The sequence below is a fragment of the Hyperoodon ampullatus genome, assembly GCF_949752795.1.
Source record: "Hyperoodon ampullatus genome assembly, chromosome: 15".
NCBI lineage: Eukaryota > Metazoa > Chordata > Mammalia > Artiodactyla > Ziphiidae > Hyperoodon > Hyperoodon ampullatus.
In genome coordinates this window covers 23277407-23420063 of record NC_136928.1, presented here as the reverse complement: position 1 = coordinate 23420063, position 142657 = coordinate 23277407, and the positions used below count along the sequence as shown (strand labels likewise).

The 142657-nt window shown below is 48.8% G+C and overlaps 2 protein-coding genes across 8 annotated transcripts; one reads left to right on the top strand and one right to left on the bottom strand.

Moving 5' to 3' along the window:
• Positions 1-21624: 21624 nt before the first annotated feature.
• On the top strand, positions 21625-97214 carry UXS1 (UDP-glucuronate decarboxylase 1; the record flags this gene model as incomplete). Of its 6 annotated transcripts, none has more annotated exons than XM_079720909.1 (15): positions 21625-21718; positions 38360-38387; positions 39686-39734; positions 40813-40856; positions 51835-51895; positions 64497-64677; positions 75655-75759; positions 78523-78582; positions 81399-81520; positions 87593-87712; positions 88111-88154; positions 91650-91710; positions 93705-93766; positions 95389-95488; positions 96396-97214. In XM_079720909.1, the coding sequence occupies 15 exons, from the start codon at positions 21625-21627 to the stop codon at positions 96525-96527; spliced, it is 1263 nt and encodes a 420-aa protein (XP_079577035.1). In that variant the 3' UTR covers positions 96528-97214. The 6 variants fall into 6 exon arrangements, with proteins under 6 accessions (XP_079577035.1, XP_079577036.1, XP_079577038.1 ...); XM_079720910.1 differs by having other exon boundaries at positions 39671-39734; XM_079720912.1 differs by lacking the exon at positions 95389-95488 and having other exon boundaries at positions 93705-93762.
• Positions 97215-115215: 18001 nt separating this feature from the next.
• On the bottom strand, positions 115216-122946 carry ECRG4 (ECRG4 augurin precursor). 2 transcript variants are annotated; one of them, XM_079721172.1, is made up of 4 exons: positions 122783-122946; positions 120876-120923; positions 118671-118828; positions 115216-115512 (listed from the first exon to the last, which is right to left on the bottom strand). In XM_079721172.1, exons 1-4 carry the CDS (start codon positions 122859-122861, stop codon positions 115354-115356), a joined length of 444 nt encoding a protein of 147 aa, XP_079577298.1. In that variant the 5' UTR covers positions 122862-122946; the 3' UTR covers positions 115216-115353. The 2 variants fall into 2 exon arrangements, with proteins under 2 accessions (XP_079577298.1, XP_079577299.1); XM_079721173.1 differs by having other exon boundaries at positions 118719-118828.
• Between the last annotated feature and the right edge of the window lie 19711 nt (positions 122947-142657).

The following is a 142657-nucleotide window of genomic DNA, read 5'->3' as shown; positions in this document are numbered from 1 at the left end:
CATGTCATTGTCTTCTTTCACTCTTTTTACTCCTGAGTCGGTTGATTGATCGGTTGGTTGGTAAATTCTAAGCAAATCTTCAAAAGTGAATGAAAACTCTGTGAAGCATTCTTTCAACAGACATTTAATCACACAATACTTTTCCTTAAGCAGTTTTCAGTTAATTATGTAGTGAAACAGAAAAAAATACATATATAAGGATGAAGGTACTCTTAGAAAAAGAGAGAGAATTAACTGCTTAGATGTATGATGATATAAAGAGATTAATGTTAAAATTTTAAGTGTTATAATAATATTGTAGTGATTTTTTAAAGATCTTTATCTTTTAAAGATGCAGTCTGAAATATTTATAAATGAAATGCTACCATGTCTAAAATATGCTCTGAAATTAAGGGTGGAAAGGGTGGGTGGGATAAAAATGAAAGCAGATCAGCCATGACTTGATAATTGCTGAAGCTGATGATGAACTTTTGCATATGTTAGAAATTTGCAATAACAAAAAGCATTTCTGAAAAACTTTCAGGACAATCCAAAAATGAAATTGAAAAAAAAAAACTTTCATTTACAATAGCATCAAAGAGAATAACAGAAAGAATACGTAGAAATAAATTTTTAAAAAGAAGTACAAACTTATATGCTAAAAACTATGAGACAAATTAAATAATGTTATCTAAATAATTGAGGAAAGATCCCCTGTTCTTGGATCCAAAGACTTGTTAAGATGGCAATATTCCTCAAACTGATTTACAGATTAAATGCAAGTCCTATCAGAATCTTGGCTGACTTCTTGTAGAATTGATAAACTGATTCTAAAATTCTTATGGAATGGCAATGGATCCAGAATAGCCAAAATAATCTTTTTTTTTTTTTTTTTTTTTTGCAGTATGCAGGCCTCTCACTGTTGTGGCCTCTCCCACCGCGGAGCACAGGCTCCGGATGCACAGGCTCGGTGACAATGGCTCACAGGCCCAGCCACTCGGCAGGCGGACTCCCAGCCACTGTGCCACCAGGGAAGCCCCCAAAATAATCTTTTAAAAGAAGAACAAAGTAGGAGGACTTACACTGCTCAATTTCAACACTTACTACAAAGCAAAGTGTTACCAACCTGGGTCCTTGACCCTTTAATCAACAGAAATTGAGGCCAGATGAATAATGCAGGCAAGGCTTTACTGGGACTCGTGCCGCAGCACCAGGGAGAGAAAACAAGTAACGGGTGCCCTTACTTGCTCCCTGAGGGGGGTGGTGAGCTAGTTCCTTAAATGGGTTGAGGGTGGGAGGAGGATGGTGGTCATAGACACAGAGCAACTAGATATCAAAATGAGAAACCCATAGAAAACATTTACAGCTAAACTAGGGGACAAGGTATCCCTGTGTGCCCCAAAATACAAACAGGTAGGAACAAGCCATCAGCATCATGGAACATGCCCGTGCTTGCAGCATCTGTGTAGGAGAACAGAGAGGGAAGCTGACAGAGCATGCAAACAGTTCCTCCTGGGAGATGATGGATGCCTCCTGACTGGAATTGTTTCAAAGGTTTTGATTTAAAGGTCTAAAATTATTTGCAATTTTTTTAAAGCAGAGATCCTAGGGAAAGAAGAGCCAGCGTACATTCCAGCTCTGCATAGCTTTGTATCACATTCGAAAGTGCCTCCGGGGAATTCCCTGGCGATCCAGTGGTTAGGACTCCGTGCTTTCACTACCCAGGGCCCGGGTTCAATCCCTGGTTGGGGAACTGGGATCCCACAAGCCACGCGGCGCAGCCAAAAAAAAAAAAAAAGGGGGTTAAAGTGCCTCCTCCTTCCCCTTGTCCTTTCAGTCATACTATGTCCTGTAATTTTTTTTTTAATTCCAAGTCAAAACTCATCTCTTGAAGAATCCTTTTACGATCGGTCCTTCCAGGTTAATCCCTTCTCTTGGATGACTCAGGATGACCCCCTCCGGTTCTCAAATGCCTGGTTTCCATGAATTCGTTTCCCCTTGTTGAGGTTTTGTGCTTTTTCCAGTTCAGCCTGTCCAAGGAGCTGAGGTTTTCCTGGAGAGGAGGCTGTTTTCTCTGCATCATCCCTCGGTGAGCAGGAAGGTGATTCTGATGCCAGCTCCTGCACGATCGTGGGCAAGTGGGGACCATTCCTCCGCCACTTCAAACAGTCTGCCAACAGATGTGCCACCTCTGCTCATCAAAGTGCTCTGTCTTGCTTTAAAACACTGAGGCGATCACTAAAGAAAATGGCAGTATTGTTTCTACCTAATCCTGAGGAAAATATTGAAAGTATTGCCCTATGCACAGTAAATTTCCCAGCAGCTTTTCTTTTTTAAAAATTGTTTTTAATTTAAAAAGCAAAATTGTGTCTAGGTGAGCCGAAGTGACGTCCTGAAGCACGTTTTCAGCAGCCCACTCCAAACATAATTGGTATTTGGCTAAAGGAATGAAGAGAGGCATATATTATGTAAATCCACTTGGCCAAGCATAGTTTACAAGGCTGTCCCCCTCCAATAAAGGGTGATATATGATACTAATTTGCAATTTAGATACTGATTAAGGGGCTAAGCAATGCACCATCTTTTCCAACATCTTTTCCAAACAGCTCCAGAAATCTTCTTTCCATTTCAAATAGGTTTAGCTTCTCCTCCTGGGAAAGGAAGAACCAAAGACGGGCTATTAACGGTTTTTTTTTGTTTTTGTTTTTTTTTTCCAAGGCTTTTGAGTTTTCACTCTTAAAATCATCTGGTATCACTATGTAACCGTGTAGTTAGAGTGATTAAAAATTAATTGGACTTCTAATAATGAACAGATTTATAGTAGATAAGGTGCCTATTTAAAACGCAAGGCGTCTGCCTCTCAGTTGCCTGATAATAACCATTGTCAAAAGCAGACTTTGTGAATCGTGATGTTGTACATCTGACAGCTATTTTTTTCTTTGCTGATGGGAAGTTAATTACTCAACACACCCCAGAGAAATCACCCTCTTTAAAGGCTAATGCAAACTTCACAAAATAACAAATTGAAAATGTAATTTGCCTGTATCACCCACTTCCCCGGAGTCAGCTGGTCGATAAGTATTCACTGGGCATTCACACTCCAGCTGGCACACACGTTAACAACTGGAATTCATTACCTGCTCATCAGAAATCTGGCCCTAGCAGAGAGACGACGTTACCGGTCAGATATACGAATCACAGTTTATGCTTCCGTGAAGCAAAAGGATGCAGAGGGAGAGGCTTAAGGAGTAACGGAAGGCAGCTTCTTTCTCTCTCCTCCACTGCTCACCAACAATAGCTCAACGCACAGGTCCTTGTATTTTCTCCTTGCAGATCCTTCAAGTTCTACAGAAGCCTGGAATTAAGCACTTCAGAAATTACTAGTCCCAGCAGGGTGATCTACTTCTCAACCTGGTCTTAGCTGATTGCCAGTGAAACCCTCTGTTCAGATGCTCCGGGGCACGTCAGCCAGGTGGACCAGGGAGGTGCCGACCAGAAAAGCTGTCGCATTGTAACAGGGAAGAACAAATCTGACCTCATGTTGGATCTGTTTCTTTTACTTTAACGCTTTGTATTCTATTGCTTTTGCTACAAGTTAAGAACCGTTGCCTGTAGCCTGAAATACACAGCATAGCCCATTCTCAAGGCTCTGACTTTAAAAAGCTACAACACTTTTCCATTCATAGAGAGATAAAAAGTTGCAGAACAGAGAATAACATTTGTCCCGCTGGAGGTTTACAGGAACATCGTGACCTGACCTACATGGACAGCTGCAAGAACAAAGGATTCCAACACCAAGAAGTCTGCAACAGCCAGCCACACCCTTCCCCTTTTGATATAAAAGAAGCCTGAATTCTAACTCAGAGAAGATGCTTCTTTGGGACACTAGTCCACCATCTTCTCAGTCTGCTGGCTTTCTGAATAAAGTCGTCATTCAATGCCCCGATAGCTTGTCTCTCTATGTATCAGCCTGTTGTGTGGTGAGCAGGATGAGGTTGGACTCAGTAACAAGCTGAGATCTACCATAACCTTCAAGGTCCTTGGCCCCTTTGTCTGCCTCAGCCCACACTCTCCAGGGACCCTGCTCGCCCATGAAAGCCAACCTCAGACACCAGCAGGGAACGAGGCATGTTCCCCAGAACTCGCTCCTACATCCCCGGACACACGCTCACAGTCTGGCCCTCTCCGGCCCCTCCTGGCCCTGTCACCAGCTTCCCCACTTATCCCCTGTGGCTGGGACCGTCCCCTGGATCCTTGTCTGGCTTGGCAGGGTGGTCCCAGCTGTGCTCTGGGGCTCTCAGCCCTGCCCAATCCCTAGGGTTTTTGGTACTCCTGTTGTCTTGAGTGAACAGACCGCTTCACAGCCCACGCTGACTCCCAGGAAACCCAGTCCCAGCCCCAGCTCCGTGTTCCTTCAGTAATGGACTTGTAGGCATGGGGGAGGGGGGCTGCACCCCCTGAGTGTGTTCTCAGTGTTGTCGCCTCCTCAGCAAGTTCCAAAGGTAAAACGGTGATTGTCCACTCCCTTGTGCACCAGTTAAGGCCACGGTGAGAAGAGACTGGAGGAAGACCATGAGTGCCAGTCGGGTCCTTGTGCGGTCAGATGGAGAGGGGCACACAGGGTCAGGGTTCCCCCAGGCCCCCAGCCTCGTGCCCCTGACCTCAGATCCAGGCCAGGTCTCTGCTTGGAGGGAAGGCCCTGCGGGGAACAGGCCCTGGGAACGAGAAGGCAGAAATCAAGAGGCCAAAACCCTCTTCTTTGCTTTGTGTTCTTGTTTTTCCCTCTGGTTCTTTCCCTGGATGTCTGCCATGCAGGGGGAGGCGCATCTCACAGGCCCCTGGCTTCACGCTGGTTTTACAAGTCCCAATTCCTCCCCTCCTGATCTGCCAACAGTAACTAAGCATCGCCCACAGGGTCAAAGACCACGGCTCTGGGGGCAGCCACTGTGATGCCCACCTGCAAAGCAGGAGTTGGTGTTCCTTCTTCTCTTCTTCAAAGACCAGGGTGTACGTGGGTCTGAGGAAGCAAGATTTCTATTCAAAACAAAGAAACATTTATTGCCACTGGCTAAGCACCAGGTCCTGTGCTCAACTCTTTTCATATTTACCCAGTATCTTTTGTTTATCCTGTAGGCAACTTGAGTATAGAAACTTTTAGGAATGTAAATGTAGATTTGATCAAATGTCTACTCGTAATAGTTAACTTATTTAGCTGTAATACGTGTTATAAAACACATTCAGTAATACATAAATTTAGAGATAATTTTTCCAGCCTTTCATTACTTCAGTTCTATCCAAACTCTTCATGTGGTATTCGACATACCTGCCTCTATCACCACCAGAGTCAATTCTGAGCCTCTAAAACAATTTTCCAGAGCTCATAACTTTCAGTTCTTGACTAAACTGAGATCTGGAAGTTTCTGAACAGTATATACACTGCCAGTGGAAAAATCAGCCCCCTTCACAAATATCCGTTCTCATCATTAACTAAGATAGTTGCTTGTTTTTTCATTCATCCTTTACGTGATCTCTGTAATTTGAATAATTACGCTATTCCTTTCTTAACTGATCTGTAAAAAGCCTAAGTGCAGTGACGTTTAGTAGCTGCAAGGGCAGGTCTTGCCTTCACACTAATATCAGTCTGCTGGGGGTCTCTTCTTTTTTCTTTAAATAAATGATTCCTCAGGTGACCTCTACAAGCATCCCAAACTAGGATACTTTCAGGCCCTTTCAAGCTTAAATAGTGTTCAAAATAAACTGAGATTGCATCCCATTTGATGAATCTTTGTACTGCCTTAAATATAAGGTGACTCTTGAGGAGTGAGCTTTAGGGAGGAAAAACTTTTGCCTTATATTGGGGAATATATGATATATTTTCTTGTTTGAGCATCACAAGGGCACAATGAAAGGTTATAGAAGTTAACAATTTTATATCAGCATACCCTCCTCACCGCTAGGGATTCGATGGTTGTATTGAAAACAAATGACTTGGGATAACATCTTATATAATTGAGCATTTTAATACACCAGGCACTTTTCTAAGTGTTTTACATGTACGAACTCATTTAACCTATAAAACAACTCCGTGCGGCAGGTATGATGATTGATCCCATTTAAAGTAAGAGGAAACTGAGGAACCAGTTTGTCCAAAGTCCTTGATCTGAACCCATGGAGTTGTCTGATTCCTTACCTTTTACTTATAAAAGGTCAGGAGGCTTCCCTGGTGGCACAGTGGTTAAGAATCTGCCTGCCAATACAGGGGACACAGGTTCAAGCCCTGGCTCGGGAAGATCCCACATGCTGCGGAGCAACTAAGCCCATGTGCCACAACTACTGAGCCTGCACTCTAGAGCCCTTGAGCCACAACTACTAAGCCCATGTGCCACAACTACTGAAGCACACGCACCTACAGCCTGTGCTCTGCAACAAGAGAATCCACGTTAATGAGAGGCCTGCGCACCACAACGAAGAGTAGCCTGTGCTCGCCACAACTAAAAAGAAAGCCCACGTGCAGCAACGAAGACCCAACACAGCCAAAAATAAATAAATAAATAAATGGCCAGACAGCTGCATGAGAACATATATTGTATTCCTTCTAAAAAAAAGTCTAGAATCCCAATGGTTGATTACATATTAGAGCTGCCTGGGCCGACCCCAGAGCAACTCAATTTAAATCTCTGGGTGGAGGGGTATTGTTTTAGAAATGCCTCAGGAGATGTGCTGCAAGTTTAAAACCTACATGGATGGTTCTCAAAAATCTAAATAAAACTCTGAATAACTCATTATGACCATCGTCATCATCATCAGTTTCCCTTTCAATTGAAGCAAGTATCAAATTACGGACCAAGCAATGGGGAAGCCATCAAAATAAAATAGAGACACCAGAAGGCAATCACACAGAGCTGGAGGTATTGTCTTTAGGAAGAAAAGGTACAGCCTCTTCTGTGCAATAATATAATCCGGTGTCTCTAGGTTTATAATGTGTATAAGTCCCCTCCTTATAATACGCATTGGCATTTTATTTTTGAATTGTGGGGTCATTTTAACCCATACAAATGACGGTGCTTCTTATCAGCATTGATTCTACCACCCAACAAATTTGCTGAATGCCTGTGGTGACCAAGGCACCAAGGAAAACAGAAAACAAGGAAGATGTGTCCCCGCCCTCAAGAATCTCAGTCTGTTAGTAGAAAAAATATGTGAACTTAATCATTACAATTGAGTTTATATATATAAACACCATAAGAGATCTAGACATAAAATGTTAAGAAAATGCAAAGCATAAAGGGATGATTTCTAACCAGGGGATCATGAAAACTCTCATAAAAGAAGTAGAATTTGAGCTGGGCATTGTAGATAATGACGGATTTCAAAGGGCAAAGAAAAGAGCAGAGTATTAACTCAGAGCATCATGTCAGTCAACTCTGAGAGGACCGAGAGAACAGTGGTTCCGTTTGATTGGCGTTGGGTTAATGAGAGAAGTAGGAGGGAGAAAAGCAGATAAAGTGCACAGGGGTTGGGGGCCTGGTCTCTTTGCTCTCATATCCATTGCTAGCCATTCCCCTGCTCCGTTCAGTACCACACAGGGCACTGTGCATGCAGCCTGCATCTCCCAGCTCCAGGCCAGCTGGCCTCCAGCTGGGTTTGCCAGGAGACACAGCAGGAAGAGAGGCCGGGTGTGTGCATCCCTTTCTCAGCTCCAGCAGCAGTTGTTTCTCCCATGGCCCCAGCTTCCGCTGGACAGGAAGGTAGTGCCTCACAGCATCTGCCAGAGACCCTGGATTCTGGGCTCTGGTAACAGGGGCTCCTGACTTTGTCCTTTAGACAAGGAGGGTGTCTTAGTAAGCTGGGGATGCTATAACAAAGTACCAGCGACTGGGTGCTTTTAAACAACAGACATTTATCTATCTCTCCCAGTTCTGGAGCTGGAAGTCTAAGATCAGGGAGCCAGCACTCTTGAGTTCTGGTGAGGACCTTCTTCTAGGCTGCAGGCTGCATCTTCTTGCTGCATCCTCCAAAGGTAGAAAAAGAGAACTGGTTTTTTTAGCCTCTTATAAGGGCACTAATCCCATTCATGAGGGCTCCATCCTCATGACTTAATTACTTACCAAAGGCCTCACCTCCTAATACCATCACATTGGGGATTTAGGCTTCAACATATGAATTTTATGGGGACACAAGCATTCAGCCCATGCAGGGGGGTGGGGAGCGATTTTTCACCCCTGCCAATCACTGGGGTGCCTCACCATCCCAGTCATCACCAGAATTATAAACTTTCTGTATTATCTTCCCCAGAATTTGCTGGATCTAAAATATTTTGATAATATATGTCAATTATTTCTCAATAGAACTGGAAAAAATCCCTCCCCCCCAACTTTTTTGAGTAGTTTCTGTTTTTCTGGTTGTACCCTGATTGAATCAAGTTATTATTTAGTGAGGGAAAAAAACCCCAGGAGGCCTTTAAGAACAAGAGGAATGGAACAGAGTTGGGTTTTGAGGTAAGACTGTCAGTAGAGACCTAATGCTGAACCCAAAACCTCTTCCCACCTTCTTGTCTGACTTCTCTGTAGCATCTGGTGCTGCTGACCAGTTTCCATCTTCCTATTCACTCTGCTCTTGGTTCCAGCAATTCCACTCTCTGCTTTCTCTACTCTTCCTTTCCAGAGTCCTGTCTTTAGTCCTTCTTTATTCTCGCTCCAGTCTGTCTCCCTGGGCAAAGTAATATGCATCCATAGCTTTGCCATCATTAAATTCAGCCGAACACCAAACCTGTGTTTTCATCTCTGGCAGCTCTTCTGAGCTCCAGATTCTAACTCTTATCACCCACTGGACACCTTCCACTGGGTGCATGTCTCAAACTCAATAGGTCCAAAATCAAATTTTTCCCTTCTTCCCACAGAACCTGTTTTTCCAATCTTTTCCAGCTAGTCTTGGTGTCAGTCTGTGAGTAGCAAACTCAGTATTTGTATGTTGGGAATGTCTTCATTCGTCCCTCTGAATGATAGCCAGCTAGGTATAGAAGTCAAGGTTGACTATTATTTTTCCTTAGTACTTTGAAATTGTCCCATTTTCTTTTGACTTCTATTTTTTGTAGTTGAGATGTTTACTCTTAATCTAATTGTTATTCTTTTAAACTTGCTATGTCTTTTACCTTTTGTAGCATCTAGAAGTTTCTCTTTGGAATTGATGTTTCACAGGTTCTTTAGTAGGTGTGTCTTAGTATGGATTTTTTTTTTTTGGTTTTGTTTACATGTGTACTCATTATTTTTTTCTATTCTGAAGAATTATGAGACATGATTTCTTTAAACACTACTTCCACCCATTTCTCTCTCTTCTCTCTGGAAGGTCTGATAAACACTGCTAAAAGTGTAATTTGAGTTCAAATATATATATGCACTGCAAATTCACAAGAGAACAGAGATATCATTTCTCATTTCTTATTTTAACTTTTGACAGCATGAGAAGTGTACAAAGCAGCTTGATGTTATGTGTGGTTTAAACATTATTGGTTATTGGAATGGCTTTACCATGGTTTGTTTGGCATGTAAGTGTTGTTTTGCCTTCTAATTTTAGGATGAATTCATTAATAAACATAATCAGGTCTACAGCAGAAGTTAATTTTCTGCTGATATTCAATGTTTGATAATAGGGATTAAGTGTAGGTTGTTTTGTTCAGAAATTCAATCTCAGCCCTGAGCTCAAAACATCGCAGTAGAACTTTACCACTGCCAAGCCACTGAACTGCTGTTCAGTAGGGCCATTCAGGATATTCAGCTTCTATTTCAGACAAAAATTCATGAAACTGATCATGCTTAAGCTCAATAGAGTGATTGAAGTCCTCTGTTGACACCATTGCTTCAATAGCACATATATGTTCACAGATTTTCCACCAAGTACCTACTAATGAAAAATACAGTGAGTAACCATAGGCTTTAAACACTTTACATTTTCACAGGCTTTTTAAATTTGTCTAACTAAGCTGTTTTTCTGCTCCACACGTTTACACCACCATCACATGTAACACATCTTAACAGATTCCCGTTTGGGTTATACTGAGTCAGTGTTTTCTCAACTTCTTTCGAAATATTCTCACCCCTGGCTCTTCCACACAGATGATTCACAGAGCCGATTCTTCATTTACCCCCAAACTCACCATTGATTTTCCTAATAAACGACAGCTGAGCCGTACCAGTAACATTTGTTGATTCCTCAAGAGCAAAAGAAAACCACGTGAAATCATTTGTCTTTTTGACAAATCGACTACTGATGTTACTTCCAACGTCCCCAGCTCTGTGAGGAATCATTTCTCACCAACAGGTGAATAGCTTTAAGTATGTTTATTTTCTCTGGACACATCTCCTTAGCTGCTGCAATAAAATATGATTTAATTAACATCCTTGGTAAATAGTTGTCCTTGCTTAACTAACCAAGGAGCAAATAGGAAACTTCCTTGGCAGCCTTATCGCATATTTGTGCAGAAATTCTGATCAATGAGACATTTGTTTTACATGTTCTAATTCTTCTGCCCCTTGCTTTCCTGTGGATTGGGAATATTGGTTTTTTTAACCCTTTCAGATGTGAAACCGTTCTCCACTTGGAGGCCACACAAAAGCAGATCAGCAGGCTGCTGCTGGTTGAGCCTGTCCTGTAATCCTGGAACTGCTGGGACCACATCACCCACCTTCAGGGGGAGTTCTGTTCAGCACAAGAGAGAATTAGAACGTGTGTGTGTGTGTATGCACGCACACGCGTGCGTGCGTATCAGAGACAGTTAGTGAGGCTCCAGTTTTATTGTCCTCCCTTTGATTTTGTGAACCGTTCCAGCATCCTTCTCTTGGGGACAGACTGGGTTGATTTTCATCATTTGCAACATAACTTTCCTAACAATAAACTGCATTGATCAATTGCCAGCGTCCTCAGATGGCGTGAAAACCTCTGTTTCTCAAATGCTGAGAGGCATGTCTTTAGTGACACCGCCCTGAGGGCTCCCTAATCTGATGGGGTGACCAGAGTCTACATCACGTTTCTCTTGGCAACTGACTTCTTTGGGGCACCGACGACTAAGTCACAACCTGTACTTTTGTGACAGTCCTTATAAAGTGACATAACACATTCTAAAATCAGAACTCCCCTTTTCTTCACTAGTGAAGGCAACTGTCAGCAGACCTTCACATAACATTTTCTGTATGATATTCATGTCTCTGAAAATGCTAAAAATTGAGAGACAGTTATCAGAAAAGTTCAAAGAGTTAACAGATCCAGATGTGAAGGAATGTATTGAAATCAACCAATAATGTTAATGGCTAGTTATGGATACTCTCAATATAGCATCAATATAAAAGTTTTGAAAAAGCACACGTTTTGCCAGTGCCTATTTATTGGTGTAACAGCTATTCTGAGATAAAACAGGCACTGTTCTATTTTACATATATTATCCTGAATCCCGACAGCAACCCTGAAATGTGTGTGTTATTCAACCCATTGTACAGACAGAGGCTCAAGGAGGTGAAGTAATACATCCAGAGTCTCATCAGTGGTGAGGCCAGAACTGGAACCTGGGGTCATCTGACCTCCAGTCCTAAATACAGTATCAGGCCCTTCCCGCCACGCCCGCAGTGTGGCTATGGCCGTCCTTGGCCTGGGGGTGCCGAGGTCTCTGTCTTATAAAACACGCTTACATGCTGGGTCACATCTCCCTCCTCAGCAGAAGAGGACACAGGAGTAGGCAGATCATAAAAATCCTGGGTGTTACCGCTGTCATCGTGTAGTCACGCTTCACACTTGTGACTTACTGTATTTTGGGACATAAGTCACAATAATGTGCCTGTCTCTTATTTTCAAAAAAAAAAAAAAAGATGCTGTGGTAAGGATGGCAGGGGGAACCTCCATGAAAGGGACCACAATTTAATCAGACACACACAGACCTTTACACTCTGTGAAGCTTCATAAACGTTATTAAGCCAATTAAATCAAACTTCTAAGAAGCAGCCCACACAAATTGTGTACGGGGTGCTGTAGTCTTATGGTCTGTTATACAAGGCCCTTGTTTCTTTATAGTTATAACATTGCTTTCATTTCCGCAAATCAAAAATAAATGACCACCTCCACTTAAAATAATTCAGAAAAATTTCCCTTGGGAGATTTTGACAGACACCTTTGAAAAGACTTTGGTGGATATTTTAGTGTTACTTTATTACTTTTTTCCCCCAATATTCAGCAGCTTTATTGAGGTATAATTGACATACAATAAACTGCATATATTTAAACAAGACAATGTGAGAGATATATACACATACACATGAAATCATCACCACAGTTAAAATAAGGGACATATCTGTGGCCCCCAAAACTTTTCTCTGATCACTCCCTTCTGCCTGCCACGAAATGTCTCATACCCGCTCCTCCACAACCAAGGACCTGCCAGGTAACCTCACAGATAAATCTCAAAAGAACTATGCTAAATAAAGCCAGACAAAGCAGGGAATATACCATATGATATCATTTTATATAAAATTCTAGGAAATGCATGTGAGTGACTTTATTACTTTTTACTGTAAGCATACATTCAATGAAGCTGGAGAGAATACCACATTAGAAGATTAACATTTTTGTTACGTAGTTACAAGTCGAAGAAGTTTGACCACTTATCACTGTAGAGTGAGGATGGAAAGTTGGAGTGATTTTCTTTTTTTATGGTAAAATATAACACAAAATTTACCATTTTAAGCATTTTTAAGTAGATCATTCAGTGGCATTAAGTACATTTGCATTGTTAAACAACTATCACCACCATCCATCTCCAGAACTTTCCATCTTCCTTAACGACCTTGTCCCCCGTAAATGATAATTCCTCATTCCTCTCTCCCGCAGCTTCTGGCACCCACTCTTCTACTTTCTGTCTCTCTGAATTTGTCTATTCTAGGTTCCTCATATAAATGGAATCCTACAGTCTTTGTCCTTTGGTGTCTGGCTTATTTCACTCAGCATAATGTCCTCAAGGCTCATCCATGTTGTAGCCTTTGTCAGAACTTCCTTCCTTTTTATGGCTGAATAATATTCCATCGTATGGAGAGACCACATTGTGTTTACCCACTCAGGTAGTGTTATTTTAATTTTGTTTAGAAATTCACCCAGGGATATCTCTTTTGAATGTTTTTTTCTCCAACAAAGATCTCCCTTAAGCACATCGAGCCTTCATTCGAGACCAGCCTCTTCTGGGATGTGAAGGAAGAAAGAAAGGCATTGGCTTTCCTGAGCTGCTGTGTCCTCATGCTTCACCTTGAACCTGTATGTTACACTAGGCTCACTATCTTTAAAATGAATAAACTCATGTCTACTTGCTCTGAATCTTCTGCCTGTCTTCCTCCCCACTTCATGTTTTATTCTGCTAAAATGCCTTAGCTTTGCCCCATTAACATTTGAAAATTCCCCCATTCTGGCCTTGAGTTCTGCACATGACCTTCTGATGGAGATTTGCTACCATCCCAAGATCTCTGCTTTCCCCTTATGTTGGTAATTTAAAAGCAATCATAAGGCCATATCTGAGGAGGACAGTAAAGTAACCGATTGTTTCCATGTTGCCCTTCAAAATGATCACCTTCTCAAACGTCCATGGACTTCTCTTCACACTTACTTTGCCAGTAACATTGCTCTGCAGTCATGGCATGCTTTCGCAGCTGTACCACCTCTGTGCCTTACTTCAGTCACATCCCAACTTCCCTGCCACTGCCTGGACTTGGGGTCCTGACAACAAAGTGGAAGTGGAAGATGTGGGATGTAGACCATTTTATGTAAGTTTTTTCATGCATCAGCTGCATGCCTGCTTGCAGAGCCTTAGTAGGCAATAATTGGTTATGCACCAGAAAACCCAGTTAGAGCAAGTCCAGTTGTTATAACTCCATGGCTCCAGATGCATACAGAGAAGCTGTTTTCTTGCTGTCTTCTCCCCTACCTTCTCACTGCATCACTACATCCAACACCTTAGTCCTGGCCATGTATGCCATGTACAGTTGTACAGGTTGTGCACTGATTAAAGGCACAATATCATAGAGAACATAAATTTATATAATTACTCTGATAACCTCCTTATAGATGGAAGTCAGGGGTATTAAGGAAGGGGAGCCTTTTTCTGCTTCCAACCGAAAGGCCATGTGGCCTAACTCTACTTCTGAAGACCCCTTGCATGTGCATACTGGCATGCACACACATGCATGCACACAGAATGTTCTTCTCTCTTGACTGCTCTTTGTGCCTAAAAAATGTCATTTTAAGCCTCCTTCTGCACGACTTAAAGTATCATAAGGTCTGAAAAGCACGGCTTAGTAGTGGTTATGCCTAATCCACAATTAACCAATTGCTTCACTGTTGCTGGTCCAACAGCACTCTGAGCAGAGCCCAGGTTGGTTCTGAGGCCCTACTGTTACCAGAACCTCCTCCAGCGCCTTGTCTAGCTCCTGGTTCTTTTCGTCTGGGACACAGGACCGGCCTGAGACGAGACAAGAAATGAGCTGCCTGCAGGCTACGTTACGGAGGCTTTTCCTCCAATAGCAGGGTTTCATACTTGAAATTCAGCACAAAATTCCTGAACTGGAAGGAACTTGCAGATAGAACCAGGACAACCGAGAGTCACAGGTCTCCCAGGCCCTGTCCCCCCCAGAACCATGCAGGTATCACCAACATCACAGCACTTTTCCTGCTGCGTCTGGATGCAGGAGCCGTTCCAAACTCAGAGCTCCAGACATCTGCTACATTCCTGCCTGATTGGTGTGCATCTGAAACCTCTGTGCCAGCTTGAACCCTTGTCCAGGGTCTCATTAAAACACAAACACCTGGGAGGAAAAATACCTTCAGTCTCATTGAGCAACACCTCAGGAGGACCTGTCACCTGGCATGTGACTCCAGAGTCCTACAGATGAATCCTTTCCCCTTTGCTGTCTACAATCAACTAGAACTTCGATTGTTCTACTTCTGAAATAATCCTCAACTGTGTCTGCACACCCTTTCCACCAGGGCTGCTAGCATTTTCCTGTTCCTACCCACCGGGACTGCTGTACCGGACTTCTACGCCAGGTGCCTCTCCTCTGACTGTTCTCACTCCGGACACCACCGCCAGGAAGCCTGCCTGGACTATGGGGGCTGCTGCCTGGGGGTGGACAGTCACTCCCACTGTCTAAGAGTCCAGATGCTTATTCTGATCAGGCTTAAGAAGATATTTTAAGGGTGATACCAGAGTATTTCTTAGGGAGGGAACTATATCTGCTCAGAAAGACACTTTTATTAGCAGGTTTACATGAGGACGATGAGGGCCGCTAGCTAGGAGGGGAAATAAACTGCACAGCGTAGAAATAAACAGGAATTCCAGGGTTGAGGTGGAGCAGGGGCTGGGGAGGTGCGAGAGCAGAGGACAGAGGAGAGGAAAGGGCTGTGTGTGTGTGTGTGTGTGTGTGCGCATGCTGGGGTGAGGAGGGACGGACGCCTGCACGGATGGCCAGCAACTAGGAGGTCACAGAACTCCTGCATGTGTACCGTGTACTGAAACCGGACAATTACTTAAATGGATGTTGGATGGTGCGGCCAGGTTTCTCGCTGCTGGAGTATGAGTCACAGCTCAGCAAGACCCACGTGGCAATGAGCACAGCTGGAGACATCAGGGTGGACTCCTGTTTAGACACAGATCACTACCTGTAGTAACATGTACTGACGTGTGTTTATGCACAGGGTCGTGTACACACACGTCTCCACTCTGTCGGCTGCAAAGGCCCAGACACAGCAACACCCAGGCTATGAGCACATGGAGCCCGAGATCTCGGTGTCTAGACTGCTCTCCAGCAGAAGGAACTGGGGCTCCTTGGAGAAACAGGGTCTCTAGGGCTGAGGTAGGAAACACACCGCATGAGCCTGGAGCAGGAAATGCTCAAATAAAAAAATCCACAACTACAATGATGAGGGTACTTCACTGGGGGCACTGGAGTTCCCAGTGCTCAAGCTGGAATAATTTGAGCAAGAGAATTAAGTAGTGCGGCATTATACCTCAAAGTATAAAATCAATATCCATGAGTCCATACTGATACAAATGTGTAAGTGACTAAATAACTGGGGGAGAAGAGACAAATCTCCCCTCATGAAGAATTCCAAGAGATTTATAGACACCACAGCCTCAAGGAGATGGAGCAGAATGCCCCACTCCTTACTGACTTCCTTCCAAGGAGGACAGACAGAAAGGGGAAAAAAGAGGAACACCTGATAGACTCGACCTCAGCCAGGAGATCAAGGTCAACGTCAACAGCCACAGGTCATGCTGACAGTATGAAGCCTTGATAGGAAGTGACATAAATCCTATTCGAATGCAAGATGCTAATAATAGGGGGAAATGGGTGGGGCTCTATAGGAACTCTCTGGATTATCTTCTCAATTTTTCTGCAAATCTAAAACTTCTTAAAAATAAATTGTTTTTTTTTTTTGGCTGCGCCACAGGGTATGCAGGATCTTTGTTCCCCAACCAGGGATCGAACCCACGCCCCCTGCAGTGAAAGCACGGAATCTTAACCACTGGACTGCCAGGGAAGTCCCAAAATAAACTGCTTTTCAAAATAGACTCAGGAATGGGAATGTAGCAATGCGATTTTGAGTTATTTTCATTGCTGGGATGTTAAACCCTCCCATGTCCCAAGCCGGAGATAAGGTCTAATGCAGTGGTCCCCTTTTTGGCACCGGGGGCCGTCTTCGTGAAAGACAGTTTTTCCAAGGACACGGGGTGGGGGATGGCTTCGGGATGATTCAAGTGCATCATATTTATTGTGTACTTTATTTCTATTATTATTACATCATCTCCACCTCAGATCATCAGGCATTAGATCCCGGGGGTTGAGGACCCCTGGTGTAATGCACTATCTCATCCTGGTGTGACAGTGGACTGGGAAACAAAGCAATAGGGCCATGAGGCCCACCTCCTGAGACCCATGGGAGTCACACCCTCTAGAATGGGACTCCAGTGCAGGCACTACGGCCGGGGACCCAGCAGGAGCACAGCGGTGACCCTCAGCAGCGCCGGCAGCAGCTTCATGACGGGCAGCTCAGGGGCTAACCTGAGACCAGTCCCTCTTTCTCAGATTGCTTAGAGGAAGATGTGTCGGCCCAGGTCTAGTCAGGAAAACTACTCTGAGTCTTTCAAACAGACGGCATTCAGTATGGGAGTTTGGGCTCAGGGCTGTCGCAGGGTTGAGAAGAGCACAGAGGAGGAGGGATTCTGGAGAAGCAGGAAGAACGGGTGATGCCCAGCGGTCAGAAGCTGGGGATGCCCCTGGCGGTCAGCTTGTGGGAAGCCCAGAAAAGAGGCTTGATTCCGGGGGGCAGATCTTTGAAAAGATGCCTCCTCACTCTGGGCTGCTGGGGCCCAGAATCCCCCCACCCTCACTAGCAAATGGCCAGTGCTAGCAACTTCCAGCAACCACTAGCCGTGGCCATGCTGGACCAGCCAGAAGCAGAAGCTGTCTCTTCTTCCGGCTCATCTTCCACCAGGGCTGACGATTGCGGGTCCTGCCAGGGAGCTGGAAGATGCAGTGTGGACCACCTCCTGCCCCCGTAACCCCCCTCCAGCCCCAGCAGATAGAACAGAGACCAGAGGGTGTGATAGCAACCCCTGACAAGGGCAGGCACGGCTGACTCTAGGTTTGTACTAACCCTCAAGGCCTTTCAGAATCTTTCCTTTCCAACATTACCTACACCTTCTCTTCTCCCCAGGCTTCTCCAGCCAAACAGGATCCCCACTGTGCCCTGGGATCCTCTCCCTCCCCAGCACCTCTGCCCACTGTGTGTACCTTACTCCTGCTTTGAAATTCAGCTCACGTAGGGCCTGCTCTGCAGAGCCTTCTGCTTGCTGTTCTCACCTGGAAGGGGAGGTGTACTGGTAAACAAACAAAACAAAACAAGCCCTGATCTGTAGCAATTGCTCATTCCCATGGGATAAACACCCCCAGAGGGAGAGTGGACAACTTTGTGAGCCTGTAGCTGTATCAGCCAAACGATGGGGCACACCACGCTCCCTGGGAGCGATGCCTCTCTCCTGTGAAATGCCTTAGCGACCCATCTGACCTGCACCCCTGCCCCGGCACCGCTTTCTACCACGAAATATGGTTGCTTCTGCGTGCCTTCGCTCTCCTCCCAGGGGAAGGCACAGGTTGAAGCGCTCCCACTCCCACACTCTCAGCTGCTTGGACACTGACAACTTTCAGAGCTTGTTCCCTGTCTATTAAACACGGCAGCATCAGCAACCCTGTTTCTTGGGGCTGTTACAGAATTCGGTGATATAACATGTGAAAGCATCTCGCACAACAGTCCCTGGCTCGTGTTAGAAGTTTAATAGATGGCAGGTTTTTGTTTTTGTTTTGGCTGCATTGGGTCTTCTTTGCAGCGAGCTGGGACTACCTGGGACTACTCTTTGTTGTGGTACGCGGGCTTCTCACTGCGGTGTCTTCTCTTGTTGCGGAGCACGGGCTCTAGGCGCATGGGCTTCAGTAGTTGTGGTATGCGGGCTCAGTAGTTGTGGCGCACGGGCTCAGTAGTTGTGGTGCACAGGCTTAGTTGCTCTGCAGCATGTGGGATCTTCCCGGACCAGGGCTTGAACCCTGTCCCCTGCATTGGCAAGCAGATTCTTAACGACTGCGACACCAGGGAAAGTCCCTAGACTGCAGTTTTCTATCTGTCTTAGGCTTTTAACACTCTAGGACAGGAGCCCTATTATGATTCATTTTTTAATCATCCCAAGTGTCAAGAACACTGCCTTGTAACTAGTCATGGTTGAAAATATTCTTGTTAACATATCCATTGAAAAAATGGAGTAGCTGATAGCAAGGGTGAGGCAGGGAGGGGACGTGAGCCCAGAACCTATTGGGGCAGAGGGTGTGGGCAGCAGGAGAGGGAATGGAAGCATCGGGAAGTGACCTGCCTAAGCCCACGGGTTTCCCTGTTGAGCCTGCGGCGTCTCCATGGCACCTCCCTCCCCTCGGGCCTTCCCTCTGCGCACACTTGCTGTTGATTAATCCCCGATTCTGGCTTTGGTTGAGCTGGAAATCAGTGTCTTGAGCTACACACCCACAGCCTCCTGGGTGGTAATAAGACAGCAGTGGCTACTCTAACTGCTGCTGCTGATGGTATTTCCATATACTGAATCCTTCAGGGTTGGAGACATTGGCAGCAGTGTCTGGTGGCTGAAAAAAACGCTCAGGTAGGACTGCTGGGTTTAGGGAGTTCTGTACAGAGATAGCATGTATTTCACAATTTCTGGGCTGCTTGAACTAATAAATACCTACCAAGAAAATTTCACCTACAACCCAACATGCTTGGAACCCACATACAGCTTCTATCAGATTTTGCCTTAGGGCAAGTGTCAAAATCTTTTCTCACATCTCTGCTCGTCACCTTTTATCTAAAAATCATGAAATTCCTACTGTATAGCACAGGGAACTATACTCAATACCCTGTAATAACCTATATGGGAAAAGAATCTGAAAAAGAATAGATACATGAATACCTACAAGTAAATCACTTTGCCATACTCCTGAGACTAACACAACATTGTGAATCAACTGTGCTCCAGTATAAACTAAAATTTTTTTAAAAATTAAAGTGATCATGGTAAATAAGAATAAATGAAATCAAAATCAAAATCATGGGGGAATCTCCTGGAGGTCCAGTGGTTAGGACTCCTTGGTTTCACTGCACAGGGCCCGGGTTCCATCCCTGGTTGGGCAACTAAGATCCCACAAGCCTTGTGGTGTGGCCACAAAATAAATAAATAAAATTAAAAAATAAAAATCATGGAATCATAGGAGCCTAGGAGCTCAGGGCACTCCCTGCTCTAGACACTTCTTTGCAGAAATCATAGATTTAACCCAAACTCAAGATGTTAATAATGAGGAAACTAAGACTCTCAGACAAAAAGCGATTTGTCCCAGGCTGGTGTGCTCTGGCAGTCTATCCAGGGGTCTCTCTCTGCCTCCAAAGGAAGTGTCACCTGGCATTCTCCTTGGATACTGCAGAGGTGGGGCTGGGGTTTGGGGAGGGTGGAGGGCTGGGTGTCCTGACAGGTGGCCAGTCCAGGTGTGGGCACCATCCTCAGGGAGGGGCTTAACAAGTTTCCTCCGACTCAATGACTCTCCACGGCTAATGGGCAGACCTGGGATTGGGAAGGTTGTATTAGAATCAGAGTCACAGCATTTGTGCTGAGTGGTTCAAAAGATGTAACCAATTACTGCCTTATTGCTAGTTGTGGTCTTTTTCTTGGAGGTTCACAACAAAGCTGAAGAAGGGTATTCGATTAAGTTTAGCAAAAGAACCTGGCATTCCCAGAGGTGAGAGGCGCTGCCGGCCGCTCTGATTCTCCCGGGCGGCTGCTTCCCACTAGCTACCTATTTTACATTTGGTAGTGTATATATGTCCATGCCACTCGCACACTTCGTCCCAGCTTACACTTCCCCCTCCCCGTGTCCTCAAGTCCACGCTCTACGTCTGCATCTTTATTCCTGTCCTGTCCCTAGGTTCTTCAGAACCTGTTTTTTAGATTCCATATATATGTGTTAGCATACGGTATTTGTTTTTCTCTTTCTGACTTACTTCACTCTGTATGACAGACTCTAGGTCCATCCACCTCACTACAAATAACTCAATTTCGTTTCTTTTTATGGCTGAGTAATATTCCACTGTATATATGTGCCACATCTTTATCCATTCATCTGTCGATGGAAACTTAGGTCGCGTCCATGTCTTGGCTATTGTAAATAGTGCTGCAATGAACATTGTGGTACATGACTCTTTTTGAATTATGGTATATGATATGCTCAGGGTATATGCCCAGTAGTGGGATTGCTGGGTCGTACCGTAGTCCTACTTTTAGTTCTTTAAGGAACCTCCATACTGTTCTCCATAGTGGCTGTATCAATTTACATTCCCACCGACAGTGCGAGAGGGTTCCCTTTTCTCCACACCCTCTCCAGCATTTATTGTTTGTAGATTTTTTGTTGATGGCCATTCTGACCGGTGTGAGGTGATACCTCACTGTAGTTTTGATTTGCATTTCTCTAATGATTAGTGATGCTGAGCATCCTTTCATGTGTTTGTTGGCAATCTGCATGTCTTCTTTGGAGAAATGTCTGTTTAGGTCTTCTGCCCATTTTTGGATTGGGTTGTTTGATTTTTTGATATTGAGCTGCATGTAAACTCCTTATTTTTAAAAGAAAGATGTTCCAGCCGATCAGAAGGAAAAAGGCAAGGGGTCTGGACTTCATCGATGTTTAGGGGACTAATCGTTGTCGCTGCCACTATTCCAGCTACAGAAGCCGAGAGAACAGTCAGCTTTCAGAGGGAAGCGGTAAAGAACTCCAAACACCTGCCCACCCCCGAGTCCGCCCCGAGCGCTCGGATAGGGGTCGGAAGCACACCGCCCACGGCGGCCCAAGACTAGCGCTTGGGACCGCGCACGCGCACGCGCCGCCCGCCGGGGCCGCCGCACTGCGCCTGCGGGGCGGGGCGTGGCGGGCGTGGCGCATGCGCGCGGGCCCCGCCGGCAGGAAGCGGGCGCGGGGCGGGGCCTTCGGGCCGCCCCCGCCTCAGCCGCTCAAGAAGCCCAGCGGCCGCAGCGCGCGGCCCGGGATGCTGAGCCAGGCGCTCCTGCGCCTCGCGTCCGCCGTCAGCCGCAGGAGGATGAAGCTGCTGCTGGGCATCGCGCTGCTCGCCTACGTGGCCTGTGAGTGCGCCGGCTATTTCTTCCCGCCCGCGGCCTGCTCTCTCCTTCCCTCCCTCCCGCTCTGCGCGCGCGGCCGCCGGCCGGACAGGAGGCGCGGACCCTTGGCCCGGCTGCCCCGCCGCACGCGGGGCTGCGGGCAGCGGTTCCCGAGCGTGCCGCGTCGCCGGGCTGGACTAGGGGGTGCGAATGCTGTCGCCTGGCAGAGCCCCCGCGCTTGCTGCCTGCTCTTAGGAAAATTACTCCGCGTTTGGCTGCAGGGGAGCCCAGTGTCGCCGGACCCCGCCGGCCCGCGGCCGAGCCCAGGGGTCCGACGCCCGGGGGTCCCCGCGCCCGGGATCTTGGCGCCCAGGCTTCTGGACGCCCGGGGGTGCCCCCGCCCAGGTGTCCGCGCCCGGGGTCCTGGCGCCTAGGTGTTCGGATGCCCAGGGGTCTTTGCGCCCAGTATCGGAGGGTGCGGGTGCCGGTCGGCCCAGCACGGAGGCGCAGCGCTGGGGATCCCGGCGCCGCTCCAGCTTGTGTGGTTCTCCCGTCATCACTCACCGCGGCTGCCGGACCTAGGGCAGGAGGGGCACTTTTCAGGCAGAGGGTAGACCCTGTGGTTTCTTAGAGGCAGAAGCTGTCCCTTTAAAAAAAAAAAATCGATGGGAATGTATTTTCATTGCTGTTATTAATACTTCCCCAAGTACCAAAATTGGACCAAGTGAGCTTGTTTGAATCCTAGCCACGAGAGTGATAACACGCTGAAACGAAACACCTGCTCACCGGTTGAGTTACCAAGATCTGACTCCCGAGGTGAGGGAGGCTCGGCAAGTGATTTCAGTTGAGCTCTAGGAAGATGCGGGTGATTGAGACCCAGCCTGTCTGCTGCAGCCCAGCTGGGGGCAGTTAGTTGGGAGTAGTCTTCAAAGGAGGAAGAGCTAGTCTGAAGCTCTTCAGTCTTCAGTGAGACAGCCGAGAACCCAGGGGAAAGACCGCTTGAAGTTGTGTAACTGTCGTTAGGACAATAATTATCATATCTAAATTGTCTGTGAGCTTCCCCATAGGTGCGTGAGGCTGTTTCATTGTGTCCTGTAACTATCTCAACAATCCTAGGAAATAGGTACTATCGTTATTCCCATTCTAGAGGTGAGTCTGTTAAGGCCAAGAGAAATCAGGCAGATTTACTGATGACCACACAGATGATAACCTATGGAGACCAAGACCAAAGCCCGGCAAGGCCGGGGAGCTGGGGCTAGAACCCAGGTCTGCAGCAAACTCCCTGTCGATTTTGGGTCTTCTGAAGGTAGTAGGTTGTGGAATGCCATTCACAATTCTGTAGACCAGGAAATCCTACTGAGCCCTTACCTTTGTCTGTTCAGCCCTTACTGCTGCTTGTCCCTGTGCTTAGTCCCAGGGGACCCCAAGGAGTGCAAAACACCTGGGCAGTGTTTCTCAAACTGCTCTGTGTGTCAGAATCACCTGGAGGGTTTTCAGAACACAGGTTGCCGCCTCCCTCCTCAAGTTTCTGATTCAGTAGGTCTGGGGTGTGGCCCAGCCATTTGCATTTCTAACAGCTTCATCTCAGATACTGTTGGTGTGGTCTGGGGACCCCACTTTAGAACCTGTGGCCTAAGCAAGTGAGTTGAGTTGGCCACGAATTAGATGCTTGCCCAAATGAGGGTTAAATTATGAACAGGTAGGAAGGAAGGGAGGGAATGTACGGGAGCTTGTGCTGGGAAGTGAAGTGTGTGTAGGAGTGACTAGGCAGGCGGAGGAGGGGTTGGTTCCCAGGGAGCAGCATGTGCAGAGGTCCTGTGGCAGCCAAGAGCAGGGCGTGTCCTTTGAATGTGGAGAACTGCAGTGTGGCTGGAGTATGGACACAAAGCAGCTACGAGGCTGCCCTGGCAGGCGGGTTGGAGCAGGCAGGCCTGGCGGGGGCCTCGTGCCAGCTCCCGACGCGGGTGAATTTAGCTGTGAGCTTTTAGACTAGGGTGGAGGCAGTGCTGGTAACAAGCAGGGTTGGTAAGTCCCCGGGCACTTCGCAGGGAAAAGCATGACATTGTGGCTCCTGACTGACAGCGTCCGAGAACATTGAAGGTGTCCGTGAGCCATGATGCCTGTGACGTCTAGTCTCTGCTCTCCTTGTTAATAATCTTTCCCTTTTGTTTGAGAAAACGCCCCTGCTCCCAGATGACACACAGCCCCTTCTGGAAATGCTCTTGTGCCCATGCGGGCCCAGCCTCCTTGCTGGCACATAATTCTTCAGTCCAGGCCCAGAGGCTGAGCATGGGCCAGCTTGCACTGCACTGAGCTTCTTCTCCGTGCATGTGTTTTCTCAGTAACGGGGATTTCAGCCCTTGTAGCACTTAAATCAGTGCTGTTAGCTCCTCAGAAGAGCTCAGAGGTCTGAAAGTCATGCCAACCTGCTAGGTAGATGCCTAGGCAGAGACTCAGCTGGAATTACCTTTAGTGTTTTTGACAGGGCTAGAGTTTAAAAAGTCAAATAGCCTTTGCCGGGTTTGTTGGTGTCCCCAGGCACTGTTTTCCTCTACCCGGAGGCAAGCACTTCACTTCTTTGAGCTGATGATTTTGGTGTTTGTCCTTGTGCCATAGAATTCTAGATACTACCTAGTGGCTTTCTTCTTTAGAAGACTGTTTTTTCTCCTTCCCCCGCACCGACCCACGCATCTGGTGTGATTTTAAGTAGCTCAGCACTTAGTGTTTACGCGCATGACTAAATGTTGTTCACCTGAGCCTGTGAACTCACCTTTTCTTTTTCCCGGAGCTAATGACTCCACTCTCCAGGCCCTATACTTGTTAGACTGCAAGCTTTGTCGCTCATGTCTTTCTCCCCCAAGACGCTGAGCAGCCTCCCGAGCTCCCTGAGGAGGGCCCTTCGGACCTCGTGCCCCTGGCCTCAGCCCCGTTGGCCTGGAGATCCTATCCCCAGATGGCCACCGCCTCATGTCAGCTGGAGGTCAGGGAGGAGCACTGGCAGGCGTTGGCCGCGTCTTCTCTGTCTTCACATTTAATTGACAGGTGGGTGGTGAGGCTCCATCCCTTCTGGGTCCTGGTGCCGAAGCTCAAGCCAGCTCCCGTCTCTCTGTGACTTGGTTTCTCCCGGGAGATGCCAGGCCCTGCCCTTCTCCTGCCCCTGGCGCCATCCTCCACGGCACACCTCGGCTCGGCCCCTCCGCACTCTGGTGTGCCCCGAGTGTGCATTTGTGGACGTGCGGTTGATAACTGGCCTCCTTCAGGACCACTGTTCTCAGCATGTGAAGTCCCCCTTCCAGAGTAAGGCCTCCGTGCCGCGGGGGGTCAGGGGCACCTGCGTACCCGCCCGCCCAGGGATGCGCACCCGGCCGGTGACGTGTGCCCACGTGCCGGGTGCTTCCAAGCCTGGCCGCCCAGGAGCCTCGCTCTGCGGTTCTGGGAACCTTCCGAACTGTCCTTTGGAGCATCACTCTGCGGGTGTGCGGTGGCCTGGTCTAGTCCTCTTCCTTTCGTCTCTTCTGTCATTTTAGACTTTTGTCCTACTTTTTGGAAACTTTGTCATCTAACTCTTTTAGTGATTGAGAACATTTATGTTTGCTACCATTTTTTGTTTATGAGCGTTCTCTTTCTCCCTGAATTTAAAGAACCAAAGAGCGTGATCTTTGTCAGGGTCTCCTCTGCACGGTGGTCGTTTGCTCACTTTTCTTCCCCTGGAGGGTCTCTTCCCCCGGTGGCTTCCTTTTTCCTTGGAGGCTTTCCCGGGACGCTGGGCCGTCTGCTCTGTTTGCACGATCGATCTTGGGCGGGTGGGGGCCCCCCGGCTGCGCCATGGACCCTCAGCTGCCTCACTGGTTGGTGGAGCGCTCAGCACCCTCCGGGCGGCAGTGCCGGCTCTCCCGGGCATCCCAGGGACCCGGGGCGGGACTGAGTGGTACCCTGATCGTCCCCCAGCTGACGGGGCCCCGTGCCGCAGACCCTCTGCCCTCCCCTCTGCAGAGATGGACCGGGCGGGGCTGGAGCCGGCAGGGTGCCCCAGGTCCGTGTGCAGCAGGCAGGGCCCTTCTCCAGCCTCCTCCACACGACCCACCCCCGGCTCCCCGTTCTCTTGGTTCCTCTGCCCTCTTCCTTCTTCTTCACCTCCTAGAAGCGCTTGTCTCTATCCCCCTGTGCACCTTGGTTTATACCCAAAACAACAGAACAAAGGTGAAGCTTGCTTTCTGACATTTCAGAGGCACTCCTTTAGCTCTGGAGAACCAGAGTTGTGACAGTAACAGCGCTCACTTAGGTTTGGGTGTGTCCTGGGTTTTGTTGGGAGGACACCGTATTTGTGGCGCTTTCCTGTCCTCACCAAAAAGACGCTAAATCACCCCTGAAAACCACGTGCAATCATGTTTTACATGTGTTAGCTCTGCACGTGTGATAACAGACATCAAGCTTCTCTGAGCTGGGACTTTTGTGAGAGTAGTTTTGCCCTTGGTCTGATTAGCCCTGCATAATTGGCGATCGCTGAGTCACTCAGCAGACAGGTGCTGGTGATGCCAGTGGACTCCTGGGGGAAAAGAGGGGAAAAAAGGGGGAAAACGGGCAAACTTGTGTAAGTGGTGCTTCCAGATTCCCCTGAGCCCAGGGGTCACTATGCTTGTTACCGCAGGTTCCCAGGGTCCCCCCCAGACCCAGAAGTAGGAGCCTAGAATCTCCCCCCACCTTCTCGGTGGCCGGGAGGGGCAACCTGGAAATTGTTTTGACCCTAGACATCTACTGTAAGAATTTCCACACCTAATTTCTATTGTATTGAAAAAATAATTCAGCAAGCACCTAAATAACCCTCGGCCTACATATGCCAGTTCTTTTTTTCCCCCACATTTGCTCATTCTTTACATTTTTACATATACTTCTTTGTTGAAATATTTGAAAGTTGTAGACATAGTAATACTTCATGTTTAAATACTTCAACATGTATCTCCTAAGATCTGCATTTTCTATGTAATCTGATCACCATTATCATAGTCTAAAAATTAACAATAAATAGTATCATCTGATAGGCAGTCCATATTTGAATTCCCTCTGCCCGCCCCCGGGGTACCATAAATGTCCTTATAGCCTTCTCTGTTTTTTGTTTTTGTTTTTGTTTTTTTAATCTAGGATCCCGTCAGGGTTTACATGTCGCTGTTATGCCTCTAACTCTTGTTTTTTCATGACATTTACCTTTTAAAAGCACAGGCTGGTTGTCCTTTAGAAACGTCCAACCTTCTGGACTTACCTGATTGTTTCCTCAGGATTAAACTCAGGTAAATATTTTTATGATAACGCTGGTCCATTTGCATTACATCAGGCTTGTCCACTATCAGTGCTGAGTTTGATGCCGGGAGGGGCTGGCTGCCGGCCACTTGATTTCCAGGATCCGTTTTCCCAGGACCCAGCCAGGCGTTCTCTGAGACTTACAAGCCAGCTCGCTCAGCATCCATTGCCAGTCCTCGCCTGGATCAGTTTTATATTGGGGATCATAAAAACAGCAACTTTCTAATTCTGTAAATCCTCCTCTGTTTATTAACTGGCGTTCTTCTGGACAGAGAGACCGAGGCCTGCCCCTCTCTCCTTCTCCTTCCCTCCCTCCCTCCTTCCTTCTCTCTCCCTCCCTCCCTGTCTCTCTCTCCCCCCTCTCCCTCCCCCTCCCTCCCCCCTCCTCCCTCCCCCTCTCTCCCTCCCTCCCTCCTTCCCTTTCCCTCCCTCCCCCTCTCTCCCTCCCTCCCTCCTTCCCTTTCCCTCCCTCCCCCTCTCTCCCTCCCTCCCTCCTTCCCTTTCTCTCCCTCCCTCCCTCTCCCCCCTCTCCCCCCTCTCCCCCCTCTCCCCCCCTCTCCTCCCCCCTCTCCTCCCCTCCTCTCTCCCTCTCTCCCCCCTCTCTCTCCCTCTCTCCCCCTCCCTCCCTCCTTCCTTCCCTTCTTCCCTCCCTCCCTCTCTCCCTCCCTCTCTCCCTCCCCCTCCTCCCTCCCTCTCTCTTCCTCTCTCTTCCTCTCACTTCCTCTCCCTCCCTCCCTCTCTCCCTCCCTCTCTCCCTCCCTCTCTCCCTCCCTCTCTCCCTCTCCCTCCTCCCCCTTAGCTTTCTGGGGGCTGCTGTAATAAATTGCTAGGAACTAGGCAGCTTTAAAACAAGGGAAATTGATTCTCCCACGATTCTGGGGTCCAGAGTCAGAAGTCGAGGTGTTGGCAGGGCCGCCGTGGTCCCCTGAAGGCGCCTTCAGGCTGCGGGTGCTTCATTCCCGGTGCTGGTCCCGTGGCCCCTCCCCTGCTGTCTGTCAGGTCCCTCTGTCCCTTATAAGGTCACGGGTTCGAGGGCTCAGCTGGATAATCTAAGGCGGTCTTTTGGTCTCAAGATCCTTAATTACACCTGCCAAGACCCTTTTTCCAAGTAAGTTTAGATTCCCAGGTTCTCGGAATTAGGATGTGAACATATTTTGAGGACCACCATCAATTTATGCCCCTCTTTTTTTTTTTTTTTTGAAGTCACTATGGACTAGAGGTTCTCTCTATCTTTGAGCACTTCCTTGATCTCCAGATGCTCCAGGCTCATCTTGTGTTTTCTGTGCCCCAAACCTGGAATCAGCCATTCCTCCAAGGAGCCCTGCTTCCTTTCAGTGGAGAGTGTGGATTAGAACTCAGGGTCTGAGCACTCACCGAGGTGTCCTTGCTTCCAGCTCTTGCCGTGGACAGAGCCAGGACAGGTAGGAATTTTTTCGAGTTGTGAGTTTATGCCGATGCCCCCAGTTTAAATCATAATGGGGTTCTTCCTCCCCTGCCCACTTCCCATATTGCCATTTCCTCCCTCCCACTATGAAAATCTTGTTTCTGACATCAGGAACAACTCATTTGCTCTGTAATACCAGCCACGCCAGTTTCAGAATCATTGCCTCATTACCAGTACCAACGACAAGCTTAAGAAAATTCAGAATTTCTCTGTAGTTCTTTTTGTCCTTAGAATCTATCTCACTCAGGGTGTACAGTTATTGTGTTCAAAAGCTCCATGAAACATGTTTTTCTATGCCTGATACAAGTCAGGTTTGTTTTTTTTTTTCTGTTTGTGCTCCGTTTATTTTAGGATTCCTTTTTTCTTTCTGATTGTTAAAGTGTGTAAGCCATTTCCGTGGTTCAGAAGTCAAACTGAATAAAAAGCTATGTGCAGACGTGTCTTGCTGCAATCGCTGGCCTCCACCCTCTTCCCACTGTCATTAGTCCATTTTATGCATCTTTGGTTTCTTTTTGCAAATCCAGGCATTAGGCTGTGTGTATACAGACACCTGCTACTCATTGTTACCAGAAGGTGGTGAGTCACATAGACCGTTTTGCCCTCTTTTCCTTTCCTTCACAGTATTTCTTGGAAGGCTCTGCCATCAGCGTGTGGAGCTCACCTTTGCTCTGTGTATCTCTCCTGTGTGTGTGCCCTGCATTCTCCGTGACCAGGCTCCTGAGCAAAGCATTTTCCTTGTTGCAGATACTCTGCTCTTGGAAATACTGCTGCAGTGAGTAAGCTTGTGCGTGTGGTCCCCCGAGCCATGCCCCAGAACAGCTGTCTTCCCCACACCCCCATCAGAGCTTGTGGACAACTCACCAGGTAGAAGTGGTCTCTCGTGCTTCAGTGTGCATCCTCTTCATAGGAGTGATGTCACGCATCTTTTCAAGTGTTAAAGGATGCTAATGTATCTTTTTTCGAGAACTGTTCAGCTTTTGCCCATTTTTCTGTTGAGTTTTTGGTTGTCTTTCCCTTCATTTTTAAGAGCTCTGAACACATCGGGGGTGTTAGCTGTCCTTTGTGAGGTAAGCTGCGGCTGTTTTCTCAGGCCTCGAGTGGTTCCGAGGAACATATCTGTGGTCTTGGTCCCCGTTTTTGGCACAGAGCCCCTAAAACCCTTGGGGTTTCCTGAGCCATAGGGGTGTCTTCTATTGTTCCTAAGATGCCCCTTTTGATCACCCCGAGTTTTTGCTTGTGGGTGGCTCAGGGTGGGCCCTAGATTGGCCTGGGACGGGGCAGGTCACTGTCAGCCTCACCCCGCCACCTCCGGGAAGGGGGTTGGGGGCTGGAGATGGAGCTTTGTAAGAAGTCCTCAGCAATGAGGTGTGGCGCGCTCCTCAGTGGGTGGGGAGCTGGGAGGGCGGTGCCCGGAGAGGCCGTGGAGGCTCTGGTCCCTCCCTCCGAGAGTATCCGTTCCTCTGTTCCTGAGCTGCATCCTTCCTGATAAACCGGTCGTGGTAAGGAGACTGTCTCTCTCAGTCCTGTGAGCCTTTCTAGCAAATTATCAAACCCAAGGAGGGGGTCGTGGAGCCCTGACTTGCAGCCAGTTGGTTGGTGAGAAGCACAGGTGGCCCCGGGCCTGGCAGTGGTGAAGTGCGCTGTCCTGTGGGCCTGAGCCCCTCACCTGTGGGGTCTGCGCTCAGGGCGGCTCGTTGGCGTCCAGGGGGCCGGAGCGCTGGTTGGTGGTGTGGAAACCCCGCACGCTGGGGTCAGCTGTGCTCTGGGGGTGGAAACAGATCTTAGGACGATTTTCCCGTTTGCCCACGTGGTTCTTAAGAACGTGGTTCAGGTGTTTGGCGGGAGGCGAGAGGCTTGGGCTGTGAGGGGCGCGGTGCCCTGGAGGCCCGGGGCTCAGCGGGTGGAGAGGTGCACGGGGTTGGACCCCGGAGCCCAGGGCGGAGGTGACAGGTGCAGGGACTGGGGGCCCTCGGGGCCAGGAGGCAGCGCTGGAGGTCTGCCCCTGTGGGAACCCTTCAGCGAGAGGAGCTGCTCTTGGAGGAGAGCCGTGCAGCTGAGGAGCCAGGATGTGATCCACCTGCCCCAGATGCTCAGACTCGGGGCCAAGCGCCGCCTGCGTTGCCCCCCACCCGGGCCTGTGGCTGGGTGTCGCCCGCAGCTCTGCACCCTCCCTGGGCTCCAGCCTGCCGGGCGTGGGCTGGCAGGTGTGAGCCTGGTGGGGCGGGGGGAGCCCTGCCGCAGGGACGGAGCCCTGGGGGGCGGGGGGCAGCCGGGGTGTCCCGTGGGGCTGGATTTGAGGGGGGGCACCCCGCGGAACCCCGCACGCTGGAACTTCCGTGTGTGCATACATGTCTCCCTTCATCCTCTTCCGTTTCCTGCCTTTGTCCGTGTGGGATGAACATAATAGAGTACGTGTAATACGCGTGAGTCACGATCACCCGAGTGGGCGATGGGAGTGGTGTGGGGACTTGGAATCGGAGCAGGGGCGGGACGGCGACAAGTCACCTGGAGAGAAGGCAGGAGTGCCGCGTGGGAGGGCGGACACGGAAGCGCAGCCGCGCGCGTCCTGCGCGGGCCGGAGCCTGACAAGGGGGCCGGCACGGGGCCGGGGCCGTGGGCTTGAGGGACTCGTTGGGGCAGGAGCGCGAGGGTCTGCCGGCCACCTGGGGGGAGGGGCGCCCAAAGCTGTGCCCATCACAGTGGGAGAGGCGGCAGGGCTCTTGCGACATGGGTTTGGTTTTTATTTTAGTTTAACTTTTATTTTATATCGGAGTACAGTTGATTTACAGTATTGTGTTAGTTTCACGTGTACAGCAAAGTGATTCAGTTATACGCATACATATATCCTTTTTTTTTTTTTTTTTTTTTTTTGTGCGGTACGCGGGCCTCTCACTGTTGTGGCCTCTCACGTTGTGGAGCACAGGCTCCGGATGCGCAGGCCCAGCGGCCATGGCTCACGGGCCCAGCCACTCTGCGGCATGTGGGATCTTCCCGAACCGGGGCACGAACCCATGTCCCCTGCATCGGCAGGCAGACTCTCAACCACTGCGCCACCAGGGAAGCCCACATATATCCTTTTCAGATTCTTTTCCGTTGTAGGTTATTACAAGGTATCGAATGTAGTCCCCCGTGCTTTGGTAGGTCCTTATTGGTTACCGATTTTGTATACAGTAGTGTGTATATGTTCATCCCAAACTCCTAATTTATCCCTCCCCACTTTCCCCCTTTGGTAACTAAGTTTATTTTTTGTGTCTGAGAGTCTGTTTCTGTTTTGTAAAGAAGTTGTTTAACGGTTGTCTTAGAACGAGGGGCCTTGAGCAGGGAGGGGAACAGAGGTGGGCTCTCAGCTTGCAGGGAGATCGGCCGGAGCACTTGTTAAACCCCGATGGCTCCCCACCCCCTGAGTTTCTGATTGTGGAGCCCTGTTGGGGCCTGAGAATCTGCATTTCCGACGGGCTTCCGGGGAAACGCTGTGTAGCTCTGGTCCAAATGAGCCTCTGCCCTGTCTACGTCGAGGGTCCCGGGGGCCAGGGGCTGTCCCCTCTCCAGGCTCCTCAAACAGCGGGAGTCCCCGAGATGACAATTGGGTTTGGGGTCTCTACTGCCTGACCGGCTCGGGGATCTCACTGGTCACCCTGCACTTTGCAAGTGTGGTGCTGCCCTACCTGGACGGACGTGACACTTCGGCTCCCCTGCAGACCTGAGGGAACTTATTTCAGACTTTCTCCCTGCGGACTGTGGAAATTGCAGTAATACCAGAGCCTAGAAAGGCCTTCTTCATGTTTCTCAGACTGTCTTCTGCGTAAATACACCTGCATGAAGTTTTGAACGTGTGTCTAGTGTGAACAAGCAGAAGTGGATTCTACTAAGTCTCTCATCTCAGTTAATAAGTGACATTTTTACACGTAAAGACTTTCTAAAGGGACCAATGTTATCTACAACGCCCACAGTTTCTTGCGTTTTTAACCACTTTGGGGCAAAAACTTTTCCCATGGAAATGTCGGTGCAGCTTTCTTAGGAAAGTCTCTGGGAAGGTGCGAGTCATTTAAAGGTGTTCTGTGCCGAATTTTGGGACCCGCCAGCTGGGACTCTGGAGGCTGCGGTGTGGGGATCTGGAGGGCTTGTGCTGGGGCTCGTCCCGGAGGCCGTCCTGGAGGAGGCGTCTCGGGAGGGAAGCAGGGCTGGCGCAGGGCCTCCGCGCGGGGCCTGGGAAGGACGCCAGCCGCCAGCCTGCCGGGGCTCCCCAGACTGCCTCGTCCGGGCAGCTTCCATTCTGTGTAACCGCTGGCATGAACGCAGGTCCGGCCGGTGGGGCAGGGTTCCAGGCCAGCTCTCCTCAGGTCGGGGGGCAGGAGGGCTCCCCATTCCGTGGCTGCTGTCCTTCGTGTGTGGTGCTGCCTGACCCTTAGCACCTGATGGTTTTAGGGAGACCTGGAGGCGGGGAAGCTCCCTCCTCTGACAGCCCCCTGCCTTATCTGGAGAATTTTAAACAGAATCGTATCTTGTGATTTGAACCCTCTGATCGGTTTAGGATGCGTGTCCTTGTCTGCTTTGAAGGCCTTCAGTTGAGCCACCGCAGGGTCTATATCTGTTCCTCGGGGGCTGGAGTTGTCAGGGTTCGTGGGAGGTGAGCAGGGCTCCTCTTTCCTGGACGCGTTTGATGCTGTGATCACACAAGGCAGGCAGCCTGCGTGGTAGGGATGGGGGCCCCTGGGACCTCATCCACCCTTTCTGCCCAGGCGGGAGGAACTTTGCCCGGATCCTGGGTCGATGGGAGATTAAAGCACCTGTCTGGGCTCTGGTTCTGATTGTTTCGCTGTGTGACCGACCACTTCAGGACTTGCTGGCACAGAGCAGCGGCTGTTTCACCACGCTCATGCGTCTGTGGGGTGGGAATTTGAAAAGCAGAGTCTGTTCTCTGGTGGCGTCTAGCCTGACGGTTGGGACTCTGACACAGCGGGGCTGGAGGGTCCCCTTCCCGGAGACTCGGCTGGCAAGTCTGCCCCTGAAGTCAGCTCGGCTGGTGTGGTTGTTGGAGCCCCCGTGGGTGACGTGTCTGCCCTCGGGGGGTTGCAGTCCTGCCGGCTGGCCCTGGGCTGCAGGATCCGGTGTTTCAGCAACCGAGGCCCACGTGCACGCTGGTTCTGACCGGCTGCCCAGACTGCGGGGAGGGCCAGGACCCCTCTGATGGGATGTGTCACCTGTGGCACCAGGGAGGGTCTCACTCTCTGAACATCACGCTGACGCTGCGGAGTGCGGCGGACGGGCTGGGCCTGGCCTCTGCTGAGCCCCGTCTCGGGACCCGAGAGGAGCAGGGGCGGCCGGGGTAAGGCACCGCACTGCAGCGTCCTGGAACTTTCTCTGCAGACAGTGTGTGGTTCGGATGAGCCCCGGAGCCTGGGCGGCATGGGTTTCCATTGTGAATCCGCCTCTGGATGAAGTGTTTCTTACCTGCGCAGGTGGAGCATCTTCCTTGGTCAGTGGGCTGCGTGGCCCTGAGGATTTCACGAGGTCTCGATGCTCAGTTTGGGTTTGATCATGTGTCCCACGGGCGTCTGGGGGGAATGAACTTAGCAGCCGGTTTGGGGAAAACAAGGCGCCTGTCTCCGTGGGAGTGGGGATGAGCCCGGGCCTTAGACAGGCCATGCAGGCCTGGGAACGAGGCCCCCACATGGCCCTGTCACACGGCTGTGGGGTGACCTGACAGGTCACAGGTGCTCCTCTTGGCTCTGGTCTTCAGCTGTGACGTGGGAGTGACAGCGTGACCTTGGGCTTGGAAATGGTGAGCCTGGGAGGCCCCTGGAAGGGCCCTGGGGTCATTCCAGCGCCACCGAGTCCCTGCGCCACCTTGGCCTTGTCCCGAGACCCAGGCTGGGGCCGCCGGCCTCCTGCCCCAGGCCTCCGTCCTTGCCCCCCGTTAGACACCTCTCCCCGTCACTGTGGGATGGAGGGGGAGCCGAGAGTGCGCTTGTCCCAGCCGTTACCCCTCCCGCAGCTGCCCCCCAACTCTTAGCCTGTGACAGCACCCGTGTCACACCCGCCCTGACCTCCCGGCCCATCCTGACGCCCCGTCCTCTGCTTTCAGCTCACTTCTCCCCTGCCCGTCTGCCCCTCACACCCCTGCTTCCTCTGGTGCTGAAACCCTGCTGCCTTCCCCACACTGAGTGACGCTGGTCACCTGCTAACCAGGGGCCAGCTACCAAAGGGGAAGCAGTGGTGCCCGCATTCAGTTCATGGGCAGAATCCTCGGGGGAGCCTGTCAGGAACACAGCCCCTGAGGCCCACCCTGACCTGCAGCCTCGTCTTCCCTCCCCAGGGACCTCTGCTGCCGTTCTCCTCCCAGGGCATCCATCTCCTTCTGAGCCCAGAAGGTGGCTTTGCTTCTAAAGATAAAAAGGACTAAGCAAGTGATGTTTGTAAGAAAGGAAAAACATTCCCTGACCTCCGTTGGGCTGGTTTTGGTGCCTGGCCCGCCCGTGCTTGGTGTTTTGAGTGTGAATAAGGAAACTCCTGCTCTTGCAGGGAGACCCACCATAAGCCGCCAGTTAAAAAGAGGTGTGCCGTGGTCACCGTGACCACACAGGGGGCCACAGCATCCCCTGCAGCAGGGAGGTGGGGGCTGTCCCGTGAATGGAGTGCCCAGCCGAGGCGCCCGGAGACCCCTGTAAAGGCAGCTGAAGTGGTGAGGAGGTGCGGAGTCCTGTGGGAGCAGGGGGCTGCAAGGAGGTCCGATGGTGAGGAGGGGGGGTCACGAAGCCCTGGGGTGGGCGGGGAAGAGCAGCTGGGGAGGAGGGCGCGTGTCCGGGTGCCCGCGAAGGGGCATTTCCCGCCCACCGTCCGCATTATCCGTTTGTAAAGGGCGGTGAAGCTCCTTCGGTGCGCGTCTTCCCCAGCAGATCCCAGGGCCGCCCACGCTTCCCCCCCCGCCCACGCTTCCCGAGGGAGAGACAATGAAGCAGAGCCCTGGTGGGGCGGGGGGATGACTCGGGAGACTGTGTGTCTACTTCCCGGGAGGGATGGCAGCCTTACCTGCTCTCAGGTGGTCTAGGTGACCACAGGAGGACCGAGAAATGTCTCCAAGATAGACATTTTCAACAGATTCAAGAAGAGGTTAAGAAGGAGAAAACGGAATAAACTAATAACCGAGGGAGGATTTGGGAAGATGGTCAGAAGGCTGTCACCACTCGGAAAGCACCTTAGGGCCGGGTCATTCTCGCGTGCAGTTAGTTCCCTGGCACAGAGAGAGGGGGACGCTTCTGGGCTGTTTTGACGAGGAGCTAATCCTAAAGCCGGAATGAGACAAGGTACTCATTTCAGGTCCACAGTGAAGACAGGTGTCGCAGGGTCTGCACCTCCTGGTTCACGGACACCTGGCATCCCAGGTGAGCAGTGACCCAGATAGAGACTGGGGACAGGGGGCATGCAGCTTAGCAGGGGCTCAAGAATGTTTTCCGTCCTTTTTACAAAGCAAGGTAAGCACATAGATACAAGGAAAAACTAGTCACATCAGCACTTGAACTCAGTATTTTGGCGTCTTCAGATGGTCTTTCTTTTTCTGTGTAATTTTTAGTAGCAGATATATTTTCTTGTCTGGGGCTGTCACACCTGCATTATCAGGTTGCAGCATGGTTTTGTTGCCGTATTTTTATTGAGATGTAATTGACATATAACGTTTTACTAGTTTAACGTGTACCTGTGATGATTCAGTGTGCGTGTGTATTGGGAAATGATCACCATAAGTTTACTTAACATCCGTCACCACACAGTTACAGATTTGTGTGCATGCGTGATGAGATCTTTGAAGACTCACTGTCTTAGCAGCTTCCTTCAAATACTCAGGACAGTGTTGTTGACTACAGTCACATGCTGTACACGACATCCCCAGGACTTATTTTAACCTCACTTCACACCACCCATCCCTCACCTCCCACCTCCCACGTCTGGCAACCGCTGATCTGTTCTCTGTACCTGTGAGCTTGGGTTTTTGTTGTTTGTTTTTAGATTCTGCATGTAAGTGAGATCCTACGGTATTTGTCTTTCTCTGACATTTCACTCGGTGTAATGCCTTGAGGATCCAACAATGTTGCCGCAAACGGCAGCATTTCCATCTTTTTACGGCTGAATCATATTCCGTCGCGTATATGCACCATACCTTCTTTACCCATTCATCCGTCAGTGGACACTCAGCTTGCTTCTGTATCCTGGCTATTGTGAATAGTGCCGCGGTGAACATAGAGGTACATGTATCCTTTGGAATTAGTGTTCTCATTGCCTTTGGATAAATACCCTGGAGTGGAATTGCTGGATCGTGGTAGTTCTGTTTTTAATTTTTTGAGGAACCTCTGTACCATTTTCCGTAGCGGCTGCACCAGTTTACATTCCCACCAACAGTGAGAGAACCAGGGTTCCCTTTCCTCCGCACCCTCACCAACACCTGTTATCGCTTATCTTTTTTGATAATTGTTAGTCATATTTAATGACTTTATGATTTCATGACGTGAATGGCTATATCATAATTTATGTAATAGTTCCCCAATTGTAATGTATTTTGGTTTATTCTTTTTTTCTTTAATTATAAATAAGGCTGTGACTTGTGAAGGCAGCTTTCTTGTGTGTATACTTATTTCCTGAGGATAATCCTCAAAAGTAAGATCACATGGTCCAAAGGCACAAACATTCTTTGTTTTGTAATGAGTAATGAATATAGTACAGCCTCATTTTAATTTCTCCCATTTCTGGCTTACTTGCCACTTTCTACTTATTTATTGCTTATCTTTTCGATCATAGTTTCTTCTTGTATTTGAAGAGGGCTGTGCTTTTATGGTTTCATCATGCCCCTTGTTCACAATGGGGATCTCTTGCGAGGAGCATGATTTTGGACACTGAGAACTCTGCAGTAAACGTTTATTAACCCCCTGCTGGGTATCGGCAGATGCAGTGAGAACATGCCTAGTGTCGCCCCTCACCTCAGGGCTTTCCCAAGCTCACAGAATTGCCAGCCCCAGACTCCAGGGTGTGTGTGTATTTGCTCCCTGCTTTCCCCAGAGTCTGGTAGCACCTGAGCGCTCCTGGCCTCGAGAGGTGCGCATCACTGGGGGCGTGGTCACGTGGGGGCCGTGTCGGGATGCGGACAGAGCCTTAGCGACACCGTTCTCTAAACGTGGGCGTCTCTCTGTGAGGTACCCTCTGGTCAGTAACTTCACGTGCGTGTCGTGATCTAGTGTGTCTGTAAAGTCACCCCTGGTAAAATCCACTGCGGCAGCCGGACTGGTTTAGACACGGTTACTCAGGTGTCTGCCGTCAAGGAGGTGGCCCAGCAGATGAGGCTGTGATGTAGGGGAGCTGGGTGAGGGCTGAGAGAGAGGACGGCCACAGGGTCAGGCCATCCTCTACTTCTCTGAGTCTCGATCTCGTCAACATTGGAGGGGAGAGGTTGGACTGAGCCCTGGGATCTCTTTTATTCTTTCAGTTCTTTGATTTCCATGACTGGCTCTTCCTCAAAGGCTGGGGACGTACTGCATATCAAAGCACATGTGCACCACGGCACTCCAGGCCCCAAAAGGTTATGCCAGAGTTAGGGGTATATAGGGTCATCTTTTCGCTTATGTTTAGTCGCACTTATTATTTTATTTATGTAAGTATGTATGTATATATTCTTGGCCGCACCGTGCAGCATGCAGGGTCTTGGTGCCCCGACCAGGGATCGAACCTGCACCCCCTGCAGTGGAAGCACGGAGTCCTAACCGCTGGACCTCCAGGGAAGTCCCAGGACTTATTATTTTGAAAGTGTGCATTTTATTGTCTTCGTGAGCTACAGTTTTCATAGGCAACTTTAAGATATTGGTTAAAAATTAATATTATATTAGTTGGAGTCCTTGAATGTTGTGAACTTAAGTATTGACTTTTCCTTTTTCTTTCTCTTACAGCTATTTGGGGCAACTTGGTTAATATGAGGTAATTGTTTTTAATAACTCGGCTGTTATGTTTGGGTTGAAAGGATACATTTCATGGTTATACATATACACCATGATGTCATGGGCTGATTGAGGATGACGTAAGAGCGGAACTGAGCTTCTTGCTGTTCACACGTCCAGCTTGTCTTCTCTCCTGGGGTGCTCTGGAGGACGCAGCTGGTTATCACGCTGACCCCAGTCCAGCTCAGATGTGACGGTGAATCTCGAGGCAGCCGTGGCGGCTCCTTGGTGGTGCCCGCCTCAGGCCTCCCTGGCCTTGTAGACAGAAGAGGGTGGACCTGAGCTTTCAGGCTCCTGAAATGTAAATGGCATTTCTGGGCGGCTTGAGCAAAGCACTCAGGGGCACCTTTCCAAAGCCTCTTAGGGAAACCGAGGCTGCCCTCACCCCCAGGAGCAGACCAATGGATGCTTGAGACCACTGGCCGTCCCAGGGGAGGGAGGGCCCGGGGACCTTCTGGCCCGAGTGAGCATTGTTTGTGTTGCTCAGCAGAGCATGAGGGCCACTTGTAAAAGTCAAATCCTTGTGTCAGTATTCTTAAAAAAAAAAAAAAAAAAAAAATCAGCGAAAGTAATAAGTATTACTGTATTCACTGTAAAAACAAAGTTGGTGCCCTGAGTACAGTTTTACATTTAAAGAAAAATTCCCTCCACTTTGTATTTCTTGGTGTGACAATCAAAGAGCAGCAGTCGCACCGCGGTGACAGCAGGTTTGGGAAGTCGGCGCAGCTGCGGGCAGCCGGGGAGGGTCGCTCTGCCCCCACTGGGCTCTTCACGTCCCGCGGGGTTTGCAGGGCGGCTGGGGCCGTGTTGACCCAGTTCCTCCCGCCGGGGCTGGTGTGTGTCTCCTGACAGAGGCCCCTGTGTGTGGCTGGAGGGCTGCTCAGGCCCCATTAAAGGAGCTCTGTCTTTGCACTTGGAAAAACTCCATTTTGCATTAAATCCCAGGAAAGCCCAGCAGAGAAACTTGTACTCCCTATAGACACGCTTCCTGCCTCTAATTTACAATCCCTTGTTGGGTGGAATGTGAAAGTGAGATGGTCTTAGTTGAACAGAAGCGCCCCGTAAGGTGGCGGTGAGCCTGGGGTACTGGGCTGAGGGGCTACCTCCAGCCCCCTCCTCCCTCGCCATCCTGGGGGGTTGGTGCCCGGGACGGGTCCTCAGGGAGGGAAGGGGCAACATGCAGCCTTTGGCCTGTGTTGTGGTGATTTGTTCAGAAATACACCTGGGAGTCACAAAGTCTTTCAACTGGTCTCAGTTTTGTAGTTTTCTCCTCAACAGGTCCATCCAGGAAAATGGTGAACTCAAGATTGAAAGCAAGATTGAAGAGGTTAGTCTCTTTTCCAAACTTTGCCCCTCCTTTTCCTGCTAATTTGTCCACTTAGTTCCTTTGCTTGCGCTGGTATCTTTATTGTGGCCGCTTGATGCCGACCTCTGATTCTGAAACCATCTCGCAAGAAATCATTCCCTCATTTAAGAAGAGACTTTCTGTTTATTAGGCTGTGGCCGCACCTCTGTGTCAGCATTTGTCCATTTGTAAAGGTGCAGTCTGTTAAATTCTGCCCTACAGGCAAGATGGATTTACGCTCTTATGTGACTTTTCAGGGGAGCCTTTCCAGGCTTCCTTAGAGGAACGGCAGTGAGGACCTTCACCAGGGATGGGGGCAGGGGCCGCCCTCCACTCACCTGAACAGGTGCCAACAGGAAACACGGCCCGACTCGTTTGCGAGGACCCGGGGACACACAGAGCAGGGCGGGCGCTCAAGCGGACACACAGAGCAGGGTGGGCGCACAAGCGGAGGGGAGGCTGCGGCCTGCCTCACTGAAAGCCGGCAACTCTAGCCCACTTCACACCTTCTGGTTAAAATAATTGCTCGTGTTTTAGTCCAGTGTCGGTGCAGACAGACTGTTGTAATATGGGCTGTGGGAGGGCTGGGGGCCGCTCACTGTGATTTGGAGGCACATACCGGTCATCCTGTGCAGCCCGGCCCTGGCCTGCGAATGCTGTGGACACACGGTCTGCGACGCCGACGCTGTGCTGATGGCAGGCGACACACCGGGGGCAGCCCCCAGGGGTCCTCTCTCTCACCTGAAGAGAAGCGGGGGTGGTGATCACCTGTTTCACGAGCCTGAACCACCTTTGATGTTGCCCGTGAGGTCGGGAAGGAAAAAGGTGAATTTCCTGAGAGCTTAGGCATCTCTGGAGTGAGAGATTCCAACACGCGGTTCAGTATCTCGATTCTAGGATTGTGAGTCACGGGGTTTTAACCTCAAGCTGGAGGTGAATCGTAGAAGGAATTAAAATCTGTTTCACATCACGTCCTGTCCGTCTGGAACATCAGAATGGGTGCATGTGGCGGAGGACTGGGTTTCTGCTTGAAAACTGATACTGGTTATTTTTGTTTTAGATTGTTGAACCACTAAGAGAGAAAATCAGAGATTTGGAAAAAAGGTATGTGTACTTTTTCTTTTGTGTCTAAGAAAATACTTATATCTTACTGACCTTAGAAGGTCAATATCTAATGTCAGTTCATCTCAGCCGAGTAATTAACTCTGTAATTTCAAAGATACAAGGCACTTTCAAGACAGAGACTTTTCCATGAGAACGTCAATTTTTACTCTAAAATTCGGATCCATTGTTTTTAAATCTTTTTTTCCTTTGCTCATTAAAAACTATTTCTGATGGAAGCTATGGGCTCTCTCCAGAAAAAAAATTTATTTAAATGATTTTTTTTAACATCTTTATTGGAGTATAATTGCTTTACAATGTTGTGTTAGTTTATGCTGTATAACAGAGTGAATTAGCTATATGCATACGTATATCCCCATATCCCCTCTCTCTTGCGTCTCCCTCCCACCCTCCCTATCCCACCCCTCTAGGTGGTCACAAAGCACCGAGCTGATCTCCCTGTGCTATGCGGCTGCTTCCCACTAGCTATCTACCTTACGTTTGGTAGTGTATATATGTCCATGCCACTCTCTCACTTCGTCCCAGCTTACCTTTCCTCCTCCCCGTGTCAACTCCATTCTCTACATCTGCGTGTTTATTCCTGTCCTGCCCCTAAGTTCTTTAGAACCTTTTTTTTAAGATTCTATGTATATGTGTTAGCATACGGTATTTGTTTTTCTCTTTCTGCCTTACTTCACTCTGTATGACAGACTCTAGGTCCATCCAACTCACTACAAATTCATTTCTTTTTATGGCTGAGTAATATTCCATTGTATATATGTGACACATCTTCTTTATCCGTTCATCTGTCGATGGACCCTTAGGTTGCTTCCATGTCCTGGCTATTGTAGGTAGAGCTGCAGTGAACATTGTGGTGCGTGACTCTTTTTGAATGATGGTTTTCTCAGGATATATGCCCAGTAGTGGGATTGCTGGGTCGTACCGTAGTCCTACTTTTAGTTTTTTAAGGAACCTCCATACTGTTCTCCATAGTGGCCGTATCAATTTACATTCTCATCAACAGTGCAGGAGGGTTCCCTTTTCTCCACACTCTTTCTAGCATTTATTGTTTGTAGATTTTTTGATGATGGCCATTCTGACAGGTGTGAGGTGATACCACACTGTAGTTTTGATTTGCATTTCTCTAATGATTAGTGATGTTGAGCATCCTTTCATGTGTTTGTTGGCAATCTGTATATCTTCTTTGGAGAAATGTCTATTTAGGTCTTCTGCCCATTTTTGGATTGGGTTTTTTTGTTTGTTTGTTTTGCGGTACACGGGCCTCTCACTGTTGTGGCCTCTCCCGTTGCGGAGCACAGCCTCCAGACACGCAGGCTTCACGGCCATGGCTCACGGGCCCAGCCGCTCCACGGCATGTGGGATCTTCCTGGACTGGGACATGAACCCGTGTCCCCTGCATCGGCAGGTGGACTCTCAACCACTGCGCCACCAGGGAAGCCCGGGTTGTTTGTTTTTTTGATATTGAGCTGCATGAGCTGCTTGTGTATTTTTGAGATTGACCCTTTGTCAGTTACTTCGTTTGCAAATATTTTCTCCCATTCTGAGGGTTGTCTTTTCATCTTGTTTGTAGTTTCCTTTGCTGTGCAAAAGCATTTTTTGCGGTACGCAGGCCTCTCACTGTTGTGGCCTCTCCCGTTGCAGAGCACAGGCTCCGGACGCGCAGGCTCAGCGGCCGTGGCTCACGGGCCTAGCCGCTCCGCAGCATGTGGGATCTTCCCGGACCGGGGCACGAACCCGTGTTCCCTGCATTGGCGGGAGGACTCTCAACCACTGCACCACCAGGGAAGCCCCTGTGCAAAAGCTTTTAAGTTTCATTAGGTCCCATTTGTTTATTGTTTTTATTTACATTACTATAGGAAGTGGAACAAAAAGGATCTTGCTGTGATTTACGTCATAGAGTGTTCTGCCTATGTTTTCCTCTAAGAGTTTTATAGTGCCTGGCTTTACATTTAGGTCTTTAATCCATTTTGAGTTTATTTTTGTGTATGGCATTAGGAATTGTTCTAATTTCATTCTTTTGCATGTAGCTGTCCAGTTTTCCCAGCACCACTTGTTGAAGTGGCTGTCTTTTCTCCGTTGTATGCTCTTGCCTCCTTTATCAAAGATAAGGTGACCATATGTGCATGGGTTTATCTCTGGGCTTTCTGTCCTGTTCCATTGATCTATATTTCTGTTTTAGTGCCAGTACCATACTGCCTTGATTACTGTAGCTTTGTACTATAGTCTGAAATCTGGGAGCCTGATTCCTCCAGCTCCATTTTTCTTTCTCAGGATTGCTTTGGCTATTCGGGGTCTTTTGTGTTTCCATACAAATTGTGAAATTTTTTGTTCTAGTTCTGTGAAAAATGCCAGTGGTAGTTTGATAAGGATTGCACTGAATCTGTAGATTGCTTTGGGTAGTATAGTCATTTTCACAATGTTGATTCTTCCAATCCAAGAACGTGGTATATCTCTCCATCTGTTTGTATCATCTTTCATTTCTTTCATCAGTGTCTTATAGTTTTCTGCATACAAGTCTTTTTTCTCCTTAGGTAGGTTTATTCCTAGATATTTTATTCTTTTTGTTGCAGTGGTAAATGAGAGTGTTTCCTTCATTTCTCTTTCAGATTTTTCATCATTAGTGTATAGGAATGCAAGAGATTTCTGTGCATTAATTTTGTATCCTGCTACTTTACCAAATTCATTGATTAGCTCTAGCACTTTTCTGGTAGCATCTTCAGGATTCTCTGTGTATAGTATCATGTCATCTGCAAACAGTGACAGTTTTACTTCTTTTCCGATTTGTATTCCTTTTATTTCTTTTTCTTCTCTGCTTGCTGTGGCTAAAACTTCCAAAACTATGTTGAATAATAGTGATGAGAGTGGATAGCCTTGCATTGTTCCTGATCTTAGAGGAAATGGTTTCAGTTTTTCACCATTGAGGACGATGTTGGCTGTGGGTTTGTCATATATGGCCTTTATTATGTTGAGGTAAGTTCCCTCTATGCCCACTTTCTGGAGAGTTTTTATCATAAATGAGTGTTGAATTTTGTCAAGCTTTTTCTGCATCTGTTGAGATGATCATATGGTTTTTATCCTTCAATTTGTTAATATGGTATAACACATAGATTTGCGTATATTAAAGAATCCTTGCATTCCTGGGGTAAACCCCACTTTATCATGGTGTATGATCCTTTTAATGTGCTGTTAGATTCTGTTTGCTAGTATTTTGTTGAGGATTTTTGCATCTATGTTCATCAGTGATATTGGCCTGTAGTTTTCTTTCTTTGTGACAACTTTGTCTGGTTTTGGTATCAGGGTGATGGTGGCCTTGTAGAATGAGCTTGGAAGTGTTCCTCCCTCTGCTATATTTTGGAAGAGTTTGAGAAGGATAGGCGTTAGCTTTTCTCTAAATGTTTGAGAGAATTCGCCTGTGAAGCCATCTGGTCCTGGACTTTTGTTTGTTGGCAGATTTTTAATCACAGTTTCTGTTTCAGTGCTGTGATTGGTTTGTTTATATTTTGTATTTCTTCCTGGTTCAGTCTCAGGAGGTTGTGCTTTTCTAAGAATTTGTCCATTTCTTCCAGGTTGTCCATTTTATCAACATATAGTTGCTTGTAGTAATCTCTCATGATCCTTTTGTATTTGTGCAGTGTCAGTTGTTACTTCTTTTTCATTCCTAGTTCTGTTGATTTGAGTCTTCTCCCTTTTTTTCTTGATGAGTCTGGCTAATGGTTTATCAATTTTGTTTATCTTCTCAACGAAGCAGCTTTTAGTTTTATTGATCTCTGCTGTTGTTTCCCTCATTTCTTTTTCATTTATTTCTGATCTGATCTTTATGATTTCTTTCCTTCTGCTAACTTTGGGGTTTTTTTGTTCTTCTTTCTCTAATTGCTTTAAGTGTAAGGTTAGGTTGTTTATTTGAGATTTTTCTTGTTTCTTGAGGTAGGATTGTTTGCTATAAACTTCCCTCTCAGAACTGCTTTTGCTGCATCCCATAGGTTTTGCATCATCATGTTTTCATTGTCATTTGTTTCTAGGTATTTTTTGATTTCCTCCTCAGTGATCGCTTGGTTATTTAGTATCGTAGTGTTTAGCCTCCATGTGTTTGTATCTTTTACAGTTTTTTTCCTGTAATTGATATTTAGTCTCATAGCATTGTGGTCAGAAAAGATACTTGATACGATTTCAGTTTTCTTAAATTTACCAGGGCTTGATTTGTGACCCAAGATATGGTCTGTCCTGGGGAATGTTTCATGAGCACTTGAGAAGAAAGTGTATTCTGTTGTTTTTGGATGGAATGTCCTATAAATATCAATTAATTGAAACTTGTCTTTCCTTATTTATTTTCATTTTGGCTGTTCTGTCCATTGGTGAAAGTGGGGTGTTCAAGTCCCCTACTATGATTGTGTTACTGTTGCTTTCCCCTTTTATGGCTGTTAATATTTGCCTTATGTATTGAGGTGCTCCTGTGTTGGGTGCATAAATATTTACAATTATTATATCTTCTTGGATTGATTCCTTGAACATTATGTAGTGTCCTTCTTTGTCTCTTATAATAGTCTTTATTTTAAAGTCTATTTTGTCTGAGTATTGCTACTCCAGCTTTCGATTTCCATTTGCATGGAATATCTTTTTCCATCCCCTCACTTTCAGTCTGTATGTGTCCCTAGGTCTGAAGTGGGTCTCTTGTAAGCAACATATATATGGGTCTTATTTTTGTATCCATTTAGCCAGTCTGTGTCTTTTGGTTGGAGCATTTAATCCATTTACATTAAAGGTAATTATTGATATGTATGTTCCTATTACCATTTTCTTAATTGTTTTGGTTTTGTTTTTGTAGGTCTTTTACTTCTCTTTTGTTTCCTGTGTAGAGAAGTTCCTTTAGCATTTGTTGTAAAGCTGGTTTGGTGGTGCTGAAGTCTCTTAACTTTTCCTTGTCTGTAAAGGTTTTAATTTCTCCTTCAAATCTGAGTGGCATCCTTGCTGGGTAGAGTAATCTTCGTTGTAGGTTTTTCCCTTTCATCACTTTAAATATGTCCTGCCACTCCCTTCTGGCTTGCAGAGTTTCTGCTGAAAGATCAACTGTTAACCTTATGAGGATTCCCTTCTGTGTTATTTGTTGCTTTTCCCTTGCTGCTTTTAATATTTTTTCTTTGTGTTTAACTATTGGTAGTTTGATTAATATGTGTTTTGGTGTATTTCTCTTTGGGTTTATCCTGTATGGACTCTCTGCGCTTCCTGGACTTGATTGGCTATTTCCTTTCCCATGTTAGGGAAGTTTTCAACTATAATCTCTTCAGATATTTTCTCAGACCCTTTCCTTTTCTCTTCTTCTTCTGGGACCCCGTAATTCGAATGTTGGTGCGTTTAATATTGTCCTAGAGGTCTCTGAGACTGTCCTCAAGTCTTTTCATTCTTTTGTCTTTATTCTGCTCTACGGTAGTTATTTCCAGTATTTTATCTTCCAGCTTACTTATCCATTCTTCTGTCTCAGTTATTCTGCTATTGATTCCTTCTAGAGTATTTTTAATTTCAGTTATTGTGTTGTTCATCCCTGTTCGTTTGTTCTTTAGTTCTTCTAGATCCTTGTAAAATGTTTCTTGTATTTTCCTCATTCTGTTTCTGAGATTTTGGTATCATCTTTACTGTCATTACTCTGAATTCTTTTTCAGGAAGGTTGCCTATTTCGTCTTCATTTATTTGGTCTTGTAGGTTTTTACCTTGCTCCTTCGTCTGTGACATATTTTTTGTCATTTCATTTTTTTTTTTTTTTTTTGATTGGTGGGGTTGTATTCCTGTCTTAGTGGTTGTTTGGCCTGAGGTGTCCAGCACTGGAGTTTGCAGGCAGTTGGATAGAGCTGGGTCTTGGTGCTGAGATGAGATCCTCTGGGAGGCCTCACTCCAGTTGATACTCCCTGGGGTCTGAGGTTCTCTGTTAGTCCAGCGGTTTGGACTCGGAGCTCCCACCACAGGAGCTTGGGCCCAGCCTCTGGCCTGGGAACTGAGATCCCTCAAGCTAGTCGCTGGGGGTTCCTCCTGCCCCCTTAGGTGTCCGTGGTCCCCCACTGGTGCCTGGTAGGTGCCCTAGTTGTGTGGAGACACAAAGTTAATTGATGTTTTTCAGGAGTCTTCCTGAAGCCCGACCCCAGATCCTATGGGAAAGCCTTTCCTCTAAGGCCCTCTGTCAGTTTGATTTCTGCAACCTGTGATGATTCAGACAAATGTCCACATCAGTGTCATTGGTCCCCCCGCCAATAAAGTTCCCAAATAGTCTGAATGTTGGTAGAAGGAAGGATCTAGGGGTGTTGAAACCTTCCTTTCCCAAGCCCTGCGGATTTCTCAGTTCCTGCAAATTCGTGGCACACAGTTTGAGGCCACATCTGCCCTCTTTTGGCTCCAGCAGGTGGTCAGATGGTTTCTAGCACCTGTTGACCAGTCTCAGAGGATTCCAAAGTAGTAATGCCATATGTTGGGCCTGGAACCCAGGACCACATGGAAGCACCATGGGACGTAAGGGATGGGGAGCCTGTGATTCGTCCCATTCAGTCATTTGTTTGCTTTTGTCCCCCTACTGACAGTTCATCGGGAAGCTTCCAGAACTGAGTCCAGGTGAAGTGGCTGGGAGGGAAGAACGGTATTAGATCGTGGACACTCTTACTTGAATCGATTTCCAAAGGAAGGTCCTGGGTCCTGCTCATGCTTTGTCTTGGCTCCATCTCTGTCTTGGCCTCGGGCATGGGGACCTCTCCCTTGAGTGTGTGTAGCAAACTCCCAAGTGTCTGGAGTAACGGTTGGGTCTTAAGAGCTTTAAAAAAGAAAAATGAAGACATTCATTCATTAAAGTTGGTATATATTTTTTTCCCCTGGGACGTGTTTGGACGATGTGCTTAGCCTTGTGTGAGCCTGTTATCAAGTGTAGAATAAGAAGGAAGAAATGGAGAGCAATTTTGTTTGATCTCGGTGTTTTCATTAAATGATCAAGGAGAAAGGAGGATGGAGAAAACTCATCAAACTCGATGTGTTCGTTTGCTCTCTTCCGCCGTCAGCTGCTAGTCCTGTGCAGTCAGCAAGCTATCAATTCTTAACTGGAGCAAACGTTGTTCCTTGTTTTTTTAACTGATTCCATCACGAATAGAAGGCTGTTATTTGTGCTTTAATCTCTCTTGCCACTGTTCGGTGCTGAAATGACACTGCCTGTAACATTTCATTGGATGGGAACCAGAAATCCTGCCTTTGATAGGACTGCTGTAATTTGAGGAATGTTAATTGAAGCTTTTTAAAAAATAAATTGTTTACAGTAAGAAGTAATCCACCACAAGTTTTACCTTGGCTGAAAAAGAAAGAAAAAATCTGCCCACCAGTGATCATTTTCTTTAGAGAATAGCATTAACTTTCTTATGAAAAGAAAGTGAATCATTTCGGTAACTTTTCTAAGGCAGTGGCTTTACACACAGGATCTCTTGAATTATGAGAATTATACAGTTCCCTTTGGTACTTCTGTGATGTTCTTGTTCCTTTTAACTCGGGAAGAGAAGCACACGTATGACTGTAATCTTAAATAGTTTTCTGGTAACTCATTCCTGTGAAACCGTGAGAGTTCCCTGTAAGCTGGGCACCGAGGGTGTGTGCTTGCCCGGCGGGGCTGCTTTGCTGTGACTCAGCCTGAAAGGGTCCTGTCCCTCCAGTGGGTGAGCCAGTCAGGCGACAGCTGGGCCCTGGTTACTGGGTGAGTCAGAAGGTCAGGTGTGGACACGACCTTGTGGAAGTTGGAGGAGCTCAGTCTAGTTTCATTCCTCCTGACTTTGTGAGATAGGAATGTTTACATAGCCATTCTGACCCCGGCAGCATAAGAATGTCACTGAGAGGAAATATGTGATCACGTATACGTCACTTGGGGGCAGAGGGGCCCCAAGAAATAAGGACACAGTTGACAGGTCAGCAGCAATTTACACAGGGAGGCACAGGGGTCAGTGCCGTCCTAGCAGCCTGGGTCGTGGACTCTGCCGTGTTTTGTTTTGTTTTTAGAGAGTACTGACACCTGGGCCCCACTCCCTGCAATGATGCTCTTATTGGCCTAGCATGCAGACTGGGCTTTGGGAGTTTGCACATCTCCCCAAGTCATTCTAATGTACAGGCAAGTTTGATTTCTTTTCTTTCTTTCTTTCTTTCTTTTTAATTTTTTTATTGAAGTCTAGTGGATTGACGGTGTTGTGACTCTGTGGTCTTTGGGTCCTCCTAACCTCACGCTGCAGTTCGTAATAGTTGGATCGCATGCTGTTTCATTCCATCTCCACATCTTTAAACATTCTTTGAATAGATAGCAGGTAATAATGCTAATTGAAATTCTGAGTAAAAGTACCTAGGCTCTCCTAACAAAGAGGAAGGTTAGAGTGTGGAATGGGATCACTAGTGACCATGGGGTCCATCTGGGGGGTAAGGAAAGGCCCGTTACCGAGTTCACGCTTCCTTCTGCCTGCTTGCCGCGTCTCCCTCAGAACTGCAGGCTTCAGGTGGGCGGCCTCCCGACCCTGCCCCATGGCTGCTGTGTCCCCAGCGCAGGGCGTGGCCTGGAACAGGTGCTCCGGAAAAGGTGCCTGAACACACAAATACGTGGGTGAGCGACACCTGGGTAGGATTTTAAAGGGGCCCCGGCCTTAAAGAAGCCCACACCTCGCCCTTGCCCTGTCCACCCAGCTTGGGGCTCGGGGCTGAGCCAGCCCCCCCTCGCACGGCCAGCTGGGTCACCTGGCTGTCACCACAGCCTGGGGGTGCACACCCAGGAGGAACCTGGCTCCCACCTAGAGCTTTGTGCCCTGAGTCCTCAAGGCGAGAAAAGAGGGCCGTGAGATCATTTTTTAAACGTTCAGTAACATGATCACCCACGTGGAATCTGAAACTTGGTTGTTACACGTCGAAGAGAAACAGGGCACGAAAGCAGCCAGCGTTGCGTTTCTTAAATCAAGGGCTTATTAGCACACACTGTCTGAAGTGGTTTTCTTAGTCATCCTGCACCAGTGACTGTGTGTCAGGCAGCTGTGTCTGCTTCAGTTTTATTTCTTTTAAGTATATTTCCTATAAGAAAACCGTTTGCTCTTCCTGCCTGGTGTAAATAGCGTATCTGGTTTCATGTTAAGCTTTCATGCAAGGCACTGTTCCAAGCTCACCACTTGGATGAAAATCGGTTTCAGTGGACAAATTGGTCACCTCTTCCTGGATGCACGAGTCTTGTCCTGTGTTCCCTCCGCCCACTTCATTCCCAGGGTGCGGCCCTGGCCCCCCCCTCCCCGTGACTCTCTAAAACCCTTCAGCCTGGAGGGGATGAACCCTCGGTGGGTGGGTGAGGGAAGGGAGGCGTCAGGACGGCCTGGAGGAGAAGCGGCCTGGTGGGCAGCGCGGGGAGGGTGGGATGGAGCTGAGTCAGCTGGGCCCGTGGATGCTGGGAGCTCAGACTGAGGCTGGAGCAGGGGTGTCGGGCCCTCGGAGAACGGGGTACCGGGCAGGTGGGAGGCTGCCCCAGCCAGTGCTTGCTTTGTCATCCTCCCTGGCGCCGCTTCATCAAGCGCTTGCTGTGGTGGCCGGGTTCCAGGACAGCTTGCGGGCAGCCCTCTGGCTCGAGGGAGCAGGAAGCCCGAGGTGCCCAGAGCGCCTGGGGGTCTTGCCCCAGGGGTGTGGACGGGGTCACAGAACTGACACGGGAAGGCTGGCATTCTCACCATCCCCTGGGCGTCTCCCAGCTGCCTGCCTGTGTTGGGCGTCTGCATGGCGAACTTGACCTTTTGAGAGTCTGGAAGCTCCTACGGGGGGCGGGGATCACGTGCACTGCCAACCCGCCCAGCTCTGTTGTCAGCGAGCTTCACTCCTTCAGGAGACGAGAAGCACCTGCTTCAAGGTCTTCTGTCTGAGGACCTGTCCTGCTCCGTTCAGTTCAGCCACTGTAAGGAGGTGCATTCCACGTCCCGGCTGCGGCGTGCAGCGGATGATGACAGGGCCCCCGCCCAGCACATCTGCAGTTAAAATAATAACTTTAGGGCTTCCCTGGTGGCGCAGTCGTTGGGAGTCCACCTGCCGATGCGGGGGACGCAGGTTCGTGCCCCGGTCCGGGAGGATCCCGCGTGCCGCGGAGCGGCTGGGCCCATGAGCCATGGCCGCTGAGCCTGTGCGTCCGGAGCCTGTGCTCCGCAGCGGGAGAGGCCACAACAGTGAGAGGCCTGCGTACCGCAAGGAAAAAAAAAAAATAACTTTAGAGCTGCTCTCTCCACATTTTTTCAAAAGCCCTTTTGTTTCCGACCGAATCACTTTAAGAGTGGATATTTCAAGTCTCTATTTATCAACTCTCTTTTGAAACTTTATATGTCTTTTATGCTGCCCCAGTCCTGGAACATCCATGTGGGTTGGGGACTGGTGGCACCTTGATGGGGTCAAGAGGCATTGAAAGATAAGGTGAGACCTCAGACAGGGGTTCAGACGGACCATGGTGGGCAGAAAGGGCTGATCCCCAGTCGCTGTGTCCAGGGCCCCCAGCTGGGTGGGGGAGGCTGGAGTTTTGAAACTGCCCAAACAGGGGAAGAGTCTTACTTAACACCTTCTCTTCCTCTTGGGGGTACAGTCGGCAGGGTTGGGTCTGTGACTCCACACAGCCGATTTCTTCCTCCCAGGCCTGGGCATGGCATCTCGAGAACGCCACCCCCTCCTGTGTTTTGTGTTCAGCTCTGGCTGCCGGTAGCTGGTACTTCCTGACGTTTTCCCTGTCCAGGGATAGCATCACATGTCACACCTGTTTGATTGTAAACAAGGACCAGGTTGATCTTGAACTCAAGATTAACCAGTGCTTGCTTGGTTGCCGCAACCCTCTTTTGGAGAAGAGAGGGGAGCAGATAGTAGCAGTTCTCAAATCCGGCATTTGTATTGGTGGCAAGTAGAGAAAGTACTCACATGAGATGTTTGACTCTTTGTTTTATAATCTCTTTATGTTATACAGCTTCACCCAGAAATACCCGCCTGTAAAATTTTTATCAGAAAAGGACCGTAAAAGAATTTTGGTAAGTTTACACATCTGATTCATATTTGTAATCAAGAAATTTGCTTTTTAAATGGAAGTGTAATTCACAACCCATAAAAGTCACCGGTACAGTGTATACAGTTCAGCGTATACAGTTGTTTATGGTTTGTTCACAGAGTCCTGCACCAGCTCCACATCCTAATTCCAGAACATTTTATCACCCAAAGAAACCCCATAGCCATCAGCAGTCATTTCCCATCGCATCCCCCTGTGCCCCCAGCTCCTGGCAACCACGGGAACGACTTTCCATCTCTATGGATTTGCCTGTTTGGGGCATTTCAAACGATACAATGTGTGGTCTTTCTCTTAAACTTCAATGTTTCCAAGGGTCATCTGTGCTGTAGACGAATCCGGGCTTCATTCCTTTTTAGAGCTGAATAATATTCCACTGTGTGGTCGTACCACACTTTGGTTATCCAGTCGTCAGTTGATGGGCATTTGGGGTTGGTTGTTTCTCCTTTGAGATTATTGTGAATTAATGCTGTTGTGAACATATGGCTGGGTACAGGGTTCTATGGGCATAGGTTTCCTCTCCTTTGGGGTATATGTACACCTAGGAGAGGAATTACCAGGTTGTATGGTGACCCTGTGTGTAACTTTCTGAGGAAATGTGAAACATTCCAGAGCAGTGGTTTTTAAACCCTTTGCTGGTTCACACACCACCTTGATAAATACACCGGGGGCTTCCTCGGCTAGTGGTCTGCTTGTTAAACGCGAGTACAAATTCACCGGTGAAAGGACCCCATGTGCGTGCCATGCAGCAGAGTGTGTTCAGAGAGATCGGTGCCTTTGCATTTTGTAGAAGTGCCAGCTTTGTTGAGATATAATTCATGTACTGTGCAACTCACCCCCTAAAGTGTACAATTCAGTCGTTTTTAGTACGTTCACAGGGTTGTGCAGCCATCATCGATTTCAGAACATTTCGTCCCAAAAGAAACCCTGAGCCTGTGAGCAGTCACTCCCCATTTCCGCAGCCCCTCCATCCCTAGGCAACCACGAATTTACTTTCTGTCTGTGGACATTAGCCAATTCTGGGTATTCATACAGGTGGAATAGTGCACTATTTGGCCTTTTGTGACTAGCTGGCATGTTTTTAAGGTTTATTCATGTTGCAGCATTTATCTGTACTTCATATCTTTTTATTACCAAATAACATTCCATTGTATGGATAGGACACATTTTATTTATCCATTTATCCTATGAGTCATGTGGCAGCTCTTTAAACTTTGGAGAAACTGCCAGACTGTTTGCCACATCGGCTGCACCGTTTCACATCCCATGAAACGCAGCAGTGTACGAGGAGTCCGATTCTCCACGTCCTTGTCAACACTTGTCATGATAGGTCTTTGTTTGTAGCCCTGCTCGTAGGTGTGAAGTGCTCTCTCACTGTGGTTTTGATTTGAGTTTCCTGATGGCTGACGATGTTGAGCATCTTTTCATTGGCTTATTGGCCATTTCTGTATCTTCCATGGAATGGAAAAATGTCTACTCGGACACTTAGCCCATTTTAAAATTGGGTTCTTTTTCTTTTCATTATTGAGTTCTTTATCCTAGATCTAAGTTTCTTATCAGATACTTGATTTGCAAGTATTTTTTTCCCATTCTGTGGGTTGTCTTTTTGCTTTCTTGATGGTATTCTTTGAAGTTTTAAATATCGATGAAGCTTATTTTTTCTTTTGTTCCTTGTGCTTTGGTGTCACATTTAAGAAGTCATAGCCGGGCTTCCCTGGTGGCGCAGTGGTTGAGAGTCCGCCTGCCGATGCAGGGGACGCGGGTTCGTGCCCCGGTCTGTGAAGATCCCACATGCCGCGGAGCGGCTGGGCCCGTGAGCCATGGCTGCTGAGCCTGCGCGTCTGGAGCCTGTGCTCCGCAATGGGAGAGGCCACAACAGTGAGAGGCCCGCGTACCGCAAAAAAAAAAAAAAAAAAAAAAAAAAAAAAAAAAAAAAAAAAAGAAGTCATAGCCTAGGGTCTTCCCTGGTGGTACAGTGGTTAAGAATCCACCTGCCAATGCAGAGGACATGGGTTCGAGCCCTGGTCCAGGAAGAACCCACATGCCGTGGAGCACCTAAGCGTGTGCGCCACAGCTACTGAAGCCCGTGCACCTAGAGCCCGCGAGCCACAACTACTGAGGCCACGTGCCACAACTGCTGAAGCCCGCGCACCTAGAGCCTGTGCTCCGCAACAAGAGAAGCCACCACAACGAGAAGCCCGTGCACCACAGCTGCTGAGCCTGTGCTCTAGAGTCCGTGAGCCACAACTACTGAGCCCGCGTGCCACAGCTCCTGAGCCCGCGTGCCACAGCTCCTGAGCCTGCGTGCCACAGCTCCTGAAGCCCACGCACCTAGAGCCCGTGCCCTGCAACAAGAGAAGCCACCGCAATGAGAAGTCCACGCACCACAACAAAGAGTAACCCCCGCTCGCCGCAACTAGAGAAAGCATGCGGGCAGCAATGAAGACCCAAAGCAGCCAAAAATAAATAAATAAATAAATTTATTTAAAAAAAAAAAAAGAAGTCACTGCCTAATCCAAGGTCACAAAGATTTGCCATGTTTTTTTCTAAGAGTTTTACAGCTTTAGTATCTTACATTTAGGTCTCTGATCCATTTTGTGTTCATTTTTTATTTATTTATTTATTTTTTTTGCGGTATGCGGGCCTCTCACTGTTGTGGCCTCTCCCGCTGCGGAGCACAGGCTCCGGACGCGCAGGCTCAGCAGCCATGGCTCATGGGCCCAGCCGCTCCGCGGCATGTGGGACCTTCCCGGACCGGGGCACGAACCCGTGTCCCCTGCATCGGCAGGCGGACTCTCAACCACTGCGCCACCAGGGAAGTCCTGTGTTCATTTTTATATGTGGATTTAGATAAGGGTCTCCTGTCCTTTTGCATGTGGCTGCCTAGTGGTCCAGCACTGTTGGCTGACAAGACTAATCATGGCCTGTTGAATTGTCTTGCCACCCTTGTCAAAAATGAACTGACCATAAATGTGAATGTTTATTTCTGGACTCTCAATTCTGTCTGTTCATCTATATGCCTATCCTTGTGCCAGTACCACAGTGCGTTGATTACTGTAGCTTTGCAGTAAGTTTTGAAACTGGGAATTGTGGGTCCTCCACCTTTGTTCTTCAAGATCATTTTGACTGTTCTGGACCCATTACAGTTCCTTGTGAATTTTAAGACCAGCCCGTCAGTTTCTCCAAAGAAGCCAGCTGAGATTCTTACAGAGACGCATGGAATCTGTAGGTCAGTTTGGGCAGTATTGCCATCTTAACAGTATTGTCTTCCAGTTCTTGAACATGGAGTGTCTTTACATTTATTTAGGTCTTCAGTAGTTTCTTTTAACTTTTTTTTTTTTGGTAGTTTTCAGAATACAAATTTTGTACTGTCTTTGTTAAATTTATTCTAAGTGTCTTATCCTTTTTGATGCTAGTATAAATTGAATTGTTTTGCCAGTTTCATTTTTATATTGCATATTCTCTTGGTAAATAGAAACAATTGATTTTTGTCTTAATGTCCTGCAACCTTGCTCAACTCGTTGGTGAGTTCTAATAGTTTTAAGTGGACTCCTTAGGGTTTTCATGCAGGTCATGGTATTTGTAATTATAGGTGGTTTAGCTTTTGCCTTTTCAATATGGATGCTTTGTATTTCACCTTCTTGCCTAATTGTCTTGGCTGGAACCTCTAGTACAGTGTTGATTAGAAGTGGGCGGAGCAGACGTCCTTGTCTTGTTCCTGATCTCAGGGGAAAGGTTTCAGCCTTTCACCATCAAGGGCCGTGTTAGCTGTGGGTTTTCAGAGATGCCTTTCATCAGGTTGAGGAAGTTCCCTTCTCTTCCTAGTTTTTCATTTTGCAACCAACCTTGCATACCTGTGATAAATCCCAGCTGATTACCGTGTATAATCCTTTTTTATATATTGCTGGATTTGATTTGCTAATATTTTGTTGAGGATTTTTATGTCTATGTTTATAAGAGATATTGGTCTTGAATTTACCTTTCTTATGAGGTCTTCTTCTGGTTTTTGTATCAGAGTAATAATGGCCTCGTAGGATAAATGGAGCAGTGTTTTTTCCTCTTCTACTCTTTGGGAAGACTTTGAAGATCTGGCATTACAGTTGACCCTTGAACAACATGGGTTTGAACGGTGCCAGTGCACTTATATGTGGATTTTTTTCAGTAAAGACACACTACAGGGACTTTCCTGGTGGTGCAGTGGTTAAGAGTCCACCTGCCAATGCAGGGGACATGAGTTCGAGCCCTGGTCTGGGAAGATCCCACATGCCATGGAGCAACTAAGCCCGTGCACCGCAACTACTGAGCCTGCACTCTAGAGCCCACGAGACACAACTACTGAGCCCACGTGCCACAATTTCTGAAGCCCACACACCTGGAGCCCATGTTCCATTACAAGAGAAGCCACCGCAATGAGAAGCCTGCGCATCGCAATGAAGAGTAGCCCCCGCTTGCCACAACTAGAGAAAGCCAACACGCAGCAACGAAGACCCAGTGCAACCAAGAAAAATAAATAAATAAATACATAAATTTATTTTAAAAAAAAGACACAGTGCAGTCCATACTACACGATCTGGTTGGTTGAATCTGCAGATGTGGAACCACAAATGTGGAGGACTGACTGTAAAGTTATCTTGGATTTCCCACCGTGTGATTGTTTGGCACCCCTGACCCCTGAGTTGTTTGAAAGTCAACTGTAAGTCTTCTTTAAATGTTTGGTGAAGTTCACCAGAGAAGGCATCTGCACTTAGGCTTAATTCAATCTCTTGTTACAAACCTATGCAGTTTTCTGTTTCTTCCTGAGTTAGTTTTGGTAGTTTTCTAGGAATTTCACTGCTTTAGCTGCATACCCTAAGTTTTGGGAATGCTGTTTCTTCATTGTCATTCATTTCAAAGTATTTTCTAATTTCCCTTATAATTTATTCTTTGATCCATTAGTTACTTGGGAGTGTGTCATTTAATTTCTACATACTTGTGAATTTCTCAGATGTCTTTGTTATTGATATCTAATTTCATTCCTTTGTAGTCAGGGAACATACCTTGTATGATCTGAATCCTTTTAAATTTGTTGAGGCTTGTTTTATGGCCTAGGATATAGTCTCTCCTGGAGAATATTTCATGTGCTCTTAAAAGGACTGTGTATTATGCTGCTGTTGAGTGGAGTGTTCCATAGGTATCTGTTTGGTCCAGGTGGCTTATGCTTTTCAAGTGTTTTATTCCCTTGTTAATCTGCTGCATAGTTCTGTCCAGTATCGAGGATGAGGTATTGATGTTTGCCGTTTTTGTTGTTGAATTCTGTTTCCCCCTCTGATTCTTTCAAGTTCACTTCATGTATTTTGGGTCTGTGTTGTAGGTGCATAAATGTTTGTAACTGTTATATCCACTTGATGGATCGACCCTTTTATCCTTATAAAAATGCCCCCTCTTTATCTGTGAACATTTTTTGTTTTAAAGTTTATTTTGTCTGATAGCATTGTAGCCACTCCGTCTTTATTATTGTTGTTTCTATGCTGTGTTTTATATTTTCACATTCAGCGCGTTATATCTTTGAGTCGACGGTGTCCTCGTTAGACAGTGTGTGGTTGGATCTTATTTTTTCTAGTGTTCTGCCTTTTGAGTAATTGTTTAATCCATTCACATTTAATATTATTTTCGACATAGTTGATTTTTATTTTTGCCACTTCATTTTGTTTTCTGTTTGCCTCACATCTTTGTTCCTCTGTTCTCCATTACTGTTTTCTTTTGCATTAAGTGAATCTTCTCTTCTATAACATTGGAATTCCTTTAAAGTTTTTTTTTTTTTTTTTTTTACTGTATTTCAAAATTTTATTTTGTTCCTGGTTGCTCTAGTGCTCACCACATACACCCTAACTCATGACTCTGCTCCAGGTTTATACTGTGGTCCAGTGAGGCGTAGAAATGCCCCCCACATTAGTTCTGTGTATTATTTCTATCCGTGTTACAAACCCAACACACTGTTATGATTATTACTTTATACAAGTTTATATCTTTTAAATAAGCTGAGTGAATAAAGCAGAGAAAGGATATATTTATGGAATTTGTTACATTAACGTTTTTATAACATTTTTATCAACCTTCATTTGTTCCTGGGGGTTTGAGTTAACTTTGGTGTCATTTCCTTACTGCAAACAACTTAGCTCTCACCTACCTTCTTTGCACTATTGTTGTCAAATATATTTCTGTATTCTATAAGGATAAATAATATAATTATATATATTATTTTGTTCAAGTGGCTTTTTCTTTTTTGTTGTAAAATATATATAACATAAAATTTATTATTTTAATCATTGTTAAGTGTATAGTTCTTTGGCTTTAAGTGTGTCCACATTGTTGGGCTAAGTAGTTTGGTCTTTAAATTTAAAGCAATTAAGAGGAAAGGGAAAAAAATGCAATTATATTGCCTTCTATAGTTACTCAATTACTTTATTCTCCCCCCACCCCCCAGTATCATCTGCCTTCTGCCTGAAGAATTTAGTATTTCTTGTATGGCAGGTCTGATAGCAATGAATTCTCTCACTTCTTACCTCTCTCTGTTTTTTATCTCTGTAAGTTACCTTTGGTGTCTGTAAGATTCTTGGCTGTAGTTTCTCTCTACTGCTTTCTCCATCATTTGTTATGAAACGTCAGCTATGAGTCACACTGGGGTTCCCTGCGCTTCAGGGGTCATTCTGTTTTCCTCTTGTTCAGTTTCCTGCGGCTGCTGTAATAATTCCACCAACCCCGTAGCTCAGAACAACAGGAACTCCCAGTTCTGGATGCTGGAAGTGTAAATCCAAGTTGTCGGCAGGGCTGTGTTCTGTCTGGAGGCTCTGGCGGGAGTCGTTCCCAGCCTTTCTCTGCACTCTGGTGCAGCCAGTAGTCCCTGAAGCCCTACCTTGTGGGGCATCACCCCAGCCTTTGCCTCCATCACCAAGTGCTTCTCTCCCCATGTCTCACGCTGGACTCAACAGTCCACCCTGATCCACTCTGACCTCACCTGAACTAATTACACCTGCAATAGCCCCGTTTCCAAATAAGATCACGTTCTGAGGTTCCCAGAAGGACATACATTTTGCAGGACAGTATTCAACCCAGTGCACCTGCTTTCAGACTTCATCTTTGTCTCTGGTTTTAATCATTTTTAGTGTGACGTGTCTGTGTGCATCTACCTGTGTTTACATTTTCCTACATGGAGTTAGTGGAGCTTCTTGAAGTGTAGATTACTGTGTTTCGTCAGTTTTGGGGAGTTTCAGCCATTATTTCCTTGAGCATTTTTCTGTTCCTCTTTCTTCCTTTTTCCCATTACATGCATGTTGGGGTGGTTATTGGCGTCTCATGTATGTCAGAGGCTCTATTCACCCTCCCTTATTTTCTCTCTCTTTTTTTAAAATTTATTTATTTATTTTTGGCTGCATTGGGTCTTCTTTGCTGCATGCGGGCTTTCTCTAGCTGTGGCGAGTGGGGGCTACTCTTCGTTGAAGTGCGTGGCTTGTGCATGCCACGCACAGTGAGAGGTCACTGTGGTGGCTCCTCTTGTGGCGCACAGGCCCTAGGCGCACAGGCTCAGTAGTTGTGGCGCACGGGCTTAGTTGCTCCACAGCATGTGGGATCTTCCCGGACCAGGGCTCAAACCCGTGTCCCCTGCATTGGCAGGCGGATTCTTAACCACTGTGCCACCAGGGAAGCCCTTTCTCTCTGTTCTTCACGGTGCATAAGCCCCCTTTAGTCCAGCGTCAAGTTGGCCGATTTGTGCTTCTGCCAGGTCCAGAAGATTGTCAAATCTCTCTGGTCCGCTTTTCTTTTTGGTTTCTGTGCTTGTCAGCATAGAATTTCCATCTGTTTCTGTCTTATAACTTTTCTCTTTTTTGTCTCTCTTTAATTCCTTAATCTGGTTTCCTCCACTTCTTTGAGTATATATATTTGTGGTGGCTGCTTTGGAGACTGTCGAATCTGTCACCTGGGTTCCACAGGCAGTTTTGTTGCCTGGTTGCTTTCCTGTGCATGAGTCACATGCAACTGTTGCTTTGCACATCTCCACATTTTTGGTAGAAAACTAGACATTTTGGGTAGTTCATTGCAGCAGCTCTGGATCCTGATCCCCCACTTCCCCGAGGCCTGTTTTATTTTGGTTTGCTTATTTATTTGTTCGGTGGCCTGGCTGGTCTACTTTGGTGACGTCTGTTTCCCCTGGAGTGTGAAGGTCTGGTGGCCGCTCCTCAGAGGCTGCAGCCTCGGGAGTGGACCCAGTCACCTGGATGACGGTGGTTCCAGCAGGGCCCTTGTCATGGTCTCCTTCCCCGATTGCTCTGTTGAGCTGTGTGCCTTGTGTGGTAGGCTCTGATAACTGGCCGGTGGGGTGATCTCTCCTTTCATCAGAGCTTTGCATTATAAATTGCTCCTCAGTTTTACCTAATTAAATTCTGGCCCCTTTGCAGAGGGAGATTTGAGCCCAATCTTGGAGGTTTGTTCTGACCCGGGAAGGCTCTTGGGTCTCTCCCCGTTTCCGTCTTCTAAACCAGCTGTTACCATAGAGCTGCCAGCCTCCTCCTTACTGCTTGCCACCCTGATCCCCCTTATGCTTGAACTTCCCCACTGTCTCTTCCAAGTAAAGTCAGTTCCTTTAGGGAGATCAGTGGCGCCTGATCAGTTACAGACTTGCATGCCTGGGGCGGAGCTTCTGCTCCGAGTCAGGGGTGGGAGCTGGTTGGGGGAAGGGAGCGCTCGACCAGCAGGCTCGGGGGTCAGGAGTCCAGGCCGAAGGGGACGAGAAATGTGAAATGCAGGGGCCCTGCCCTTCCTGGGGAGATGCTACATCTTTCACTGGGAGCCCCTATTTTTGGCCACACCTGACACTCTCACCGGCTCTGCACTGGGAGGAGGGTGGAAGGACAGAGTGAGCTGGGGCTCAGGTGTCCAGACTCTCACGGTTCTTATTAAATTTTGGCAGATTTTCATGGATAAATGTTTCCGTATCTGCTGTATGCCCTTAGGACAAAATCCAGAGACTTAAATATTGGCTTTTGAATTAATTTTCTCCTGTTGTGGTTGTCGTGTTTCACCAGGTCTGTGGAGCTCTTGGTATATCTGTGACCTTGGCATATCAGTGGTTAGGACACAGGGGTGTCTGTTCTTGGCCATCATCTCCAGTGTAGGATCGTGCATCCCAAACACCAGAATAACACTTGTGAATCAGTGTTAAACTGTTTCCTCCACAAAATCTCCCTTTTCTTGTAGAAGTTACAGGAAGTCTCTTGCCCTTTTGGGTGGCTACTAAACCTCACCCTGAGTAGACTCTAAAGCCAGTTGTGCACCCATCTTTTGGGTTATTTCCATCACATCAAAAATGTGTAAGTATTTAGGCATGAATTGAGAAATATATCAGTGAAGAGAAAAGCTGGTTTTCCTAATCTCCCTGCGGCCACACGTCAGAGTGATCAGAAAATCTGAGGCTCTGCGCAAATGTACAAACCCTACACGGCCTTGCTAGGGTTCTTGTCATTTCCACGTGGGATTGTTTTCCTGTGATGCTGGGCACTGTCGAATTCTTTTCACTTCACGCATAACCACAATCCATGAGCCTAGTATTTTTGACTCATCTGTCGCCTCATAGGTTAAGTCACATCTCCGAGTCATTTGGTGCCCAAGGCTGGCATATGGTTGCTGAAACTTAAAGCATTTTCAGTAATTGTTGACGCCTTCGCACAAAGAAGAGTTTTGTTCTGAAAGACATCCTTTTTTCTTTTTCTTTTTGCTGATGGACGGGGTGGCATGAGATTGCGTGCTGCCCTGAGCTGGACCCGCTAGCTGCCTGTTGGCCCCGACAAAAGCAAGCAGCACACAGAGCAGAGGTCACGGACTGCAGAGCCAAGCAAAGCTGTGCACGGCCTGATCTGTTCCGGCCTGTGTCTCCTCTTCCCACCGTCCGCTCCCTGTTACTCAGAGGCCTGCGTTCAGCGGTCATTTTCCTGAGGAGGCTGCCTGAGTGCTAAGCTTCTGCCCGTTTTGTTTCTTTTTGAAATGCTTTCCTAAAGGGGTGAAATAGATTAGGAGAAACATTTTATTTTATTTTGGTTTTCTTTTTTTAATTTTAAAAAATTTATTTGCTTATCTTTTCATTTTTGGCTGCGTTGGGTCTTCATTGCTGTGCGCAGGCTTTTTCTAGTTGCAGCGAGCGGGGGCTACTCTTCATTGCGGTGCGTGGGCTTCTCATTGCGGTGGCTTCTCTTGTTGCAGAGCTCGGGCTCTAGGCGCGCAGGCTTCAGTGGTTGTGGCACGCGGGCTCAGTAGTTGCGGTGCACGGGCTTAGTTGCTCCACGGCATGTGGGATCTTCCCAGACCAAGGCTTGAACCCGTGTCCCCTGCATAGGCAGGTAGATTCTTAACCACTGCGCCGCCAGGGAAGCCCGAGAAACATTTTATAACCACCCGGATAGGTTACATAAATCTTAAGTATTTTAGATAGAAAGGAATTATTTAAGAAAAAAAAATTTTTTTAATCTATTTTAAGAAAGGCTAAGGTGCTTCCAGCAATTTTGTCACCACTGAGATTAGTGAAGTGTTGGCAGCTATTGTGTATGATTTAATGCTCTGCATTTCTGCTGGCTCCCAGGCCTCACCAGTTATTTTAGATGCAGAGATAAAGTTAGCAAGCTACTGAACATCTTATTTTAGGAAACATTTGCATATAGATAATAGAGTTACGTTAAGAGGGGTTAAATTTCTTCTGAAAAGATGTATTTTTTTGCAGAAATATTCATATAACGTCCACAATTTGAGACATACAAAATAAAATTTGTAAGAAAAAAAAAAGATGTAATTTTTCTGATTTAAAAACTGTGGGAAAATGCAATAAAACAAAGGTAAGATAAAATGAAATCTTGCCCCGTGAGGTAAACACTAGTGGTGAGCCAGATTGGAAACCCAGTTATTTTTCCAGAAAATTATTTTTTCAAATCATCATTCAGGCGTACAGGTAAAGCGTAGGAGTGCTAAGATAAAACACACACCAGACAAGTCGACAGGTGGTGGAGAGAATATGAAATTAGGACAACTGGGCTGATTGCGTCATTCCGGTGATCTGGGGATCTTGGCCCAAAACTCCACCCCCCCAGATGTCAGTTCGCATCCCTAAAGCAAAGGGGTTTAGAAAATGGGCCTCCCGATAAAGAATGGACGCAGCTGATAGGAAACTGTCGGGCATCAGGGCTTCTCAGCCGTGCACGTTCTAAGTGTCTGTATTTGTGTTTTCCTCCGAGCACATACATCTCGGTGGTGGTGGACGGATGGCTCTTCTTGGGCTGGTCTTACCTGCCCCCTCCCCCAATCTGCCTTTTCTCCCCCAGGCTGCTCTGTTCTTGCCTGCGATAAACATGGGAATTACACATCAGATTTTACGTGAACAGGGGACTTCATGGCAGGTTAAATGTTTTAAAACCATATTCCTAGAGGTTAAGGTGCTTTTTCTTTAGGTTAAAAGGAGTGGGTGTTTTTTCTACTGTTAATTCTTTCAGTTTGGAACAGGAGGGTGACGGGAGTGTGAAGTTTGAAGGAGCAGCAGGCAGAGGGGAGGGGAGAGCAGGACAGGCAGAGAATAGAGTTTCCCATCCCACGTCCGTCTCCTGGGTTTATTCTTTTCGCTCCTGTCCTCCAAAAACAAAATACGCTTTATCCAGCCCCCTCCGCTGACACTGTTTAATTTGAATCACGTCTTTTTATTAGTTTAATTTTTTTCCAGTCATAATTGCCTTTACACATTGGGTGGGTTTAAGTCTTAGAAGCACATCAGTGGTGATCTCCTTCCCCTCGTGGGGCCCTCAGAGCTGCCTTACTTCTCTTTGGCTGGGTCGCTGACACTAGGTAACCAAAGAGTGGAACTTAATCATTTAGGGCCTTGGTCTGCACACAGTGTCTACGGCTTATTAATTTGTTCTTATAAACAGTTCGGAAGATACTAGTTCTTCATGAGACTTTTTTTCTTTTTTTTTCTGTTTTACTCATCATTTCCCCATTTTATTTTAGTATAAAAAATTGTTTTTAGTTTTTAACATCTTTATTGGAGTATAATTGCTTTACAATGGTGTGTTAGTTTCTGCTGTATAACAAAGTGAATCAGCTACACATATACATATATCCCCATATCTCCTCCTCTTGCGTCTCCCTCCCACCCCTTCATGAGGTTTTTGAGTCCAGTTTCAGTATCACATCCTTTTTTTTTGGTAGTTCACTGAACAGATGCATGTTGCTGATCATTTTTTTTTTAAAGTGATGCTAAAAGTATTAGAACCACGTAAGTGATGCTCCATATCCCATCCACTGTAAAACAAGGACCTTTTAATAACGTCAGATTTTGAAACTCGTAACTGCTGTTTTCCTGTGTTATCTAGTGGCGGCAGTTTAGATTTGTAGGCTGCTTAGAAGTTTCGGAAGGTTCGACTCCCTGCTCTGGAGTGAGAAGAGACGCGCTTTGAAACCTTCCTGGTCCCCTTCCCGCCCCCTCTGTTCAGTGGAGGCCGCACCGGGACCCCTCGCTCGCACGGGTGCTCACTGCACCCTCCCCTGCTGTCCGCACGCAGGTCACCGGAGGCGCGGGCTTCGTGGGTTCCCACCTCACAGACAAGCTCATGATGGACGGGCACGAGGTGACCGTGGTGGACAACTTCTTCACGGGCAGGAAGAGGAACGTGGAGCACTGGATCGGCCATGAGAACTTCGAGCTCATCAACCACGACGTGGTGGAGCCTCTGTACATCGAAGGTGAGCGAGGACCACCCCGTGCCGATTGGTGCCAGGTGGGTGGGCAGGCAGGCAGGCTCGACGGGGCGGCAGCCCCGGGACGCCGGCTGCCTTGGCCATGCTGAGTCCCTGTCTTGTTTTGGAAATGGTCTCACCACGTCCCAGGCACCACCCTGGCCCCTGTGATGGAGAACAGCCGGGACGGGGGTGTGTGGATTTGCTGTCACGTGGCAGCCCTGCATTCGAGCCTCGTGGGCTGTTGAGGGGGCTCGATCAGGGCCCCCCGGTCCTGGTGGCCTCACAGTCTGATGCCTGCCAGCTGGGGGAGTCACTTCTAGCCTCCAGGGAGCTGGCTGATGGAGGATGCTGGGCTCATAGCGAAACACCCCGTGTCAGAGTTCAGAGCCCTCGGGTAACTCTGCCACCCTAAAGGAATTAGGTTTGGGGGGCGCTGGTGGGTTGGATGGTGGCCCCCAGAAGATGTGCACCTCACGTGCATCCTCACTTGCTCTGGCTGCAGCCCTGAGGGTGGGAGGCTGCATCCACCTGCACTTGGTGCGTGCAACCTGGAGCCAGGCGGCTGCCCAGCTGTGGGGCTGATGAGGCCGCACACACACTGCAGGGGTAGCTGGCTCTGCTTTTCCCATGGCCGCCACATGGGCCTCCTCCCCATCCATAAAAGGAACCTTGCAGAGCTCGTGTACTGACTGAGCAGTGCTCTTGTACCGATACGCTGCAGTTTATGTAAATTTCCCCTTATTTAAAGGTCTCCAGTGCTTCATTATAAATATCTTTGAGTTTTACATCCTTGGTAAAGAGTCCAAACGTGAATTGTGCTAAACCCTAGGAAGTCTCCTTCGTTGTTTGGTGGTGTCTGTTTCACTAATACATTAGTAGCCTTGAGCGTTACCTTAAAAAACGACTCACAAAAGTAGTTTGTTAATTTGGTAGAAAACCCATGGTTTGGTGTACATGTTTTTGGTTACTAAAAAGGTTAGACTTTCTAACGTGTTAATTCCCAGAGGAAATCCAAATAGTTCTTCATCATGAGGATGTAACTCCTTTGGTGCCTGTTTAGTAAACCGCCGCCCCCTTCTGGCTTTTGCCTTTTAGGTGGACAACCAAATTGAGCAGCAGTGGTAACTCAGTTGTGTGCTTTGAGCTCTGACACCACAGCTGTTCTAGGCCGCTTCTGGCGCTGGACTCCACGTAGAGGGCGTGCGTGCGCGCACACACACACACACACTCACACACACTCTGCATGAACTCTCCCTGCCCCTCACTCCCTGCTTCTGCACGGGCCCTGCTAGTGCACGGGCTTCTTCCAAGTGCCAGATCGCTCCCGCCCGTCCCGGCCTCCTCCTCACTCTCCCGCGATGCCCGCCGGACCCTGAGCAACTCGCGTGGGAGGGCCGTGGTTCGGGGGCAGCTGTGCTTTTCAAATGTGGTGATCCCTCCTACCCACTGAGGTCCCGGTCACAGCTGAACTTAGCTCGATGGCATGAATTATTCACTCCCCGCCCCCCCGCTTTGCGTGGTGAGAGTGTGTAACAAAGTACAAACACTCGGTGTTTACTCTCTGTGGGTACCTTTTTCCTAATAGAAGCAGCCTTAGTTCATCTGATATTTACAGCACAGCAGGAATGTCTTTCTGCTTTGGCAAGTGTTTTGCGGGATTGTGTTGGTCTATTTGTTTCCCGGGCTGACAGGTGTGGGTTTTAACGTGGCAGCAGTGGTGTCACCTGACCTAGCAGCATCCCAGCGGAGCTTCACTAAGTTCTCCTCAGCACACGCTTCCTCCTCTTGTTATTTTCAAAGTGTAGCCATCATTGTTTATTCTCTTTCCGTATTTCCAGTGGGAAAGTGACTGTTGTCTGGGCTCAGGATGTGGTGGTCGATGTGGAAGATTAGCTGTGAGCGCGGTAACTCACGTCGGGGCTGAGGTGGCACCGTGACCCCAGGGGCCCCCTCGTGTAATTAATTATGAAACGATCAGACAGGAAGCATTGTTGTCACGGGGCTTACAGTGGAGGCCTCTGTGTTGTCTGGGTTAGATGTTTGGGGGAGAAAATCGTTGCTTTGGAAGGAATCATAAGTAATTATTGAAATAACTTAATCGGATTTCCTGTTGCTTTAAAAGAACTCTGGATTTTACCCACCACAGCGTTTAAGTTTCAGATGTTGAACCCACCCTGCGAACTGGCTCTGGAAGGGGTACATTTACCTGTTCTTCCCACCCACCCATTCAGGACACCGGGAGGTTTCTGAGAAGCTGGGGTCGGGTAGAGGGTGTGTGTAGTCTGTGGGGTGGACGCCAGGCCATCGGGATGGTGGTGATCGCTGAGCTGCGGCCCAGGACTGCTCCATGGACGCAGGCAGGCGTCTGTCTGGGGAGGGGGCCCCAGGGAAGCACAGGACAGCGGGCAGTGACCGGGCTCTCAGAGCAGAAGGGAGCAGGGAGCACCGTGTAGGGGGGAGGAGCCGTCTTCATCTTCGCAGGTGGCTGGATGGACTTCAGGTCTCTGTTCTGACCTGTCGGGACCCCGGAACAGTCTCTCCCGTCCTCACAACAGGGAAGATGAGCAAGCTGATGACCCGCGGCCCTTCTCGGCTCCAGCAGGGAGCGGAGGTCACGGGGCAAACTGCCACCTGGGAGCTGGAGATGGTGGTGGACACAGAACCCTGACTGGGGTGGAAGCAGCTGCGGGCGGGTGGGAGCTGCCCACGGGCAGGGACAGCGTGGACGGGCCATGAGTCCGGGCCCCGGTTCTGGGGGTTGGGGGCCCCGTAGTGAGCTTCACCTCCAGGAGCCCCACGAGGTTCTCCATGATGATCAGCTTTCCAGCTGGGGGAGGGGAAATGAGCCTTCCTGAAATCCGCCCAGAGCACCCTGTTTTCCCCCAAAGGCCTCTCGGGGACTTCCCCCAGGGCCTGCCTGACAAAAGAGGAGACGCGGGCCTGGGACCTGGGGGCTCCCCGGCCTTCAGTGGAGACCCCGAGGGTGACAAGAAGCAGAGGAAGCACGGGCCCAGGCCCAGTTAAGGAGGGGTCTCTAGGGAAACCCAGGGACAGCTGGGGACACCAAGCAGGGGCACGGGGTGGAGGTACAGCCTCTGACCCCAAGGGCTGCAGAGCACTGAGTGCAGCCTGCGTCCAGCCGGTGAGCTCGAACCTCGTGCCGGAGGCCGGTTATCTCCCAGCCCTGGTGCAGCATGTGTGCCTTTCAGCGAAGAACTGCAGGCGTGTTCCAGGGCACGAACACAGTCTGCAGAGGCGGAGCAAACATCAGACCCGGACAGACGTGGCAGAGACTTGGAGTTACCACGAGGGCCGTTTCAGTAACTATGGTCAGCGTGCAAAGGATGCTGGTGGGAAAAGCAGACTCTGCAGGGATAGGTGGGTAATGGAAGCTGAGAGGTGGAAACTCTCAGAATCAAAGGGAAATGCCCGAAATAGAAAGCATTATGCGAGAAATGAAGAGGGCCTTCGATGGGCTCGTCTCAGCCGAGGAGAAGGACAGGGAGCTTGAAGATGTGTCAGTGAAAACTTCCCAAAGTCAAGAACAAAGAGAAAAAAGAGTAAAAAATCCAGAGCGGAATATCCAAGAACTGGAGGCAGATTACAGAAAGTGTAACGTATACACAGGGAGATTCCCAGAGGAGAAGAAAGGAGGGAACGGGAGAAACGTGTGACGTAAGGATGGCTGAGAATCTTCCAAAGTTAGTGACACGGACTACGCCAGGGGCCAAGGGAGCTTGGAGAACACCAGGCAGGATATGCCCCTAAAATTTATGCATTCAACTTGTAGAAAATTACTGATGAACAGAAAACCTTGAAAGAAGCTGAGACGGGTGCGGGTCACACCTCACCCATAGAAGAACAAGGATGAGGATCACGCAGACTTATCTTCAGGAACCGTGCAAAGAAGAGTGGAGGGAGATATTTAAATAATTGAAAGAAAAAATCCACCAACCTAGAATTCACCGTCCTGTGAATTTATCCTTCGAGTGTGAAGGAGAAATAAAAGACTGAGGAATCTGTCCCCTGTAGACATGCTTTGCAGGAAGTGTTCCAAGAAGTCCTTTAGAGAAGGAAAATGATGCAGATGTGAAACTCAGATCTGCATAAAGAAAGAAGGAATTTTAGAGGAGGAATACGTGATGGTAAAATTAAAACTTCATTTTTCTTTTTCTTAATCTAACAGGTAACAGTTTGTTCAAAATAATAATAGCAGCTCTCAGGTGATTACTGCTCATGATAAATGAAAGAATGACAGCAGTGTCACCAGAGACAGAGGAGGAGTTGGGAATACTCTGTTACATGAGGCACCTCATTGCCTGTAGGTCAGTCGTATATGGTAAATTATAGGACAACCACTAAAGGGATTTTTTAAAAGGTATAATTAATATGCCAAAAGATGAGAGAAAACGGGATCATCTGCAGTGCTCAGATAAAATGAGAGAAGACAGAGGAGGAGTGGAAGACAAGAACAAGAAAATGAGTAGAAAATAGCTGGAAATATAGTAGATATTAATCCAAGTCTATTGATAATCACTTTAAACATGAATGCTCTAAATACACCAGTTGAAAAACAGATCGTCATAGAGGTTAAAAAATAGCAAGACCCAACTCTCCGTTTTCTGCAGGAAACCCACACTGTATATAAAGATACAGATAGATTAAAGGGATGGAGAGAGGTAAAGCATGCCGACACGAATCGGAAGAAAGCTGGAGTCGCTGTCTTCACTTCAGACCACCTAGACCACAGAGCAAGGCAAGTTACCACGGTAAAGCCAGCGCATCCTGACGTAGGGTCAGTTCTCCAGGAGGACGTCACGGTCCTCCCTGTATATGCACTTCACAGAGCTCAGAACTGATGGAATGAATGGAGGAGGGGATGAACCACCGTCATAGCTGGGGACTTCGACACACCCGTCAGAATGGACGGGTCCAGCAGGCAGAAGATCAGTGAGGACATGGTTTCTCACAACAACGTTGATCAACAGCATGTGATAGATGTGTACAGACTAGTTCATCCAACAGAACACATTCTTCTCAAGCTACGTGGAGCATCTACCAAGACTGACCACATTCTGGCCCAGAAAGTACACCTACACCTTGACAACCTTTTAAGTTTATTACTAGAGTAGAAAACAATTGAATAAAAATTATATAAATGTACTTCCAGATCACAATGGAATTAAACTAGAAATCAATAACAGAAAGATAGATGGAAAACCACAAAGTATTTGGAGATTAAACAACATACTTCTAAATAACACGAGTCAAAAAAGAAATCTCAAGAAAAATTTAAAAATATTGTGAACTAAGTGAAAGAACTGGGTTTCGTGTTTATGTATTTGATAAAGAATAACATGGAAGAGAATCTTAATTTTTTTCTCTTTTCAAAAGACGATTGTTTCCTGATGATAAAAGTAATACATGCATGCTACAGAAAATTTGGAAAAGGATAAAAAAGAAGAGAATTTTAGAGGAGGAATACCCAGAAATACTGTTCTTGTTAACATCCAATCATTTCTTTAAATGTGATCTTTTTTAGATTAAACATATGCTTAATAGGCAGTATAATTATATGGTTCTTTTTTTTTTTTTAATTAAAAAGATATTCCGTAAAAAGTCTTTCTCTTGCCTCCGTCTCCAGTCTTCCCAGGTCCCAGCTCACCTTCAGGAAATTGCTCTTAGCATTTCTTTGTTCATCTGCAGTTTCTTCTTCTTTTTTTTTTTTTTTTTTTTTTTGCGGTACACGGGCCTCTCACTGTTGTGGCCTCTCCCGTTGCGGAGCACAGGCTCCAGACGCGCAGGCTCAGCGGCCATGGCTCACAGGCCCAGCCGCTCCGCAGCATGTGGGATCTTCCCGGACCGGGGCACGAACCCGTGTCCCCTGCATCGGCAGGCAGACTCTCAACCACTGCGCCACCAGGGAAGCCTGATCTGCAGTTTCTTTATGTGACCCAGTTACCATATCTAGGTATTCATAATTCTCCCCTGTGGGTAGAGAAAGTAGCATTTTCTATATTGCTCTGAATCTTGTTGATTTTCTGCTTTTTGTATCCCGGTGATCCTTCTGTATCAGAATTCACAGGGGGCCAGCGTGCTGCGGCCACCCCACCCCGGGCCCATCCTCTCCCCAACATAAAAATTACATGCCCAGACCTGCCAGGATGCTGCTTTGAACCTATTTAAGGAAATTATGTGAAAAAGGAGAACACGCGTTTGCTTTACTGTTTAGTCTCTCATTAATTTGAGCTCTTTCAGGCTCATTTCTCAAGGTTCCTCTTTTCCCAGCTGTGGTTCCTTCACTCAGCCTTGTAAATGGGACAGGGCCTCCGGAGGGTCACTTGGCGGCCGACGGTCAGCACGAATGGCCGTGCCGTTCTTCCTCCCCCAGCTGGGATGCTTGAACGTCACGCTCATTTTTGGTGCAGTTTGTGCTGTGCAGTTGGCAGGCTTTGAGGGCTTTTTTCCTGGGCTGTGAGGGCTCACCCTGCTGCTCTGTTGTTAACGTTTCTTCGTATTTTCCGAGCACCTCTTGTGGCTGATCCTTTACGCTTGTTCTGAAATTGCCCCGCTCTCCTCGTCGTAATTCCTTCCAGAAGACTCTGTCAGGGACTGGCGCTGTGTCCTCCTGGGACGGGCACTGGAGCTGCTGTCCTTACTGTTGCAGGCAGGACAGCCTCGTAGGAAAGAGGCGCTGCTTCAGTCAGTGTAAGGAATGGTCTTACAGGGCGTGTCTTAGTCCTTCCAGCTGCGGTGGGTGGGGACAGCCGCTGGGCTAAGCTGTCAGATGATGGAAAACACGACAGACTAGATGGAACGGCCTTCGGATGAAATAAGCCCCCAGTGTACAGTCCGTCTCGACACTGGCCGACCCCGCTGAGCACTGCTCCCACGTCAGCCCCGCCGTGCAGGGGATGTTTCCAGTTGCAGGTTTCCTGGGTCTGCCCGGGAATCTACATTTGCACGTGCTCTAGGCTGCCGTCCTGCAGAGAGCGGGGCCATATGTGGATAAATCGCGAGGAAGGACATGTGTGGAGCCCTCGCTGAGGCAGGAGGAGGGATTGGGAACCCGAGGTCCAGGCCACCAGCGGTGACCACGTGAGGTCCTGGCCACACGCCCTGACGCCGGGCTCGCACTGGCGTGGATGAGGATGAGGATGCACGCGAGGCTGCTCGTGTTTGAACTTCGCTCTCTGAAGTTGCCCTTTTTCCTCTGTCTGATGCCGTTTCCTTTTTTTCCCCACTGTATATGTGGTCGCCTCAAGTGTGAAACCAGTGGTGAAGCATTTGTGCCAGGAGGTCACAGCCCATATGCCTTGATTGACGCCGTCTGCAGCCCTGCTGGGGGTCTGTGAACCAGGAGGGGTGCTGAGCAGGCTCCACGCCGTGGTCCTCGCTCTGCAGGCCCATCTGGAGCCCAGCGCAGCCCCACTTGCTCGGGCAGCGGTGGGGAGTGATGAGGTGTCCCTGGGCTGCTGGGATCCCCTGCAGCCCCTGGGCCTTTTAGCAGGTGGGCGGGAACTGATCCAGCCTCTTACCTACCGAGCTGTCAGCTGGAAAAGTTAGCTGTCAGCTGAGGTTGATGGGATTCTGTGAGGACTATCTTGTTAATTTACAATTTGCATAGAACTTCCGGGGTTTTTTTTGTTTTGTTTTGTTTTTTTAATCTGTGTGTCAACTCCGAAAACCTTCTGGGGGTCAGAAAGCGGTCACAGGATTTCCTCTTAATAAGATCGACCCCTTCAGTGAATTCCCATATGGACAGACTGTAAACCATTTTAAAAGGTTTTGTGTTGTTTTAGTTTCTTGAAAAAGGATTATTCTCTGAACAGCATGGGTTCCATTTTTAAATCAACCCAGTAGTTTTAAAACGTGGTTTTACAAAATACATAAATATACACATGTAAGTAAAGGTCCAGAGTCTCCCCGCCTGGAGCGTCTGCGGCAGGATGCCAGGGGTCCGGGCTCCTTTCATTCAGAAGCTTCCCTGGGGGGCTCTGATTGCAGAGAGAGGACTGAGGAGAATCCTCTGCAGGCTGGCAGGGTGGGGGGTAGAAAGTGAGGGGAACACATGCAACCAAAACTATTCATTTCCACCTCTGCTTTGGTAAAGGCACTGATCCTCTTTTTGGGTTTGCTTTCACTGCTCCTAAGCCTCTTTTTCTGTTTTTACCTTTGTCACCATGTTTAAGTGCACTAACCAGCAGTGTGAAGTATGTTGTTGTGAACTAGAGCTCCAGAACTTTTTCATCCTGCAAAACTGAAACCCTGTACCCACCAAACAGTAAGCTCCTCCCCCAGCCCCCGGCAAATTGTTGGTACTTGCTGTCTCTGTGAACCTGACTGCTCTAGGGACCTCGTGTGCGTAATAGAATCATAGAGCATTTGTCTTTTTGTGACTGGCTTATTCCTTTGGCTATATATCCAGAAGCGAAATGTCTTATATGTTAATTCTATTTTTAATATTTTGAGGAAATGTCATACTGTCTTCCACAGTGGCTGCAACATTTACATTCCCACCGGCAGCGCACAAGGGTTCCAATTTCTCCACATCCTTGACAACAACGTTTGTTACTTTCTGTTACTTTTTTGTTTTTTTGAAGTAGTCATCTGATGGGTGTGAGGTAATACCCATTGTGGTTTTGATGTGCATGTTTCTGATAAGTGACATTGAGCATTTTTTCATACACTTGTTGGCCATTTGTATATCATCTTTGGAGAACTGTATATTCAGTGCTTTGCCATTTTTTAATTTGGTTATTTTTCATTTGTAGGAGTTCTTTATATATTCTGGATATTAGCTTATCACATATGTGATTTGCAAGTGTTTTCTCCCATTCTGTAGGTTGCCTTTTTGCTTTAGTGATCATGCCCTTTGATCTTGGCAGAAAAGTTAAGTTTGATGTAGTCTCATTTGTCTATTTTTGCGTTTGTTGCCTTTGCTTTTGGTGTCACATCCAAGAAATCTTGGCTAAATTCAGTGTCATGCAGTTTTCCAGCTATGTTTTCTTCTAGGAGTTTTATTACTTTAGGTCTTATACTTAGGTACTTAATCCATTTTGAGTTGATTTTTGTGTGTGGTGTAAGATAAGGGTCCAGTCTTATTCTTTTGCATGTGGATATCTAATTTTCCCAACACCATTTGCTAAAGAGACTGTCCTTTCTCCATTGAGTGGTTCAGCACCCTTGTCAGAGATTGTGTGATCATACACAGAAGGGTTTGTTTGTGGGCTGTCTATTCTGTTCCATTGGTCTTTATGTCTTGATGCCAGTAACACACTGTTTTGTTACTGTAGCTTTGTAATATGTTTTGAAATCAGGAAATGGGAGTCCTCCAACTTTTGTTTTTCAAAATTGTTTTGATTATTTGGACTCTTGAGATTCCATATGAATTTTTTTCTGTTTCTGCAAAAAAATGCTGTTGAGATTTTGATGGAGATGATGTTGTAGAGTATTGTTTTTAAAATAAGAAGACTTAAAAAAATAAAAATCCCATCAGGAGTTTGCTGGAAAGCTCTTAGCAAAGCAAGAAGCCACGTCAGTAAACACCCAGAAGATAGGACCTGCAGCCTTGCACACGTAGTTCTTGCCTCCTGTGGTGTATGGTCCCGGTATAGGAAAAACCGTAGTTACCAGGTTATACCATGAGTCTGTCTTCACCTAGAACCCCTTCCCAAAGACGCCGTGTGCACAGAACCATCCGGGTCCTGGTGGCTCACGTGTCCTCCGTCCCCAGATGCCCTAGGGCTTGAAAGACCGTGATCGTTGGGGTGAGTTGAGTGGAGACCAAGCCCCCCGCCTAGAATACTAGGCTCTCCTGGTCTGAGGATGAGAAAGCATCGTCCGCTGCTCACCCTGGGGTGGATGTGTCGGGAAACAGCCCTGGGTCCCGGATGGCACTGCACTGATGCCCACGCCGCCCCGGGGGTGACAGAAGACTTTCAGGGGGGCAAGCGGTGTGTGATGTGGGGAGATTGGGCAATGTTTGGTCGGGGGCTGGTCTCTGAGAACGTCATACTGCAGAATTCATCATGGGGACCTTTTTTTTCAAGTTTGCCTGTTCCACCCATCATCTCTGAAACCTGGCTCCTGATGTGCCGTGACCTCAAAGGACAGCAGTGGTCCTGGCTGGGAAGAGGGTTGGGGGGCAAGGGGACAAGGGGTGGAGGGGCAGGGTCCCTGCAGGCGCTCATGTCAGGGCCGAGCCATGTGGGAGGGAGGGTCCCACTGGCAGTGGTGTCTCGGACCCCGTCCCCTGGCTGGCCTCGGCGGGGGTGGTTTTTCTTGACTGTAGCGCAGTGGGTGGCATCACAGACACTGTGTCTGCAGGGATGGCTCCCCCAGGGAACACGGCCCTGCCGGCCTCTGCTGTGGGGCAGGGGTCGCCTGACCCTGGGGAGTGAGGGTCGCAGGTGGTGACATTAAAGTGGTCACGTGTGCACCAGGGGAGTTGTGCGGAATCCAGACATTTCGCCGTTCGTGGCCTTAAAAACCACCCTCCGACCGTCACCTCTGGGTCTGTTGTTTATACGCAGGATAAATAAAAACAGAGCAAAAGGCTCTCTTCTCCCACACTTTTGTGCACTTCGTGTCAGCTTTGTTTTATAAATTTAAAATGTTTATTTTAATATTCATGCTTAACTCTGTCTGAAGAAGCAGTCTGCCTTCTGATTTGAATGCTTTATCTAGGACAGATCTTCTCAGAAAGCAATCAGCTTGGTAATCAGACCGTTTCTGATTAGAGGAGAACAGGCCACGTCAGGGGCCAGCACGTTTTTGTTCCAGATTAATGAGACTTTCTATTTTTGTTTAAAGTTCTTCCTGTCGCACATGTAAACTAGTTTGTAAGAAGAAGGAAACGTGACAACTAGAATTTCAGCGGAAGACACACAAACACCTGTATTACACGGTCTGATTCTTAGGAGTTCAGTTGTTCAGTGTTTCCCGTGGACGTAACAGGCGTGGTTTTGCCCCCCACAGTGGACCAGATCTACCACCTGGCCTCTCCAGCCTCGCCGCCCAACTACATGTACAACCCCATCAAGACACTGAAGACCAACACCATCGGGACTCTAAACATGCTGGGTGAGTTGGCCTCCCTTATTTTGCAGCTGCTGTCGGGGTGTCTTGGTCCAGCGTCGGTCACTGACTGTTCTGTTCCAGTTTGATCTTGGTCTTCGGCCGGCGCCGCTCCCCCCCACCCCCACCCCGCCGGTCTCCGTCCGTGCCCTTGATGTGACTTGGTTCACCATCAGAACTTGTCATGGGGGTCGGCAGTGACATCCCCCGGCTCCTGAGCGGCCGCCCTCCCCTCCTGTGCTTTCCGGGACTCCTGGCATGTGTGCCTTGGTGGCTCTGATCCGAGATGGGGCGGGTGGACTGAGCCCACGCGGTTTGGGTGCTGCCCCTGGGAGGATGGGGAGCGCGCCTCTCATGGGGTGGTGGAAACTGAGCTCTTGGCTCTGGACCGACCGCAGGACTCGCCCTGGAAGCGGGAGATGAGAGCGTGAGCACCGTCCCAGGTGGCCGCACGTGCGAGTCCACAGACAGCTGGCCTGAGAGCCAGAGTCTGGGCCGTGTACACGTGCATGATTGAAATCAGGCGCTTCAGTTCCCACAGGTTTAGAAAACCAGGGGTTTTGGTTAGGTGCAAAGTGGAAGAGAGGAACCACTTCTTTAAATGTCAAGTAAAAAGTGGATTTAATAAAGGAACATTTAAGACAGGTTCCGTAAATGGGTTTGGGAAATAGCGCTGCGTTTTAGTTTGAGCAAAGCTGGGAGACAGGCGTGAAGGGTGGTGGGGATGGGCGCTCCGTCTCTTACACTAAGCCCTCGGGGGAGCAGGCTGTGCAGGAAGTGAAGGGTGATTCCTCTGATCCAGAGAGGGCGTCGGCCTGCAGACGGAACAGAGCCCGATTCTGCTCACAGGTGCGCCTGGTGGAGATGCCCCGTTCTTGGCACTGCAAGCGCCTGCCCCCTCTCTCCAGCCGCCCAGCCCCTCCTCCACACAGAGCTAGAGGCAGTGCGGGAACAGCCTCATGTGCACGGAGTTGTTTAGAAAGACGACTGACCTCCCACCCGTCCCGTCCACTGGGGGCGCTCAGATGAGGATTACACTCAGGGGCTTGGCGACCATGGGGGACGGACAGGTTCCCAGAGCAGGCGCCCTGAAGTGCCCTTAGAGCTCCAGGGTGGGGAGGCTCGGGCTGGGGCTGGAACCACGAGTGAAGGGGGTGTGGGGAAGGGTCTTCCAGGGGCGACATGGACAAAGGCTGCAGGGGGACAGTGGCCAGGCTGGAAGGAGACCCAGTGGGACTCGGTTTTCTGAGATGGGTGCAGTGTCACTAGCTCTTCCACACTTGGGGCGGGTGCTCTGAGCCTGGGGGGCCCTCCCTCTGCGGCGTCACCCCCTGCCGGCCCTAAGTGTGGCTGCGTCTTGGTGAAACCTTGTCCAGTTTCAGTGCAAACACCGGCCTCACCCCAGCAGGGGGCCTCGTGGTGAGGGGTGTTCTGTGACTGTATCCCTGTCAGTATCCTGGCTGTGATGACGTGCTGGTCTTACACATTGTTACCGTTGGGGAAACCAGGCAAAGGACATCTGTCTGGATTACTTGTAACAACTGCATTTGAATCTACGCTTTTCTCACATTGGAAGTTTAATTTAAAAAAAAAAGATCTCAGGATCCTTTGTGACTCCCACCACCTCTGTGCAGCAGTGGGTCTGGCGGGGTCCGCCTGGCCGGCATCTCTGGGGTGGGAACACGGGAGCTGGGCCTGCAGTGCCGGGAGCCTGTGATTCCACTTCAGCTGCAGCCCTCTTGCCGTTGTCTTCCTCAAGCTCGTCGCGGCGTCCGCACCTTCGCCAGCGCTGTTCTCTGTTCTTGCTGTGCATCCTCAGGGCTCCGCCAGGTGCTCCTATACACTCACGCTGGGACCCTTCTGTCTCGCCCCCCGACACCCCCGGGATGCCCGCAGCTGGCACGCGCCCTGAGCCTCTCCCTCTGGTGCACCTGACGGCCCGAGTTGGCCCTCTGCCCTGAGTAGTGCCTGGCGAGTGGCACGGCCAGGCCTTCATCCCGTGGCGTTTGTGCACAGAGGCTCCGTGGGGGAGTCGTTTGGGAAGCAGGGGGTGGAGTGCAGGCAGTGGGTTTCTCTGGGGCAGGGCCTGCTGTGTTGGGACTGTGAGAGCATCTGGAGGACTTACCTGAGCACTGCAGGTGACGATGCTCTAGTCCGTTCTACATGGAGGGGGGTGACCCCGGGAAGGGTTCAGAGCAGGACGAGGATGTGGCCAGTTGCTCTGGAGAAGATGCTCTGGAAGCCGGACCTCAAAGGAGGGAGGGTGCGGGACGGAGGTGCCCGGACAGGAGACGGGCTCGGGGGCAGTCGGAGATGCCTGGGGCGTGTGGGGAGTGGGGGCGGGAGGCCGACCATTGAGGGGGACAGTGGCGGGGGGCTGAGGTTCGAGGGGTCTTGCCTTCTCCCTGCAGGGGTGGGGCGGAGTTACCTGATGAAATACCGGGTGGTACGTTCGGGCGACAGAATCTTTATGAAACTACTCAAGTCATGACTTAACAGTAAGCCCACAGACTCTGCATTTGGCCCTGCTTGTAGTTACAAGTGTCCAGCTAAATACTGTGCTTCTGGAGGTTCATTCGTGCTTTCCTTACTATTTTAATTTTTGGTTCCAAAGTAGATGCAATAAGAGTGGGTAACTGAAGATGCATGGATGATCAGATACAGTTAATACTCAAAAAATGCTTAAATTGGCTACAGAAATGAGCGTGTGCACATGTGTTTTCCTTGTTCCCTGAAGGTGACGGTGTCCTGGTGTGTGTCTCTCTGCAGGGCTGGCAAAGCGAGTCGGAGCCCGTCTGCTCCTGGCCTCCACCTCGGAGGTGTACGGAGGTGAGTGGGTGTCGCTCCGGCCCCCTGGATGGTTGCATCCCATCTCAGGCGGAGAAGGGACCAGTGAGTCTGGACTCCATTTCCAGGAAGGCCCGGCTGGCTCTTGCTCTCCAGCAGATGGCAGCAAGGAGCTCCCTCCTCCGGCTGGGGCGAGCCTTTCTCTCCTGCTGAAGGACCACCCCCTGAGGATGGTGTCCTGTCACTTTGCCCGAGAGCACCCGCCACTTACCAATCCACAAAAGTGTCTTTGCTCCACAGGTGCCCCAGAAGTCAGATCCTTGGGGACTTTGCCAGTTTAGCTGGAGCATTTGCTCCAGTTGAGAGCAGGGTCCCCCAACCCCCCCAGGAGCTCAGGGGTCGGCTTTAGAGCCTGCTCGGTGGGGAGATGTGGGCTGGTTGCCTCACCTGTAGGAGGATGGGTTCTGGAAGAGTCTTAAGTAGGTGGAGCCAGAAAACCCAGGCGCCTGCTTTGCCCTCCACAGGCCTTGAGGCAGTGAGCGTCCGGAGAGGGCTGAGGACCACCTGTCCACTCACGGGGCTTCCTGCTCAGCCCCGCCAGCTGGGCGCAGGGTTCTGGAGAACTGCTTAGTGGACGCAGCAGAAGCCAGATGCTAATGCGATGCGATTTTCTCCTTGCGTTACTGTCGCGGAAAGGAAGTGAGAAAGCAACATGGGAAGAGATGCCTTTTAAAAAAAAATAAATAAGGGAACCAGATGGAAAAAACCCATAGAGGCAGCAATTCTACTGATACAGTTCTGCTCTTTTCCACCCCCGTGGGAAGGCAAAGCACCCACCGCCCCCTCTCACCTGCTCCCCCTTGGCCCTGGGAGCGGGGCAGGCAGGGAGACCTTTATTCCCCGTCCCCCTGCTCCCCACTTCCAGCCTCTGCAGAGGCCCAGCGGGTCCCCGAGTGGCACCGGGCGGCCCATTGTGTTACATGTCCCAGCAGCATCAGTGCTGACGCTGTCGGGGCCGCATCCTTGTCACCGTCTCAGAGCGCTGGCGGCACCCGTCCAGGCCCCTGACGTCTTTCCCATGCCCACCCCCCCAACCCCCCCAACTCAGCATTGCATCTCTGACGGCAGCTCGCGGTCTTCAGGGCTTGTGAGTGACGTCGGGGTAACTCACGGGGGCCCCGCCAGCGGGGGGCCTCGGGGTCTGCAGGCACCCACCTCCCGTGGGTTCCGTGCCTGGTCTGCCGGCCTCCCCGATGCTGAACGGGGGACACAGAGTCCAGACGAGGTGTCCCTCCGCACCCTCGCTTCTGCCGTAGCAAGGTGGTCTTGTGTGTCGTGAACCTCGGGCTTGTCCGCCCGGACAGTACCAGTCGAGGGGTGGTGCCTGTGCCCACCCTTCTCTTTCTGGTCCTTTGCCACGTTCAGGGTCTCCCTCTGGGAGTCCAGCTTGCCCAGCCCTCGGCAGAAATCCCCAAAGAGGTTTTGCGTCATCAGCACATCCATGTGAAGTCCCGTCGCTGGTTTTCTTCTCTCAGGGCCTGTTTGCCTCTGAGCTATTCTGCTTCTCAGGGAACTTGAAGCACAGCGGCAGCTGCAGAGGTCTGGGTCCTGTCCTGTCCCGGCTCACGCCCCGTTATGCCCACGAGCTTCAGCTCTGACATAAGCAGAAAGGAATTGTAACATGGGGCTGGTGAACCTTATCCAGGTTTCTTGGCAAAGATTTATGCATTTTATAGCAGAGTTGTGTAAAATTCCTGCTGTACTGGATAAATCAGGTATTAATTGATTCCAAAAATGCACTTGTGTTAAAAAAAAGAATTTGTAACTAGGGACTTCCCTGGTGGTGCATGCAGTGGTTAGGAATCTGCCTGCCAATGCAGGGGACCGGGGGTTCCAGCCCTGGTCCAGGAAGATACCACACGCTGCAGAGCATCTAAGTCCGTGAGCCACAACTACTGAGCCTGCGCTCTAGAGCCCGTGAGCCACAGCTACTGAGCTCATGTGCCACAACTACTGAAGCCCGTGTGCCTAGAGCCCGTGCTCTGCGACAAGAGAAGCCACTGCAATGAGAAGCCTGCGCACTGCAATGAAGAGTAGCCCCCACTCGCCGCAACTAGAGAAAGCCTGCACGCAGCAACAAAGACCCAACGCAGCCAAAAATTTAAAAAAGTCAAGATAATATTTTTAAAAATAATAATTTGTGACTAGGTTTCTTTAAATAGTCCATTCCTCTGGTACATCTTAAAGTGTGATTGGTTTACACACCAAAAAAACAGGCGTTGGGAAGTACACAATGCGTGCTGGGGAAAGAGCTCTTTGCATTGCATGCTTGTGCTTAGAGGACCAGGGCTGACCAGGTCCTCAGGTGTGTCACTGAGGCTGTCAGGTGGTTCTGGTGACAGCACAGGTGAAAGCCATTCTGTTCCAGAGAGAGGCTCTTAAAATGTTTTCAATAAATCCATGCTTTATAAAATTCTATATTTTATAAATGTGAAACTGGACCCTATGTCTTTTCACATAGATGTTTAATTTAGTCTGTATAGTAATCTAAAAGTTAAGAACAGTTTACGGGAGGGGGGAGACTTAAAATCGAGAGACTTTGCTCTTTTAATTAATTTTTTTTCCTGTAAAAACTCATCACTGATATGAGCGGTCAGGATAGCATGTCCCGCTGGACTAGAGGTGGACCGAGGGGCGCTGAAGGTGCTCCTCTGATAGGTATCTCTCCAGGTGAGATGTTCACCTTGGTCTTTCCCAAGCTCCCTTTTGCACCATCAGTATCCCCTGTTCGTAAAGTGTATGAACGTGAACAAAGGGAGACTCTGAAAGCACTTCCTTATTGTTCCCCACCCCCACAGACCCTGAAGTCCACCCTCAAACCGAGGAATACTGGGGCCACGTGAATCCCATAGGACCTCGAGCCTGCTACGACGAAGGCAAGCGTGTCGCCGAGACCATGTGCTACGCCTACATGAAGCAGGTATCCAACCCAGCTCTGGAGCTGGCGGTGTAGACCAGGACTGTGCTGGAATAAAGCACCGTGACTGACCCTGCCCGGGGGTGGGTGTTTCCCCAGTTTCCCACTGTCATAAATTAATGGTGCCATCAGCAGCTTTCCCCATGTGTCTCCTTTTTTGAAAAATGATTTCCAGGGCTGAAGCCTTAGGTTTGGAATACCCTTGAGTGACTGGGACCAGCCTTATGCCTGCTCACCCACCAGCAGTTAATAAGTTCCTCTGTTTTCCCGAAGCCTCCGAATCGGTGGAATTTTTTTTTTTTTTTTTTTTTTTTTACTTTTACCTTTCTGTTTTCTAATGGGTATAATTCATTTTGGCTTTAATATAGGTCTCTTCAGGGATGGTTATTTATACTTACTCTGATTCCCTGCTTCCTTAATCATGGCTGTGCTGGGGCTTGCCTGTGGATCTTTCCGAGTTACAGATTTGCTCACCTCCATGCTGGAGCAGGTAGAGCCTACAGCCGAGAGGCGGGGGTCTGGGTTCCCACCTGGCTCCCCACTGTCTACTCCGGAGACGTGACCCATTGGTCACAGGGCCTTGTCCTGCCTGCCTGAGGGCTGTGCAGGGGCCAGTCAGACGTCCAGATGGGGCCCAGCCAGGCCATCCATTGTGCTTGACCAGCTCTGGGACCCTCACAGACACGCCCTTGGAGAGACGTGTAGGTGAATAACCGTGGACGGGGCTGGTTCCAGGACAGGCTGCTGACAGGCGTGGTGGCCACACTCTGGGACCCAGAGACGAGCAAGTGTCCATCCTGGAGCAGCCTTCTCAGGCCGAGGGTTCCTCCTGCCGGCCAGCTCGGAGGTCAGCTGGCCACGGGCTTTGTGTGATGGGGGACCCTGCCTGGGTACCCAGTGCTGAGAGCTCGTGGCTGGGCTGGGGGCACTGAGTGCCTTGTTTGTTTTTTGGAGGGCAGTTGGCAGAGACTTTTTTCTCTTATATTTTTAATGAAATACCAATATTGACGACCCACAAAATAATCTTGTGCTGAGGTGTAGGTATTGATATTTAGGTTTTTCTGCCTTATTTCTTGGCCAGGAGTAGGACTGATTGTTTTCTAAGCCACTTTGGGCAGTTGGCTTGTAGTATCCATTTATTTTAATCAGTTTTAGAAAGGACAAACTATATCATTTTGGAGCCCAAAATATCTTGACCCAAAAGTTGAATAAGATGGTCTCCCAGGTACACAGAACAGCCTCTGTATACGTTGGTGCCTAAGAAAACTAACTGGAGTGTGTGAGGGGACATAAATCAATAGGGTTCTCGGCTGTTTTGCTTTCAGTCTGTGGGTGTATTAGTGAGTTTTTGTGTAGGTAAAGCTGGTGGGCAAGTAGGACATTTTTTATTGAATTTTTAGTTCTTATTAAGTGATGAGTAGTGTAACTTACTAACAAGTATTCATATTCCCTTAAGGTATGAGCTCATGATAACTGTGGTGTTTAGTAACAGCGTAGCCAACATTTATTGAGCACTGACTAGATGCCAGGACCCAGGGTGTGGGTTCCACTGCGCATGTGCCGACCCGGGATCTGTAAGTGCCGTCCAACTCGTGAGCGCAGGATCACAGCTCCCTCCACACCTGGGGACCGTGAGCGTGTGCATTTCTGCTCACACAGGTCTCGGGAGAGGCACGCATAGATGGTGCTTCCTGTAATGTATCCTCTAGGAGCCCCGTGTGCGGCCGGGAGGGTGGCGCCCGCTGCAGAATGCCTCTGCTGCAGGGGCCGTCTGCCTGGGCTTCCCACCAGGGGCCCCAGCAGATGATGTCACCTGTGTGCAAAAGTCACCTGGTGGTTAGGGTGACAGTGGGCTTCTCACTGGGGACAGTGCACAGACTGCTCCCCATCACAGTGTCAGGTCCGAGCGTTGCTTTTGGACACAGGCTCAGCACCTTTTGTGAAGCTCGGGTCTAGGCCAGCAGCACCGTGTAACCTGTGCATTCTGCTCAGCACACCTGCCCCAGGACTCCCGTCTGCCCAGGTGAGCAGTGCCGTCCGGGCATCTGGAAATGCACCGTGGAAGGCCTGCCCCTGTGGCCTTGGAGGCAGGTGTGGGTCCCGCTCTCCCCACAGTCCCTCACCCACTCCTGCCATCTGGCCCTTAGGTCCGGGAGTGACCATGCCTCTGGCCCTGTGGCTGGCGGAGTCCTGTCTGGTTCTGGTGGCTGCAAGGCCAATGGGCTGATGCAGGACAGCAGGGCTGGGTGCCTGGGCCTGGGTGGAGGTCCCTGTGGTCTCGCCCGGTTCTAAGTGGCCTTGAAGGCCCAGTGTGAGCTTCAAACCTCGCATACCTTGTTATTCACGTTACACGTACTGTGTCCCCTTCTAGGGAGAGCTGTGGGTCCAAGACTGTGACCACAGCTGGGTCTAAACAGTGTACCTGTGCTCGCTGTCCCTCGTTTGTCCGAGTCATGCTGAGGGGAGGGAACCGTGGGCATCTTCTCTCTGTGTCCACAGGGCAGACACCACACAGTTGAGGGGTGTTGGGATTCTCGTACTGCAGGTTGCTTTGCCAGGATAGAAAATAAGAAAACACAGAGAAGCAAAAAGGAAAAAATACTACCACCCATGGTCCCATTCAGAGATAAACGGAAGGGAAAACTGGGCAATTCTTTCACTTGGGATTTTACATTACCTGTGGCAGGGGGTGAGTCAGAGCCCCTCCTGCCACACTGGGCTGGCCCCTGTGGGCACAGCCCGGTCTGGGGCAGGTCAGACCATCTTTGGAGTTCAAGCAGCATAGCGACTGACTTTCAGTATTGCAACTCTCCTGCTTCACAACTGTGGGTGTTAGTCTTTGCTATCTGGAGGCAAACGAAAAAATAATGGCCAGTAAAATGATGAACCAGGTGGAATAGAATGCCTTTGGCATATTTTTAGTTAATTATTTTAATAATCTAATTTTTTTAATACATAAAGGCATGTCCCCTCTTAAGCATAAATCATCATTTTATTGAAAAGACCATATATGGTATGTGGATGTATCTTTCTCTGAATAAATCTAATATATAAGGATTGAGAATATAAACAAGATAAATCCAGGGATGAATACACATTTTATAAAAGATTTTAAAGGATTCTCTTCTGGGTTTGTTGCAGTGAATTAAATATCCTAAAATGTATTCAAAATAGAATTTGATTTCCCAGGAAAATCTATCGCAGGTACGTTTCAGGGCACATTTCTTACATAAAGAGGGGCTCCCTGGAGTCTTCTTCCAGGGGCTGGATTGAGCTGGCAGTTGGGATCAAAGGGCATCGCATCTTTCAGGAACACTTGAACTTGTCAGAGAAGTTACATTGGGCTCGTCCGAGCCCTTGGACGTGGTGGTTTCGTAAACGTGCAGACTTGTCCAGAAGGCTGCGGTCAGCACTTGTGTGCTTTGGAGCCCGTGGCCCCGCCTGCATCTGACCCTCAGGGGTCTGAGCCCCACCCACGGGGCTGGGTCTGCGAAACAGGCCACCATTCCTAAAAACACAGACCGCAGAGCAGAAAGAAAGGAAACTCAGAAACCCTCTAGTCCAGGGCCTTGAGGGTATGGTTTTATTTTCTGGCATTAGAATACTTAAATGCCTGGTATGCATATTATACCTTAGTTAACAAAAAAGTGTTCAGCAACCAGCTAAAGGATGGTTGTCCAATGAGCGGGGTTCACCCCAAGGGGCTAATTAAGCCCGTGGCCTGGAACCCCCAGTGCAGGCCTGTTTCTGGTGCCCACTCCCCACTGGCCGTGCGCTGAGCCTGGGCGTGGCCTGGGCCTAGTGACCACTCTGGTCTGAATGTTAAGGGTCTGGCGGGACCGTTGAGGGCAGTTGCCAGGCAGGCATCCCGCTGTCCCCAAACCTGTGTGGCCTCCCTCTGCCACCACCGAGCGTAAACGGGAACTTTTCTGCACCTTCGGGCATCTTGCTCAGCAGCTGAGCTCTTCCTTCTGTAATGGCCTCGGTCTCGTCCCCAGGCGGGAAGTGGACCCCACGAAGGTATGTTTATGAGAAGCCGGGGGGGATCGTGTGGTTCGGCCTTCGGGGCTGTGTGACCCCCTTACTTTAGGGATGGCATGTCCTTCTCCTGGGGGCTTCCCGCTCTCTGGGTGTCCTGCTCCCTGCAGGCGAACGTGTGCTGGGCGCCTCCCTCAGGGTAGGCCTGGCACAGCGGAGAGGGTGTGAACGAGCTTGAGAGCCGGGGCTCCTGGGAAGCACGTGTCAGCGCACCTGGTAGTCGGAAGGAGCTGCCCGTCCCCTGAGGCCCCGGACCCAGGTGGACAGGTCACACAGCCAGTTCCCTCTGTGCTGCAGTTCATGTGTGCAGAGCCCAGCATTCCTGGGGGGGCGGGGAGGGAGCAAAGCACAGCCCCCCAAGCGCCCTGCCAGCACATGGCCTGACCGCTGCGAATGTGCTGAGCTTTTCATCCCTTCTTGGAATAAAGCCACCTTCACCCACTTGGGATTTTCTCACCTTAACAAGTGAATGCAGGCGGAACTTGGGAGTTGTTTTCTAGTGAGAGCAGCATCTCTGCCCCTCCCTGCCCCACCCCCACCCCCCGTTTTTGAAATGCTACCTGGTCAGTTCAGTAGAGAACAGGGTTGGTTTATTCCTGGACCTGGAATTATAGCTCACATCTTAGGCCTAGGAGTCTGAATACCCATGGGAAGGCTTGATGGCGTATTGCTGGGGCTTGGCAGAAATGTGGCAGCTCCGGTTTCTGAAAGCTAACTGTGCGCTGGATCCACACCTGCCAGCCACTGCACGTTGGCACACGTGGAGACCTAGATGAGGCCGCTGGGGGCGGAGGTGGCTGGCAGCTCCAGCCACTGGGAGGCCTGGTGGGGCCCTAGGGATGCCGCAGCCCACAGCCGTTCACTCGCCGTACTTATGGTGGAGAAATTTTGTGCTAAATCAGCCCCATCGGCTACGGGTCCCTCAGGTTCCCAGCCTGTACCGGCTGTGATACGTAGAGTCAGGAAAGAACTGTACCGACTAGCAGGACCCCGGCAGCAGCTAAGCTGTCATCACCGGGCCTGTGCTGAGGCTGACTTGCATGCGAGCCCCGCCCTCTCCCACTTTGCCGGTGAGGAGAGACAGACGGCGCGGCCTGGCCACTGAGCCCCGAGGCTCACAGCCCACCCCCCCAGCCCTCTGACACCCGGAAATGCGCGCCTGTTGTCTGATGGGTGATGGATTGCTGTAAGAGTCCGCTGATTCAGAGTGTGATAGAAACATTTAACTTCTTATCACTGACAAAGCAGTCTGTGAAATTGATAATTAAACAAGATAATTTGCAGAAGGCTTTTGGGGTTTAAAAAAATATACTTTCCTTGACTACATGTTTGAAAATATGCTTTCCCCAATTACAAAAGTAAGAGATGTTTATTGTAATAAAAATGGAAACATTGAAAGTACAAGTGGGAAAGTCTGGGAAGGGCTGGAACACCCGTTTTTGTAAACAATGTACGTTGGCATCGTCCCAGGCTGTTTAGCTGTATGTAGCCTGTATCAGGTGCCAGATTGTCTTTGGTTTTTCACTGAACGGATGAGTTCTCCAGCAGAACAGGTTGGGGGTGTGTAGCAGGTACAGTGTAGCCCTTCCGGAACGCCCACCCGCCCCTCCTTTCCCAGGACAAAGCGCTCTCTTGTTTTTCTTCAAATCAGCCATTAAACATTCACTAACATTTAAATCTCTGTTGAGTGATAAATTTATACAAAATATTATGTGAAAGAGATGATGAAAGAGATGCACATCATGGTCCTAGTTAAGAAAGTAGATATTTATTTACTGGGGAAAAAATGTATACCCATCATTAACCCCTTGCACTGTTTTAACTGTCCCTCAGGTTTCTGCAGCACGTTTCATGCCGGGGGCCTCAAGGTGGTGGGAATCGGGGCTCATGTGAGTTTGGTGTAACTTGCAGCCTCCAGATTTGTTTACAGAGAACAGAGCATCTCATCAGGACGGAGAAGCGCCTGCGTCTGGAAGGAAGAGCAGAGGTACGTGTGGGGCGCCGGGGCCGCAGGGCTCACCCTCCTCTGTGTTGCAGGAAGGCGTGGAGGTGCGCGTGGCCAGGATCTTCAACACTTTCGGACCCCGAATGCACATGAACGACGGCCGGGTGGTCAGCAACTTCATCCTGCAGGCGCTGCAGGGGGAGCCGCTCACGGTGGGTGGCGGGCGGGCGCGGGGTGGGGGGGCCCTGCCCTGAAGTCCCCGCTGCCCTGGGAGGGAGGGGGCGGTGCGTGGAGGGAACACACGGGAGCCGTGACCCTGGACGGGGCTCATGTCACCCTGCTCCCCAAGCTGCAGACACCCTGGTGCCTCGGGCTCAAGGCCTGCCTGCAAAGGCCTCTCCCGCCGTGCTCTTGGCCCACGACTGTGCCCAGGGGCGTCTCTGTCCACAGGGCGCCTCAGGGTGCCCCTGGGCGAGGCCCCGGGCCCGGTGGAGGGCCTGGCACGGCCGGACCCTGGCGTTGTCAGGGCTGAGGTCAGGCTACGCCCCTGGTGGTTGAAGGCTCCCGTGCAGTCCGCGGTTCCGGGACCCTCCGTGTGGTCTCCCCCCAGGTGTACGGATCCGGGTCGCAGACAAGGGCCTTCCAGTACGTCAGGTAAGACCCCCAGGCGGGCGAGGGCCGTCCAGCCCCATCTGGGTCACTTGTTCGTTTTGCTGTTTTCATTCCGGTGAAGCAGCTGGGTTGACAGTTAGTTCTGCTCTTCCCGCGGGCGCCCCCCCTCCCGCTTCTCTGCCAATAGAGGTCGGATGTGCTGGTCTCCTGCTGCCACCTAGTGTCTTGTCGGCCAACCTGCCGGCCCCGAGGGTCACCCAGGGCCTCCAGTTCAGGCCACTGAGGTGACGACGGCCTCAGGTACACAGCACACCTACAGATGCCGAAATCAGTCCCTTTAGACGCGCCTTCTGGGGTGGACGGGGTTGTCATCATTGAGAGGTCAAGTGGCCTAATGCTGACAAATCTGGTGCCCAAACCAAATGCAGATAAAAATATTTTAAGAACTTTGTTGAATAGTCTCGCACGGTCATATTTACTGTTTTCTTGGTAGTCCTCCTCAGTCTAGTTTTTTGTCGGCTAGTTCAGTTGGTGGCAAGTTTTAAAGTGCGGTTTGGGTTCTGAGAGAAGAGTTATTATCTGAGCAGTTACATCTACCAAAATATTTCCCACGTGGCACAGTGGTGAATTCTGCATAGGTTTGTGGTGTCCTGAATCATTGGGAAATCTAGTTGTATGTTTTGGGACCGTATATTTGCACTTTTCAGTACAAATACCCTGGAGTGCCCTGTCCATCAGAAAATGCTGTCCCTGGTGCCTGCGGGATGCTGTCAGGCGAAGTGGTGGCAGGTCCTGGGGGGCTCCCACCCCACCTCGGCCCGAGCAACCACACCGATTTTTGCCTGGTTTAAAAGAAAAAAAAAACACAACCACGGTAGATTTTTTTTTTCCTATAAGAAGTGTTTGTGAATTTTCACACATTTAGTCCAAAAGAAAGCTGAGTAAGTGTCTTATAAGGAACAGTGGTTTTTCTCTCCCCATCGGTTAGTATCTTGCCCAGCAGGGCAAAAGCCTGGGACCATCATGTCACTGGCCCACTTTGTTGCCCAAATAGTCTAAGAAGGGATTCAGCCAGGAGCTAGCCGGCCTGTTCTCATGTCAGAGCACTTCACCCGGGAGCCGTGCGCTGCAAGGAAGCGATTGCGGCCCGTGTCTGTGTGGGGACCGTGCTCCTGGGATCCTGCGCTCGGGTGCCATCTTTTCATCGTGACACGTGTCCACCCCGCCTGCCCTCACCCGGCCCCCATCTGTGCACTTTCTCGAGGTGGGGGGGGTCTTGATGTCTTAGTCACGTTGAATCTCCTCCAACAGCCTCATCAAGGCCCCCAGACTCCTCCAGCCGTACCACCTCATGGAGTATTCGAGAGACTGTGCAGTGAAAGGAGCATCAGTTACAACCCGTTCTTACTATTTCAAAGGCATCAGATACAAAATTCATTTAAAGTAGCCTCTCAGGTGCTTGTTTTATGCTGGTGATTAAAATCCTTTAGGCATTGAGCGATGCACAGGCTGCATTCCATCCCTGACAGGACGTGCCTCGCTGGCCGGCCTGCGCGGTCCACGCGCCCCATCACTGACCCAGATGCCAGGGTGCACCCTGGAAGGGACCTCAGTGGTGTCACTAGAAGTGGTGTTGGGGGCCCTTCGGGCAAATCCTCTCTTCGTGAGGCCGTGCTGTCTGCTGGTCTCACATCTCGAGTTAGTGGGCTCTGACGTGCTGAGGCTCCCCGACTTCACCAGACTCAGGGAAGGAGTTTTCCCGGCTTTTGCTCTCCATTGTTCAATGACGTGCTGAGGCTCCCCGACTTCACCAGACTCGGGGAAGGAGTTTTCCCGGCTTTCGCTCTCCATTGTTCAAGGCTTGGCCCAGAGAGTTAACTTACCAATGCTGGGCTGTTTTAAACAAGCTATTTTGTAGAAACTGAGGCTCTTTTACTTCACAGTTAAAAATGCACAATGTTCAGATCTGTACTTACTGAACTAAATTACCCATCTCCAAAATCCACAGTTGCCCTGTGGCAGCGTTGCACCGTTTCTGGGTGACCGTTGCGGTCTCTGGGTGGCGTGTGTGCTGACATCCTGGCATGACTGTGCTTGGTGCTCTCATGGCCAGGGTACGTCCTCACCCCATCACGGAGGCATGCTTTGTTGTCTTAAAAAGTCACTTTGTCAAAATGACACTTTTAAAGAGCTTCAGGTTAAATGGATGTGATCTGTGCACTTTTGGCATTAAAAGTTGCCAGTTTTTTGCATAAAAGATGCATGCCCCTCCCCCTCAGGATGATTACATAAGTGTCCATCACCTTCCAGCTTAATATGGACCCCCCACATTAAAAATGTTTGTGGATGCTACTGAATGGCACATTTTAACATCTTTTCCAAATATGCAGAGACGTGTGCTGTCAGAGGACGTGTTGGGATGTGGTCGTTAACAGCCATAGTGATGAAGGGACTTTTTGCCAGTTTCTAGAAGCGAGGAATCATCTGAAGTCAGCAGTTCTTTGCATCTGTGCTTGATCCGTGAGAGCAGAACAGACTTTAGGCGTGTTCCTATAAAATGCCCATTGGTTGAAAGCAAAAACCCAGAAAATCATTTGTTTGCTTAATACCGCTCCCCCCCCAGATTGTTTCTCAGTGAAAAGGAAAGCAAAACCTGAGGTTTTCTTTTGGAAGTTCAGCACAGTAACCTGCTCCTTGCTGGTTACTGCGGAGGAGGGGAGAGGGTTCCAGGCGGCCGCATTTGCATCCCCGGAGCAGAAAGAACCCTCCCGGCCTCGTGAGACACAGCTGGTGAAAGTGACTTAGTAAAGTGCTCGTGTAGCAGCCAGGTGTCATTTTTACGAAGTCACTTTTTTTTGACAGAACCACCCTTTAACGCTTCTGAAAATAAGAACCAAACCTTGGTAAGCAGAAGTTTGCCTCTTGACCATCACCCTCACGGCCCGCTCACTCGCCATCTGTCTGCAACACCCAGACGCCCCCGCCCGTCCCATCCGGGGGTGGGGGTTCCTGGAGGGAGGTGAGGGGCTGGAGGTCCAGGGAGCTGGTTTCAACACTCAGGGCTGTCTGGCTTTCCCTGTGATTTGCCAGTATGAGACTTACATACTGGAGTTCTTCCATTGCAGGAGACCGTATTTTTTTAAAAACCATCTGCTTTTCCATATGGGCCGGCTACCTGGGTTCCCGTTAAACATGGACTTTGCTCAGAAACTTGCATACACGCCATCTTTTTTTGGATGTGTGCCTACTTTATTTTCATTTTCTAATTGCCGAAGGATTTCAGAAATATACAAAGCAGGGAACTCAGCCCATCACTCAGCTTCCATCCTGCTCAGCCATCTGCCTACACGCTCCCACAGAAGGCAGATCCCAGACGCCACGTCATTCCATCTGTGCCCTCTTATGTGCAGGGTTTTATATTGACGTCCAGGCTCCCACGGAGGTTTTGGTTTCCTTCCGGGAGGTGGCCGGCTTGTGTCCGCTGCTCGGCACCTGCGGGCCTCGGCGGGCACCTGAGCAGCCTCCCCTCTCTTCCAGCGACCTGGTGAACGGCCTCGTGGCACTCATGAACAGCAACGTCAGCAGCCCCGTCAACCTGGTGAGTCCCTCTCTCCACCCACTTCCTCCCCAGCGGGCCGGTTCCTGCTTGGCTCGTTCACCGGCAGCACGCTCAGGGCACGTGCCTGTCTGTTGCTTGCCAGTACTAGAGGGAGATACACGGAATAGAACAAAACAGGAGTCCACAAAGAAGTAAGATGTGGGACACGTGGCTGAGCTACATGATAAACTAACCCTGCTCCATCCACCGGAAGGGCCAGGTCTAGAAATTCGTGAAGGCTTTGGTGGTTGTAGGTGACGTTCTGTGGGTCCTCTGTCCATCACTGAATGTGCAGTTGGTCTCGGTAAGGCTTGCTTTCTGGGGCTGTAGACGACGGAGTGGCGAGGACAGTTTCCCTCACTGTCACGTCTGTGAGCACCCAGACCCCCTTGGCGCCGCTTCCTCCCTCACTTCCTGCAGCCCAGATGCTCCTGGGAGGGATCGGGAGCTGGCTTTGCCTGACCTCTGGTCCAGCCTCGCTCACTCTTGGTGCTAGAGGATGTGTTTCTTTGCAGAGCAGTTTGTCCTGTCTTTGGCCGGTTCTCCCTGGCAGAACGTTTTTCCTTCTGTTTAGAGGTAAAACCTCGTCCTGTGTGTGCCCGCCCGCTGTCCTGCCTTCTCCGTGGGGACGCCCCCAGAGCTGGTCTATGCCCCTGTGATGTGACAGCTTCCCCAGGACTTCCCCAGGCTCCTCTCCAGCTCTTCCAGGGATCAGGTTGGGCTACAGCCCTCTGACCCTTTCGGTCACTGTCTCCTGAATGGTTTCATTCCATCCCGTCTAAAATGTGAGGTGTCCAGTGTAGACTGCCTGTCATTCTAGACGGTCCGCATCTGCCGATGGTAGCTGACCTGAGGCCCCCCCCACCACTCTGCTCATTGGGGGAGCCCCGCCCCTCTCACCACCTCGGTCTCCTTGGCCACCTCCCCTCCCTAGGAGGGGCTAAGCTCACAGGTGTGGACGTGCCTGCTAATTTCTTGAAAGCACTTCACTCGCAAACCGTTCCTTGTACTTTTCTTCATGACCAGCAGTCTGAAGCACGCTCCGGAACGTTCATTTCTCCTGGGTTGGGCGGGAGTTTCTACCAACAGCAAAGGACGGGCCCTGGAGAGGTCACTCCCTGTGGGAACTTTGACCAATTCATGGGTACCGACTACTGGCGGCCGGAAGCACCCAGCCAGCGCTGTTTTCATGCATTTTCGAAGAAACAGGCGGTTAAACAGCATAAGCCGTGTCTCGTGATCCTCACTTCATCTTGAGCCTTCACCGCCCTTACCCTGTGTTTTCACTTCTCGCCCTTCCAAGTGCACATCTTAAGCCGCGTCATTCTTGCCCCTCTGCACGGGGCCGTGCAGGAGTGTCCAGCTCCTGTAGAAACCTGTCTTGTTTCAGGGGCGTGTCTGCCGGTAGCCCCGGGGTGCTCATAATTAGGCCTAGGGTCCCTACTTGCCTCTTTTACCTTGGTCTCAGACGAAACCAGGAGATTGGGGACGAAGAGTGTTGGGACGTACAGTTGCCAGACTTCATGGTGCTCTCTCAAGGGACGAGCAGGCTCGGGGAGGGGAGGGGCCGTGGCTTCTGGAAGGTACCGTGGCAGGAAGAGGAGGGGGGCGTTCAGAGGCCCCCCAAAGTAAGCCCGCCATAGAGCCACATCCTGTCTCTCACACGGGCTGCCCAGGGCCCCCCTGCGAGCACGTTTCGCGTCTGTTGGGACTCCTGTCAAGGCTCACGCGTCTTCATTACCGAGGGGGCGAGCACGGCGCCCCCAGGGGGAAGCAAGAGTGTCCTGGGAGAGCTGAGCTCGCAGAGCCAGGCTTTCCTGCAGAACGACACTGAGCCTACAGTACCTGGAAACCATCCCATACCTGGGCCAGGGGACACAGCACCCTGATGCGCTGCTACACAGGCGGGCGTCTGGGACGGCGTGCATGTGGTGCGGGAGGGCGTGGCGTCGCTGTTGTGTTTACATCTCTAACCAGGGACCTTTCTTCCTTAGGGGAACCCAGAAGAACATACGATCCTGGAATTCGCTCAGCTAATTAAAAATCTCGTTGGTAAGTAGGACAGAGGCCTTCCTGCGTGTGACCGGCCGCGCTTACCCTGTCGGTTAATAACGCCTCGCCTGGACGGTGGGTAATTAATACACGCTAATTGAATTGGATGAAAAGCAGAACTTGATCAGGAGTGCCTCACCGTTTTGTGATTCTAAGTGACGGAAAGATGAAGGGGTGCGGGCAGGGGCCCAGCTTTGTTCACCCTTGTGACAGAAGGTCTGTGTGGAGCAGAAATGGTACGTCTGTGCTCGAGACGTGATTGTGGTCGGCAGTTCTGCCCAGGTGACCACTGTCTGGTTCCGGACGCCAGCTGGGCCAAGCACAGGATTTCAGGGACCAGGAGAGCGACACCAGGGCTTGTGTGATTCTGGTGGAATCTGGTGGTGAGTTTTAGGTTCCATGTGCGGTTCTGGCCAACCTGGCCATGGGGAGTTGCAGGCAGTGTGGACACTGGGCGTAGCCCCCAAGAGGGCATGCTCTTAAGGCATGAGAAGTCTGTGCGTTTTCAGCCAGCCATGGGCTGTTGGTGTCTACGAGCTGTGCCCTTGGTCGCAGGGTCAGGTTCCTGGGGCTCGGGTTGGGGGGTGTCTGCTTCCCAGGGTTGATCAAGAAATCAGAGTCCAGACACGACCAGATTGGAGTGGGGTTGGCTAGACCAGGCGAGCATGATGTGGGCCTGTCTAGACCCTACGCTTAGCAGGCTGGATTCTCTGCAGTTGTCCTTCCTGGCACTGTCCAGCCTGGACAGTCGGACAGAACGGGATGGTCCTCCTGGGATGAAAACCACAGCACAGGCACTTGTTAGAAATGCAGAATCACACCCCCTGCCCATGTCTCCCGGATCAGAATCTGCGTTTTGCCAGACTCCTCAGGTGGTCGTGCTCACGTTGAAGTTGAGAAGTTTGTCTGAAGCCTGGGTGGATGGTTGTGCAACACATCAACCCAGACCACTGGCTTCAGACAGCAGCTGTTTTATTCGCTCCAGATTCTGTGACCAGGGCTAGGGGCTCCCACCAGGGCTAGGGGCTCCCTCTGCAGGCCTGGTCACTGGGCTGGCTTCATTCTGTTGGTCCTAGGAAGCCAGACCAGCCAGGCTTCTGTCCTTCTGCTTGAGGTCTGTCCAGCAGGGTGGCTGGACATCTTTTGTTGGCTCAGGCTGGCTCCAGCAGGGCGTAGGTGGCAGGCCCTTGTAAGGTGTCAGCCTGGGCTGGCTGACAGTCACTCCCCGGCACTCTGCCTGTTAGACGGGCTGAACGGAGCCTGGCTGCAGGTGAGGGGCTCCCACAGGGCATGAACACCTGTTGGGGGGCTTGTCGGGGCAGCAGGGTCACAGCCCCCTGGCAGCAATGGGCACAAGGCTGTGTTGCTGAGGGGGATGGTGTGCATGGGGCCTGCCCTCTCCTTCCCCTCAGGGTGGCTCAGGCTGGTGTCCTGCCCTTGCCAAGTGCTGTGCAGCCAGCAGCACAGTCCCGGGGGTGTGTGTGGGAGGTGACTTGGGACACAGCACTCCCTCTGCACCTGTATACCTGCACTAGTGGGCCTTGACTTTGATGTATGTGGTGAGTCGCATCCCAGTGGTTCCTGATTCTCTTCTTACCTTTTTTTTTTTATCAACAACACAGGCAGTGGGAGTGAAATTCAGTTTCTCTCCGAAGCCCAGGATGACCCCCAGAAAAGGAAACCAGACATCAAGAAAGCGAAGCTGATGCTGGGGTGGGAGCCCGTGGTAAGTGGGGGGGGCAGGTCCCGGGGTGGCCCCACTGCCCTGTGGAGGCCTCTCACCCCCACACCTTGTCTGTTCCTTGGGGGTGCTGCCACGTGGGGTGGCCTGGGGGCTTGGGTGGCCCCAGCAGTGTCCTCTCCAGGCCCACACAGGGCTTGTAGCCTGTGTCCCTTATTCTCTGTTACAGGGAATGGCTTGGTCCCAGGTAGCCCTGCTCGGCCTCCATCTACTTAGCCAGGGTGTCATGGATGTGCAGGGCCGGCCATGATGCCCGTGATGTGGGCGAGCTCATCCACCCCAGTTCCCACGCAGGTGGAGCAGGGTGGGAGTGTGAGAGGCTGAAGGGGGGAAACGGTGGGCCTCCCCTCCTTTCTGTTGCCCTTGGAGTCCATCAGGCTAGTTGGTGTGGCCTCACTGGGGATGCCTGTCCCCCAGGCTGATTGTCCCCCAGGCTGATGGTCCCCCAACCCCGGGGCTGGGCGTGGCTGCTGCATTCCTTTTCTCCAGGTTTCAGTTTAGAGATCATGTCAGCTGATTCGGTTTCTGTTTCCTGTTTGCTGCAGGACAGCTCTAAATTATGAGGCTTCCCAGGTCATGGGTCCCTTGTAGGTCTCCGGGGGGGGTGAAAGTACAGAGAGTAAGAGTCACCCAGAGAATCAGCCATGTGGATTGGATACAGATGCTTCCAAGCATCTTCCTCCATGGAGACTTCTGAGAGAAGGGTGCACGTGGGCATTATTTTAAGGGTGCCTTTTGTGAGATTCAAACTGGAACAGACTCCTAACCTGCACAAGGAAGTGTGGGTCTCTGGGGCTGCAGCTTCTTCAAGTGCAGTCTGTCAGGGTGCACAGGCGCAGACAGCCTCGGGGGACCCGGCTGTGCCCCTCATTCTCGCTCTCTCTTTAAATAGGTCCCACTGGAGGAAGGGTTAAACAAAGCAATTCACTACTTCCGGAAAGAACTCGAGTACCAGGCAAATAATCAGTACATCCCCAAACCAAAGCCCGCAAGAATAAAAAAAGGACGGACACGCCATAACTGAAAACCTCGCCTTTTGGGACAGGAGATGCCCTGTTTCACACTTGACAAGATGTATTTTTCTTTTTTTTAAAGAAAGACTTAAACAGGTATCATGAAGAACAAACTGGAATTCATTCTGAAGCTTGCTTTAAGAAATGGATGTGCCTAAAAACTCCCCTAAAAAAACTGCAGATTTTGCCTTGCACTTTTTAAATCTGTCTTTTTATGTAAAATAGCATTGATGCATCTCTGTGTATTTTCAAATTTTTTACCTTGCCGTGAGAGCCTATGTCGTGACTGTCATCGACAGTTTTATTTACTGGTTTCTTTGTGAAGCTGAAAAGGAACATTAAATGGGGTGATTAAATGCCGATTTATTTATAAAGTGGGTACTTATAAATGAGACGTTATACTATGCACAGAGGAGAAAAAGCAGACCAGCAGTATTGTCAGGTAGGTAGGTGGCATACCGCATTAATTCTCAGGCAGATAAAAAAAATTCTGTTTGAGAGCTTTATGTTTCTTCTAATTCAGAATTTTTCCAAGGTCTAGTTTTTAGTTGCAGACTTGACTTTGAAATGTTTCTGTTATCACAATCCAGGATATTTGAAATCAATCACTACTGTGTTGTGCTGCATATGGTGGGGGTGGGAAGTTAACATATTCTTGGTTAACAGTGGTTAAATATGCTATTTTAATAAAATATTGAAACTCAGTTTTAAAGGTTGGCTTTCTGCTTTGCATGGTGCATCATCGGATGGCTAAGAAAAATATTGGAGAATTTAATTTTAAAGAAAATTTGGTAACTATCCAGGTTGGTATAATATGTAACTTGATGAGTGGATAGTGGAAACATTTCTGTGCTGCTGGGGCTGAATCTGTGCAAACAGTGTTCACTGCAGTGTGGAGAGATTTTCAGGTCTCACCCAGGGTTAGAATCATTGTGTGTCCTCCCCTGGAAGCACGGATCAGATGGAGAAAAGGAAGTGTCATTAGTAACCTGTGGAGTAGAAACTGAGAGCTTTCATTTTCACTAAGAATTCTTTCAAGGTTTAGTGGTAGGGCTTACTGGTAGGGTTTTTAAATTACTTTTATAACAAATGGAAGAACACATAGGAAGTTAAAGCTACACATTTTCGAGTCAGTTGGCTCCATGTGGTAGTGACAAATGCTGCAAGGACACCAAGGGGATAAAAGCATCAAACGGGGCACTGTGCTCGTTTCCATACTAACCAGGGTAAAAACTAGGCTTGCCTGTCTGTCCTTCTAAATCTCCTAGGGATATCTACTTCTAAATCTCCTAGGGATATCTATTTTTTTAATTGGACATGTTTTTCCAATCAGAATCTGTGGGGTCAGACCAAGGAAGCTGTGGTTTTGTTTTATTTGTTGTGCTAAGGTCCCCAAAAGATTCTGGAACTGAAGGTCGATGCTAGAGTGGGCATGGTGTGAGAAGGAGAGGACTCAGGATGCCTTCTTATATTTAGTTGTCATTATTTGGGCCTGAACTAAGTGACACCATTTACTGGGGGGGGGGGGGGTGAACGGAAACTTGTTTGGGAACCACTAACGGTGATGGCCAGGCACTGAGGAAAGAGCGTAGGCATGGAGGGAGTTTGGTGGAGCTCAGCTGTGCAGTACAGGTAGGGAGAGCCCCAAAGCCCCAGGCTCCAGAATTCTCTTACCTCATGACGTGCTATATCTGGAATATAGGAATATCTAGAATTCCTCTGAGATTCTCTCCGACTTTCTTCCCCCCAGTTTTCATAAAATATACTCATGGAACAAGGAAGAGAGGGGGAAGCTGAAAAAGGTAATTCCTAGGAAAAGGGCTGACAGTTTCCTGAATTTGGCAAAGCAACATAAAGGTTCAGATTCAAAATGCTGAGTGAACCCCAAATGAGATAAAACCAAAGAAATCCACACCAAGACGTCATAGTTAAACTCAAAACTAAAGCTGTAAGAAAAGAATCTCAGAAGTAGCCAGAGGGAAATGACACATCATCTCCAGGTCAAAACAATCAGAATGGCAGCAAGTTCCTCAGAAACCAGGGCCCCAGAAGTACGTGGCACATTTTTCATGGGCTGAAAGAACTGTCAATCCAGAATTCTATATCCCACGAAAATATCCTTCAGAAATGGAGGGGAAATCAAGACATTCTCATATGAAGTAAAACTGAAAAGTTTTCACCAGCAGACCTACCTTAGAAGTATGACTAAAGTAAAATTCTCTAAACAAAAAGGAAACACTAAAATATGGAAACTTGGGACATCAGAAAGGAAAAAAGAACAAGGAAAGAGCAAAAATATGGGTAAATATAATGGGTTTTCTTTCTCCTCTCAAAGTTTTCTAAATTGATGGTTGATGCAAAAATTATGTTTTATGGGTTTTAATGTATATAAATAAAATAACTATATTATAGATATGGGAGAGTAAAAGAAAGTAATGTTTCCAAACTGGTAAAACTTGACACCAGTAGATTTTGAGAAGTTATGTGTATATATACTGTAATACCTGGAGCATCCACTAAAAATCTGTACAAATGCCCAAATAGAATTCTAAAAAAAAAAAAAAGATTATTTTTTTAATTTAAACTATGTGAAGGGAGGAAAAAATAGAAACAAAAGACAAGCAGAAAACAAAAAGTAAAATGGCACATTTAAGGCTTAACATAATACATTAAATGGAGGCACCAGAAAGCCTGCAGAAGCCTCTTAGACAGCCTCCTCCACCATGGGGCAGACAGCAGAAGCAAGAACTACAACGCTACAACCTGCAGAACAGAGACCACAATCACAGAAAATTAGACAAGATGAGATGGCAGAGAAATATGTCCCAGATGAAGGAACAAGATAAAACCCCAGAAGAACAACTAGATGAAGTGGCCATCTACCTGAAAAAGAAGTCAAAGAAATGATAGTAAAGATGATCCAAGATCTTGGAAAAAAGAATGGAGGCACAGATTAAGAAGATAGAAGAAATGTATGACAAAGACCTAGAAGAACTAAAAAACAGACGAACAGTACAATAACTGAAATGAAAAATACACTAGAAGGAATCAATAGCAAATAACTGAGGCAGAAGAATGGATAAGTGACCTGGAAGACAGAATGGTGGAAATCAGTGCTGCAGAACAGAATCAAGAAAAAAGAATGGAAAAGAGGACAGTTTAAGACACCTCTGGGACAACATTAGATATACCAACATTTGCATTTAGGGGTCCCAGGAGAAGAGAGAGAGGACCTGAGAAAATATTTGAAGTGATAATAGCTGAAAAATTCTCTTAACATGGGAAAGGAAACAGTCATCAAAGTCCAGGAAGCACAGAGAGTCCCAGGCAGGATAAGCCCAAGGAGGAAAACACATTGAGACACATAGTAATCAAATTGACAAAAATTAAAGACAAAGTAAAAATATTAAAAGCAACAAGGTAAAAGCAACAAGTAACATACAAGGGAATTCCTATAAGGTTATCAGTTATCAGCTGATTTCTCAGCAGAAACGGTGCATACCAGAAAGGAGTGGCATGATGTATTTAAAGTGATGAAAGGGAAGAACCTAAACCAAAATACTCTACCCAGCAAGGCTCTCATTCAGATTAAACAGAGAAAGCGAAAGATTTACAGACAAGCCAAAGCTAAGAGAATTCAGGACCACCAGACCAGCTTCGCAACAAATGCTAAAGGAAGTTCTTTAGGCACAGAAGAAAAGGACACAACTAGAAACAAGAAAACTATGAATGGAAAAGTTCACTGGTAAAGGCAAACATACAGTACAGGTAGGAAATCCACACACAAATATATCAAAACTAGCAATCATGACAAGAGGAGACCACAAATACAGGATATTGGAAATGCATCTGAAATTAAAAGACCAGCAACTTAAAACAATCCTGTTTATCTACAGACTGCAATATCAAAACTTCATGGTAACTGCAAACCCAAAATCTATAATAGATGATACACACACAAATCCAAACACGACACTAAAGTTGGTCATCAAATCACAAGAGAACAAAAGAGAAGGGAAGAAAAAACACCTCCAAAGACAAAACAATTAACAAAATGGTAATAAACATATATATTGATAATCACCTTAAAAGTAAACAGATTAAATGCTCCAACCAAAAGAAATAGATTGGCTGAATGGATACAAAAACAAGACCGTATATATGCTGCCTTAGAAGAGGCCCACTTCAGATCTAGGGACATACAGACTGAGAGTGAGGGGATGGAAAAAGGCATTCCATGCAAATAGAAATCAAAAGAAAGCTGGAGTAGCAATACTCATATCAGATAAAATAGACTTTAAAACAATGTTACCAGAGACAAGGAAGCACACTACATAATGATCAAGGGATCAATCCAAGAAGAAGACATAACAACTGTAAATACATATGCACACAGCACAGGAGCACCTTAATATATAAGGCAAATGCTAACAGCCATAAAAGGAGAAATTGACAGTAACACAATAACAGTGGGGGACTTTAACACCCCACTTTCATCAATGGACAGATCATCCAGACAGAAAATAAGGAAACATAGGCCTTAAATGACACATTAGACCAGATATACTTAATTGATGTTTATAGAACTCCCATCTGAAAGCAGAATACACTTTCTTCTCAAGTGCACACAGAACATTCTCCAGGATTGATCATATGCTGGACCACAAAGTGAGCCTCAGTAAATTTAAGAAAATTGAAATCATATCAAGCATCATTTCCGACCACAACACTATGAGATTAGAAATCTACTACAAGAAAAAAACTAAAAAACACAAACACATGGAGGCTGAACAATGTTACTAAACTACCAATGGATCACTGAAGAAATCAAAGAGGAAATCAAGGAATACCTAGAGACAAATGACAATGAAAACACGATGATCCAAAACCTGAGACACAGCAAATGCAGTTCTAAGAGGGAAGTTTATAGCAATACAGTCTTACCTCAGGAAAGAAGAAAAATCTTAACCTAACCTTACACCTAAAGCACCTAGAGAAAGAGGAAAAAATAAAACCTAAAGTTAGTAGAAGGAAAGAAATCATAAAGATCGGACTAGAAATAAATGACATAGAGACTAAGAAAACAACAGAAAAGATCAATGAAACTAAAAAGCTGGTTCTTTGAGAAGATAAAATTGATAAACCTTTAGCCAGGCTCATCAAGAAAAAGAGGGAGAGGACTCAAATCAATAAAATTAGAAATGAAAAAGGAGAAGTTACAACAGACACTGCAGAAATACAAAGGATCATAAGAGACTGCCAATAAAATGGACAACCTAGAAGAAATGGAAATCCTAGAAGAAACGGACAAATTCTTAGAAAGGTACAATCTCCGAAGACTGAATCAGGAAGAAATAGAAAATATGAACAGACCAATCACAAGTACTGAAATTGAAACTGATTAAAAAACTCCAAACAAAAGTCCACGACCAGATGGCTTCACAGCCAAATTCTATCAAACATTTAGAAAAGAAATAACACGTATCCTTCAGAAACTCTTCCAAAAATTGTAGAGTAAGGAACACTCCCAAACTCATTCTATGAGGCCACCATCACCCTGATACCAAAACCAAAGATACCACAAAAAGAGAAAATTACAGGTGAATATCACTGACGAACATAGATGCAGAAAACACTCAACAAAATACTAGCAAACGGAATCCAACAACACATTAAAAGGATCATACACCATGATCAAGTGGGATTTATCCCAAGGCTGCAGGATTTTTCAGTATCCACAACTCAGGGTGATGATACACCACAACAAATTGAAGAATAAAAACCATATGATCATCTCAATAGATGCAGAAAAAGCTCTCAACAAGTTTCAACACCCACTGATGATAACAACTCTCCAGAAAGTGGGCTTAGAGGGAACCTACCTCAACATAATAAAGGCCATATATGACAAACCCACAGCACACATCATAGTCAACAGTGAAAAGCTGAAAGCATTTCCTCTAAGATCAGGAACAAGACAAGGATGTCCACTCTCGCCACTTTTCCTCAATATAGTTTTGGAAGTCCTAGCCATGGCAATCAGAGAAGAAAAAGAAAGAAAGGGAATCCAAATTGGAAAAGAAGAAGTAAATCTGTCACTGTTTGCAGATGACATGATACTATACATAGAAAATCCTAAAGGTGCAACCAGAAAACTACTAGAGTTCATCAATGAATTCAGTAAAGTTGCAGATACAAAATTAATACACAGAAATCTGTTCCATTTCTATACACTTAAAACAAGACCAGAAGGAGAAATTAAGGAAACAATCCCACTTACCATGGCATCCAAGTGAATGAAATACCTAAGAATAAACCTACCTAAGGAGGAAATAGACCTGTACTCTGAAAACTGTGAGATGCTGATGAAAGAAATCAAAGACGAAATAAATAGATGGAAAGATATACTATGTTCTTGGATTGGAAGAGTCAATATTGTCAATATTGTCAAAATGACTATACTATCCAAGGAAATCTACAGATTCAGTGCAATCTCTATCAAATTACCAATGGCATTTTTCACAGAACCAGAACGAAAAAATTTTAGCTTGTATGGAGACACAAAAGACCCTGAATAGCCAAAGCAATCTTAAGAAAAACGGAGCTGGAGGAATCAGGCTCCCTGACTTCAGACTATACTACCAAGTTACAGTAATCAAGACAGTATGGTACTGGCACAAAACCAGAAATACAGATCAATGGAACAGGATAGAAATCCCAGAGATAAACCCATGCACATATGGTCACCTAATCTATGACAAAGGAGGCAAGAGCATACAATGGAGAAAAGACAGCCTCTTCAATAAATGGTGCTGGGAAAACTGGACAGCTACATGTAAAAGAATGAAATTACAACATTCTCTAACACCATATACAAAAATAAGCTCAAAATAGATTAAAGACCTAAATGTAAGACTGGATACTTTATAGAGGACATAAGTAGAGTATCTTTTTGGATCCACCTCCTAGAGTAATGAAAACAAAAACAAACAAATGGGACCGAATTAAACTTAAAAGCTTTTGCACAGCAAAGGAAACCATGAACAAAAAAAAAAACAACCTACAGAATGTGAGAAATATTTGCAAATATCATTTGCAAATGATGTAACCAACAATGGATTAATTTCCAAAATATTGATATATCAACAGCTCATACAGCTCAATTGCAAAAATAATAATAACCCAATTAAAAAATGGGCAGAAGTTCTAAATAGACATTACTCCAAAGAAACCAAAGGATGTCCAACAAGCACATGAAAAAATGCTCAACATCACTAATTATCAGAGAGATGCAAATCAAAACTACAATGAGGTGTCACCTCACTCCAGTCAGAAGGGCCATCATCAAAAAGTCTACAAATAATGAATGCTGGAGAGGGTGTGGAGAAAAGGGAACTCTTCTACACTGCTGGTGGAAATGTAAACTGGTGCAGCCACTATGGAGAACAGTATGGAGGTTCCTTAAAAAACCTAAAAATAGAACTACCATATGACTCAGCAATCCCACTCCTGGGCATATATCTGGAAAAGATAAAAACTTTAATTCATAAAGATACATGCACCTCAGTGTCCACTGCAGTACTCTTTACAACAGCCAAGACGTGGAAACAACCTAAATGTCAATCAACAGATGAATGGATAAAGAAGATGTGGTACATATATACAACAAAATAGTATTCAGCCATAAAAAAGAATGAAATAATGCCATTTGCAGCAACATGGATAGACCTGAGACATTATCATACTAAGTGAAGTAAGACAGAGAAAGACAAATACCATGATATCACTTACATGTGGAATCTGAAAAAAATGATACAAAGGAACTTATTTACAAAACAGAAACAGACTCACAGACATAGAAAACAAATCTATGGTTACCAAAAGGGAAAGAATGGGGAGGGATAAATTAGTGGTAACAGGTACACACAAATATATATTAAATAGATAACTAACAAGGACCTACTGTATAGCCCAGGAAACTATACAAAATATTCTGTAATAAACTATAAGGGAAAAGAATCTGAAAAAGGATAGAGATACATGTGTATAACTGAATCACTTTGCTGTACACCTGAAGGTAACACAACATTTTAAATCAACTAGACTTCAATTTTTAAAAAAGAGGAGGAGGAGGAGGAGGAAGAAGAGATCAGTGTCTGGACCACTCCATCCTCCCATGCCCAATTTAAGAGTTAAGGCTCTTGAGGGAACTCTACTCAGTGCTAGGTGGTGACCAAAATAGGAAGGAAATCCAAAAAAGAGGAGATACATGTATATGTATAGCTGATTCACTTTGCTGTACATCAGAAAATAACACAATATTGTAAAGCAAATACACTCCAATAAAAATTAATAAAGCTCTTGGTCAGCATCTTCTTCCAGTGGAAACTTCCATCCCTTATTGAAGCTTTATATGAAAATGATTGGTTTCAAATCCTGGAAATTAATTCTGATCCATTGAGGAAGACAGTATTTCTTGACTTAAAGGGGATGCATGGAGGACCAGGTGGTGTGATTCGAAAAGCACTTGGCCCAGGGCCTCTGACCAAGCTTGGAGAATATTCCACCTAATGGGAGCTCAAATACTCACCTGGCCATGGGGAGCTCCTGCCAGAAGGAAGCTAGCTGTCAGTGCAGTGTCAGGAGGAAACAGTAGTTTGCTATTTCCAGGCGCACTACAGGCTCATGAAACTGCAGGCCCATGAGGCATACATTGGAGGGGGAGGTGAATCCTCACGTGGTGGGGGGTAAGGGGGCAGGGAGGAGGTGACCCTGTCATAGTGGGGGTCAGGGGGTCAGAAGGAGGAGGTGGACCCTGTCATAGGGGAGGGCAGGGGGGCAGGGAGGAGGTGGACCCTGTCATAGAGGGTGTCAGGGGAGGAGGGATTAGGTAGACCCTGTCATAGAGGAGGTCATAGAGGGGGGCAGGGGGGCAGGGATTAGGTGGACCTTGTCATAGAGTGGGTCGGGAGGCAGGGAGGAGGTGGACCCTGTCATAGGGGAGGTCAGGGTGGCAGGGATTAGGGGGACCCTGTCATAGACCAGGTCAGTGGTCAGGTAGGAGGTGGACCCTGTCATAGGGGAGGTCAGGGGTGCAGGGATTAGGTGGACCTTGTCATAGAGGGGTCAGGGGGGCAGGGACTGGTGGACCCTGTCATAGAGGGGGTCATGGGGGTAGGGATTAGGTGGACCCTGTCATACCGGGGGTCAGGGGGTCATGGAGGAGTTGTTCCCTTTCATGGGGTCAGGGGGGCACGGTGGAGGTGGACCCTGTCATAGGGGAGTTCAGAGGTGGACCATGACATAGGTGGTCACAGGGGCAGTGATTAGGTGGACCCTGTCATAGAGGGGATCAGAGGAGGGCAGGCAGGAAGTGGACCCTTTCATAAAGGGGGTCAGGGATTATGTGGACCCTATCATAGAGGTGGTGATGGGGGCAGGGTGGAGGTGGACCCTGTCATAGAGGGGGTCATACAGGAAGGGAGGAGGCAGACCCTGTCATAAGGGAGGTCGGAGGGGAAGGGATTAGGTGGAACCTGTCATAGAGTGGGTCAGGGGGCAGGTAGGAGGTGGACTCTGTCATAGAGGAGGTCAGGTGGGGAGGGATTAGGGGGACCCTATAATAGAGGGAGTCAGGGGGACTGGGATTAGGTGGACCATGTCATAGAGGGGGTCAGGGAGACTGGGATTAGGTGGACCATGTCATAGAGGGGGTCAGGGAGACTGGGATTAGGTGGACCATGTCATAGAGGGGGTCAGGGAAGCAGGGATTAGGTAGACCCTATCATCGAGGGGGCAGGGGGGCAGGGATTAGTTGGACCCTGTCATAGAGTGGGTCAGGGGAGAAGGGAGGAGGAGGACCCTGTCATAGGAGAGGTCAGGGGGGCAGGGATTAGGGGTACGCTGTCACAGAGGGGGCCAGGATTCCAGGGAGGAGGTGGACCCTGTCATAGGGGAGGTCAGGGGGGAAGGGAGGAGGTGGACCTTGTCATAGAGGAGTCAGGGGGACAGGGATTAGGTGGACCCTGTCATAGAGGGGGTCAGATGGGCAGGGAGGAGGTGGACCCTGTCATAGGGGTGGTCAGGGGGGAAGGGATTAGGTGGACCCTGTCATAGAGGGGGGAAGGGAGGAGGTGGACCTTGTCATAGAGGAGTCAGGGGGACAGGGATTAGGTGGACCCTGTCATAGAGGGGGTCAGGGGGGCAAGGATTAGGGGGACCCTATAATAGGAGGTCAGGGGGGCTGGGATTAGGTGGACCCTGTCATAGAGGGGGTCAGGTGGGCAGGGATTAGGTGAACCCGGTCATAGACGGTGTCAGGGGGGCAGGGAGGAGTTGGACCCTGTCATAGGGGAGGTCAGGTGTGCAGGGATTAGGCAGACCCTGTTATAGAGGGGGGGAAGGGGTCAGGGAGGAGGTGGACCCTGTCATAGAGGGGGGCAGGGAGGAGGTGGACCCTACCATACAGGGCGTCAGGGGGGCAGGGATTAGGTGGACCCTGTCATACAGGGTGTCAGAGAGGCAGGGAATAGGTGGACCCTGTCACAGAGGGGGTCTGGGGGGCTGGGAGGAGGTGGACCCTGTCATAGGGGAGGTCAGGGGTGGCAGGGAGGAGGTGGACCCTGTCATAGAGGGGGTCTGGGGGGCAGGGAGGAGGTGGACCCTGTCATAGGGGAAGTCAGGGGGCCAGGGAGTAGGTGGACCCTTTCATAGGGGAGATCAGGGGGGCTGAGATTAGGTGGACCGTGTCATAGAGGGTGTCAGGGGGGCAGGGATTAGGTGGACCCTGTCATAGGGGAGATCAGGGGGCAGAGCGGAAGTGGACCCTGTCATAGGGTAGGTCAGGGGTGGTCAGGGAGGAGGTGGATCTTGTCATATGGGAGGTCAGGGGGGCAGGGAGGACGTGAAACTTGTCACGCTGGGCGTGTCAGGCCAGCAGGGAAGATTTTGAGGAGCCTGTCACGGGGGGTTTTAGGGGGGCAGGGAGGAGGTGGACTCTTCCATGGAGGGGAGGAGAGATAAAGGGGTGCTGGAAGGACCGCCTAATCTGAGCTATAGTTTGTGTTCTGTTCGTAATTCTCGTTGTCTTGGAGGTGACATTCTACCCCTCTGTCCATTGTCCTCACATGTAAACGTGAGACTAGGTCACCTGTTTCTTTCCGGGTGCAGTCAGGCTCCACCCAGCACACCTTCTAGAGCGGTTGCCCCGACAGGCTCTGTGTGAGGCTCTGAGGACTTCCTGGCACAGACAGTGGTGATTTACATCCTGGGTTCACTGTCCAGCTGGAGAAACGTCTGTCACACAATCACCTGTGTGATTGATAATTTTCCCAAAGAAGGAGCCTTGGAAGAGGCACCCTGACAGGGTGCCCTGGAGGAGCTGAGGCAGAAAAGTGACAACACTGAGCTCTGAAGGAGGTCTGGGAAGTAAGAGACAGAACTTTCCAGAAGAAGGGAGGGGAACGGCAGGCTGAAGGGGTTGGGAGGCTGGGGCCTCTGGAATCTGAGCCAGGGGAGTGGGGGAGGGAGAAGGCTGGCCAGAGAGGCAGGGGCCAGACCTCCTAGGACTCATGCATTTTCACCTTAACCTCAGAATAACTGGAAGTTTTCACCCTGGATATATTACAGGAATTGCACTGGGAAGCCCTTCACATAGGGAGTTTCATGAATGGGGGAAAATACTGCATTATTTGTTTTTAATAACCCTTAACTCAAATTTAGTCTTTTCTTCAATTATAAATGTCGACAAGAAACCGCAGTAGTGTCAGGTCTTCCCTGGGACTTTGTCACCAAGTATACCTGTCACAGATCTCGTTATTTGTACCATGATGAAGCACATTTATTACCATGTCACAGATTTGTCTTTTAAAGTGTTGATATCTTTTTCAATATAGCTGCTTTCATTTGTAATCTTGTGTATTTTATGTATCAAAAAGCATTATTCTTAGAAGAGATTTCCTACACACAAAAATGGTGAAGACCGTATGATTTTAAATCAATGATCAAATGGGAGCCTCTAGTAGTCGTGGGGGCAGATTAGATAGATAACCTGAGTCATCAATGCTCCAGTGGGAGCAGACAAGCTGCTGAACATGAGTTTTAAAAATCTGTTTAAAATGCATCCCTTAGATGACACAAAAGCAAGGAATCTGCAGAATCCCAAAAGGAAGCAAGAATTGCCTGGAGGATTCTGCAGAATCCTGTAGAGCCTGTGCTTCTCTGACGGCTGCCCGGCACTCAGAAGAGGAGACAAAGCCGGGGTCAGATGCCCCCTATCAGACTGAGCCCCCAAAAGGCTCCACCTTGATGAGGGTAAGTGACGAATTAACCCATCACAGTGAAAAGGGCAGTTAGGATGCTTTGGGTGGGAGTGGATGGATGGGTGGGGGCACCAGGAGAACAGGGACCCTGAGGGGTCCCTGTTTGGTAGACGCCCACCCCCCAGCCCTGGCCCCTGAACCTTAGGCCACTAGCAACAAGAGATCCAAGTGCTGGCTGGAAGAATCCAACTTAACTCAGGCTTAACGTTGCGTGCAACAACGAAGACCCAACACAGCCAAAAATAAAAATAAATTAATTTAAAAAACCCAAGAAACAGCTCCAAAGAAAATGAGTACATCATGGTTAGAAATCACATGACATCAAGGAGGTGAGACACCACGAGTGAGAAGCAATGGGTGGCAGCTAGAAATAGAGCCGCAAAGACTTCAGATGGTGGAAATAAAGTTTAATACCTTTAAGGAAATGAAAGGGAAACTTGAAAATCTGAACAGATGACAAGACATAACTAAGCACATTTGAAAAAGGGAAAATAGTGAAATTTATACACCTGAATAAAGTTCAAGAAATAATAGGACGGGGAAGAAGTAACACTCAAAGAAATAGAATTTTGCAAATTTGCTGAAAGACACCAACCCTCAGATTAAGAAGCCCAAAGAACCCCAAGCAGTATAAATATATAGACACAGATATAAGTAACAAAGGTGGGTCTGTTATAAAAGACAGTTGGAGAGGACGGTGTCCCTTCCCCACAAGAAAGACAGGTTATAGTGAAAGCCTTCACATCAACAGTGGAAACCACAAGGCTATATGACAGTATCTTCAAAGTGCTGATGAACTCAACCAAGAATTCTACACCGAGTAAAACAAGGGAAAGTGAAACTTGGGAGTTTACCATCAAAGGACCCTCACTAAATGGATTCTGGAGGATGGAATTAAAGCCAAAGGAAAATGAGCTCAGAGTGTGGTCTGAGTCTGAAGGAGAAATAGTGAACCAAGGGGCTTTGTGACATCTAATCAAACCAGCAACTATAAATGAAACAATGGTAACTTATGGGGAAATAAAGCAGACTAGATTTAAAATGCCAAGTTATTGTAGCTTATAAATTGGGAGGGGAGGTCGCAGAATAAAGTATTTTGGGGTCCTTGTATTGTCCAGGAGAAGACTATGGCTATTGATTACTGGTAACTTGTTAAATATGGATTAAATGGGCAAACACTAATAGAACAGACCCAGTGTAACCTTCAAAGGAAGTGAAAGGAAAAGAATAAGTGAAGGAGAACAAACAGTCCAAATGAAGGCAAGCGAAGAAGAAAAGGGGGAGAGGAACACGTAAAATGGGACAAGTCAAAATTCAAAATGTGATGTTAGAGATAAAACCAAATCACAAGGGACTTCCCTAGAGGTCCAGTGGTTGAGACTTCGCCTTCCAATGCAGGGGGTGCAGGTTCAATCCCTGGCCAGGAAACTAAGATTCCCGCATGCCGCATGGCCAAAAAACCAAAACATAAAACATAAGCAATACTGTAGAAAATTCAAAAAACACTTAAAAAATGGTCCACAACAACAAAAAAATCTTTTTTAAAAAAAGAAACCAAATCATAAATCACAATACATGTAAGTGCACTAAATTCTCCTGTTCAGACCTTAAGAGTTATACCCTATTTTAAAAACAAAACAAATTTCAGCTATGTACTCTTTGCAAAAAACACACCTAAAGCACGCAGAAAGATAAAAGGCCCAACTATGGAAAAGGCAGACCAGGCAATTAGTAACCAACAGGAAGCAAAATATAGTCATATTAATAACAAAGGAGAATTCAGGCAAAAAGCATCATTAGAAATAAGGAAATTTGCTGCATAACAATAAGTGATTCCATTCACTGGGAAAATGTATCGATTCTAGATGTGTGTCCCATGTGAATCTGTGTATAGCCTCGTGTGAAGCCAGACTGACAGAATTAAAGGAAAAACTTGTCAAATCCATTGTCATAGTGGATTTTAACACACTTATCAGTAATCGGTATATCAAATGAACCAAGAAAATTAGTAAGAAAATAGAATATGTGAACAGTGTCACAGTCGGGCTTGAGCTAATGCACTTGACTGCATCTGATGTCTAGAAAAGATACATTTCTTCAGGCACACATGAACACGTGCTGGTTTGGCACATGCTCAGATGTAAAGCTGGCCTCGGTATATTTCAAAGAATTATGATCAGACTACATTGTTTTAAAACCGCAATGCAATTAAGTTAGAAAACAAAGCCAATAAGATAATTAGAAAAATTCATTCACTTGGAAATTTAATAACACTTGTAATCGACTCATGGGTCAAAGGAGAAATTATAATTGAAATTAGACAAATTGATCATCTAACTTTTCACATCAAACTCACGGGACACAATTCTTGAAAGGAAACTTAGAATAGTAAAAAATTGCCTTTGAAAAAAATAAAGCTCAAAATTGAGCTAAGGTCTAACAGAAATCAAAGACCCACAGATGCAGAAGGAAGGAAATTAAGAGAACAGAAATTTATGAAATAGAGAAGCACATCAACAAGGCAAAAATTACATGTTTGAAAAGACAAGATTCATTTTGTTTAAAGGCACAAATGAAATGGAGTGAAAAAAAACATAACCACAGATGTTACAGAGAAAAAAAGATAAGAAGATACTAAGACCAACTCTCAACACACTTCAAATTTTCATATAATCGATGACTACTGAGAAAGATAGAATTTAGCGAAACAGATTCAAGGAGAGAAACGAAGCCAGAATAATCCTTTACCTGTAAAAGAAGTGCATTCAATGGTTAAAAATTTTACCATGAAGAAAACACCACATGCAAATGGATTTATCAGAATGCTCCCAAACATTCAGGAAACTGATAATTCCATTCTTACATGAAGAAATACTCAACAATTCATTTTAAGAAGCCAGCATAAACCGGACACCCAAACTGACCAAAACGGAACGGGAAAGAAAACTACAGCCGAATCTTCCTCATGTAAACGGATGCAAAAATTCTGAACAACTATTATCCAACCAGATCCAACAATGAAAAAAAAATCATGATGAAGTTAGTTTTTATTCCAGGAATGAGACTGATTAATATTAAAATGTATTACTAGAATTGCTGTTAATTACCACACTTAAAAGGTAATTAACAGACAAACAAACTAGAATTCAGTATCCATATATGACATTTAAATTTTTTCGTAGCATATTTTTAAAAGAATAGTAATTTCCTTAACTTGACAAAAGACAGCGACCAAAAACATCCAGCAAACATACTTTATGGAGAAGCACGGCAACATTTAAGATGAGGAAGAGAGTGAAGACGTCCTTTCCATCACGCCCACCCTGCCTCCCCCTAAACACTGCACTGGGGTTTGCAACAGACCCAGAGTAGTTAAGAAAAAGAAACAAAAGCTTGTGGGTTTTTTTACGGTAAGCGGGCCTCTCACTGTTGTGGCCTCTCCCGTTGCGGAGCACAGGCTCCGGACGCGCAGCCTCAGCGGCCATGGCTCACGGGCCCAGCTCCTCCGCGGCATGTGGGATCTTCCCGGACCAGGGCACGAACCCTTGTCCCCTGCATCGGCAGGCGGACTCTCAACCACTGCGCCACCAGGGAAGGCCCAAAACAAAACTTTTAATGGGACTCTGTTACTCAAGCTCATACTGCTCGCCACAGGACAGGCCAATAATCAAGAGACGAGTTGCTGGGCAAAGAATAACGACTTCCTTCAGAGAGCCCCCAAACCCAGAAGATGGTGGACTCGTGCCCCCAAAGAACCGTCTTGCCTGAGTCAGAATTCAGGCCCCTTTTATCCTAAAAGGGGGCGGGACTAAAGCCAAGCACTTCCTGGTTCCCCTCAGGCTCCGGAGGGGAGGTGTTAATTTCTCCCTCCTGCAGTCATTCGCAGGTGGGCCTGCTCAGGGGGTTTCCTGGGAGCTAAACACAGGTATTTTAGCTGAATGCTCATTACCCGAGAGGCCGGGGTCCCAGAGATGGGCCGTTATGGAGAATTTAAGCTTCTAGGCAGCATCGCTTTAGTGATTAACTAGTAACAGGATACAGAGGTTCTTCCCCATTACCATAACCCACTGTCAACGTCCAGTCCACAATCTTGTGGGAAAAGGGACAAAGACTGCCCTGGCTATCTCCTACTGAACGGGGGCGATGAATATTCTTTAGAATCTTTAGTTGGTGGTAAACATTCCCCATTTTCGGAGACAAATTCAAGATAAAACACAAAGAGCGCATACAGGTGCTATAGCCTTCAGAGAAGCAAACGAACCAGTTCACAAATCGGGTAAAAGTCCAACAACTCTTTCCTCTCTCCAACAGGGTACACCCCACTCCAATACGGAACACACTGGCTTATTCCAGAGAAAAAGCCCCAAACGGAGAGGAATCAATTTCCCGGCTGTACACACCGGAGCCACTTACCCTACCGTACGGAGGCCGTCGGCTCCCTAACGGGGATTCCTTCCTTCCATTGCCAAGCGCTGGGGCGGCCGGTGCTGCTTCAGAGAACTCTGAAGGGCAGACCCTCAGGACACGGGGTCCCAGCAGCTGCTCGGGTCTTACCCCAGAATTCCCCAACCAGGGCTGACAGGCCACGAGCAGCAAGGCTCCTGGGTGGCTTCTTCAAAATTTGTTACCAAGTCCAAGCTTGTACTGCTCGCCCCACGACAGGCTAATAAATTGAGAGGCGAGCTGCTGGGGCAAAGAAGACTGACTTTATCTGGGAAGCCAGCAGAGCAAGATGGCGGGCTGGACGCCCAAAGAACCGTCTTGCTGAGTCAGCATTCACGCTCCTTTTACACTAAAAGGGGAGGGCGTAAAACCAAGCACTTCCTGTTTCCGGTCAGCCTCCGGAAGGGAGGTGTTAATTTCTCCCTCGTGCAGTCACTCACAGGTGGGCCTGCTCAGGAGGTTTCCTGGGAGCTAAACACAGGTATTTTAGCTGAATGCTCATTTACCTTAATCTCTCGGAGGCAGGGGTCCGAGATGGGCCGTTGTGTGCAATTTAAGCTTATAGGCAACACCCCTTTAGTGATTAACTTGTAAGACAATACAAAGTGTTCTTCCCTATTACAACCCTATGTTATATTAAAATGTAAAGTAGTACAACTGATGTGGAAAACGTGTGGTGATTCCTCGAAAAATTAAACAGTTACCATATGATCTAATAATTCCACTTCTGGGTATATCTACAAAAGAATTGAACGTGGGGACAGGAAGAGATGTTTATAGACCCACTGAACTATACATCTAAACATGCTTAAAATGATGGATTTTATGTTGTGTACATTTTACCATAAAGTTTTAAAAGTTGTAAGGATTCCAAAGGATTGTCCACAAACACTGGTCTCCTGATGCTGGTAGGTACTTCCCACCAAACCCAGGGGTTGATCATCTGCAGCTTGTGAATGAGGATGTGCTTCAGAGACTATATGCAAAATCACGTATCATTTTTCTGAGAAGGCTTCCATCAGGCTGTCAGAGGGTCTGTGACCCACACGAGTTCAAGACCCATTCTGAGGGCCCCTCCCCTCTGCAGGTGTCACCTCCCCACTTTCCTCCCCTCCCTCGACCCACCCCCAGGACACTTTTCTCTTTCATTCACTCAGATTGTTTAAACACGATGCAGTGTGTATTCTTAAATCTTTCCTGAACTCCCTAGACAAGGTTTAATTTTTTTAGGACAAGTGAGGCTCTGAAATCAACCAAACTTCAGTGTTTTTTCTATTACCCTTTTTCTCCTGCCTGACAATATTAAACAGGTCCACCTCTGGCTCGGGATGTGGAACAGCAAATTTGCAAACCCTCGTGGATGCTTAATCCTCCAAACCGTGTTCTGTGACCTTAAATAATTTCCAGCTAAATCTTCTTGCTGTTTTTCGTTTGTTTGTTTGTTTTGCGGTACGCGGGCCTCTCACTGTTGTGGCCTCTCCCGTTGCGGAGCACAGGCTCCGGACACGCAGCCTCAGCGGCCATGGCTCACGGGCCCAGCTGCTCCGCGGCATGTGGGATCTTCCTGGACCGGGGCACGAACCCTTGTCCCCTGCATCGGCAGGCAGACTTTCAACCACTGCGCCACCAGGGAAGCTTCTTGCTGGCTTTTTTTCTTTTTTTAATTTGGCATTTAGTGTGGACTGAATTCTAATACATTGAAGACCCCTGCTCGGTCCCATGGCCTGGGGTGGTGGGAATTCTTGGAGGGGTAAAACTTCAGATATCAGAGGGGAGGTGCCTCTCAGAAGTGGCTTCAACCTCAGAAACACGCAGGGAAGGAAAACTCTCGCCAGCTCAAGTTTCATCCAAATGAACTCTGAGACTTTTTAACAAAATGCTTTTATTTCTATTTTTAAAAGAAATGCATTGTTAGGTACTTGCATGAAATCTCGAAAGGCATTTACGTTCTTTGCTTTAACTCTTCCTTTGTGGCCACAGAAAGCGGGTAGGAAAGATGAGCAGAGACCAGGCACAGCAGACACAGCCCGGGGATCGTGCGGAGCCCGCGGCCCCGAGCCCGCCTGAGTGATGGTCAGTAGTCGTCGTAGTTGACGCTGGCTCCGTGCCTGAAGCTGTGGGGGCTCCGGGGACCAATCGCAGCGTCCTCGTCGTAGTGGCGCTGCTGGTAATCGTAGTAGTCGTGCCCGTTCCGACCTCTGTTTAGCCAATAGGTGATGTCATCCTCAAATTTCTGGAGGAAAAGAGGATGAGAGGGGATGAACTTAAGGACGCCATTTCCCAGAGCACATCTTACTGACGCTGTTTCTCCGGGATTTTTCTTCAACGATGAACAACCCCTCCTAAGAATAACTCCTGCCACAAGGACCTACTGTACAGCACAGGGAGGAATTATATTCCATATCTTGTAATAACTTATAATGGAAAAAATCTGAAAAAGAATATATGTATAACTGAATCACTTTGCTGTACACCTGAAACTAACACAACACTGTAAATCAACGCTACTTCAATAGAAAACAATAAATAATCGTTTTTTAAAAAGAATAACTTCTGGCTACAGCATCCCTGGGCCAGAGGTCAATACTAACAAGATGGAGAACACGGCTGAAAACTTTTTCCCCCAAAGGAGTACACAGCCTTCCCCTTGAACACGTTTGTCTGTGAGTTCTAAATATACCCCAGACTTCAACATTTTTCTCTTTTTCAGAAAAGAAAATGGACATCTGCCCAATACGGTAACAGCTGGGCCTGTCCCCAGGCGCTGGGCATCTGATGTGGCAGACGCTGACCCCCTCCCCGTCCCACCTTGGCTGTTGCACAGGCTGCGGGCTTCATAAACGTGGTGCATGAAACCACATTGCAGCCTCGGGGCGGGGAATTTGGACACGTCTGGTGGTGACACTCTCACGCCTGTTGTGTTGCTCAGACAGGCCTGGATGCAGTGATTCGGGCCACGAACGCTTACTACGTGGGCACGATTCAACCCTCATCCCTGTCTACGCACTCGGCCTGGGGCTCCAGCCTCCTCTGACCCTCCCCCAGTCCCTGCCTTGAAAAGGAAACAGCTTGCTTGTCTCACAATACTGCAGTTTTTCCCATAGTGAAGTAGTCTCGTTCCTTGGTTTTTCTCATTTTATAATCTTGTTTGAGGTTTTGGCTTAACTTTTTTTTTCCAAAACATTTTTTAAATATTTTATGAATACAGAAATAATGCAGACACATTTAACAAATGTGTATGTGAGAGGGAGACAAAGACAAAGGGAGATATTTCCATTGCCAAAGGCAACCACTACTGACATTTGGATGCATTTCCTTCTGGTCTCTTCTATGCATCATATTTAGTTATTATACTCTTACTGGATCCCCAGTTTTATTCTGGTTTTGTCACCAGTCATTATTTTAGCCATTTCCCCATGTCAAACTCTTAACACCCATTTTCTTGAACTGCAAATACAGATAATCAAGGAAATGCAAATTACTAAAATATGATATAGCATTTTCATCTATCAAAGAAGTAAATTTATTTGTTTTAAAATTTTTTCAGTGGCAATACCCGATGTTGGTGAAGATCTGAGAATAGTGGGGCTCTCACGCACGACTTATGGGAAGATGAAATTTGCTGGTACTTAACGACCCTGACGTGTGATTCTATCTTTTGGCCCAGCAACTCCACTGGACAAAGAGATACTAAGTAAGGAGAAAACTACACACGAAGATGCAAATAACAGTACCTGCCTTTTGGGGTGTTGTGAATGTTAGGTAATTCATATACGTATGAGACCCGTGCCTGGCACAGTTTGGCTATAAGTGCTTAGTGATTTGCACAGCAAGAAAATTATGTTTGAATAGCAAAAAGATAATTAGGGAACCACTGGTATATCCAATGGTTAGGACTGGGAAGGAAATTATACAGCTACAGGATTGCATGCTATGCAGCCATTAAAAATGATGTTTCTGGGCTTCCCTGGTGGCGCAGTCGTTGAGAGTCCGCCTGCCGATGCAGGGGGCGTGGGTTCGTGCCCCGGTCTGGGAAGATCCCACATGCCGCGGAGCGGCTGGGCCCATGAGCCATGGCCGCTGAGCCTGCGTGTCAGGAGCCTGTGCTCCGCAGTGGGAGAGGCCACAATGGTGAGAGGCCCGCGTACCGCAAAAAAAAAAAAAAAAGATGTTTCTGAAGAGTTTAATTTTGTTCACCTCTTGCAGTATTTTGTATATACCCTCCATTCACAATATGAGCCATGAGCCCATCTGGAAAAACCCTTCCAGCTGCCCCCGTGGGAGATGCCACCCTCCGTCCACTCCCTGGCTGGGGCGGTGAGCTGTGCTCTCCATATCAGGACTCACTCAGCACAGCCCCGTCCATCACCCTGCAGACTCGCTCCGGGGCAGCAGAATCTCACACCTTAACTCCACCGCTGGCTGACCTGTACCTGGTCCCCGGGTGGGAGTCGGTGATGATAAGCAGTCTTTTTCCTTAATCTGGTGAATATGTCCACTCGTGCTACCTGGACACATGAACTGAACTATACTTCCTGCAAATGCATTGACAAATTTTCCCAAAAACATCTGCAAGACCCGTCTCTCTTTAAAAGTCGCTTTGCATCTCTTTCCATTATCCTCATGGGTCTTTGCATCGATCTTGCTGTTTCTGACAGTTTTTTGAGGCAAAGTTGAAAATGTTTCGGGAGGTGGTGAGTTATTTTTAAGGACACCCAGGCAAAACTCACCAGACACATTAAAAGAGTCCCTAAGAAAACCAGATTCTCAATGAATTTAAGTCCCAGCCACTTTGGGTGGGGACGTCTCTGGAACTCTGCTTCCAAAACCTGATGGGAGAGATTCCCATTTGGGCATAGTGGGATGGAAAATTCCAGCTAATACCCTTACGCCTGACAATCATGTTGTCCAATGCCTGTCAGCTCTTGACACAGAATGGGGGCTCTGGGCTTCCCTGGTGGCGCAGTGGTTGGGGGTCCGCCTGCCGATGCAGGGGACGCAGGTTCGTGCCCTGGTCCGGGAAGATCCCACGTGCCGCGGAGCAGCTGGGCCCGTGAGCCACAACTACTGAGCCCGCGCGTCTGGAGCCTGTGCTCCACAACAGGAGAGGCCGCGATATTGAGAGGCCCGCGCACCGCAATGAAGAGTGGCCCCCGCTTGCCACAACTAGAGAAAGCCCTCGCACAGAAACGAAGACCCAACACAGCAAAAATAAATAAATTAATTAGTAAACTCCTACCCCCAACATTTAAAAAAAAAAAAAAAAGAGAATGGGGGCTCTGATTTCAGGGCAAATAACAGAACTTAATTCTCTGGGCCCGTTTCCCCAAAGCAGGCCTCCCCACCCCCATCCTGCCCGGCAGGAAGCCAGGCTCCAGCCAGAACACCCACCGCTTCGTCGAAGCCCAAGTACAGGAAGTGCTGGTACCACTGCTGCACCTCGGGCCGCGTGCGGTCCCACAGCTGCCGCTTGAATCGCCCCAGGCTGCTCAGGAACTCCTTGGCCCTGCTCTCCTGGACGGTCACCGGGGTCGTAGGGGGAGCGGGGGCTGAAACGAGGGGTTCCCCACCCCCAAGTACAGAGAATGAGTTCTTTCCTCATTGGGGTGAATTGCTCTTCTCCATCCCCCTCCCCGTCCCCACCTGGCAGGAGGTGGCCTTAACTGGCACATCCTTCCTGCAGGGCGCGGGTACTGTGCGGGCTCCCGCCGTCTGTCCCGGGCTCCGGGGTAGCGAGCCCTCCTGTCCAGGCACAGCCAGGTAACAGGCCCGGGGCGGGAACCGAACTCAGCTCCTCCTCTGCAGCCCCTCACCAGGCCCAGACCCCAGGCCCCAGGGCCTGGGCAGGGGCTGGTGCTCCCCCTGGGCTCTGCCGTGGGGAAACCATCCGGTGTCCAGTGCCGCTGGGTGCGTGTGCCTTGTCCGCACAAACACGAGCGTGCTGGGATTGCTTAGGGGGCCAGGGGAGGAAGAGCTGGAGCAAGGGTCTGAGCAGGCCACCCAGAGAGTCCAGCGGTACAGCAAGTCCTCAAGTCAGGCTGCAGTGTGACCATGAACGCTTCGACTGTCTCTTGATGGGGATGACCCTCACTTTCCCATGGCTTCCCCGGATGCCTTTCCATCGTGGGCTCAGCTGCAGAAAAGGCCTCGCTTCGGCAGATGTGCTCGGGGAAGTGCTGTGCCGCTGGGCCGGCCCTGCTGCCCGGCTCTGAGCCTCTGTGCCCTCATCTGTAACACAGGACTGATGGGCCTGCTTCCCGTTACGGAGGCTGCGCAGGAAAAGGAAGTCAAATGCCCTTGTGTCCCTTGGTCACGTGGATAAATATCAGCACATTTGTGTTTTCACCTCCTGTTCACCTGTGCATTTCCCTCAGGGCCTGTTACACTGTTCTGTACACAGTAGGTGCTCAATATGTGTTTCTTGGCTTGAGCTGAACAAAAGCTGAGGATGTACATGGAGGAGTCATGATCATCTCGGCCGTTTGCTCTCCAGCCCCCCTTAGACAGGTGGCCCAGCCAGGGCCCCTGTCACCCCTGGTGTCCCCGGGAGATGGCTGTCCAGCACAGACAGGGGCCATCTGAGGGGCCTGGGAGGTTGGGGGTGGACCGGGGCCTTGGGAGCAGCTGGAAGAGCTGGGGAAGATGCTGGCAGCTCCCCCAGGAGCCCCTCCCCCGAAAGGGGCCGTGTGTGCTCAACGGGTGTGTGGGGGGGTGGGTGTCGCTGCGGGGCCACCTGGGAAGCAGGTGCATAAGCGCTGGCGCCCCCCATTGGGGAGCAGACTTCAGCCTCCTGGAGCCCCCATTAATCCAGGGGAAAGAATAAGTAGTTAAAAGTTCACCTCAGAAATGTAGTCTTGGGAGGAGATATGGGGATGTATGTATACGCAGAGCTGATTCACTTTGTTATACAGCAGAAACTAACACACCATTGTAAAGAAATTATATTCCAATAAAGATGTGAAAAAAAAATGTAGTCTTCATTCTAAGAGATAGATAACTTGCTAATTTCCAGGTGAAGACAAAAGTTCTGTGGGAAATGGCTTTCACAAGCCCACACAATGATCAAACTGATTACAGGGGGCCCAGAACTCACCTGTGTGGCTCCCCGACAGTTCTCTTTCTACGTTTTGCTGCATTACCATATCTATCTGAGGCCTGTTCTTCACAACAGGTGTCAGTAACAAAATGGTCTTTCTGTTTAACCCTCCCCCAAGAGCTAGTTGGATACAGAGGACACCCACAATACCGCCCTGTGCTGCCCCAGAACTGAGGCTGTGTGTGCTCTCAATTTAGGTACGTGCTCTAAGGGGTATCACGATTCTAAAATAAACAGCCTTCAATTAACACTACAGCTCTGTTCCTTTCATTTCTGAGTCCACACTGACAGCTGTCAGAAAAGCATTAACTGGCAATAATATTTACCTGATGAAATACAGCACCACATCCCCACAGGATGAGCCCTTCAGATCTGCTAACCTTCTAAGGAGTAAACACTTCTGATTTTCCAAACACAAGCCTCAAGTGAGCACATCAACATCGCTGTTTCATTGCAAGCTGGTTAAGAATGCAACCCTTATCTGTGTGGGCTATATTTACCTTCCCCTTTCTGAAGCATCAGCTTGAGTTTGTTTCCACTTATGCCACCTAAAGGAATGAAAATGGAAATCATTTCAGGGTTGCACTGCACCCTAAAATTTCTCACATGCAAAAAATCCGCATTGGAAAAAATCACTTCATACCCCTAGGTTGCTTTAGCAACTTGGTAGTATTACATTATTTAATGCTTGTTGCATTTCCTGTTGTGTAGAAAAAGCAATTCAGGCTGCCTGTGGCTCAAACTAGTGACAAGGACCATGGCCGAGCAGGGCACTTTGAGCTACTTGAGACCATCTGAGCTGTCCTCTAGGAAAAGTGACGTTGTCTTTTGAGCCCTTCTGTCATAATATTCGGGCAGCCACCTGTCATATGCACCTGCCTGCAGACTTAACTTTTCATGGTACAGTCGATCAACTAGTGTCCCCCCAAATTCATACCCACCCAGAACTTCCGAATGTGAACTTATCTGGAAACAGCATCTTTGCAGACGTAATGAGTTAAGGACCTAGAGGTGATATGATGCCGGGTTTAGGGTGGACTCTAAATCCAGTGACCGGTGGTGTCCTTATAGGAGGAGGTGAGGCCACAGGGAAGGCAGCCGTGGGAAGACGGAGGCAGAAGTGGAGGTTCTCCTCCACAAGCCAAGGAATGGGGCTTCGTGCTCTAAAAGCTCAGCCCCGTTTTGTAACTTGCCCTGGTTGTCTTAAAATCAGGCATTATTTGTACCATTTATTGTTGTTTTTATTCAGATCTAAAAGTGTTTCTACACTCTACAAAACGATTTTCATTTGGTGTCCTAAGCATTCCAGCTCAATGATGGTAATATTTTAACTGATTCCTATCGCTGCATTCTCGGTATAAACGAAATAAAATACAAGTTCTAAAAAGGACTAGCTTAGAGCCGATGCCCACTTGTTGTATTCTGATGCCCTTCTTAAAATGGGAGGAACAAAGAGGGAGGTGATAAAGCACGTGCTGGGGAGTGATGGACTGGCCCCCCAAGTGGTCCTAGATGAGAACAGCCATCACCCTCCCCCCACCCCCCTCCCAGGGCTCCTGCTGCCCCCCTGCCCGCGCTGAACATCCAAAACGCCAAGCTGAGCACCAAGGGGGTCCTGCCTTTCCACCCCACCATGCGGCTGCTTTGCGGTGGAAGATGCACCAGCCTCAGGGCGTCGGGCAAGTCACCTCCCGCCTTCCAGCCTCAGCAACTTCGCCGTAGAGCTGGGGTCATGACCCCTGCCTCTCAGAGCCCTGCGCCTCAACGGCGCCCCTTGCCGGCAGGAGCCGGGAAGGACGGTAGGAGGGAAGGTAGCGCTGTCAGGGCAAAACCTCTGATTTCAGGTTGCCCTTCTGCGGTGGGGATGTGGGCTCCCCAGGGTTCAAAAGTCCACACCCCGAACCCGCCGCATTTACGGCGTGTGTGTGAATGCGCGCATTCTGTAGGGAACGGAGCCGGGATTTTCAACCCATTCACGGAGGGCTCCAAGAAGTCGAGAAAGTTAAGCCTTTCTCGCTTGAGAACTTTTCCCCAGCTCGGAGGTGAGGCCTGCTCGCAGCTCTGCAGACCTGGGACTTGGCCGAGCCAAAGCGCCGGGAAGGGAACGCCTGGTAGGCGCTCTGGGGATGGCCCTTCGGCTCCGCTCAGCCCTGGGCGCACCACCCGCCTACAGCGCCCACCGCGCCCGGCCCTTCGCGTTCAGCCCGAGGCTTCTCCGCCTCCTTTTCCAAGCTTGCCGCGCACACCCGAGACCCTGCCCTTGACCCAAGCACGCCACTTCCCACCGCGCAAGGGCAGAGCCCAGGACCCCCTGTCAAACCTTCGCCCTTGCCCGGGCTCAGGATGGGCGCCTAGCCCCCACGCCCTCACCGAGCCTCTCCCCGGCGCCCTGGCATCGCCCCCTTACCTGGGCCCACGCACAGCAGCAGGAGCAGCGCCAGCGCTGGCATGACCAGGGCGGCGGGCCGCGCGGAGGAGGCGGCCATGGCTGCCCAGAGTGCGCTGGAGGGAGATGCGGGCGCCTCGGCTGCCGCTGCGCGAGGAGGGTCAGGCGCGGGGGACTGCGCACGGGAAGACTGCGCACGGGAGGACCGCGCGTAGGGGTACTGGGCGGGCGGTCCTTGCGTCTCTGCCGGGGCGGGACCCGCCGGGCGGGCGCTGTGCCTTCGGGTCCCGGGCCAAGCGTGCGTGCCAAGCCACCGCGCCCCTCTCTCCGGCCGCGGCTCCTCCAAGCCCACGGGGGGTCCGGGTGCGGGGGCCGCCAAGGACCGCAGGCGAGGGGCAAGACAGGTCCAGCCGCCCCGGGAGGGGCCGCGGCATCCAGAGAGGGGAGGCCTCCGCCCGGGAAGGACTGAGGATGCCGTGCCGGATCCCCGCTCAGGCCGGCGGGTCTCGCGCCTACCTGCCCCCAATCTGGTTCGCAGTCCCACTCCCCTCCGCGCCGTGCGCCCCGGCCTCCCCAGCCCGCTCCCTCCCCCGCAGGCCTTTGGAATGTCCTGGATTACAGATGCCTTTGGCAGTTCTGTGCTTCCTGCTGTTTTGAACGTCTCCACACTCTGGGTTCAGAGCTGCGTTCCAGGAAAATGTCTCACTCCAGACGACCCCGATAGACGAGGCTTTTAGTGACCAGGAGGCGGTGAGCCCATTTGGTATATTTCTCAGGACGTATTTCCCTCTCGTGCGCCCCGGATCCACGCACACTGAAGCGGTACCGCCGTGAGGCCCGGCGAGAACCGAACGTGCCTTCCCCGGTCCCGGGCCTATTCACACACGAGGACTCCTCGCAGGCAGGGCGGCTGCTGAGAACTAACCTCTCTAGGCCTGTCTACACCGCGACCGCTTCCCTTTTTAAACCTTTGCACCAGCTCTCCGCGTGATGCGGTTGGCGCTCTGCAGCCAGAAAGAAGCCCGTTTACGTTGAGCCAGCAAAGGCCAAAGGACCAAAGGGAAGGCGAGAAGGGGCTCTGAGAGAACCCCAAGCCTTGGGCTCACAGGCTTCCCGAGGCGCCAGAGAGAATCCGGAAGATAACCTCATACTTGCAATGCTGGCAGGGAACTGCTTATAAACCCCCGGGAGCGGGGCAGGATGAGAAAAAGCAAAGCAGTACCTGTCCTTCTGCCCAAGGACAAGAAGTTTATCGCGAGGAGGAAGACCCGAGCAAAGGACTGGCTTAGAAGAGGCGTGGAAGATATTAACCGTAATCTCTCGCTTATCTTGTGGAGGTCTCCCGGCTCATCCAATCTCCAACAGCATTTGCTTCCCCTGTAACATTGAAATTCTCCTCTTAACCAGGGTCTGATCAGAACCCAGTCGTGTTGCCTGTAAGGACAGCAGCCATCTCCTTGAGTTTTCTTTTTCCCTCTGGTGGAAACAGGCCTTCATTTCACACCCTCCCACTGACAGTTACAATGCACGTGGCGATTTTATTTTTTGTTCATTCCAAGAGGGAAAAAGAAGTCTGCTTTAATCAGCTCATGCAGTTGTAGGATTTGAAGGTAAAGTAAATATTGAATCCTAATTTTTTATTAGCCTATATTAAAATAAAACCCTCAACTGCTGTTTTAATGTAGAATTGGTTAGAAAAATCAAGGATCCTATGGAAAATTATTTTACAAGAATTGTCAATAAGGTGAGAAGAACACATCCTGGGGACTAGGCCCTGCTTCCTCTCCACGGGGAGGGGATGGAGGTGAGGTCATTCACCAGCACCCTCGGAACTGCTCAAATGACATCCCTGGGGCCGGGGAGCAGCAGCCTGGGCCCCAGCAGGGCGATGGTGAAGTTGCCAGAAGTGGATACTGATGCTGAGTCTTCTTCCTGAGCTAAGCTTGCACAAACATGGGAGGGTTCACTTGTAGGGAGGGCGTGGGAGGGAAGGTGACTATGATGGGGCCCAGGGCCATTACTGCCGCTTCAGTGAGAGGTTCGAGGTGTGATGAAACCCCCCATGTTTACTCACAGGAAAACAGCCCTGGGTCAGTAGCAGGACCAACACCCTGCCTTCCTGGGGGCTGCCAAGCTCAGGTGCCCGGCTGGAGATGCTGTGCCAGTTCCGACCTCCAGCTTCCCCTCCATTTGTTTACTTGTTCACCTGTATTTACTTATAAAAGGAGGCACTGTGAAAAGTCCTTTTCTTCCTATTTACTTAAATTCGCCATTCCCTTTCTCCCTCTACTAATGCTGGTCTAGTCCTTATTTCTTATTCCACCGTTTCTCAGACTCGGTCTAAAAATCCCAAGGTGCTTGTTCAGGCAGGTTCCTGGGCCACATTCCCTGGAATTGTGATCCACTTGATCTTGAGTGAAGCTCAGGGCTCTGTATTTTTGGGGGGATGCTGATGCAAGCAGTGTTCAGGGTGCTCCCCGGCTCTCCACCGAAACTCACCTGCTGCCCTCAGCTTCCACTCCGCCGAGGTTGTCCACTGACACGCCTACATGTGGCCTGTCTGGCAGGAGGGGCCCGGGGTAGGTCCTGCAGGGAGGCTCAGGGCTCCCAGAGAGAGTATCCCAAGATCAGCTGTTCCAAAAGACAAGAGGAAGCTGCCAGCACCTTAAGGTGTTGGCCTGGAAGCTGACCTGAGTTAACGCCACCATATTCGTTTGATGGAAGCAGTCACAGAGCCCACCATCCAGGGGGCCTTCAGGGGGAGGGCCAAAGGTCCCATTTCTCAGTGGGGGGGATGTCAAAGGTTGTGTGGCTGTCTTTAATCCATTGCACTCAGCCACCTTTCAAGGTCAAGTTTAGATGCTGCCTGCTCCAGGAAGTCTTTCTTGCTTCCCACTTTGGGCCATGAGCATATTTTCCTCTGAATTCCTCTAAGCCTATGTTCCCCATGAAGGTGTCCCCATTCTACCTTATTTTCCTTTGAGCTCCTCAAATTGTTTGTTCCCTTTTTTATGACCCCATAAAACTGACACCCAATAAATATTGCCTGAATGAATAAATGTTGCCATCTAAAAGTGAATCTGTAGTTACACAGATCTTATATAAATGAGATCATTTCATACGTCTTTTTTAAGTTTGATATTAGAAAAGTACACGTTATAGCTAACAAAAACTCATAGCAGCCCAAGAATAGTAATAAGGAAGGACCCCTGAGTAGAGACCCTCCCCGAAGGCCAGCGTAGAAACTGCTGACATTGCAGGACTGGCAACTGCAGGGTTAATCTTCATGCTCAGCAGTGGGTCCTCAAAACTCCTTTCCTGTTTATTAAGCAAATTCCCACGTTGGAATTTTAATAACTTTTGCCATTTCAAATAACTAACTGAAGCCAAAGGCAGGGAAAGCAGGAGAGTTTCCGTTCAGCCTAAAAAAATAATGAGAGGCACAAAGTGCTTATTATGCACAGCTCTGCTCACGGAAGGCTCGGTGAGCAGGGCTCTGGGAGGAGCCAGGGACCCACAGACAAACGAGGCCTTAGTGATGTGACCCTGAAGGCAGACATGGCCCTTGGTGACGGGGTCCTGCAGGCAGACGTCGTCCTTAGAGCGTAGATCCCTAGCCCCGGGCACAGAGACAGCCAACGTCTTGAAGCAATGCTCTTCAGATCCCTAAGGGGCCTCTGGTGAAAAGAGATGATGCTGCTAAAACAGACTCGCACGTTAAGTGGGGCCAGTTTCTAGTCTCTCAATACCTTAAAATTTCCAGCATTTTAACCAAAACTATCCTGAAAGCTGAGGAGACCCCAGAGGCTCAGAGTAGACTGCTGCGGTTGAAGGTAGCATAGCTGCCCACAGTAGAACAAGCCCCTGTGAACTCTGCCTGAAGTCCTTTGCCCTGTGGGGCAGGGAGCACGCAGATTCTCAGCATAAAACCCAGAGCAGCGGCTCCACCACCTGGACGCAAAGGATGGTATAATAGTTGGGGCTGTGCTGCTCCAGGCGTGAGGGGTCCCAGCCTCGGGCACCAAGGCCAAGGCCAGAGGCCTGCTGTCAGAGCCAGGTCCTGGCTCCACGCTCGGTGGCCAGGAACCGGGTGAGGCCTGCCGTCGCCTGGCACAGATGGGGCCACAGTACCGACAGGGCCACAAGCACCACCGTGATTCTTCCTTAATGAATGACTCAAAGTAGTCCTTTCAACTTTGACAGATACCTTGAATCCCCAAGAGGTGGGATGGGGTCTTGCCATGGCCTCGCTCCTGCAGTCATGGAGCCCAGCTGGGGTCTCTTCGGGGCTGCCGGATTAGAGCATCAGCACCCACTTGGTCTACGGAGCTCCCCCAGATTGCTGGGGCTGTTGTCATTGCCTTTTGTTTCTGGTGTTGTTGCGTTTCATTATACACTGATGCTGTGAATTACTGAGTGCAGAATTTTAAGACAGCGGTATGGTTAGAGTGAAAGTGTGCTTCAAACTAGGTCCCTCCAGCCCCGACAGGAGCATCGAAGATTCACTCCTTCTGCTAAGGTAGTGTACTTCAAAGACTCTCCACTCAAATACAAGTACGTTTGAGGGGGTAATCACAGTGAACTATCCTCCCTTCACGGAGATGGAGAGCTGCAGCGGTACCATCACGGGCACGCATCCTGTCCATTCCAAGGATGTAGGCACCTGTTAGGTGCAAAGGGTGGCCCAGGGAAGCAAAGCCTACAACTACATGGTGCTTTCAGATTTCCAAGTCCTCCCCAGGTCCTGCAAGGCGGGCAGGAGCGCCCCCCCCGCCATTTTACAGATGAGGAGCCTGGGGCGTCAGAGGTTGTAACTTGCCATTCAGCAGTTTGCGGATTCAGCCCGGTGCTCTTCCATTCCTCTGGTCTGTTGGCATCCTCAGATGGCCCAGAGACAAGACGCCGTGCTGGGTGCCGTCCGTGGGGAAGTGTGAAGTCCGATTCTGGTCCTCAGGGTGCTGTCCATCTAGTGGGGGAAGCAGGACATACATATCAAAGGGTCAGGAGCAAAAGACTGTAGTTAGATTTTGCAGCTGTTTGAAAGCTGTCTCAGAACTGGCATCTTTAAGGGCCCCAAACAGTCAAGATTACTATCATTAGAAACAAGAATGATGCAGCTTTATGTAAGTGATCGATGGTCTATAAACACCTTCACATACAGTTCATCGTTTCAAACTCGTGGTTCAGAGGTGAGGTCATCCTTTTCTGCCCAAACCTGTCTCTTCATCTTAAGATTCTGCTCAAGAATCTTGTCTCACCTGAGATATTTCTGCAGGAAATTACCTTTTATCTTTGAGGGGTATAATGCTTATTTAGATCATCTTAGCATGCTAGGTTCAAATCCTTTAGGTATTTCCTTTGCGACATTTAGTCTTTGCTCTATTTTTTCTCCCGCGTGTGAGCGCGTGTGTGCGTGTGCGCGTGTGTGTGCGTGCACATGCGTGCGTGTGTTACACGGGGAGGGAGGTAGTTTTAAGTCATTTTTCGTGTTGCATCAGTCAGACCCTCCAGCTCAGGATGTGTACCCCTGAGTCACTGTTTACAGCCTCCTCAGGACCTCATCCGTGGAGGACTGCCTGCGGGTGCAGGAAAGGGGCGGGGTGGCGCTGGGGCGGCTCCAGGACTCCGGGGGAGGGTTTTGTCGCAGAGGGGGGCCCCAGTGGCCCTTTTCCACTAGTCTTGTCTCTACTTGAAAGGCCCTGGGAGCAGGGGAGCTCTGCCCCAGGCAGGGGTGACAGCGGTCACAAGGCGTGGCCGCATGACGACACCCACCCCCATTCCAGACCATGGTGGGTGAGCGCAGTGACCTTTCCTCCATCTGGTAGCCCCAGGGCACAAGTCAGTGAAGTAAAGAATTTAACGGAGCCCCGCTCCCTATCATGCAACCTCTGAGTTACCTTTATTTTTTGTATTGAAGTACAGTTGATTTACCACGTGGTGTTAGTTTCTGGTGTACAGCAAAGTGATTCAGTTATACACACATACATATATATATTCTTTTTCATTATGGTTTATTATAGGATTTTGAGTAGAGTTCCCTGTGCTCTACAGTGGGTCCTTGTTGTTTATCTATTTTATATACAATAGTTTGTATCTGCAGCAGCAACACGCGTGGACCTAGAGATGATCACATCCTAAGTGAACTAAGTCAGACAAAGACAAATGCCTGCTGAGTTAATTACATATAACTTTCCCCAGCTATCCCAAGCCTAAAAACAGAGGCTAATAACACCTACATTCTCTCCTGACTGCACAGGGGCGCAACTGGAGTAGAAGCAACAGCACATAGTTCAGGTGTGCAGTTCAAAGAGTTCTGACGAAAGTATACAGCTGTGTAGGCAGCACACAGTCACGGTAAACAACTTTCCCCTCACCCCAGTGTGGTCCCTGTGCCGCCCCCAGCCTCCCCCTCCCCTGCCCTCTGGCCACCACTGACCTGCTTTCCACCACAAAACACGTGGATCTGACTTTTCTAGAATCCACGCAAATGGAAGCCTGCAGTACACACTGAATCGGGCTCCTTTCACAAAGCATTGTGTTTTTAACTTGTCCGTGTTGTTTTGGGTATCAGGACTGTGTTCCTTTGCATTTGTGAGATTTATATACATGTGGGTTGGAACAGTCCTTGCTATTTTTGGTTTTCAACCAATGAAATGATGACCATGTCAGTGGGATATTGGATAAAAGACTGTAGAAAGCCTGGACCAACCAGAACTGGCTCTGCAGCCCAGACCAGGACGAAGCCCCATCTCGCCACGTGCAGGGAAGCGCCGCCCTGTCTGACGCTGACGCTTCTCCTTCTACCTGCCTCCACCAACAACTCCCTGCCCCGCTCCAAACATGTGTGCCCTCCTCCGAGGTGACCTGCTCTCCAGGTGTCGGTTGGTGACCCCAGGAGTGGACAGTGGATTCCAGTCCCTTCCCTGGGACACTTGGACGTGTGTCAGGGGCGGCATGGCTCAGTGTGGCCCAGGCTCTGCTGGGGGATATGGGGAGCAACAGCTGGGCCCGCGTTCGCCACATGCAGAGCGTGTCCACAGCCGTGGAGGGAGGACGGGGATGGGACACGGGCACCCAGAGCTCCGCCAGCTCCACCACCTTCCCAGGCCTCTGTGATGCCCCGCAATCTTCCCAACGAATACAAGTCCTGGCTTCAGTGAGCTCAATAGGACTTTGTCACTTTAGACCCAAAGTGGCCTGATACACAGAAATTTCCAGAGACAGGCGTCTCCTGACTCAACACGGACCCTGAAATGGTGTGAAAGTGACCGTGCCTGTCCCACAGAGGGTTCTCTGTTAGGGTTCATGTTGTTGCACTTGGGCCAAAACAGCTGTGCACTTCCTTCTTCCACCCACCAGGCTGGCAGCTGACGGGGTTCGGATGCTCCGACTCGCAGGCAGTGCTGGAAGCTGCCAGGCAGGGAAGGGAGCCCATAGCATTAACGAGAAGCAACAGGCTCGGTGCTCTGTGACCACCTGGGGGGAGGGGTGGATAGGGACGGTGGGAGGGAGACGTGACAGGGAGGGGATATGGGGATATATGTATACATAGAGCTGATTCACTTTGTTAGACAGCAGAAACTAACACAACATTGTAAAGCAATTACACTCCAATAAAGATGTTAAAAAAAAAAAAAAAAAAAAGAAGCAGCAGCAACAAGGCTCCCACCTGAATGGTGGGGCATTCGTGTGATTTAACATTAAAGCACTTTGTGCCCATGGGAGGGGCCGTCTTTCTAGCATCTGTCCTCCTGCCCCTCGCGTACACCCAGCCCCAGGTTGTCAAGATTGGACTTGGATGTAATTAGCAGTTCCAACTCCTCTAAGGCCCCATGTATACGCAGCCCATGGTGATTATACCAAGCATTTTGGTTTCTTACAATAGTCGCTTCTTATACTGATTAAGTCATATTTTGCACAGCATGAAAAAGGGCCAGAAGCATTCAGATACTCTGCAAGAAAATAAAATTCCAGAGGTTAAATGTTTCCTTACAATCCCAAGCGGCTCAAAGAATATATTGGTAAAATTTTTCAGGTTCACAGTTTTGAAGATCCTTAAGGGTGGGGGACATGCCTGCCTCTGGTCTGGGTAAAAAATACCTTTGGTGGAATTTAAAAGCATCTCTGTTTAAAAGAATCTGCTTCAATGCCATGGAAGTCTAATACATAATTAATTGAATATTTAGTTGGCCCAAGATTAATTGTCAAACATTCTGGTGAAAAGGACTTCAATTAAGTACTACTGACCATGGATGCAAGTGAAACTATTTTTACAAAGCTTAGATGCACTTTTTTTTTTCTGGGTCAGCTTCTGTTTCTTCATCAAAATTCCTGACAATGGCAAACATGTGAGGAACCCGATAGATAAAGAAGATTCAGTTGTTCATAATCTGACCTGTATGTCCAATTATACTACCAACAGGACAATGCCTTTCACTTCCTCCAAATGCATTTGATGTTCAGAGAGTTGGGAGACTATTTAAACATCAATGGGTAAAGTCATCCCAGCTACACTTTACAGATAACCCATCTCCCTGCCTGTAGGAATGGGAGAATTTAAAGTTTGTTCATTGACAGAATCAACTCCAGATCAAACAAGAATGGCAGAATCTTTCGAATGTAAAACAGCCACTTTCCAGGACGACTCTCTTAAGCTCTCAAACATACTGTTAGAGGGACCACGCTCATTCACAGAAGTCGCCTGTGTTTTGGTAAATGCTGTGGGTCTGACCTCTGAATCCGCTATCAGGACGAAAGTGGCAAAAATGAAGAAGATGGAGAAGGTCCAGGGAACAGCGGTGTCCCCATGACCCTTCCCCTCCCGGTGTTGAAACACCCACCGGGGTCGTTTCCTTTGGCTTCTTGTCCACTGACCCTTCCTCTCCCACATGACAGGGTAGCTGGAGGACCACAGGCTCCGTCACTGTAGGTCATCCCCCTTTAAGACCACTGGTTGTTGAAGGTGCGATCAGATCTTGGAATAACTGGCTGGAGACTAGCTCATCTTGGCTGCCAGGGGCTGGGGAGGGTTGCCCAGAAAGGACCTTGCCCAGGCCCGGTTAGGAGCTGCGCTGGGAGGGCTGAACCCCCCCAGGCTGGACTGGGGAGCTGATTCTGTATCTGGAGGGTCAAGAAACAAGGGTGTCATGGGTGGAGGAGAGCTTGCATGTGTGGGTAGGGTGGCCCGACATACTCTTGTCCAGGACCAGCTCAGGGATGACAGACGCAGAGGACCTGTGATGAAGATCAGTGGATAAATAAACCTCGCCAAACTCAGACCTTGTCAACAAGGTAGTATCTGGAGCCAAGAGACAAAAAACCACAAAAACAACCAAAGCAGAGACTCAAGGGGAGGAAAATGGGGACAGGAATATGATCAATAAATAAACACCGGGTGGCAGGATGCACGTCGTCAAAACCCCAGCTGGGGTGTGAACCAAAACACACGGTGACCTTCACTGCTGCTGGCAAAGCCCAAACATGGTGAGGGTCAGGGGTAGGGGTGGGCTTCAGCCCGACTCTTGTTACTACGGGGACTTAGTATAGGAACTGTAGTGCGTGCCACATTGAAAACTCCACTACACACACACACACACACACCCCCCAAAAGCCTTAACAAGAACACTTTTTATGGGATGAAAATAAACACTACAGACTCATGCTGGGAAGTGGATGCTGCCTGTTAGAGAGAGATGCTCTTCCCATAAGTCTTTGAAGGAGTTTAAAGCCATTGTCACGTGCAAAGATGTCAGTTTGCACATTTTTTGAGTTTGGTTGTGCACATCACAACTTATCCGCCACTGTACAAAGGGACAAAGAGATAGGAAGTAAATTTTAAGAATCACTGCGGCTTTCGTGTATTGAATCACCTGGTGAGGACACAGGAGGCCGAGCGGGAGGCCCTGAGCCGTCCCAGGTGAGAGATGAGGGAGGTGGACGAAGGTGGTGCTGGAAGGGGCAGAGAGCTGTGCGCAGAGTTCAGAAGACGTTCGGGGTGGAGAACGGACAGGACTGGGTGACGGGCTGTGGAGGATGGGATGGCGAGAGGGGCAAGAGGGTCTGTGCACGTCCGACTCAGCAACCTGGCAGATCTGTTGAATGTGAAAGACCCATGACACGCCCCGCGGGAGTGCCCAGCGGGCAAATGAACATCCACGACAGGTCTGGAGCTCACGTGAGAGGCCGGGCTGCAGGCGGTTTGGGAGCTGTCAGTGTATGGGGGTCTCCGATTCCACAGAAGTGGAGAGATTCACCCAGGAAAATGGGCTGAAGTGGAAAGGTGAGTACCTAGGATGGAACCTACAGGGAAACCGACATTGAAGGGCACATCCAAAGAGAAACCTAGAAATAAGATGGAGGTGGAGAGGGTCTGGCTGTCTTTTAAAATGTAGGTACTCCTGGAAAGGACACATTGTTAAATTCCTAACCCTTCAGTATAAAGTAGTGTATCAACTTTTTCCTGAGGGGAAAATGCATGAACACCTCAATTACTAAAACAGAGGGGTCCCCAGAGACAAAGTCTGAGTGCTGGATCGCCTGCCTACTCGTAATGGGACAGCGGCCAAAACTCTGCTCATCTGTAAAGGGGGAACCCTCCTAACAACACATGCCAGTTTACCCCCAGGGCTGTGGAGAGAAAGGGGGTTATAGGAAAACTCTACCCATCATCTCTGATCCTCTCATTGTTCTGTGTGTGTGTGTGTGTGTGTGTGTGTCCTATTGCTGCTGTAACAAATTACCGCAAACGTGGTGGCTTAATTCAACACACATTTATTCTTTTACAGTTCTGGAGGCCAGAAATCTGCAACTCATTTCACTGGTTCAAAATCAAAGTGTAGGCAGGGCCACACTCCCTCCAGAGGCTCAGGGGAGGATCCGTTTCCTTGCCTTTCACAGCATCTAGAGCTGCGTTCCTTGAATTCATTGGCTCCCGGCTCAATTTTCCATCACCCAGTCCAGCAACATAGCACCTGTGCTTCTGTGTCAAACCTCCCTCTGAGTCTCTCTTATAAGGACGCTTGAAATCACACCAGGCCCGCCCCAGGGATCCAGGACAATCTCCCATCTCAAGATCCCTGACTTAATCACACTGCAAAGTCTCTTTTGCCAGATAAGGGAACATTCACAGGATCCAGAGCTTAGAACAAGGACGTGTTTGGGGACCATTACTCAGCCGACCACACCGTGTGTGCTCTGTGGGATGCAGGCGGGGGAGGAGGGGTGCTGCTGGGATGGGGAGGGAGCCAGCCACAACTCAAAGCAAATCCAGCTTGATGGTCCCAGGTCCCGCTGTGTCTACATGGGGGGTCGGCAAGGATGGAGGGGGGCGGCGAGAGTCACACGCTCAGGTCTGAACCTGAGCCCGGCGGTTCTCCGAGTGTGGTCCCGGGACCAGAGGCATCAGCATCCGGGAACTGGGGAATGCACAGTTTTGACCGCACCCCGGCGCCCCTGAGACAGGAACTCTGAGGTGCTGAGTGAGTCCTGCTGAGGATCCAGATGCTGGCTCTCGGTGGCTCAGGTCTGAGCAGGGCCCAGAAGGAGGGGTGAGGCCAGCTTCTCAGCGCTGGTCTCAGCTCAGCAAAACCATGCAGAGCTTTAAAAAAATAACATTCGAATCAGAACCTGACGGGGGGAGGCCCTGGCAGTGGGTTAAGTTTCCAGGTGATGCTAAAGTGCACCCCTCCTAGTGTAGGGGCCCTACCGCACAACCTGGCCTTGTGGGGAGAAATCGGGGCTCCTAAGTCAGCACTTCTCAAACTTGAGGGGGGTCAGAATCACCGGAGGGCTTGCTCACACTCAGATTCCCGCCCCTCTGCACCCCGAGAGCGGCGTCAGCAGGTCTGGGTGAGGCCCGAGATTGTGCATTTCTGACAAGTTTCCAGGTGATGCCGATAGCGCCAGTCCAGGACCTCACGTGGAGAACCTATGCACTAATGTGTGATTTTAATACCAGAAGCCCACCCCAAACACGTTTCCCAGACCAAGTTAAGACCACTGAGTCTAAAAGCCTTAGAAATTAATTTATGAGACACTTTCTCCTGTTTTTACTTTAGGGCAGACGGCACTGGAACTTAACTATCAAAATTATGGTGTTTGTGACTTAAAGAAGGGGAAAGAAATAGGGTGGAAATGGAGTTTAAGGGGAAAGTGAGGTGAAAAGGACATTCAAAACAGGGGGGATGGAGGAAGACTCCCCAAAATGACACTAACCGGCTTTTCAAATGGCCAACACCTGATGGTGGTATGTGAGTGTGTGTGTCTCTGTCTGTTTGTGTGTCAGTGCCAGAGCACCGATTTAGTGAATAAATCCTCTGATGTTCAGAGACAGCTGTCGACTTCTAATTATGAAGGGATCATTTTCGGTTTGGGCCAACAACGTAAGACAGTATCTGTCCAGACACCATCTGGGGGTCCTGCCTGCTCCCCTGACATCTCAGTCCATCCCCCCAAAACCCTCAGTTCCAGGCCTCGGGAGTTCAGGCCCCTCCGGAAGACTCCTGTTAGTCTCCGGGGAACTGGAGTCACTGAAGATCCTGAAAAGGGCTGAAAACCTCTGACGTCCTTCACTCCTCTTTTTTCATCCCAACGGGAAGCTTAGCCCTTTCACCAGTGTTCCATTAAACACTTTTTTTTTTTTTTTTTTTTTTGCGGTACGCGGGGCTCTCACTGTTGTGGCCTCTCCCGCTGCGGAGCACAGGCTCCGGACGTGCAGGCTCAGCGGTCATGACTCACGGGCCCAGCCGCTCCGCGGCATGTGGGATCTTCCCGGACCGGGGCACGAACCCGTGTCCCCTGCATCGGCAGGCGGACTCTCAACCACTGCGCCACCAGGGAAGCCCCTCCATTAAACATTTTAAAATTCACTCCCACCAAGACTTTCTGTGGAAGACTCGGGGGCCAAGGAAGCTTCCTTGTGTCTCATCGCAATTCCCCATGCCCCCTGCCCCGGGCCGCTTCACCTGCCTTCTCTCCCACCTCTTGCCTTGATCGTCTCATGAGCAGAATACATCCTTGTGCAAACACATACCCCTTCCCCTCTTACCCCTGAGGATTCAGCTGTGGTCCTCTGGAGCAGAGACCCACCCTCGATTACAAAAGCCGTCATCAAAACATCTCTTTCAAACAAATCATTAGATTTCTGATCAAATTTTGAGGAATTCTGGGGAACAGTAATGTTCTCTGCTTTAGTAGGAATATTAGCTATATTCATCCATTCCATTTGCAATAAACTTTACATTTTAGAATCGCTTTAGATGTAAAGTAAGTGGGATGCCAGCACGGAGAATTGCTGTAGGCCTCACACCCGATTCCCCCTGTTAACATCATACACTACTGGGGTATATTTTTCACAATCAGTGGACCAACAGTGATGCATTATTATTACTATGTCCAGGCTGTGTTCAGATGTCCTTAGTTCTTCCCTAAAGTCCTTTTCTGTCCCAGGATCCCATCCAGGACACCACGTCACATCGGGTCATCATTATGTTGAGTGTGTTTCCCTCAGCTCCTCTGGGAAGTGACAGTTTCTCAGACTTGCCCTGTTTTTAATGACCTTTTCCACTTTGGGGTACTTTGTAGAAGGCCCTTCAATTTAGGTTTCTCTGGTGTTCTTCTCATGATTAGACTGGACTTATGGGATTTGGGAAGATGACAGAGGTGCCGTGTCCTTCGTGTCACATCATGTCATCAATGAGTTATCCCTGATGACACTGACCTTGGCCACCTGGTGGAGGTCATGTTGGTCTGGCCTCCCCACTGTAAGGTTACTCTTCCCACCCAAACCCACCTTTGTCCACACTGTCCTCCTTGGAAGGAGTCACTAAGCACAGCCCACACTTAAGGTGGGAGTTATGCTCCAGCTCCTTGAGAAGGGGGTAGCTACATAAGTTATTTGGAATTCTGAACATAAGAGCTACCCCTGCCCCCATTTATTTATTTATAATCATGTATTTTTCCAAGTATAGACACATAGATATTATTTAAACTTTGGATTATTACAATGTTACATAGTTTTCTTGCTCAAATTGTTCTAGCTTTGGCCATTCTTTCAGTTGGTGTCCTTTTGACATAAGCCCATCATTTTGGTTTTCAAGCTCTTCTTTACTTTCTGGCACTACAAGATGCTCCAGGTTCATCTCCAGGTAGAATCCCTCCCTCATCCCTAGACTCAGCCATCTCTCCAAGGAGCCTTGGTTCCTTTTATTGAAGAACGGTATTAGAAACCAAGATCTGAGCGCCAGCTGCGCTCACTGCCACTGGGGTGTCATTGCTCCTAAATGCTCTCAGCACAGGGAACTTGGAAATACGGGAGTGTGTATGCACCTGTGTGTGCACTACTCACTGTTATTTCTGCATTTGTCCAGCTGTGTCTAGATTAAGCTAACCATGAATCCATACTGATGTCTTATATGGACTCTCACAGAATTCCACACTGTTCCTCTTAGGCTTTCCCCTTGGTTACCTGTGACCTCCCCCTCCACACACCTCTAAGAAACAACTTTATCACCTGAGTACAGTGTGCAAGGACAGTGTCTCTTATCTTCAGCCTTCCAAGCTCCTCTTGTGTCCAGAGGTGCTCAGGACAGCGCAGCCCTACCATCTTCAGTGAGGTTGTGTCATACTTTGTGACAAGTTAGATTCTCTTGTCAGTCTACATGCCATCCTGCAATCCCTGACCTCATAACTGATTTTTGTAATCTGCACACATTAAGGTTTACTCTTTGTGCTGTAAGAGTCTACGGGTTTTGGCAAATGCAGAATGTCATGTCTCCACCACTACAGTGTCATCCGAAAGAGATTCTTAGCCCTAGGTACTCCCCCTATTCAACCTTCCTCCCCCAGCCAAGCTCCCGGCAATCACTGATCTGTTTCCCATCTCTGTGGTTGTTCCTTTACCAGAGTGTCATATAAATGGAGTCATGGGGGCACACAGCCTTTGTAGACTGACTTCTTTCACTGAGCATAATGCATTTAAGATTCATCTACGTGGTGTGGTTTGAATGTCTATTCCCTTTTAATCTCTGAATACTATTCCATTGTCTGGATGGACCACAGTTCGTTTGTGCATCACCTATGGAAGAACATCTTGCTTGTCTCCAGGTTTTGGCAATTATGATTAAGCTGCTATAAACATGTGTGTGCAGGTTTTGAGTGCACATAGGTTTTCAAATCAGTAGGGTAAACACCTAGGAGTATGATTGCTGGATAATGGGCTAAGAGTTTGTTTAGCTTTGTAGAAACTGTCAGACTGTCCTCCAATGTGGCTGTGCCACTTTGCTTTCCCACCTGCCAGGAGTGAGAGTTCCCGCTGCTCCACGTCCTCACCAGAAATTGCTATTGTCAGTGTTCTGAATTTTAGCCATTCTTTTAAAAAGTGTGTACTGGTATCTCATTGTTCATTTCATTTTTTTTCCCCCAATCCATGCTGGAACATGGCCAGTTTGGAGCATGGAACAAATTTTCCCTGGCCCTGGATTCTGTGTTTTATTTTTTAAATATATGATTTCATCGAGACCAAAGGGCTTAATGGGAAGCAGTAGCACCCAGCTCTTCAGCTGCCCCTGAACTGGTGGAATTTGTTAGTGTGTAAACAGAAGCATCAGCCTGGTTAAGGGGGATGTGGATAGAGAGCAGGGGAAAATAAAGTTACCAGAGAGTGGGGTGGAACACAGGCAGCTTTGGTCAGGGCAAAAGAACAGTTTTAAATACCTCATTAAAATATTTACAAAGAGGCAAAAATTTTTTACCTTAGGAGGTGGCGGTTGAGAGTGGAATTTTCAGTGTCCCCACTGCTCACAACTGTTTGCATGCAGGACCAAGAGAAGCGCCCCTGACCGGTTGGTGTGCAACCGGCATGCGGCCTGGCCACACTTTCCTTTGCACGGGGTCTGACTCTCAATTACTCCTGACGAGCTCTCCAGGAACCCCCACTGGAGGCGTGTGCTCTTCTGTTTCAGGCAAGATCTTCCTGTTTTCCGGCCGCCTCTGTCTCACAACCAGCACAGATCTGTTTATGCAACTGTGCTTTGTCTTGGAGGGAACACTGCACGCCAGAAAATGAAAGAAGATGAGGCTTCCTCCTCGAGCCGGCCTGCCGCGCTCCTTCAGCCTTTCCTCCCCCTCCTCCCTCCTTTCCTCACTCTGATCCTTGATAGAATCTTTGGAAGTCTGGGGTCACAATGGCATCACATCCCGCAGCTTACGTACACCAAGATCGCAGATCCCTGAGGAGACATCGCTGGACCCTCCACTGACCTAGACGATCTCCCTGTTCTCTGGTCTACACCACGTATCTATTTTAAAAAACAAAAATATTTTTCTGTTCCTAAATGATCAATTCCAGTTTTTAAAGTTCACCAAAAATGACCTGGATAATTCTCAAAATACCATGCTGTAACCGAGCAGGACCCTATGGGGCCTTCCCAGAGCAGACCCCTGCACCCCGTGTCCTCTGCCTGCATTTTCTCTATAGAAAAATTTTAGCCAAAGAATAAGTCTAATCAGAGAAGTGAGAAAACGCAAAAAGAAAGGAAAACAGTCAAGCAAGACAAAATAATAATACTTTAGCCATTAAACACAGTCAAGGACTTTTAGTTCCTCCTCAAGGGCTATAGAGACTATTCTGAGCCATGTCCTTTGAGCTGTTTTGCAGATACTGAAACCCCCTCCAGGTGGGAGAAGTTAACTGTCTGCTGCCCACAAGCACAGAGACCCCAGACCGGCTGGAACTAGAAGGTTGATGATGCCGACTCCCGATTACCTCACCACCAGCCAATCAGAAGAGTGTCCACAAGCTGACCACACACCCCTGAAACTACCCCCCCACCCTGTCTTTAAAAACCTTTCCCAGCCATTTCTAAAAAAATTTTATTTATTTTTGGCTGCATTGGGTCTTCGTTGCTGCGCACGGGCTTTCTCTAGTTGTGGCGAGCGGGGGCTACTCTTCATTGTCGTGTGCGGGCTTTTCATTGCGGTGGCTTCTCTTGCTGCAGAGTACCGGCTCTAGGCACGAGGGCTTCAGTAGTTGTGGCGCATGGGCTCAGTAGTTGCAGCTCGCGGGCTCTAGAGCGCAGGCTCAGTAGTCATGGCGCACGGGCTTAGTTGCTCCGCGGCATGTCGGACCTTCCCGGACCAGGGCTCGAACCCGTGTCCCCTGCATTGGCAGGCGGATTCTTAACCACTGCGCCACCAGGGAAGTCCCTTTCCCAGCCTTTTAAGCACTAGCTGCCCTGGACTCCTTGCTTGGCGCCTGCAGTAAACACTGCACTTTCCTTCACCATGACCTGGTGTCAGTAGATTAGCTTTACTGTGACTCTGTGGTGTTGGATTTATTTGAATTGAAGGTGCCAGGATACAGCCATGATTTAGAAAAATGTATTACTTCCCTCTCTCCATGGAAAGGGATGAGAAGTAATGATGCCCTAGGAGTGACAAGCACCTATAGTCCCCAGATTTTAGTTTCTTAGAATCCCTCGCCATTAAAACAAGGATTCCTGGGCAAAATGGCTGATTTGGGTCTGGAGCAGAGAAAGCATGAGGTGAGCCTGGAAGTGCTCCCAGACCAGTGGCGACTTGTAGAAGATTCCCAGCTACCACGGGGCCCAGCCAGGAACCGACCCCAGCTCCTCAAACGCCAAAGCCAGCCATCCTTTCCAGGTCACTGAGCTGTGTTCTCCACTGTGAAATCTGCACTCTACAGAATCTGTATCTTGGTGTCATTTTTTAATTTTAAAGTTTTGTCCCAGTCATCAGAGCAGTGCCTTCCTCACCTTGTCTTTTCCTCCTCTGCAATAAATAAGGCTTTTTTTTTTTGGCCATGCCATGTGGCTTGTGGAATCTTAGTTCCCCACCCAGGGATCAAACCCAGGGCCCTGGCAGTGAGAGCGCCAAGTTCTAACCACTGGACCACCAGAGAATTCCCCGATAAATTAGGCTTTTCAAAAGCCAGTCACAGCCTGCCAAGACCCAGGCTTAGGCTCTGAGCTTCATTTATGTTGTGAAGTCTGCAAAGCTTCCCTGTTAAAAACCCTGCATGAATGTCCAGACCAGAGATGACTTGGGGAAATGCATCCTGCAGACTGTCCTTCCTGCCCTGTGTGGTCACTTCCTCCTTCTTCTCCTGGGAAGAAGCAGATGAGAAATGAGGGCAGGGGTGAGAGTGGCAAAAGCAGAAGAAATAGAAAATACACATTTTTCCAATGAATATTGAACCTTTTTTTTTTTTTTTTGGTAGAAAAGCTTTCGGTACCACAAATTAAATTGCATTCCTGACACGAGCTGAAGGCACCTTATATGTATCAAGTGCACAGAATCCAAAAGCATTTCCCCCCAGATTTTCCAGAATGTTCTCAGGAGGCTCCTCCCCTGTAAAATAAAGGGATGTTAGGGCCTTTTCCTCAGTATGGGTGCTGTGTGTGTGGGCATCAAAATTTATCTCCAGACCATTAATTTCCACACACATCTGCTCGAGAAATTCTTCCTGCCTCCATGGCATGTTCATCTCCATCTAATTCACATTTTTTTTTTTTTGGCTGCATTGGGTCTTTTGCTGCCGCGCGCGGGCTTTCTCTAGTTGCAGCGAGCAGGAGCTTCTCATTGCGGTGGCTTTTCTTGTTGCGGAGCATGGGATCTAGGCATGAGGGCTTCAGTAGTTGTGGCTCACAGGCTCTAGAGCACAGGGCCAGTAGCTGTGGCTCAAGGGCTCAGTAGTTGCAGCACACGGGTCCTAGAGCATGCGGGCTTCAGTAGTTTTGGCTCACGGGCTCTAGGGCGTGTGGGCTCAGTAGTTGTGGCACACGGGCTTAGTTGTTCCGCGGCATGTGGGATCTTCCCGGACCAGGGTTCGAACCCATGTCCCCTGCATTGGCAGGTGGATTCTTAACCACCGTGCCACAAGTCCTTAATTCACATTTTATTGTCCATCTTGTCCAACGCTACAAGCGTTGTCAAGTCCTGTAAGCGTTCGGGGGCCCTCGACTGCCCCCTGGGCTTCCCGGGACCACTTACAGCTTTAACTTCCAGTCAGCTGTGATTCAGGATCACCAGGGCTCAGTGTCTGCCAAGAAGCATCTCGCCAATAGCTCCTAATTTACCAAGTCTGTGCAAACAACATGCTTACTTAGAAGTGAAGTAAGGCTGCTGACTTTCTCCCTGCTTTTTCCGGGTACTCCAGGTCACTCAGCAGCCAAATCAACACTGAGGACCACTGTTGCCATCCCCTGAGGGCAGGGATCCCAAAAGGCAGTTTCCCATCTCTGAGGCTTGGAGGCCTGAGACACCCCTGTGGAAATCATGCCTGCCAGGCTGCTGAGTCTTCCAGCCAGCGCTTCTGAAATGTGAGAAATGCACAGGCCATTTTAAAGGCGGAAAATCGTGCAAGGTTGAGAATCCAGCTCAAAGGATCCTCTTTGAACAGCACTGCAGAAAAAATGACATTTCATTTCATGCAATGTCCTTTCACTGCAAATGAGCATTGAAAAGAGTTCTGTCTGCACAACTGGTGTAATTTAGGACGCGCCTGCAGCCCTGGCAGCTGGGGAATGGATCTCATCCTTATTTTTAGACTTGTTCCTTGGGGACTTAAAACAATTCACACTTTTACCTTCTCACTCTGCCTCGTGGCCCAGCTTCTGGTTGTAACAGGATCTCACTGAACCCCTGTTGCCCAGCTAGTCTTCCATCCTCACAACCATCCCCTGAGTCTGGAAGGGTCCTCTGGGTTTCTCAGAGATGGGAGGGAGGTGAAGCTCCTCCAGGGTCATGGGAGTAATCACAGGAGGCCGAGCCACATGCACTGCGGTGTCAGAGAACAAAGAGCCAGGGCAGGTGGCAAAGAGAGCCCTGGGGTGTCCTGGGGGCACCTCCACGTCATCCACACCAGACCACCCAACACAG

Bases quoted from the DNA above. Each gene is read 5' to 3' on its own strand.
- ECRG4 (XM_079721172.1), bottom strand. From the start codon at position 122,861: ATGGCCGCCTCCTCCGCGCGGCCCGCCGCCCTGGTCATGCCAGCGCTG. The intron at 120,924-122,782 runs GTAAGGGGGCGA...TCATTCCTTTAG, and splicing joins GCTGCTGTGCGTGGGCCCAG to GTGGCATAAGTGGAAACAAA. The intron at 115,513-118,670 runs GTGGGTGTTCTG...CTTTTCCTCCAG, and splicing joins ACTTGGGCTTCGACGAAGCG to AAATTTGAGGATGACATCAC.